Genomic DNA, 144,179 nt, shown 5'->3' on the forward strand with positions numbered 1-144,179 from the left:
CACAGTCACAAAGATTACATTAGTAACACATGATGCTGTCATGGTTTAAAATCCTGCAGGGCAGCAAGGTCCCCCTGCTCAAGGCAGCACATGTCCAGGCCCGTTTGAAGTTCACCAGTGACCATCTGGATGATCCAGAGGAGGCATGGGAGAAGGTCATGTGGTCAGATGAGACCAGAATAGAGTTTTTTGGATTCAACTCCACTTACCATGTTTAGAGGATGAGAACAACCCCAAGAAAACCATCCCAACCGTGAAGCATGGGGATGGAAACATCATACTCTGGGGGTGCTCTTCTGCAAAGGGGACAGGATGACTGCACCGTATTGAAGGGAGGATGGATGGGGTCATGTATTGCGAGATTTTGGCAACCAACCTCCTTCCCTCAGTAAGAGCATTGAAGATGGTTCATGGCTGGGTCTTCCAGCATGACAATGACCCCAAACACACAGCCAGGCCAACTAAGGAGGGGCTCCGTAAGAAGCATTTCAAGGTCCTTATTTGCAGCAGTAACATACAAATAAATTATTAAAAAATCATACATTGTGATTTCCAGATTTTTTTCTTTTTTAGCTTATGTCTCTCACAGTGGACGTGCACCTAAGATGAAAATTTCAGACCCCTCCATGATTTCTAAGTGGGAGAACTTGCAAAATCGCAGGGTGTTCAAATACTTATTTTCCTTACTGTATCTATCTATCTATCTATCTATCTATCTATCTATCTATCTATCTATCTATCTATCTATCTATCTATCTATCTATCTATCTATCTATCTATCTATCTGTCTGTCTGTCTGTCTGTCTCCCTTGTTCTTAAAAATAGGAACCAGCACACTTTGTCTCCGCTCCTCAGGCATCCTCTCACTTTCCAAGATTTTATTTAAAAATCTGAGTCGGAAAACAAGTGGCCTAAAACTGATATGACAAAATCAGATTTAGTATGTTCACACAAATCAAAAGATCATAACTGTTTTTTATTAAGCATTATGTATACATTAGTAATTACAGTGAACTCACTGGTGTGCCAAAAGGGGTTTTCAATACAACCACAAATGTATCATTTATTGAGCTTACAACTGGGCAAAATGCATGCTCTTCGTGGCAGTCAAAACTAAATAGAATGATATTTTGTGAAAAAAAACTTTCAGCATTCTTACTTTTTTATTTTTAAAGGGGTTATATTATAATAAAGACTTACTCCAGGTGTTGATCAGTACATCAGTAAACATCAAGTTGCTAAAGAGTTCTGAGGAAATTTTGAGTATTGATGCTGTGTCATTGAAATACACAAATAGACTACATAGTTTGGGCTCCAGTTGACAGAGATTGGCCTTTCGTATGTCTTTCATGTCCACAAATGCCATGTGGAATACATCATCCTAAAGAACCACCATGTAAATAGAGCAGATATATGTCTGTAAATAGAGAAATATACTTTAGCAAACTGGGGTCCACAAGTTTGACACTTTCACCATCAACAGATACATGTCTAACGGCTGAGTCTTGGAACCCATTGAAGGTCTGGGTCTTTGTCTTGATCCAGTGGTATCTCAAATCCACGCACTTCAACTTCTCACTCAGCTTTACTGATCTTGAGATTGCTGGTGGTGCTGTGATCTTTGCGGAAGCCATGACGCTTGAAAAGCCGAGTGACAGAAAGGAGACGACCATTTAATAAAAACATTTTCAAGTTTCAAAGAAATGACTTGTTCTTTAGAAACTTGCCGAGTCCTTTTTAAACTAGGTTGGTGTTATGGGTTCTTGGGTTATAGTTCCACGTTGGGAGTTACACTTTGGTTTATGGTAGGGAACCAATGGCTGAAAAGTTTTTGGAGACTCTACCAGACAGACGTATTGCTTAACTTTGCATCACGTTCATTTATTGGCTGAGTCATCTGTTAATGGGTTTGTCTCACAGCAAGGAACCAGGATGGCTACTTCTGACTTCTGTGACAATGGAGGCCTAAATTTAGACCATTGCATGGAAGTTTCCCCATGTACACAGTTTATATTTGTAGAACTGAGAGAGTTTACTTGAAATCCCAAATGTGCTCAATTGCAAATGGTGACAAATTGTGCAATCTATGTGTTTCCACTCATTCAGTATAAAGGGTTTCCATCTCTCTGCTCAAGGTAATGCAGATGATGAATGCAAAAAACAATAAATTGTTTTAAAACAGGTTTTCGCACATTCTGCTATCAGCTGTGAGTGAGGCCTCAACCCTTTCTTTTGCGTTCATCACTGCCATCTCCGTCCTATTGTTCTCTAACCCGCTCAGCACTTAGAGGAAGCACTCTCGTTAATTACACTGCAATCCATCGATTACTTTAATGGCACTTTGTGCTCCACGGTGTGCTTCTGTGAGCCTGACTTCCATCAAGGCCACACACAATGGACTCTGTAGAGGAAGACTGAAGCCACATCTTCATTTCCTTCCTGTCAGGAGCATTGTCTTCTTGTCATTTAGCTATTGTATGACTGAAAGTGCAGATGAGTGATTTGCTTTATTTGCTATCATCAGACCTGGATATAATTATCTAAGTCTGTTTGCTTGGAATCATTGGCACACTGATATTTTAAGTAAAGAATTTGAAATATGTTCATAAATGAATGCACACGAACCAATGGTCTGCTGTGGTGAGCACCCATTTTCATCTCACCTTGTTCTATACATCTTAGTCACACCAGCTATCCATATGTCCTCCCTCACCACATCCATAAACCTTCTCTTTGCTCCTCTTCTTCTCCTCCTACCTGGTGGCTCCATCCTCAGCATCCTTCTCCACATATAGCCTGCATCCCCTCTGTACATGCCCGAACCATCTCAGTCTCACCTTTCTCACTTTGTCTACAAACTGTCCTACCTGTGTTGTCTCTCTGACATGCTCATTCCTAATCCTGTCCATCCTCATCACTCCCAAAGTAAGTCGCAGCATCTTCATCTGAGTTTTAGTCAGTGCCAACACATCGAAGCCATACAGCATAGTGTAAGTCTTATGAACTTTCCGTTTGACTCTTGAAGATACTCTTCTATCACAAATCACTCCTGCCACTCTTCTCCACCTTGTCTGCACTGTTTTCTTCACCTCTCTATAACACACTCACCATGACCATACTTTTGAGAGTATGAGTCACATTTTTTTTTTTAATAGTTTGGGAGGTCCTGCAACTTACATCTTGATCTATATACTGAAGAATCACACATTCATTACAATTAATAACAGTTATATTGACTATTTATATAGGACTTTCCCAAGAATCAAAGCACTGAACAAAGTAGACACTAAAAATAAAAGGAAAAAAAAATGCTAATAAAATGTACACAAGCAATGTATAATAAAAAAGGTCCAACTAATAGAGGTGGGCGGATCAATCCTAATATCGATAATATCGATACCAACGCTGGTATTGATATTGAACGATCCTTGTTTAAAAAGATCAATATTCAAGCTTTTTTCTCTCCCACATGCACTGACTGCTGCGCACGCAGATTCATCAAAGTATACTCTCTGTCTGTAAGAGCAGCGCTGTGCTGTGTCACACAACACGGAGCAGCGCACCCTTGTATTGTGGTTTGTCAGCCCTCTACCTCAGGAGATTTTAAGTTGTGTTGAGTGATTTTTTTTTTAAAACAAAAATGTTGATTGTGATAAAGTATTTTGTTGTCACATACAATGTTTGGCAAAATTCTATCCTAGGTCTTTTGGATCCTTTGGATCTATGAAGCTTAAATATGAAAAAGTATCGGTATCGATATCGGCGATACTGGGCATGTATTTACTTGGTATTGGATCAATACCAAAATTCCCGGTATCGCTCACCTCTACCAACTAATACTCTGATGTGATTTATAGATGGGTTATATGTCTTCAAGAGGCATTTTTTTTAACAGGTGCAACTTCTATACACCAGAAAATATGTAAATACCAACTTAGGTGCTAAACACCAGTGTATCAGAACCAAAAGAATGAGGTTCCACAATAGTAGGGCGGGAACTGGCTGAAGATATCCAAGCTGGAGTGGTTTACACGTTTCGCAGTCCAGAACTCCACATTGGATCAAGGACAGCCCCCCCACATGCACTTGTACCTGGGAAAATTGCAAATAGTGAATTCATTTCAGTTCAGTATCTGGAAAACAGTCAACAAAATTTCATGTCTTCTTTTTAAGAAACTCAGTCTCTGTTCCACTACACCAAACAGCTGACGCAACAGACAAGAGTTGCCCTATTCACAGTCTGCAATCACAGTTACAGAACCCTATAACTCATTCAGATCTGTCATGGATATCTTGGTAGCTTCCCTCACTTGTCCCTTTCTTGCATAGTCAGTCACCTGGCTGCTCCAGAATGCCAGAATGTTTCTGTTTCTTAACAGTTGATGTAAATGAAGTCCAACAGATATTCAGTGAATGAGAAATGTTTATGCATCTTGTGTATCCCCTCACTGCCATGATTTACTGTAAATTCATCAAAGGCTGACAGTATATGTGGCACACACATACATTTAATGTCTATTTTTTTTCTTTCATAAAATGAAAGCATTTTGTTTAGTTTGGAATTTTTGGAAATTTTTAAAATGATTCTGATTCTACACAATTCTTTTGCATTTATTTCTAAACATATTTTAAATTCTGTACTTAAAATACACAGGTGCCAGTAGTTATGTCCCTGAATGTATGATTTATGATTGTAGTTGCTCTTTTTTTGTTTGTTTGAAGGTTTTGTTTTTTGAATAAGACCTTTCTTGTAATATATTGATGCTCTCCTTTATGCAAACATGTCCTGACATTTATTAAAGTGTTGGGAAATTTGTATTTAATGGCAATATGACGTCTCAGTTCAATTGCATTTTGGTTGAAATTTCCATTCCCATATGTAATGGAGTAAGTCACTGAAGAGGTCATATTATACACGTTTTTCTCCTCAGGAATATAAGTCAACAGGTGTGTCATTATAAATGATGCATACACTTTCTCCCACACTTGAAGTGGTATTACCGTATATATAGGAAGAATGTGCAGCAAGGATGTGCATACCTAACACATACATACATACATCAGACCAGGCCTGCACACATTTTTCAGGGTTTTATTTTTATGACATATAATCAAAGTAAAAAAAAAGTTTTGCATGCCTGGACACAACTACACTCCCCACCCCGAACCTTGCCCCTGATTTCTTCTTTGCAAAACTGCTCAGGTTGCTTCAAAATCTCTAATGTATAGACCTTTTTCACCTGCAAACACAAACTCTCAAAATGACAGAGATGAACACAGATATGGCAACAATCACATTGTCTTGAAACCATTTATATCTATATTTGTCTCCAGGATCGAATCTTTCTGAATATTTCTTGCTGTATTAGTGTTACTGGGGCCTTTAGTGCAGAAGCATCACCACAGCATGAAGCTGCCACCAACAAGTATAACAGATAGGGTTGTGTATGTCCATAATAATTTTAAAAAATATTATTTTTTAAATATTTCTTTAGATAATTCTAAAATATAACGCAATGCTAAAATACCCTCGGCTGTATGAGCATTGCGTTCTTTAGAATTTGCAGTTGTTTAATTAATAATTAAGATCCTATTGTCTTACAATTTGTACATATTCAATAAAGTCCATCTATCTATTAATCGATCAATTAATCAAAAACAATATTTATGTTTTAAGAGCGGACGTTGTGCAGATCAAGGAATATTTGTAGATCACCTTCTGTGCATTTGCAGGTATTAATTAGACAAATTTAACTCCATAGGAAGTTAGCTTTGAGTTAGCGGAAGTTAGTATGCACGCTAAAGTCTGCAAAATGTCTTGTAAATGACTCCAGAGGTGTTATCGGGTCACAAAAACAGTGTTTTCAGTTTTAGAAGCGTTTATTTCTCACTAGCTTTTACATAATAGAGGGTATATTTACACACAAATGAAAGAGTTTTGCAGCTAGCTACCAGTCTGTGATGTCAACATGCTAACGTCTGCGAAATGTCTCGTAAATAAGTTCAGAGGTGTTATTGGGTTCCACAAACAGCATTTTAAGCATTAGAAGTGTTTATTTCTCACTAGTTTTTACATAACATATGAGAAATATGTATATAAACACAGAAAACGAAGCAATTTTGGAGAGGCCAGCCACTGACATCATGGTGCAGCTTTACTCTGATTGGCTGTCACGCCCCCCACTCAAAAACAAAACGGAACAGATTGAAATAGAATGTACATTTTAACCTCTTAAAAAGGTCAAGGTTAGCCATCTTTGAACTTGTCCAAGGTCTGTGTCCCAAGAATGTTCCTGTAAATTTGAAGACTCTGGCAGTAACAGGACTGGACTTATGCTGAGCAGACAGACGGGCGGACAGACGGATGCAAAGCCTTCGCTATACCCGATAGCCATATTTGATGAAAAATGGGCTGTGCTAGTTTGGTTGTGTTATAAGGGTGAATGTTTGTGCCACCCATTACTTTGTATTTCAAATTTTTATATTATTTTGATCATGTTGTTGAGATTTGCACTTACTGGGAGCTGCTACAGATATTAAAGTTATTGTGAAAGAAGCTTTAATTTAATGATTTATTTTAAATTTTGGACTGATTTCACAAAACACCTTCTGGATAAAACCCCCGTTTGATTGGCAATCCATAAGTATTCAGTTTTCAAAAAACACACACATTTTATGTAATATCTAACGGACTAACAGTCCGTTAGATATTACATAAAATATTGGTGAAAATATTCTTTCTAAAAGAGTGAGACAGTCACTCAAGTCTGTGTCCATTTGACCCATCTCCTGTGGTTTTTTTTAATTATTATTATTATAATTATTTCTTTTGTTCCTGGCCTACTTGTTAATTCATTTTCACACATGCACATTACATAACCAAAACCATCAGTAACAATTTAAAACATACTAGGAACTTCCAGATGTGCATTTCAAATAAGGAAATATATTATATTATACATCTCAATAGCAAAGGTTATAGCTTTTTTTTTTTTTTTTTTGCTTTTGGCACTCAATTTATCAAACAACAAGCAAAGCAAATATCCTAGACTAGAAGATAGGCTCATCAGTCAGACGTAAGCCTGCAGTGTGTCTTAAAGGCTAGCGTTACGTTTTAATGTGTATATTAAAGAAGCGGAAATATCAAAGTCATCCCTGTTGGTACAATAAAAAGAAAAGAGAAATAATGAGATGTTACATATTGTGTCTAGAAAGTCCTGATAATTAATATTGTGTCCTTGTGATTAGACTTGTTCATTGAGACTCCGCCAACGTCGTTATCTTGCTGCTTTCTTGCTTCTTATCGTATCACCGCAGCACTTGGCTGCTCCTTATTCACTCTGGGCCTTCTTTAAGTGGTCTGTCTCCACGGCGACCATCAGAGAGTCCTCCGTCACATGTAAAAGATGCTCCTTCTCTGGGCTGTCTACACTCACCAGCTCCTCCTCGTCCACGTCTACATGCACGTCCAGCCCGTTCCTCCTCACCTCCCTGCTGGCCCTCGACCTCGGACGTTTTCCACCAGCTCTACATTCTGCACCACCTCCGCCTCCCCTTCTCGGATCTTCTTCACGTGGAACGTGAAAGGAGGCACGCGGTAGACGCTGGTCTTGGAGCGAGCGTAGATTTTGTGGTCAGGGGTGAGGGATTTCTTCACCTTGTCTTTAGAGGTCTTTATCTTTGCCCTGCGCTCCTGGTTGGGGGTCATACGGGTCCCGATCTTGCCAATCTTCTTCTCCAGATTGTGCTTGGTCTTCTCCAAGTTCTCACGGGTTTTCTGCTTAGTCTTCTCCATTTTTTCCTTGGTCTTTAGTTTGGTCTTCTCCATTTTCTCTTTAGAGAAGGCTTTCTTTATGTTGTCCACTTGCTGCTTACTGGTGCGCTTGATGCGCTCGGCACGAGACTCTTCAATGATCTCCTCAATTTCCACCTCCTCGTCTGAATTGAGATTGGCTGGGAGACCCTCACCTTCTTCTTCAGGTATCTGCTTTAGGCCTTCCACTGCTCCAGCTTCAACTACTGTCTCTGTGCCTTTGGGCTTGGCTACTTTTGGTGCCTTCACTTGGTCCTGGGGAGGAAAAGTGGGACAATAGGGAAAAACATTATATAAAAGTAATACATACACTATAATATTAATTTTCAGTTTGATATTTACTAAAATACACAGTGTACATCACTATGGCAAAGGTAAAAATGCAGCCATGTATGATCAATATACACATGGTACTTTATATGATTGGTCATAAATAAATTGTGCAAGAAATTAAATTGGGGAAAAATAAGCAGGATCCTACAAAGATTCCTTTTACATTCAGAACAAACATGTTTACTGCTTGACTGCCATCTAGTGGTGTTAAATACATTTCACTCAGTAAGGCTGCACACATTACACACATTAACTTTACAAATATAATAATTGCTGCAGATGCACTTATTAAGTCATAAATCCCATATTATGGTGACAGTGATGTTTCAGCCAAAGCTGGACATCATACATGGGCATACAATTAAAGTGAAACATGAGACATCATTCTACATGTCTTCTATCTACAGGTGCATTTCCTGCAGTTTGGTTATCATTTCTCCATAACACAGTCCCACACAGTTTTGTATAATATGTAAATCAAACCTGCTTGACAAAGAAGGGCACACAGCTAATTATAAATTTGAAGATATGCTGTTCACCAAAATAAAACATGTCAAATATAGCACGCAATTTGGTGATAAAGCCTGTGTTAATCTATACTCCTATTACAACCCCTGGCAAAAATTATGGAATCACCGGCCTCGGAGGATGTTCATTCAGTTGTTTAATTTTGTAGAAAAAAAGCAGATCACAGACATGACACAAAACTAAAGTCATTTCAAATGGTATCTTTCTGGCTTTAAGAAACACTATAAGAAATCAAGAAAAAAAAATTGTGGCAGTCAGTAACGGTTACTTTTTTAGACCAAGAAGAGGGAAAAAAAAAATATGGAATCACTCAATTCTGAGGAAAAAATTATGGAATCATGAAAAACAAAAGAACACTCCAACACATCACTAGTATTTTGTTGCACCACCTCTGGCTTTTATAACAGCTTGCAGTCTCTGAGGCATGGACTTAATGAATGACAAACAGTACTCTTCATCAATCTGGCTCCAACTTTCTCTGATTGCTGTTGCCAGATCAGCTTTGCAGGTTGGAGCCTTGTCATGGACCATTTTCTTCAACTTCCACCAAAGATTTTCAATTGGATTAAGATCCGGACTATTTGCAGGCCATGACATTGACCCTATGTGTCTTTTTGCAAGGAATGTTTTCACAGTTTTTGCTCTATGGCAAGATGCATTATCATCTTGAAAAATTATTCATCATCCCCAAACATCCTTTCAATTGATGGGATAAGAAAAGTGTCCAAAATATCAACGTAAACTTGTGCATTTATTGATGATGTAATGACAGCCATCTCCCAGTGCCTTTACCTGACATGCAGCCCCATATCATCAATGACTGTGGAAATTTACATGTTCTCTCAGGCAGTCATCTTATAAATCTCATTGGAACGGCACCAAACAAAAGTTCCAGCATCATCACCTTGCCCAATGCAGATTCGAGATTCATCACTGAATATGACTTTCATCCAGTCATCCACAGTCCACGATTGCTTTTCCTTAGCCCATTGTAACCTTGTTTTTTTTCTGTTTAGGTGTTAATGATGGCTTTCGTTTAGCTTTTCTGTATGTAAATCCCATTTCCTTTAGGCGGTTTCTTACAGTTTGGTCACAGACGTTGACTCCAGTTTCTCCCATTCGTTCCTCATTTGTTTTCTGTCTTGACGCTTTGATGTCTTCCTTGGTCTACCAGTATGTTTGCCTTTAACAACCTTCCCATGTTGTTTGTATTTGGTCCAGAGTTTAGACACAGCTGACTGTGAACAACCAACATCTTTTGCAACACTGCGTGATGATTTACCCTCTTTTAAGAGTTTGATAATCCTCTCCTTTGTTTCAATTGACATCTCTCGTGTTGGAACCATGATTCATGTCAGTCCACTTGGTGCAACAACTCTCCAAGGTGTGATCACTCCTTTTTAGATGCAGACTAACGAGCAGATCTGATTTGATGCAGGTGTTAGTTTTGGGGATGAAAATTTACAGGGTGATTCCATAATTTATTCCTCAGAATTGAGTGAGTCCATATTTTTTTTCCCTCTGCTTGGTCTAAAAAAGTAACCGTTACTGACTGCCACAATTATTTTTCCTGATTTCTTATAGGTGTTCTTAAAGCCAGAAAGTTGCCATTTGAAATGACTTTAGTTTTATGTCATGTCTGTGATCTGCTTTTTTTCTACAAAATTAAACAACTGAATGAACATCCTCCGAGGCCGATGATTCCATAATTATTGCCAGGGGTTGTACTAATAATACTAATACCAGTACAACATTTTATTTTGCATGCAGTAGTTTCATATTCATTTATAATCCTGCTTCCTTTTCACTAGAAATACTTGGGGGTGAGTACAAACTGAGTTTCACTTTATCTTGAACTCACATGAAGATGATCACCTCTGCAACACAGCAGTTTGACACCTGGCAACATGTTTTTCTCCACATACAACACCAGAAAAACCACAAAGGCTGAAAGATTGCTCATTGACAAGTGTTGACCACTTCATGTGACAATAATACCAGGAAGTAGTGTTAGTTTACCGTACTGACTTTGTGTACCATTTTGAAGCCAGTTCTGAGAGAGCCCTTTTGCACTGATGCTGATTTTGTGTGCATTTTGTAGAAGTACACACACTTACATGCGTGTGTTAACTTCATGGTGTGCATGCTCAGTACAAGATGGCTGCCCATTTGTAGTCTAATTGCTTCAGCCATAAAGTTATGTTTTCTGGGTGTGCATTTGCAGAGGATTGAACACCATGAATTCAATAAAAGCCTATAACAAAGACTATAGGTTTAAACAGGGTGTTGTTAAAAGAGTGGTCACAACTTCGAAACACCAAACAGGACTACTGGTAGGCAACAGTAGCATTAGTATGCAAGAGGACCCTGCAATTAGCAACAAGGCTTCATAAATGGCATGCAAAACAAAAGGTCTACTTTACATGCACATGCTTGAACCAGCCCAGGCATGTCCCACTGTGTCAACATTGCTCATGAAAGTAATATATGAATGAATACTTGCAAACTATTATGATTAAAGATGGTCCTGCAGAGGGAACAAAGCTACTTGAAGTTAGCGTGCTCGCTAGACTAACACAGACCAGACATAGGTGAGCAGTATGACTGGAGCTATCTGTCAGGTTGTGGCCCCGGGGTGGAGTTGCTCCTTATCTTATTGTCGTCATTAGTTTTGTTCTGAGTTCATCATTTATTTTCTGTTCAGTACGCTGTAGTCTCTGGTTTGGTTTTCTGTCTTTCGTACTTTAGTCATGTGGTTTATTCAGCTGTAGTTTCTGTCCAGTTATTGTTTTTTTCCCCATTGTGTTATGCTTTTGTTTCTGTTTTTTTTTTTCTGCTTCTTATTATGTAGTCTTTAGTTGTTTCATTCCTTTTCTGTGCTACACATTATACAGTTGTCTTGGGTTTTGTTTTCTGTTATGCAATTATCTGGTTATTCTTTCTGTTATGTTTATTATCTTTTAGACTTCAGCCATGTGTTTAGTTTGTTAGCTTAATAGTCACTGATTTTGGTCACTGTTTGTCTGTCCTTCACTTACACTCTTGCACCTGACTGTCTCTTCTTTGTCTCTGTTTATCCGTGTGTTCACTTACACTCTTGCACCTGCCTATTTAATCTTTGTCTCTGTTTCTCCCACATAGTAGAGAAGCTTGAATCTTCGACTGGACTGGGTTGCTTGATGCGAGGACGTTTCGCTTCAAATTACAGAAGCTTCCTCAGCTAAAATTCTTGCTCTGATAGTCTGACTTCTGTCTGAAGGAAGTGGTGTCCACTTGTCCACTTACACTCTTGCACCTGCCTGTTTCATCTTTGTCTGTCTGCCTTGATCACTCCCTCTCTCTCTTGCATCGCATCCCTCCTCTTGGATTCACCTGACCACGCCTCCCTTCTAGAACATTCTTCCACACATGCACCTTGTTTCCCTAATTACATCACCTGTGTATTTAAGCCCTTCACTTTCTCCACTCCCCCGCCAGTTCATTGCAATCCTTGCCGTTTGCCTTTGTCTTGTTTTTTTGCTTCATTGTGTTTCGACCTTGCTTTGTTTACTGGACCTTGTTTTTGCCTCAGCCCATGATACAGTATCTCTCCATGCTTTTGAACCCAGCCTGTCTCAACGACGTTTTTGCCTAGCACTTATCTGTACCTCTGCTTCACTTCCTGTCTTCCCGTGTACCGTACCCCTGCCTGTTTAAACGATAAAGATTGTTTTTTTACTTTCAATACCTTGTCCTTGAGTCTGCATTTTGTATAAAAGTAACAAATGTGTAAATAAATAAATAAATAAATAACAGTTATTTTGTAGTATTGACACAGTACATATGACAGTTTGCATGCAAGATATAGTGCATTCAAAAAGTATTCACAACACTTCACGTTTTCCACATTTTATGTTACAGTCTTATTCCAAAATGGATGAAATTAATTATTTTCCTCAAAATTCTACACACAATACCCCATAATGACAATGTGAAAAACTTTTTTTAGTTTTGCAAATTTATTGAAAATTAAACAAACAAACACAAAAAACTAAGGACTCACATAACTATTCACAGCCTTTGCCATGACACTCAAAATTAAACTGAGGTGCATCCTGTTTCCACTGATCATCCTTGAGATGTTTCAACAGCTTAACTGGAGTCCACCTAGAGTAAATTCAGTTGATTGAACATGATTTGGAAAGGCATACACCTGTCTACATATAAGATCCAAGCATGAAATCAAAGGAATTGTCTGTGGACTTCCAAGACAGGATTGTCTCAAGGAGCAAATCTGGGGAAGGGCACAGAAACATTTCTGCTGCTTTGAAGGTCCCAATGAGTACAGTGGCCTCCATCATCTGTAAATGGAAGAAGTTCAGATCCACCAGTCAGGCAGGATTGAGGGAAAGATGAATGCAGCAATGTAGAGAGACATCCTGGAGGAAAACCTGCTCCAGAGTGCTATTTTTGTTTGTTTTTTTTGTGTTTTTTGTAATTCAGGTTTTTATTTCTTTTCTCCTTGGTGGTTAACAATATCAATTCAATCAATCAATTTTTTTTTTATATAGCGCCAAATCACAACAAACAGTTGCCCCAAGGCGCTTTATATTGTAAGGCAAGGCCATACAATAATTATGTAAAACCCCAACGGTCAAAACGACCTCCTGTGAGCAAGCACTTGGCTACAGTGGGAAGGAAAAACTCCCTTTTAACAGGAAGAAACCTCCAGCAGAACCAGGCTCAGGGAGGGGCAGTCTTCTGCTGGGACTGGTTGGGCTGAGGGAGAGAACCAGGAAAAAGACATGCTGTGGAGGGGAGCAGAGATCGATCACTAATGATTAAATGCAGAGTGGTGCATACAGAGCAAAAAGAGAAAGAAACAGTACACATTACACAAAACAACAGTGGCATAAAAATAAAACCAAAATAATACAAAAATACAGTTAAAATAAGACCACTTGCATAAAAGGACATATAAGTAGTCACATTACTAGGTAGAATAAGCATATAGCAGATTATAATGTTGGATACATCTGGATACAGTTGGATATGCTAAGAGGAAGGTATTCATGCTGAAGGCTTATCAGGTAATGTGATGTGAGTCCAGAATAAATCCTAGGTTGGTGCCTTATTCTTGTTTCTATTGTTCATCTTGTTGAGCATGAGTTTATATGAGGCTGTTTTTTTTTATCATAATGTTAACCCACTCTCTCAGTTCTGGTGTGCTTGGGTGTTTTCCATACTCTAAGTATCGTCCTGGCAGCTACTTGCCATCTTAACAGAAAAGTTTCCAGTTGATATGTTGTGTATTTGGCTTCGGTCTCCAAGTAGACAGAGTCTGGGTGATCATGGTATGGCACTTCCCAGCCAGTTGCTCAAGTTGTCCAAAACTGTTTTCCCAAAAGGTTGAATGACAGGACACTCCCAAATGCAATGTAGCAAAATACCAATGTCTTTCTGACATTTCCAGTACAGGGTGTTATTTGTTATACCTGCTCTGTTGAGTCTTTGTGGTGTCAGGTAATACCTTTGTGTGTGATTTTATTGTGTAAGTTTACCTTTAACGTCCCTGATGTATTTCCCATTGTTTGATATAATTCTCATCCACTCATCAGACATCCCAGGTCTTTCTCCCATATTGCTTTCAGGCCCTGACAACCATTGTGAGCTGTTGGTTGGTCATTCTATAAAATACAGGGGTTCGGTGGTGATCAATAGGTAGTGTGAAATAGTCCATGATGGGGTTTCCATCTTTATATTGGATCCCAGAGGTAATACAGTCCCTGATCTGCAAATACTTCCAAAAATGTTCCTTTTCCTCAAGACCATATTTTCTTATCACTTTGGAAAATGACATGAACTTCTTCATCTTCATATAAGTCAGTAACATGACATAATCCTTTAAGGTGCCATTCTTTCCAGTATACCGATGTCTTTCTAATGCTGATCACTGGATTATGCCACAACGAAGAATATGCTGACCTCAGACTGGGGTGACGGTTCATCTTTCAGCAGGACAATGACCCTGAGCACACAGCCAAGATGTCAAAGGAGTGGCTTCAGGACAATTCTGTGAATGTCCTTGAGTGGCCCAGTCAGAGCCCAGACCTGAATCCGATTGAACATCTTTGAAGAGATCTGAAAATGTTTCTGCATCGACGCTCCCCATCCAACCTGATGGAACTTGAGAGGTGCTGCAAAGAGGAATGGGCAAAACTGCCCAAAGATAGGTGCACCAAGCTTGTGACATCATATTCAAGAAGTCTTGAGTTTGGAATTGCTGCCAAAGGTGCATCAACAAAGTATTGAGCAAAGGGTGTGAATACTTATGCGCATGTGATTTCTTAGTTTTTTTATTTTTAATAAATTTGCAAGACATTCAAAAACCTTTTTTCATGTTGCTATTATGGGGTGTTGTGAGTAGAATTTTGAGGGGAAAAAATAATTTAATCCATTTTGGAATAAGGCCGTAACATGTGTAAAAAGTGAAGTGCTGTGAATACTTTCCAGATGCACCGTACATCACCATAACCAGCCATATTAACATTTGTTTTGAGGGTTTCCCCAAGATGTCACTGGGGATTCCCCAAAACCTTTCTGTACTCTATAGTACCTACACAGTAAACGGTTGGAGCTATATGTATTTTAATACAGTATCATCTCTACAAAACCAGGTGTTGACTCAAACCTACCCAAGAACCCTCCGTATTTCATGTTTCACCAACTCATGATTATATTTCATTACTAACCCTAAATTGCCTCATTCCAACTTTTTTGGAGTGAGTTGAAGGCCTGAAATGAAGGAATGAATGTGTATTAGCAAAAGAAATGAAGTTGGCCACAAAAAATATGAAATATCTTGAGTTCATATTGTCTGCAATGAAATACAAGTCAAAAGTAATAGAATCATTTCATTTTTTTTTCTAAATTGACATTTTCCATATTGTTCCAACTTTTTCTGATTTGGGGTTGCAATAGTAACTTCCTAAAGGGAAGCAAAGCTGACCACAGGGGATGTAACACTTATGTTATGGACACATGAGACAAAAGTTTTTGCTTATGTGAGAAAGCCCAGTGGTCAGTTTTGCCTCCTTTAGGGGAAATAACATGAATGTGCAAGTAACTTATGCGCTAGTGCACATAGAGTCCCTGCACTGTAGCCTTTAAACATAAATTCATAATTTCATATGGATGCACATTCCCCAACTGTCCAGCAGGTGCCAGCATTTAGCAGGCAGTGTTGCCATATTTACTTTGAAAGGTTACTTTATTAGTTATTTTTTTTACAGTTACAATTTACAGTTACTTCATTAGCAGCTGCGGACAACTTGTCGGCAGCTGCTGAATGTAACTAATAAGGTAATTAGTAATCTAACTTGGTTATTTTCAAGATTGAGTACTCAGCAAAGTAACTATTACTTGGCTGATTAGTTACTTTTCTGAGTACTCAATCTTGAAAATAACCAAGTTAGATCACTAGTTACCTTATTAGTTATATTACTTATTAATTACACGTTGTCGGCAGCTGCTAATAAAATAACCTTTCAAAGTAACTGTGGCAACACTGTCAGCAGGTGCCAGAGATTGTTTTCACGTGACGTCATTATATCCCAACATTCCGTGCACCGTGCCATTTTTTGGGGCAGCCTTTAGTCGCGAAAAGTGTGATTATATCTTATTCTTGCCAGTTTCTGATAACAATGGTTCATACCCGTGTTGTGAATGGGTGTCAGAATCACTCCGACGACCCCTTGAAGTATAAATTTCTGACGATACCAGCAGTATGTGTGACCGAGGGCGAGAGGACAGAGGAGCTTAGTAGACAACGACGAATGCTGTGGATTGCTCGCATCAACCAAAAAGACTTCGAGCCTTCCAAGCACTCCAAAGTGTGCTCAGATCATTTCATTTCTGTTATGTGTCGGACGCAGCTCGGAGAACCGACCAGCGTTTGAAGGACCCAGTATGAAATAAGCAGAGCACGGTACAAAGGCTAACTGAATTTAATACATAACAGTGATGTGATACAAAACAACAAAAGAGTGTGCGGTCTGGCGTGGTGGTGATACGGTGCGCTCCCAGCAGCGCTAACGGTCCGGAGCCAGAAGCCGTTCGGACCCAAGGACCCCGCCGACACCCCCCAGGTGGCCGCAACAAACCGAGTCTGTGAAAGAAGGAACCATTATGTGAGTCCACACTCTACACACAGAGAGACCACTCAAAGGTGTACATAAACAGCAAACACTTCCTGGCTTAATTACTAATCAGCTTCCCAACCTGCAGGCATGGAACATCCAGTTCACAAAACTCCACTGCAGTGGAAGCCGATACATGACTAACGTACAGCTCAATATAATAAGGTGTGAGGGACACCACATTTACTGACTGTATAAACGTTAGTCACAAAATCTAACGTACCTCAGGAAGTGTGCTGACGAGCGTGAGACCTCACCCCCTCCTCTTTCACAGACCGTGCATCAAACCCTGGACGTTCTCTGCATCCACTGATGATGAGATGGCTCCCGAGACGACGATCTCACCCGTCTGGTCACAAGGTCGAGTCTCTGGCAAATACACACTGTATACTCCAGTCTTAAATGCCACCATGTTCCAATCCATATAGATGCACCACAGCTGTGAGTCCTGACGAGCCGCAGGTGATCAGGGTGAGGTCCTGATAACCTCAGCAACACAGCCACTCAGTCCCAAATGCAAGCCACCTGGAAGGAAAAACAAAAGACAGAAACAAAAAGGCAGCCAGGCCCCCCAGCCATACAACAATTTCAGGTAAAAAAAATATACCATATATCTTGTATTTGTTATTAATTTTTTTAATACCAAGACCCTCCCCCCTTTTTCGGAACTTTCATAAACAAAAGAAAGACCATTCATAGACCCAATGTGCAAAATTCATAGACAAAAAAGGACCATTCATGGACACCAAAACTATAAAATTAAAATTATTCACTAAACGAATGTATAAAAGGAAGTGTCACATATAAAAAGAGAACTTTTACCATTCACAAGATAATTAACAATGTCCGGATAAGTAATTTCAGGAAATCCGCCTCTGTCTTTGGACAATTTTCCGCCAGTCAAGTCCTCGTAAGGATCGCTTCAGCTGATTAATTTCAGCTTACACTCGCATCTCTACTTAGAAATTGGATCTAACATGTCTCTGTAGCGGCTGCACTCTGCGTTGTGTTGTTATGACTCCGCCCATTCGCTCCCCTCGGGACAAGAACTCACGATCTCCGGCATGGGAGTCGGACTCTCTAACAAGAAGGCCAAAACCCAGGGCTCTGACCTTGTGACCAGAGAATCCTTTTGAGCTGTTGGGAGTGAGGTTTACTAACTACATCTGCACAGCGACACCTGTTGGCCTCCGTTACATCTCTATACTTTACTTTTGCTTTTGGCGTCGTTATTGAGGTCATGTTTACACATCCGCGTTATAAATATCTCGTTACTTTTATAATAATATCTCGTTATTTTGTGTATCAAAGTTAATCACCATTAACTTCATCATATTGAACTGGAAAATTTCAAACTAGCTGGTTCTGTAATGAGGCCCCACTGAACACAGCCCATAATGTCATCCTTTTGTTGAGGACTCCGGAGGAATGTTTCAAAAATAATCTGGAACAGTGCTTTGAGTTTGCTTTACTAATTTTCAGATGTGACAAAAATCTCTGGGGTCATCCCCAGCCACACACAAAGTTATTATTATTATTTTTTTAAAATAATCTGGTGCATCAAAGTTCACCACCATCTAATCAGTTCATCATCATGATGTGCTTTTTTTATTTGGCGAGTTACAAGATGTCAGTATTGATTGTTTTCGAGTTACTGCTTGTACATATGCTGGCTGGGTGGGACTAAATTCCTCACTCGCCCACTCATCTACATAGTTGCTGTACAAGCCTTATGCTGTTACTACAGTGCATGCAACAACTGTCATTATACTGTCAGTTAACTTGGCATCCTCTTTTCATGTGTGAACGTCTGACACCTGTCAGAGTGACACATCTCTCTGGGTGGGTGAGCTATTGCCATATGAGCCTATCATAAAATGTACATTGCTGCCTTATCTGGTGCTGTGTATGGTGCGGGCCTGGCCAGCCCGCTGTGTATGGGTTTATTTTGGGTTGGCCTTTCCCTCTGCCTGGATTCCATCTACCATTCTCTGGACAGCGGCCACTGCAGCGTTCACTTCTACTGATGCCCTCCCTTCCTGCAAAATAACAGATAAACACTGCACTCTGTCATCATGGCAACCATGTCCTTATGTCGCCCCTGATGGATAGTGACGATTAGCCGGATAAACAGCTGACATCTCTGCAGCAATGCACCAACACGAGATCCACGGTTACTCTAAATGCATTGCAATTACACACAAATGAAATGTGCACCTGCTTTACAGACAAACACTGATCAAAATGACGTTGATGTCGTTTATCAGTGAAGAAAAATTACCCTAAAAAAAATAGTCATATTTTTGCATGCACACTCAGCTTGCACTTGCACCATTTTTTTCCCCATAAAGCCTGACTGTGAGCACCATTCATCTGATGAGCAAATGGGAAATATCTGCAGCCAGTGGAAACAGGGCATGATGAGAACACTTTATGTCACACGAAATTACAACATAGTCCAGGATTATGCCAGTTCCATACCTCATTAAAGGCAGTCGCTGCCCAGACAAGTGATATTCTTGGAGTAGTCAAACAATTTTAGTTTAAACCAAAATGAATGAAAACAAAACACAGCTAATGTCACAAAAATCTCCAGTTTTACTGTAACTCACAATAATACTACCACTGATACCCTACAAATAATGTGAATGAATGAGTAAATAAAAACATAAAGTAATTTGTCAGTACTGTACGGTGGCCCTGAAGTGCAAAACACAACAGCAAATCGCACAGTACTGTGCAAAGATGCAGCAAAAACACAGAAATTGGTTAAGATGCTCAGAATGAAAGACAAAGTAAAAGTGAATATATCCCTTGTCTCTACCCTTTCTTCGCCTTTGATGCAGCGGTCTCTTGATTGAAATATTGATCAGTTTATTATTCATTGATTATCAGCCCCAGTTCATCAAATTTCAGGAATCTTTTATTTGGGATGTAACACTATAAAATAATCGTTTTTTCTTGATTTACAAAGCTCTGTGATGTTTTAAATTTAACCAATTTCTTCAACAAAAACCTCTGTAAAACTCTTTTTTAATATTACATTGATAAAATCAACCATTTCCAAAAGGTGGTTTAGTGGTTAGCACTGTTGCCTCACAGCGAGAAAGTCATGGGATTGATTCCCACCTGTGGCCTGGAGTTTGCATGTTCTCCCTGTGTTTGCGTGGGTTCCCTCTGGGTGCTCCGGCTTCCTCCCACATCCGAAGACATGCAGGTTATGTGAAATGGAAACTTTAAATTGGCCGTAGGAGTGGGTGCGAGCGTGAATGTGTTCATCTGTCTATATCTGGCCCTGCGACAGACTAGCATTCTGTCCAGGCTGTACCCTGCCTCCTCACGCCTGCTGGGATAGGCTCCAGCCCCCCCCCCCAATTGGAGTAAGCGGGTATAGAGCAATTAAAGAGCAGTGAACTCTGACACATCAGAGAAACTATGGTAACACTTTACTGGAAGGTATCGTCATAATAGCGACATGACACTGTCATAACTGTTACATGACACAGTCATGAAAGTGTCATAAAGATTATGTCAATGTCACAGACATTTATGACTGCTGTCTTTATGTGTCATTCGGTTTTTGTAACGACAAGCTGACAAGTTGGCATTCAATCGAAGACAAAAAGGCCAAAGTCAACTTCTGGTCATGTCTCTTTGATTAACGTCTTGTTATAATCAAGAAAACCCAAAAAATGTCACTTAATGACAGCAGTCATAAAAGTTTATGACATTGACATAATGTTTATGACACCTTCATGACTGCGTCATGTAACAGTTATGACAGTGGCATGTCACTAATCTGACGACACCTTCAAGTAAAGTGTTACCGAAACTATTTGTTAAAACCTTTGACTGTTTACACCCTCAACTGGTCTGCATCAGTGATACTGAGGTATCGGCACATTTGCATAATACCCACACACACTCATCTTCAACCATTTAGTCCAATTAAGGGTCGCGGGGAGCCGGAGCCTATCCCAGCAGTCATAGAGCACGAGGCGGGGTACACCCAGGACAGGACGCCAGTCTGTCACAGGACCACAAACAGACAAACAAACACATTCAGACCCACTTGCACACCTACGCACAATTTAAAGATTTCAATCCACCTAAAACTCATGTCTTTGGATGTGGGAGGAAACCGGAGCACCCGGAGAGAACCCACGCAAACACAGGGAGAACATGCAAATGCACACAGAAAGGCCACAGGCGAGAGTCGAACCCATGACCTTTTTGTTGTGAGGCAACAGTGCTAACCACTAAGCCACCATGCTGCCCCATTTGCATGATACTGCATATTTAATACTGCATAATTAGGGAATAACCTTGTTGTGTCTGAAGATTTGCGGACATTCATGCTGGTTATAGGAGTGCAAATTGAGATTTATCGGCAGCGCATTAGCGGAGCCAGTAGAACGTATATTTGCGAACTTCTGCAAATCATCAGACACACAGTGGTTATTCCCATTCTAATCCAATTTCATTGTTTGTACAGTTTATTTTTCTGTAGGTAATTTGGTCGGCGACGCTTACCGTGAGGCAGCGTCACTCCAACAGCAGTCAGGGCGCGGAGTAATCCATCATATGTGAAAATCCATCAAATGTGAAACGGTAATTCTGTATCAGAATCCACATCAGTACTTTCGTATGGTAGCTTAAATTCACCCATTTTGTCATCGTCAGCGGTACGCGACTTTCTCTTGGTCTCAGCTAACAGCTAACAGCGGCCGGTGTTCTGTCGAATTGTGCGTCTCGTCGCATAAATCGACAGTTCCACCTCTCGACAATAGTGCTCATGCATGCGCAGCTGCGTGGAGGACAGGAATGATATTCGACAGGAATGACATCTCGTCAGAACACCGGTCAGGGCGCGGACTAATACATCCAAATGTGAAATGGTCGAAAAATTTTTGCCACCATTACCCCAGTATTATATGGTCTGAAACACGATTAACCAATCAGATTTGCGAAAAAAAAACTGTAATTGTATTAGAATACTATATAATATGAAAGTAGAGGAATTACGGGTCATATCGAAACATTTGCGTTGTGTATTTTCTGACAGGTGGGGATGGAGATTGAGCATGCACACGCCAATAAGAGAGACTCCTGTTGCCTCTTTCCTCCAACGGTGGTATGAAAAATATCTCATGGAAAAGTTGGCTGGGATCAGTAGGAGCAGTGTGTGTCTGTTTGCTCCGACAAGCCGACAACTGTCTGAGCCATCTCTCAGGGGAAGGCACCACACAGGAGATGTAATTAAAATATCCCATTAGGCCGACGTGCCCAAGTTTAGCAAACATGGAAGATTACACGCTTACTGAACAAAAGCAGGAGAGGCAGAAAGTAAGACGCCTAAATGAAACAGGATGAGTGAGGCCCCGGTGGGGCCTCTTCCTCTGGGAAAATTAAGATACATAACACCCGAGATGTCAGCGCCTAATGGAAACTTAGCATCTCCGGGTGAAGAGAAGTTAAGGAAACCTTGGTTTGACACGCTTCACAAAATGTTCCCCGCCTACAGTAAGAAACTCGCAGTTCTTTGACTGAAACTGAAAAGTGCATTGTTCTCCGTCTGACTCATACATGGGCTCGGGGCACTGTGGATAGTGCAGACAGAACTTCCCATCAGCACAACACAAAGACCACAGCAGCTTTCGCAAAGGCCTCAGGCATCGATCTGTCTCCATCACCTACTTCACCTACTTATTGTTGCATGGAACCACTTCCAGCTAATATAAGAAGACACACGAGTTTCAAGAGTCCAATTTGCATAATCAAATACTTGACAGCTGGAAATGACGAACTGTAGATTTTAGAGTTGAATAGACTCTGCAGTGAGTACATATAGTCGCACTCCAAATAGTTCTATCACAGTATTAAAAGACTCTTTTTGAGTAGATCACCATGATTTAACACTATGACAGAGTCGATGTAACTTGTTTTGCAGTGTGACCCTATGTACTCACTGCAGAGTCAGTTTAACTCTGCAAAATGTACCATGTAGCATCAGTAAAATGACGGGATGGATGTGTCAAGATATAAAAAAGTGGCTTCTGAGTCCCAAAATTATCTACACAAATGACCTTTTTGACAACAATAACCACTAACAGTATTTTTTACTTAAGATTTCAGCAAGTGTGTATATAGTCCCATTCAAAACTGTGTAAATCAACTCTATCATAGTGTTAAATCATATTGATCAGCTGTAACAGAGTTCATTTGTACTACAACCCCAGTTCCAATGAAGTTGGGATGTTGTGTAAAATGTAAATAAAAACAGAATACAATTATTTGCAAATCCTCTTCAACATATATTCAATTGAATACACCAAAAAGACAAGATTTCTAATGTTCAAACTGATAAACGTTATTGTTTTTGTGCAAATATTTGCTCATTTTGAAATGGATGCCTGCAAAACGTTTCAAAAAAGCTGGGACAGTGGTATGTTTACCACTGTGTTACATCACCTTTCCTCCTAACAACACTCAATAAGCATTTGGGAACTGAGGACACTCATGACTGGGTAAACAAGGAGCATCCCCAAAAGTCTCAGACGTTCACAAGCAAAGATGGGGTGAGGATCACCACTTTGTGAACAACTGCATGAAAGAATAGCCCAACAGTTTAGGAACAATGTTTCTCAATGTTCAATTGCAAGGAATTTGGGGATTCCATCATCTACAGTCCATAATATGGTGATGATTTGGAGTGGGACTATAGTTAAGTTAATTGACACTATAGTAGAGTTGATTTAACATTATTATGAATGAGGATGTGTGCATTTGTTGCAAAGTTGATTTAAAATGATGCATTAGACCAAGATATTCTGGTTGTACATTTGAAGTGTGTTGTGTGGGCCGCTGAAGAGGAGGTACTGCTGGCCCACCACCACAAGATGGCGCCCTGCTTGAAGTGCGGGCTTCAAGCACGAGAGGGCGTCGGCTTTGCTGGAGGTGACAGCTGTCATCAATCAACACAAGCTGTCACCCATCACCACCACTACAAAGACCGGACTGCAACTCCACCTCCTTGCCGAGAAATCAACTACCATTCAGGTAATTTCTCTGCTGACTGACACGTTGTGTAACAATCTAATCTCATTTGCAGCCGTTGTCCTGTGGTTGTTCCCTTATCTGGGATTTTGGCGTTTGGTGTGACTGCGACGACTGCGCCTCACACTCCAAACAGATAAGTGGTTAATCAGGAGCTGCACGAGTGTGTAATTTGGAGGTGGAGGTTCTCCCTCCTAACTGTGTACAGATCGTGGACCACTGAGTGTGTGAACTCACACTCATCTGGACTGTCTCTGTTCTCTGCCAGCAGTACCGGGTCTGACTGCTGAAGACAGCGGCCACCTGGGGCGCAGGGCTTGGCGGCTCCGGTGTTCTTCAGCTCCGTTGGTGTTGGAAGCTGTGTGGGAATCCGGCTCTTCTCTCTCCAGGCGTCTTCTATCGTCGAGCCTGCCCACACGTCACCTGGTGTATGATTGACAGTCCACCATATTGTTATTGTCTGTACGTTGTTGTGCGATTCACAACATTAAATTGTTACTTTTTGGCTTATCCATTGTCCGTTCATTAACGCCCCCTGTTGTGGGTCCATGTCACGCCACTTTCACAACAGAAGTGGGTCTGATACAAATCTGGATATCTACCACATGGGGGGTTATTCTGACGGCAGCTTGCCTGACACGTTTTCTGGCACTGACTGACATGGCTGCCTGTTGGCTGGCATTTGGCCTGTCCAAACTCTAACCTTCATTGTGTGCCAAACCTTAACCAGAACTTTAACCTACATGCATTATCCACTTTACTACATACACTGTGCTACTAGTGGGTTGGACCACCTTTTGCTTCAGAACATTTGTCAGAAATTTTGCCCTTATTGACATGATTATTGTTTGACTAATTTTTGATCCCATGTAAGTTGGAGCCATGCTTTCATGTTATTTACGACACATTTTGTAGTCTCCTATGGCTGTAGCTCATCTGAATCAAGATTAGTAATGATGCCTCTGATGGAACTGTGCCATTGTCCACCATTTTTAGAGAGCCATGGCCTGAAACAGTGTTGACCAATGAGGAAGCTATTCATCTAAATTTGACTGAAAAAAAGGCTCAGCATTTGTCCCAGTGATCAACTGTAAACTTTTTTTTTTTTTTTGCTTTCTGTCTTTATGACAATTTTGGTATTGTGATTAGAGGCTTCTCGTGGTTGACAGTTTTTAGTCTATGGTCATTGATTGAGATGTTGTCTCATTTCTGTCTGATGCTTCCAATTCCTTCATTGGCTTCTTAGTTACGATCCTGGAGTTTTGTTGCACCTTTGGGACAAGCATAGATGAATTCCTGGTTGTTCATGTGGACCTTCTTCCTCATTGATGTGAAGTCTTATACACCTGTGTGTGGTACCCCGAACATTTTAAATACAGCCCTGAAGTCCATTGGTCCCTGGGACAATGTGGATGAAGGGTCTTGTCTTAGAACACATGCAGGTAGCATGACCAAGAGTCAAACCCAGGTCTACATATTAATTAATACTGCAACTCTTATAGCACTGAGCTACCTGCTCTTACAGGACTTCATTCATTCATTTTTCTATACCTGCTTACTCCAGTTAAGGGACATGGGAGGACTGCATGATCAATTTAAAGTCTCCAGTTCACTCCAGGGAACCCACACAAACACAGGGAGAAAATATGCAAATGCCACACAGAAAGGACAAGGTGGGAAGTGATCCCACAACATTCTTGCTGTGAGGCGTTAACCCTTAAAACGTGAATCAGCTGCAAATTGTGAATTATCCGCAAACCGTTAATTGCAAAACGTGAATACTGGAAAAATATCTCTCAAAACGTGAACACAGGTTTCACAAAATGTGAATCAGCTGCAAATCGTGAATTATCCGCAAACTGTTAATTGGAAAATGTGAATACTTGAAAATTATCTTCCAAAACGTGAACATGGGTCTCCCAAAACATGAGACTGAATATATATATTCAGTTGAAGTAGTTTATATATTATGAATGATATAGGTTTTGCAATTAATGGTTTGTGGATACTTCACAATTTTCAGCTGATTCACGTTTCGGGGGTTAACAGAGGTGATAGAGCTAACCACTACGCTACCCTGCTGTCCACATTAATTACAATAAGTTGAATATTGTATTGAACTAGAGCGCTTGGTGAAATACTATTGTACCTTATTTTAACTTGGTCCTACGGTCGACTGGCGGCTTGTCCAGGATGTACCCTACCTCTTGCCCGATGACTGCTGGGATCAGCTACAGCTCCGCCGTGACCCTTATGTGAATAAGCCAGTATAGAAAATCACTGAATGTCTTGTAATTATTCTTTTAAATTAATTTATGTGGAAATAAAGTAAACAAGCTGTTTAACTTAACCTGTTGTGGAAATTGACTTTGAAGGATTTACGTAAAGGTGTATGTGAACTTGGATCTGTATTCTACACACAGTTATGTCCATAGGTTTACATACACCAGAACATGTACAGTAGAGAGCAATTAAGTTGGAACGTTTTTAGCCAAAGTGCAAATAAAGTCATATCTGCAACTCTAAGTATGAAATGGAAACTTACTCCATCCTACATCGGATCGAGAACGTTCTTTTGATAATTTGTCTTCTGTAAAGTTTGTGATCCACCTACATTAGCCCACATGCCTGCAGACATTTAACAGCACCGTTGCTTGGACATAAGCACACAAACACCATTCCTTCTGAGGCAGTGTGATGAAAGGCAGCTCTGGGGAATCACAGGAGCAACTGACTTGCCTTGTCTCATCCTTGCAGCTGTGCACTTAGCGTTTACATTGAATGATCAGCCATCTGCATGTCCCTCCAATATGAAAAACATCCAAAGAGGAGGCTGACACACGAAACAGAGGTGGAGTTTGCGTGACAGATCTCCACATAGGTTCAGAATAGTTGATCCCTAAATAGAGTTTCCAGGCTAAAAAAAGCACACTAATGTGGTCTATTCATTAACAAAGATGCCTCCCACACTCCAAAATGTATTTCAGACAGTTCACAGGGACAAGGGAGATTTGCACAGACATTTCGGGGTGAGTCATCTGAAGGTACGATTCGGAGGAGGATGCCTTTATTATGTGGTCATCTGATTTTGCCATATTGAAATTTTCCATATAAAGCATGTAACTCAGTGAGATAAGGAGCTGGGCTACCAATATGTAGACCTCAGTTTGATTTCTGCAAGGACACAGGTGGAATTAGCATCTGGTGGAATTACCTGAATTCCACCAGAATTCCACCACCATTCCATGTTGACTTTATCTTCGTTTTCCCAGTCCACCCAGCTGAGAACGGGTACTGGCCATGGCAGGGGAAGTAACCAAGCCCACAACTCCGCTGCTAAAAAATGAAGCCATTGCAAATCTTGCAGTTCCTTGAGTAACTGCTTGAGACTAGCTCAAAAGGAAAGTTATTCCCCGTAGACCCCCATGTTAAAATCCACAATTTTACAGCACAAACAAATGTGTACAAAAACAGTTCTGGTGGCTATAGCAAGTTTACCCATTCATGGTAGTGGTGGTGGGGAGGTATATTTTAATCATTATAACTCATCAGTATTTCCACTGAGTGAAATTTTTGTTTTATTTAATTTATATGATTGCGCCGTTAGCACAAATTACCAATTTGCCGGTAGCTTGGTGACACTGGGTCCACTAATGGTGCAATGGCTACTCAGGCAATATAATGGCCATATGTTTATAATACCTGCATAGAAGCTACTCATGAAAACCACAAAAACATGTGCTAATCAAATACCCAAACCAAACTGACCCTGTTGGCTTTAGCATCGCTTGATTGGTACCTGCGAGGTGGGCAGTGTGTTTGGGTTCTGTTCATCCTGTCCAGGTCTGGCACACCTCCCACCTCTTTACCCATTTATGGATTGGCCAAGAGTTAGGTGGAGTCAGGCACTGCCAAGATGGCAATAACTGGACCTGCCACATTTGAGTTTCAAACCCACTCTTCAGAAGACCTATGGGTGACATCAAGAAGGGTTTGTCGAGTATATATACAGTCTATGGAAGTAACCTCTGATGGACTTTCTCTTATCGTGCCCCTGTTCTGTGGAATGATCTCCCTACCTCAATAAAACAGTCAGATTCTGTAGAAACTTTCAAGGCCAGACTTAAGACGTACTTATTTTTCCTTTCGTATGGTTAGCATACTGGCTTAGTATGTTTCTATGCTTTTACTCTTTTAATTAATTTTATTTGGAGAGGGAGTGTGCTGCGGCCTCAACTTTATCTAAATTCTGGGTCTTTTAGTGAAATTTAGGACTAGTGGTCGGCGATCACCTTAGTATTTCTTCTGTTTTTGTTGTTGCTTAATGCTGATAAATTTTACTGTATTTGTATTTCTGATGCTTGATTCTGCTTTTTTTCTTTTCTCTCTGTTTGAGGTGCGGCTCCATCCAGAGATGGGTGTGGTATCTGTTCCAGAAACTGTCCTGTGCACCAACAGCTTTTCCTGTGTATTTGTTTTGTGAATTGGTTTGTAATTTGTGTCTGTAGAATGGTCCAAGTAGAGGGTCACCCCTTTGAGTCTGGTCTGCTTGAGGTTTCTTCCTCAGAGGGAGTTTTTCCTTACCACTGTTGCTCTGGGGGTTAGTAAGGTTAGACCTTACTTGTGTGAAGCGCCTTGAGGCAACTCTGTTGTGATTTGGTGCTATATTAATGAAAAATAAATTGAAGTAAATAAATTGAAATGGACTGACATCCAATCCAGGGGGAGTCGTAAAATCTTATGTGCTTCATGTTACAGAATACGAATGTGCATAATGACCTATGTAGACTTTCTTACTTCTCTTCTTCTTCTTTAAGTGACACATTTTTTTCTTTGGAAATTTGTAGACAAGAAGTCAGTTGTTTGAGTTTTCTGTCATCATGATTTGTGATTTTATACACAGGAACGTGAATTCGGAAACCTTCTTCACAGCGCTCCCTTCCGTGTATGACTCAGAAACCACTGGAATCTCCACAAATATTTAAAAAGTACAAATTCCATTTATGTCTCTATGTCAGCTAGGAGGAAGAGTGCTGGAATATATTACATAAGGAGCTCCCTCCCCTCTGCAGAGGAGCCGCAGTTGTTCTTTCATCCAGATTTAAACCTGTTAAATTTTTCCTTTCACATGTGCAGCATATATAAAACTGGAAAGCTGCTTTTGCTTAACCAAGAACATGTGTTCACCTGCAAACATGAACGCAACACCGGCCGTACTTTGCAGAACTTTAAATGGCAAATTATATGTTGCTCGTGTAAGGATTTATGATCTTCAGTCTATCATATAACACGTGTGGATAGAGGAAAGTGTAAAGCCAGTCTGACACACTGCTGTGCTGCGAACTGAATGGAGTTATTGTTCATATGTTACCGAACAACACGCCTGAGACATTACACATGGAAAAACTACCAGGCTGTTTTGAACTTTCATTACGTGCAAGTGAGGTGAGTTTTTTTTTGTATCTGGCGATGACTAAACAGAAGTCATGTCAGCTATAAAGGCCTCTTTCACTGCTAAAGTTTCCTGACATTCATGAAACGCATTGGTCAATATGATTCACGTGTGAGCATTAAAGCAATAATACCAATAACAATAACATTACTGCACAGAATTTTCACAAAACCTGCTAAGCATTCTACGTTCGGCCTGTTACAGATACTATTACATGTATGAACATAGATAAAAAGGCACTGAGTAAACATTTTTCCAGGATTATGTGTGTTTGTGGATGTGCGTGTTTTTCGTCACAGTCACATAACCCTATATCTCTGAAAATAGTCATGTCATATCTCACACATGCCGGAAGCCAGTGAAGCGAGGTCAGCACAGGTGTGATGTTGTCAAATCCCCTAGTTTAAGGGAAAAACACTTGCAGCTGTATTCTGAATCATCTGAAGTCATCTCGTACTCTTAAGAGGTAAACCAGAAAATAAAAATATTACAGTAGTCATTTCTGGAGGAAACTCAAGCACAAACTAGTAACCATAATCAGTCATCACTAACTATTAGTGAGTATTTTTTTGGATCAAACACCTAGGAAGACCAACAACAATCATCTGTGTTTTGTCTGAGTGCAAATGTGGAAAACTAGAAAACACCTGCCATTTCACAGCAGCCAGATCAGCCTGTTTTTGGAAATGACAGACAATCTGCCATTTCTGTCATTTTTGGAAAATGACAGACATGATGATGCATATAAACAGGTATGTACATCTACAGCTCATCAGCATAACAGTGAATGTGTTTCCCATGGCTTTGAATAATGTGGCCAAGGGGAGGAATCTAAAGAGAAAACAACAGTGGGCACAGAACAGTATCTTGGGGTACCCCACACTTAATTGGTGAGACTTTAGATGTCATTCCATTGAAATGAACACACCTCAATCACTCTGACAAGTAAGATACCAGCCAAGAAACCCCTGACCAGAAATGCTACCTCACTGAAAAAATAAATTCCATTTCTTTCAAACAAAATAAAACAATCAACTCTATCAAAGGCTAAACATTCTTCACACAACTTCCCTTGGTTGACAGCCTTTCAGCTCATGGTGATTGAATGCTCCCATAAAAGTTGTGAAGCTGAGGTTCTGGTAGCCCTTTACCACAAAAACTCATTTATTCTTGAGTGTTAATTTGGGTCTATTTCCTCAATAATGTAAAGTCTGTATGGTCCCTATGTTGTTATTTTTATATAAGAGACTATGCAGTTGCTTGTGGGACAACATCCTTTTGAGATGGAGAATCAAGAGAACCTGGACTTGTGAAGACCCCAAATTCTCCTCCAAAAGTCTTTCCTTAACTCTTTCCGTTCTCACGTCTCTGGTGTCTTTTCTGTTCACTTGGTTACTGTTTCTTTTGAGTATTTCTTACGATTCTTGCCCTCTGATGTTTACCTTGTTCTCTAGTACGTTCTCCTCCTTGATGCTTTTATTCTGATTCCTCTGCTGATTGTGTATTATATATTTTCTTTGGTCTTACTTCCTGTCTGCAGGCCTCCAGTAACTTGTGCACGCTCACTTCCTCCTTTGACTGAGCCATGCATTATTTAACCATCCACAGTTAATCATGACATTGCCAGATTGTCTTGCTTTCATGTCTGTTTTCTCATGTTCTTTCTTGTGTTTGATCTCCAGTTGCCGACCTATGCTGGCTCCTCATGTATACTGAATCTAGCCTGCCAATTACTGATCTATTCAGCTGGGAGATTTGTTAATGGTAATCTGCTTGTTTGTTTGGATTCCTCATTTGCTGCTACCCTCATGGACATGATTGCTAATCGGACAGCGTTTCTGTGCACTGGATGTCCACCTGTGTCTTCAACCAACTGTTCAGCCCGTTTCCACACAGAGCCCATTGTTGTACACATGGTTCTCCCTGTGTATTTTGGCATTGGTTGTGAATAAAGACTATTTGAACTGCATACCAGTATTTTCTGTGTGCAGGGATCCTCAGTTTATCCACATTTATCACAGGATTTGTTTTGGTGTATGTAAACTCATGACCCACTGAAAATCTGACATAGTGAAGAAAAGGGTCTCTTGTCACAATTATTTATTTTTTCATTGAATTTAAAAAGAAATATACTTGTATTCTTTGATGAAATAGAACAGGCAGTGGGCTAAAGTTAAGTGAGAAAGGTTTTAGCCCGTCCATATGTGTGGTACAGTTTGTACTCAACACATTCATCCTGAAACACACACACACACACACACACACACACACACACACACACACACACACACACACACACACACACACACACACACACACACACACACACACACACACACACACACACACACACACACACACACACACACACACAGGTGCAATTAATTGGTCATTTGGTTCAGACAATTCCTAAATTCAGATCCACTCTATGAAATAAGACACTACACCATTCCATTCCTTAGCTGAGTGTATTTATAATCCAAGTAATATAGCGGTTTCCTTTCATACCAACTTTGACAATTTGGCCAACTTTATATTTTGGCTGTGGATGAAGGATGCTCCTACAAACCTTGGAGTAAGCAGCACTAAGGTTATCTGCAGCTCCCACTGATGTGTTGTGTGGAATGAGGACATATTTTTGTTTAGGAGCCAAGCAGCTGAATGAGCCCTATAACTGCTGGAATCCAGACTGATCTCCCAGCTGGTGAAAACCTGCCTGCTGCTGTGAAAACGAGCCGTTTGGTGGAACAGGAAGGCAGCTGGGGCCTGATATCAGGCATTAGGATCTGTAAAATGAGTCTGTGAGCAAGCAGGAAACATCTCGTAATGCCGAGAAATGTGCACATACTAGGAGGTTAGGAGGTGCTGTAACTACGGCTACTTTATTACAGCAAAACTTACAATCACGATGATTTTGTCTTGAAATTGAAATTGAAATCCAGGTTATTTAACGTTGACTTTTAAAACATACTACATTTAATGAACTTGAAACAAACTTGCATTATAACAGTGGATTTTCTTTAAATATAACATTAATTTAAAATATAACTGAAGTGAAAAACAAGTAAAAATGTAACTCACAGCCAACCCATAAATGGGTAAAGAAGTGGAGTGTGGTCCCATCTCATAGTCACCCAGAAAGCTACGGTAGGGTGACCGAACGTCCTGTTTTCCCAGGACATGTTCTGGTTTCTCTGAGAAACCCATGTGAATTTGTGTCTTTGGTTATAGATAGTATTTTGTAATATAACAATTTTCTGTCCATAGAGAGGAAGCATACTTTAAATGTATTGAAATTATAAGGCATCTTTGCGTAAACTTCGAGTATCTCATTGGTAGGCTGAGTGCCCTGGTTTCCAGAAGTCAAAATATGGTCACTGTAAGCTACAATAAAAGGCAAATTTTTTGAATAACACATATTTTTGTGGACTGAGCAGTGATAAGTGATGTGCGTTAACATTTATGACCAGCTTATTGCCTGAGCAACCATGGCTCCATCAGTGGAGCTAGCATCACCATGCTATCAGTAGCAGATAGTACGTCCCTTCAGCTGCTCCCTTGTTTTCACTCAGGGTTGATTTGGCACACGTTTTATGCTGGATGCCCTTCCTGACCCAACCCCACACTGCGTGGAGAAATGTGGCAGGGATGCGGTTTGAACCGAGAACCTTCCGAGAGCTAGCACGCTAACCACTTGGCCACCACCCCTACCTGCTATCAATACCTCCTACTAATGGTCCTAACATACAAATTAAATAATACAATTTAATCAACAATTACAATTACCCACCCAGTAAGCCACTTTAACTCAGAAATTTGTAATAAAATGCTCAGAAAGCACAAACACGGTCGAGTCCACAGCAGCTAGTGGCCACCTGCTAGCTTACCAGAGGGTGGTGCGACGCTCTGGTAGCAGCGGCCATATCCGCTGGAGGTTGCCCCTTGAATTTATCAAACATTCCAAAATTAAGAGCATCACTGAAAGACAGATTATGGCAAAACAACCATATTATCTCAATTCCGTTGGTTTCATAATGACTGACTATTTTATAATCAAAATCAATGACGATGTGGCAAACATGAGATTTCAGCAAACAAACAGACCCCCAGAAACTTCATTACCAAAATAAATAAATAAATAAAATTTAAAATCTGACATCGGGGTGAATGTGAGGCATAATTGTAAAGCGCTTTGAGCGTCTGATGCAGATGGAAAAGCGCTATATAAATGCAGTCCATTTACCATTTAAAATCCAGCATGCTGGACAGCAATATAGTGTGACTTCTGCCGCCCCTGACCTTATGTGCTGAAATAGCATGGATCTGCTTTCTGCTGTACATACTGCATACGACAGGAGCACAGGAAAAGCTGCAGTATCACTATGACAAACCTGTCTCACATCTCTTGCCTGTGCAGACTGTAGAGTGTTGTAAATCTGAGCTGAATATGCACAGCAGACAGGACGTGTATGACATTACACGTCTAGTCACGCACACCAATCCTTAATGGACCTCAGTGGTTCAAATGTTTGATCGCTTCGTTGTCGTGACTTTAATTTTTTCATTTTATCATGTGCCCTTCAAAAATATTTAATAATTTTTGTTCTGTACAAAATATAGTGAGCAAGTGAACAATATGAGCTGACAGTGGTTTTGATCTTTACAAACTATAAAGGAAAATTGTTGTGTGGGCCGCTGAAGAGGAGGTACTGCTGGCCCACCACCACCAGAGGGCGCCCTGCCTGGAGTGCGGGCTCCAGGCACCGGAGGGTGCTGCCGCCTCACAGAAGCAGCCAGGGTGACAGCTGTCACCCATCACCTGAGACAGCTGATTCCAATCAACAGGGAGGTATATCAGCAGGACGGCATCTCCACCTCATTGCCGAGATATCGCCCTATCAAAGAGGTAACAATCTCCGCCCAAACGTACTATTAATTACAGTTGTAATTCTTGTTGATTGTTTGTAGGATAGCTGACTACTGGACAACTTTTGGATAAGTACTCACCTTCCTACATTCCGTTATTGTTGTTGACGAGAGGTGGAGGTGGAATCTCCACCCTCCGTGTTGCTGGGTGCAGCCGCACCCACACCTGACTGTTTCTGTTCCTTGCCAGCAGTACCGGATCCGACGAGCGGAGGCAGTGGCCACCTGGGAGTTCGGGACTTGGCGGCTCCAGTATTCCTGGGGTTCGGTGGCAGAGGAAATCGGGTTGGTTCCGGTTCGACTTGGACAGACGTCTCCTATCGTCGAGCCTGCCCACACGACACCGTTGTAATTGGACTCAATTTCAATATTGTAATTGGCTGTGTTTGTTGTGCCTGTTTCACAACAGTAAAAACAGTGTTATTTGACTCCTCCATTGTCCGTTCATTTGCGCCCCCTGTTGTGGGTCCGTGTTCCAACACTTTCACAACAGGATATCTCGGCCAGCGTCATGGATCCCGAGGGGCGTCAACCGGCTGTTGAACGGCCAATGGAAGAACAGGGCGCGCAGGCGTCCTCGGGAGGGGTGATCGGTGAGTTGCAGCGGATCCTCACCGCTTTCACGACTCGGTTGGATTTAATGACCGAGCAGAACGTCCTCCTGAACCGCAGGGTGGAGGCTCTCGCCGCACAAGTGGAAGCGCGCCCCCCGGGCGCCGCTGCAGCTCTCCCTCCCGTCGACCCTGTGCGTAACAGCGACGTTCCACTGGTCGTTCAATGACCCCTCCCACCTTCCCCTGAAGCTTACATAAGCCCCCCAGAGCCGTACGGAGGCTGTGTGGAGACGTGTGCAGATTTTCTTATGCAGTGTTCGCTCGTCTTCGCACAGCGTCCAGTCATGTACGCGACCGATGCTAGCAAGGTAGCTTATGTAATAAACCTGCTTCGCAGCGAGGCACGCGCTTGGGCTACAGCGCTCTGGGAGCAGAATTCACGGCTCCTTCTGACATATGATGGGTTTGTGAGGGAGTTCAGAACCGTGTTCGATCACCCTAATAGAGGAGAAACCGCTTCAACTGTGCTACTGTCGATGAGACAGGGGCGTCGGAGCGCAGCTGCCTATGCAGTCGACTTCCGCATCGCGGCTGCAAGGTCCGGCTGGAATAGCGCTGCCCTCCGCGCCGCCTTTGTAAACGGACTGTCATTTGTTCTTAAGGAGCACCTGGTGGCTAAGGACGAACCGCGGGATTTAGATGGGCTCATCGATCTTGTCATACGGTTAGACAACCGGTTAGAAGAACGTCGGCGGGAACGAGACGAAGGGCGTGGCCGTCCCTCTCCCTTCCGGTTCCGACCGCGCTCCGCCTTCCCCACGCTCCACGGCCCCTGCGCTCCGTGGGGCCACAGCTCCCCCTGCTGACGAAGCTATGGACACGAGTAGGGCAACATTTAGGGCACCAGATGCACAGAGGAGGCGGGCCCACGGAGCTTGTTTTGTTTGTGGCTCGATAGAGCACCACGTAAGAGACTGCCCCGAGCGGTTAAACACCAACGCCCGCCCCTAGAGACTGGGCTAGGGGTGGGCCGAGACATTCACGTGGGACACATCCACATTGCTACACGACTCCCAGTTACGATCCTTTATGAGGAATCAACCCTGAAGGCCCCAGCACTGGTGGACACGGGCTCTGAGGGGAATCTGTTGGACAGCAGATGGGCCAGGGAGATAGGGCTCCCTCTGGTGGCGCTTACCTCGCCTGTGCAGGTTCGAGCACTAGATGGCTCCCTACTCCCTCCAATCACGCATAAGACACCACCCGTAACTCTGGTGGTGTCAGGAAATCACCGGGAGGTGATCGAGTTTTTTGTGACTCCGGCCACCTCCCGTGTGATTTTAGGATTTCCCTGGATGTTGAAGCACAATCCCCGGATTGATTGGCCGTCCGGGGTAGTGGTTCAGTGGAGCGAAACCTGCCATCGGGTGTGTCTAGGTTCCTCGGTTCCTCCCGGCTCCCAGGCTAGGGAGGAGGTCAGAGTCCCGCCCAATCTGGGGACGGTGCCGGTGGAGTACCACGACCTTGTCGACGTGTTCAGCAAGGATCTGGCTCTCACTCTTCCCCCCCACCGCCCGTATGATTGTGCCATTGATTTGGTTCTGGGCAGTGAGTTCCCGTCCAGTAGGCTGTACAACCTCTCACGGCCTGAGCGCGAATCAATGGAGACCTACATCCGGGACTCGTTAGCTGCCTGGTTGATCCGGAATTCCACCTCCCCGATGGGTGCAGGTTTCTTTTTTGTGGGTAAAAAAGACGGCGGACTTCGTCCATGCATTGATTATAGGGGACTGAACGAAATCACGGTTCGCAATCGATACCCGTTTCCCCTGTTGGATTCGGTGTTCACACCCCTGCATGGAGCCCGAATTTTCACCAAGCTCGATCTTAGAAATGCGTATCACCTGGTTCGGATCCGGAAGGGAGACGAGTGGAAGACGGCATTCAACACTCCATTAGGTCACTTTGAGTACCTGGTCATGCCGTTCGGTCTCACAAACGCTCCCGCGACTTTCCAAGCGTTGGTTAACGATGTCTTGCGGGATTTCCTGCACCGGTTCGTCTTCGTATACCTAGACGATATACTCATCTTTTCTCCGGACCCTGAGACCCATGTCAAGCATGTACGTCAGGTCCTGCAGCGGTTGTTGGAGAACCGGCTGTTTGTGAAGGGCGAGAAGTGTGAGTTCCACCGCACGTCTTTGTCCTTCCTGGGGTTCATCATCTCCTCCAACTCCGTCGCTCCTGATCCGGCCAAGGTTGCGGCGGTGAGAGACTGGCCCCAACCCACAAGCCGTAGGAAGTTGCAACAGTTCCTAGGCTTTGCTAATTTCTACAGGAGGTTCATTAAGGGCTATAGTCAGGTAGTTAGCCCCCTGACAGCCCTGACCTCACCAAAAGTTCCCTTCACCTGGTCGGATCGTTGCGGTGCCGCGTTTAAGGAGTTGAAACGGCGCTTCTCGTCTGCACCCGTTCTGGTGCAGCCCGATCCTAGTCGCCAGTTAGTGGTTGAAGTGGACGCCTCGGACTCAGCGATAGGAGCCATGCTGTCCCAGAGCGGGAAGACCGATAAGGTCCTTCACCCGTGTGCCTATTTTTCCCGCAGGTTGACCCCAGCCGAACGGAACTATGACGTCGGCAATCGAGAGCTCCTTGCGGTGAAAGAGGCTCTTGAGGAGTGGAGACATCTGTTGGAGGGAACGTCCGTGCCATTCACGGTTTTCACTGACCACCGGAACCTCGAGTATATCAGGACCGCCAAGCGGCTGAATCCCAGGCAAGCCCGCTGGTCACTGTTCTTCGGCCGTTTTGACTTCCGGATCACCTACCGTCCCGGGACCAAAAACCAAAGATCGGATGCTTTGTCCCGGGTACATGAAGATGAAGTCAGAACGGAGTCGTCGGATCCCCCGGATCCCATCATCCCGGAGTCCACTATCGTGGCCGCCCTCACCTGGGACGTGGAGAAGACCGTCCGGGAGGCCCTGACACGAGACCCGGACCCCGGAACCGGACCGAAGAACAAACTCTACGTCCCACCAGAAGCTAGGAATGCAGTCCTGGATTTCTGTCACGGTTCTAAGCTCTCCTGTCATCCTGGGGTGCGAAGAACCGTGGCAGTCGTCCGGCAGCGCTTCTGGTGGGCGTCCCTGGAGGCCGACGTCTGGGGTTACATCCAGGCCTGTACCACCTGCGCCAGGGGCAAGGCTGACCACCGCAAGACCTCGGGTTTGCTACAGCCGCTGCCCGTGCCTCATCGCCCCTGGTCTCACATCGGCCTGGATTTTGTCACGGGTCTTCCGCCGTCCCAGGGAAACACCGTCATTCTCACGATAGTGGACCGATTCTCCAAGGCGGCCCACTTCGTGGCCCTCCCGAAGCTACCAATGGCCCAGGAGACAGCGGACCTCCTAGTCCACCACGTCGTCCGTCTGCATGGGATACCATCAGACATCGTCTCCGATCATGGCCCCCAGTTCTCCTCGCACGTTTGGAGGAGCTTCTGCCGGGAACTGGGGGCCACGGTCAGTCTCTCGTCCGGGTATCATCCCCAGACCAACGGGCAAGCAGAACGGGCCAACCAAGAGATGGAGCAGACCCTACATTGTGTGATAGCCGCGCACCCGATGGCCTGGAGTACCCACCTGGCCTGGATCGAGTACGCCCACAACAGTCAAGTATCATCCGCCACTGGCCTCTCCCCTTTTGAGGTGTGCTTGGGGTATCAGCCCCCGTTGTTTCCGGTGGTTGAGGGAGAGGTCGGTGTGCCCTCGGTCCAGGCCCACCTACGGAAGTGCCGTCGGGTGTGGCGTGCCGCCCGTTCTGCTTTGTTGAAGGCCCGGACGAGGGCGAAGAACCATGCAGACCGGCGGCGGACCCCGGCTCCCACGTATCGTCCTGGGCAGGAGGTGTGGTTGTCCACCAAGGACATTCCCCTACAAGTGGACTCCCCAAAACTACAAGAACGATACATTGGTCCGTACAAGATTCTCAAGGTCATCAGTCCCGCCGCAGTGAGGCCGGAAGCTGAAGCCTCACTGCGGATTCATCCAGTGTTCCACGTCTCCAGGATCAAACCTCATCACACCTCACCCCTCTGCACTCCGGGTCCGGCACCACCTCCTGCCTGGATCATCGACGGCAAGCCGGCTTGGACTGTGCGCCGGCTCCTCGACGTCCGACGGATGGGCCGGGGTTTTCAGTATCTGGTGGACTGGGAGGGGTACGGCCCCGAAGAACGCTCCTGGGTGAAGAGGAGCTTCATCCTGGACCCGGCCCTCCTGGCCGACTTCTACCGGCGCCACCCGGACAAGCCTGGTCGTGCGCCAGGAGGCGCCTGTTGAGGGGGGGGTCCTGTTGTGTGGGCCGCTGAAGAGGAGGTACTGCTGGCCCACCACCACCAGAGGGCGCCCTGCCTGGAGTGCGGGCTCCAGGCACCGGAGGGCGCTGCCGCCTCACAGAAGCAGCCAGAGTGACAGCTGTCACCCATCACCTGAGACAGCTGATTCCAATCAACAGGGAGGTATATCAGCAGGACGGCATCTCCACCTCATTGCCGAGATATCGCCCTATCAAAGAGGTAACAATCTCCGCCCAAACGTACTATTAATTACAGTTGTAATTCTTGTTGATTGTTTGTAGGATAGCTGACTACTGGACAACTTTTGGATAAGTACTCACCTTCCTACATTCCGTTATTGTTGTTGACGAGAGGTGGAGGTGGAATCTCCACCCTCCGTGTTGCTGGGTGCAGCCGCACCCACACCTGACTGTTTCTGTTCCTTGCCAGCAGTACCGGATCCGACGAGCGGAGGCAGTGGCCACCTGGGAGTTCGGGACTTGGCGGCTCCAGTATTCCCGGGGTTCGGTGGCAGAGGAAATCGGGTTGGTTCCGGTTCGACTTGGACAGACGTCTCCTATCGTCGAGCCTGCCCACACGACACCGTTGTAATTGGACTCAATTTCAATATTGTAATCGGCTGTGTTTGTTGTGCCTGTTTCACAACAGTAAAAACAGTGTTATTTGACTCCTCCATTGTCCGTTCATTTGCGCCCCCTGTTGTGGGTCCGTGTTCCAACACTTTCACAACAGAAAATTACATATTAGACCCTTTCTTTTGAGGATGTGGTCCTGTGCACATCTTTAAAAGCCCCCTGGAGTTTTGCACACACAAAAAAAAGTCTTTAATTTTATCATCTACTTCAGTGTGCCAAAACAAAATCACCAGCCTACTGACAAAAAAGACACTTTAAAAAAATTCTTTAAAGAATTTATTCAATTTCAAAAAGCTTTCATATATTGAAAAACTAATGTTTATTTTTTTTTCTCTTAATAAAAAATGTGTTTGATTTTCTTCCATCACTGAGTGAACAGAAACTCTGATCTGAAACGTCCACATATTCCCATTCCAACAAAAATTTTATGTGATTTTGAAAAAGCAAAGAAAAAGAAAAACAAACAAACAAAACAAATAGATTTTATTAAAGAAACATATGAATGATCAAGTTACAAATCTCCTTTTCAAATTAAGAATAAAATATGTGATAAATATTTTTGATTTTTCATTGGTGTGTCAATAGAAATATGTCACTGAAAATGTATTAATAAATTAACTAATTGATTCAATAAGATAGACAGATAGATAAAAGAAGGGCTACTGATAAAGGTCACATTCATATTTTATTCTGTTGTGATTTGTCTCAACACCATTCTGTTGTAATTATTACAATGTAGTAGAAGCTAATTGTAGGTTACAACATAAACTGTTTTCTAGGAGCAAAATGACTGAACTTCAGTCATTTTGTTCAAAAATTACATTACTTTTCCATTGTTTTACGTGAAAGAGAATAAAAAAGACAAAACCAGCACACATGCTTTTGTACTGAAAGCCACACATTTCGCTTAGCTAGCAAACCGCAGACGAGTAGCCATCTTGAAAAAAGACAGCCATAGCGGGCCTTTATTTCATACACCACTGATATGGAACTTAGGCTGTTCGTATGGAAAAGCCGACATGCACCAGTGTGGAACCTCCCAGCTATCCTTCCGCAAGTTAACAAATGAAGAGCATGCCAGGAGTGAGGGACATGTTAGCGAGTCTAGCAGGAAGAACACACAACATACTGCATGAGTGCAGCAAGGAAATACTGAACAAGTGGTGGTGTTAGTTTTGGATTATAGGTCTGAGCAGGAGTAGTATGGGCTAAGTTGATAGTGACAGTGAGAGAAACTGAGAAGGAGGCAGGAGGCAGGGGGAACGTTAGCGTGCTGCTAATAGAAGGAGCAAAATGCCAATGAGATGAATCACAGCGCTAAACTGATGCCGCTGGTCAAGTGCTTCTGCGACTCGTCTGTTGCTTGGCAGGATTTTGTCAGTGTGCTTCTAACTACCTCTTTGTACTGGAGCTGAAACCGGGAAGCTTTGAGTAAGTGTTACAAGCCACATTACATATTCTGGCACAAAGTTAAAACCTATTTATTTTGTTTTTTTTAGCAGACTGGTCAGACACTTTGCTTGGGAGTGGTTGGGAGAGTGGGATAGCCTGTGACTGGGAATGTGATAGTGCTGACCACATGGCTATCACCGTCCTTGAGCTTCACCCAAACACACCCAGATTTTAGGCATGTCTGGCGAGCTCGCGCTATCATGTTGCATAAACAGGTTAAATTAACATAAGTGAACAAATAATGTGCATTATGAAACACATGAGCCACTTTTTCAAGGCACAACTGCTTTTCTACAGGTGTCTACAACAATAATTGTTGAACCTTATCACTTATAGATGGTAAATAAATGGTAAAATTGACTGCATTTATATAGCGCTTTTCCATCTTCATCAGACCCTCAAAGCACTTTACAAATAATGCTTCACATTCACCCCCGATGCCATACAAGGCGTTCACTACACACCAGGAGCAATAGGGGATTAAGGATGTGGCCCAAGAGCCCCTAGTGATTTTCCAGTCAGGCTGGGATTTGAACAGAGGATCTTCTGGTCTCAAGCCCAACGCCAAACCACTAGACCAGGGGTGCCCAACTTCGCTCCTCGAGATCTAACTTCCTGACACTCTTAGTTGGATTCAGGTGTGTTGGAACAGGGAGACAACTAAGAGTGTCAGGAAGGTAGATCTCGAGGACCAAACTTGGCACCCCTGCAGTAGACCATCACCTCCCCTCCACTAGATCATCACCCCCCCTTATGCTTATGACAAACTATGAGGTTGATAGATGTTTGGGAAAAACCCATGGAGTCATGAGGTCACTGGATAGATATGAATGGCTATGCCAACACCTTTACAGAAGTGTGAAGGTCAAAATGTTCCAGAGTTACTTGGTGGTTGTGAGACCTGGATGCTAACCAGCGACCTAAGATGCTGACTAAAAGTCTTTGGTAATATTTCTCTCTAGGAAATCCTTAATGTTGCTGGAATGACTTTGTGTCCAATAAGTAGTTAAGTAGGGAGAGTCACATGAGGTGTACTAAATGTATTGTGAGGGAACTCCAGTTACAACATGATAGCCAGGTGGTATGCTTCCCTCAGTATGAACCTGTACACAGATGACTCAATGCTGAGGACCTGGGTGCAGCACCACACTGTGGAACCCCTGCACCCACCCCTTTCCAGTTAGCAAAGAGCCAGGCAGATCACTAGTCCATCCCCACATCCTGAAAGATGCCATTTATCTGCTTCAGCCAGCTGATGCATGGTCCTCTCCAGGTGTCTTTCGCTCTCAAGGTCCCAGAGGTATGAATGTGACTGTTTGGCAATTTCACTATTATGGCAGAGCTCAGGAAAACTTTGAAAGTCTTAGTCCAAAACAATTGCAAACTCAGACACTCAGCTTCCATTGTCCACAAAGTCAAGCTCAGTAAAACTTTCCTCATCAGCAAAGTTGCTGGACTGCAAAACCCTACCGAACATCTGGTACATTCAAAAACTGAAAAGAGTAGGAACAAGAACACATTCCTAACTATCACCAGAATTCACTTGGAGGACACTGGAAACTCTGCTACTCACTCCTGACAACAGTCACAATACCTGTGTATAGGCTGCCCATGATGTCCAGCAACTTGTTGGAAGACCTACACATTCTTTGAATATCCCACAAAGCAACTGGATCAACCAAATCAAGCACTTTGAGAAGCATAGTTTGCAGAGAAACACTGATGATATCCTTGCTTGCAGTCAATGAGTACTCTCAGAGCTACATTCTTCTAATTCTTGATGACTCCAGCAAAAGACCAAGGAGTTGCCCATGTATCACCTGCCTATGACAGACTGATAGCTGCTTTTGGGAGATAGAGTTGGTTGTAAGTCTGCCTAGGTTGTTCCCAAATAAGACCTGGGGGAAGGGAGAGGGGTGTGGATGTTCTCTCAACACTAATGTATGCTTCCAGACCAGACCTGATCCCTGTAGACGTGTGGATTCAATCAGAAAACTACAGGATAAACATTACAAATTAGTCTTTCAAGGACCGGCTGGAATATTTAGGCAAGATAAACGTATCCATAGCACGCAGTGGCTCATTAACCATCAGCTATTGTAATGCTCATCCGATAATGTCAAGTATCTACACATATCTCCATCACCATGGTGCATTCAGCTGTTGTTATGCACACAGGACACTTAGCAACAGATGCAGAGTTAAGTACAAATCAAGGATTGTTTTGTGATACAATGAATGTTGATGTTGCTATTCTTTATATGACACACGCAGAGTGACATGACAGACAAAAATAAAGTTACTTCAAGCCCGCAACAACTACAAATACAACAATAAATACACAGGGTTACGCTTCAAAAATAGTGCTGTTAAAGTATTTTTGCATGTGTTAATACTTTATTCTAATTCAATTCCATTTGTTCCGCAAATCTGATTGTTCATTCATGTGAGATTTCAGACCATAAAATATTGAGTAGGTGGTGGCAAAATATTAGAGCGTTTCACATTTGAATGAATGAAAGAATGAATGAGTTTTTTATTCAGCATGCACATAAACACACTTAAAGAATCTGTCAGTAACAAAACAAATCAAAAGAAAACAAAAGAAAATACAACAACTCATAAACAATTACCCAGTTATGTGGCCGAAAGGGTGTGGGCTGAACAAACGCTTATAAACGCCCACCCCTTTCACCAGTTACTATACACATTTAAGTACACTCATAACAAGTACCAATCAGTAAAACAATCAATAGTACAATGTACAGATAAACAAAAGTCAGTTCACCTAATTTTGTGTACTATAGTAAGAAATGTTGTTGTTTTTATAAATTCTTTTAAAACCAGCTAATGTACCAGATAATTTAATTCTATCAGAACAATTATTCCAGATTTTAACACTTTTTACAGAAACACCATGACTTTTAACAGTAGTTCAAATTTTTCTTCTATCGAATATCAGTGTTCCTCGCAGATGATAACAGGACTCTCATTTTAAACAACTCCTGAACATGTTGAGGCAAGATTTTATTTTTAACTTTATACATGGTCTGTATCATAAAATAATCAACCAAATCCTGAAATTTCAAAATATGAAAACAAGCAAAGAATGGGTTCGTTGGTTCATGACATGATTTTTTACTTATAACTCTTATAGGTTTCTTTTGTAACAGAAATATTGGATTTGTTTTTGTTTTATAAGTGTTTCCCCAAACCTCAATGCAATAGGTCATGTATGGGACAAGTAATGAATGATACAGCATGACCAACAAATGCTGGGAGAGGAAATATTGTGCTTTATACGGAACCGCAATAACTTTTGAAATTTTAGATTTAACATAATTTATGTGAGTTTTCCAACTTAGTTCATCATCAATAAATAATTAATAAATTATTAATAAATAATTAATAATTTGATGTATAACTCCGCGCCCTGACTGCGTTGCTGCGCAGGTGTTGATAATGGCGCTGTCTAGTGCAGCGACGATGATGCCGAAATGCGTGGATTTAATGGATTTAACTGGATTGATTGATGGATTTACCTTGAATTTAACTCAATGCAGCTGACGAGATGGAGAAATCTGTGGGTCTGGTTACGGAATTTTAAGTTTGGCGTGAAGACACTATTGCTATGGTAAGCTTCGCCGACCGAATTACTTACAGAAAAACAAACCGTACAAATGATAGAATTGGATTAGAATGGGAATAACCCTGTTGTGTCTGATGATTTGTGGATGTTCATGTTGGAATTTACGGTTGCAAATGGAGTTTTACCGGCAACGCGCTAGCAACACAACAGGGTCATTCCCTAAATTGTGGTCTCGTTGTTCACTTGAGCTAATATTAGCAAGAAACCACCAGACATACACTCGACTTATGCTTATTCTATTTAAAGAGCATATCATACTCTGATCAACACTATCTTTAAAAAAAACATTATATACCAGATTATGAATCATTACTTCAAACTATTTAAACGGAGAGTCCTGATGTAGCTGATAAAAATAAAATTTGCCATATAGCATCTGTAAAATGCACACAGACTCAGAGCTATTTTAGCCAAAAAAGTGAGGTAACCTCAGGTGCTGACTAATGTGGCTTTCAAATCAAATTATTGTACTTTAAGATCAACATAAGTCCATCTTTGCTGCTTTGTAACCAGCAACGTATTCATTAAAAAAACACATATTGTATGCTAAAAGTGCTAACACTTTTAGCATACAATATTAAATAAGATGACAGTTTCATTCAGCATGAACACTGCAGCAGGGATGTCTTGGAAGATCTGTTAAGACATTTCAACACACAACAACTCTTAATATTCCAGGTGTTTATATTAAATTACTCCAAATGAAACAGACACAGCCACGAAAATAGCTAGCAGCTGCATCGAGTGACCTCTGAGCTGAAGATGCTATGAGAGGCAAAGACACAGGGCCGCTGTTACTCAAAGTGGCCACGCCCCTAATTTTACAGAACTTTATGGCTTAAATGTCTTTGAGGGAGAGACTACCAACAGGGGTCAAAACAGTTGGGTTTTTTTTTTGTACCAGGCTGTAAACTTGTTTATTTCTGCTCTAAAGTTGGACATTTTAACACAGACTTCTATGAGAATGTGCTTTGTTTTGGAGCCAGCCCCAAGTGGCCAGACAAGGAACTGCAAATTTTTCTTCTTCTGGCAGGGCTTCATGTGAGGCCATCGAAATGTACCACTTGGCTCGTACTCACCATACTTCCACTAAAAGGGCAGGGCAACAACTAATATGTATGTAATGCAATGCAACACCCACATCAGCTGTGAGTGTGACATAAGCCTAAAATGAGCCATTTCAGGCCTAAATTTAGGCAGCTTCTTTATGCAACCCCAAACACATTGAACTATAAAAAATGTTTTTTGCATAAAACGACCCCTTTAACACAGGCAGCTGACAGCGGTAACGCCTGATGGAGAGCCAGTGTTAGTTTGCAATGCAGCCTTATTTGGTAATAAACTGAGGCAGAATAACACAGATAAATAACACTGGAGCTACAGGTTCTAGTCTACAAATATTTTGAAACAGTCACAAGAAACATCACAAGAAACAGTCCAAGTTACACTGAAGACAATGTCTGCAAAACATGATGTGGACTTTTGCCAGGATACAAGGCAGAAATAATTCTACTTCATTTTATCTCATGGAGTATGACCAAGATGTCTGAGGAGTCAAAGCAGAATAATTAAATTTTATTGAACAATAACAAATGCAAAATGCATGGTAACTGTGTCGGTGTAAAAACACTGTAAATGCACATATTTGTTAAAAAAATCATTAGAATTATAAAATGGCACAATTTCTTAAAACAAGCTGCACACCTGCAAACTGTGCACTTCTGTTAGGTATGCCTTGCAGACAGTTGCATGCTATATCAGAGGGATCATGTACTGTCACAAACAGCGAGAAGCACCTGCTTTGCTGCGGTAACTTATTAAGGCCTGTGATTAAATTTCTGCTAGATGCCTATGGCGTAAGCTGTACCAAAGTGTACATCCCTTGAGGGGGATTGGAAAAAACAGAGGTTTGAAGATCAACTCCACATTATCCTCCTCGAGGCAGACTGTCGTATTCTTGCAGTGTTTAATTTCCAAGCCTACCTGTCACTGAAACATAATTTATGTGAAATGTGTGTAGGATTTGGCTTCCATCCAGTTATGTGTCTGTACTATTTATATGCACAGTATCTATTTTCACAGATAACTAGTTACCTGCATGTCTCAGCTCCTGTGCCAGCGTAGGCTAAGCTTATGGGGTGGTTAGTTAGGTTTAGTGTTAAAGTAGCAGTCAATATCAACTGCAATGTCAAGGCTGGAACGACAACCTTGTGTATTGGGTCTGGCAACTCGAAGAACATCTGGTAGAGATCCAGATCTGTATTGGACTGCACATGTGCAATCAGAAAACAGGAAGAATACACTCAAAAACACTGATGCATTGGGTGAACTCAATTCAGTTATGTGCAGGATTTCCATTTAATAAATATATGCAGCCCCAAGTCAAATAAAGCACATCCATGCAAGATAATTTAATTTAGTTGGAACTACATATATTTATTAGATGGAAATACTGAACATAACTGAATTGAGTTCATCCAATGAGTTGTTTATTTGAGTGATAAACTCAAAAAACTGACTCACTGGATTGGATTCCATCTAATAAATATATGTAGTCCCAACTCAAATAAAGCACATCCATCCAAGATAATTTAATTTAGTTGGGACTACATACAGTATATTTATTATATGGAAATCCTGCCAATAATTGAATTGAGTTCATCCAGTGAGTCATTTGTTTGTGCGATACACTCAAAAAACTCACTCATTGGATTGGATTCCATCTAATAAATATATGTAGCCCCAACTCAAATAAAACACGTCCATGCAAGATAATGTAATTTAATGGAGTTGGGACCACATATATTTATTAAATGGAAATCCTGCACATAATTGAACTGAGTTAATCCAAAGGGCCATTTTTTGAGTGTAGTCTGCATATGAGACGAGTCAAAACCTGTAATGGATACCTGTGCATGTGCAAGCAGAAATGCCAGTAAAAAATAGCCTGAATGTGATAGCAGCCTAGCTCTGTATTCTATACACAGCGCATGTGCAAACACAAGAGCCAGAAAAATAGTCGGTATGTGGTAGAGATCTGGACCTGTAGTGGATACAATATGCATGTGCAAGTGGAAGTGCTGGAAAATGAACTGCATAAGGATGCAGATCCAGACCTGTGATGGAAGCACTCTGTATGATCAAGCGGAAGTGGTGGCCTATATTGGTCAGAATGTGCACATGCAAGATTAAATGCCAGAAGAATAGCTGTTAACAGCTCTTCTGACACAATGTGCATGTGTTAGTGAAAATGACTGAAAAAGTGGCAGAGGTCTGGATTTGTATTGGATAAACTTTGGACCTAAAGTGGACATAATGTATATGTGCAAGTGGAAGGTCTGAAAAAACTACCTGTGTGTGTTGCAGATTCAGACCTGTGCTGGAAACATGTTCAAGTGGACATGCTAGAAAAATAGCCTGCACGTGATTGAGGTGCAGGCATATATTAGACACACTGTGCATGTGCACGTGGAAGCACCAGGTTTAGTCTGTACATTCTAAAGAGCCAAACTCACACTGGGCACACTGCGCAGGTGCAAGGAGAAGTGCTGTAAAAAATAGCTTGTATGTATTCAGGTCAAAACTTGCAAGTGATGGAATGTGCACATGCAAAAAGAAGCATTGGAAATATAGTTGTATATAGTCGAGGTCCAGACTGATATCAGGCACAATGTGCGTTTGTAAATGGGAGTGGCAGAAAAACAGCCTGAATGTGGTTGAGGTACTGGTCTGTATTGGATACACTGCACGTGTGCAAGCAGAATTTCCATACACACAAAAAAACGTCTGAATGTGGTAAAGGTCTGCACCTACTGGACACAATGTGCATGTGCAAGTGAAAGTTCTGGAAAAATTACCTGTCTCTGGTGCAGATACAGACCTGTAATGAACACATGTCCATGTGCCAGGAAAATATCCTGCATGTGGTAGAAGTGCAGGCCAGTACTAGACAAACTGGTGCTTTTTCCATAGAGTCCATAGTCTGCATATGCCCAAGACCTGCACTTGTATTGGGCACATTGCACAGGTGCAAGTAGAAGTGTTGGAAAAGCAGTCTATATGTGGTAGAGGCACATATCTTTATTGCAGACAATGTACATGTGCAAGCAGCAGTGATGAATTGCCAAACTAAAGTAACAGAAGAAAAGCATATGTGTCACCGTACGTGCAAAAGTGCAGGAAGAATAGTTGGTTTTGTGATAGATGCACATAAAGGAAAAGACAATTCCCAACATGCTGTCATTTGATCGAAAGACAGAGCATGAGAACTTTGTGACAAAGTAGTGGTGCTGCCATACTTTCTGAAAGCTACAGTTATATCAACCAGACATTACAGTATGTGCTGCTAAATTAAGACCTGCTCACTGTGTCTCAAATGACCAGCAATAGTCTGTGCTTATACACCCTTATAACCAATTCAACCTGTGTGATGTTTCTCTCCGGTAGAAACTTACATGTCGTGTTCCCTATACTCATAATAATGGTGCAGCTTAGCAAAAGATTTCCATAGAAATTGTTCATTTTGTGATAAAAGCATGGAATTTGGCGCACATATTCTAAATTGACTAATGTTGATTTTCAGATATGGAGCCATCCTGGAGCTGACCTCTAATGAGCTACAGGGGTCAATAAAGAATTACACAGGGGTCAAAATATAAAAATGCTCCAATCATGTTGGAAAATATACCACATTATTTGTCTGATCAGAATGATTCCAAAAAGGTATAGTTTGGACTATCTATGACTGAATTCCATGGAGTTATGAGGTAAAAATGGCAAAAATGGTGACAGGTCAGTTTCAGTTTGTAAAGGGGTCAAAAGTTAAAGTTGCTCCCATTTTTGTATAAAATGATGCAAATTATTGGTTAATAACATTTTAAAAAGGAATAGTTTGCACCGTGTGTCATGCTTAGTTATCATGTCATGTTACATATGTCACACGTCATAGAATCCAACAGACGTCGACCTTGTTTGACCTTTACTTTGGAGGCCAATTATTCAGCGCATTCAGAGCTATTCCATTTATTAATCCTTTTATTTCAACCAATAATTTGCATCACCTTATACCAAAATTGGAGCAACTTTAAATTTTAACCCCTGTACAAACTGAAACATCTTTGTCACCATTTTTGCCATTTTTACCCCATAACTCCAAAACATTCAGTCATAGATAGTCCAAACTATACCTTTTTGGAATCATTATGATCAGACAAATAATGTGGTATAGTTTTCAACATGATTGGAGCATTTTTAAATTTTGACCCCTGTGTAATTCTTTATTGACCCCTATCAGCTCCAGGATGGCTCCATATCTGAAAGTAAACATTAGTTAATTTAGAATATGTGTGCCAAATTCCATGCTTTGATCACAAAATGAACAATTGTTTTGCTATGCCACCCTGCTATAAAGCCCTATGCTGACCCAAGGGAAAGAATACCGTGACCGTTACATGCAAAAGGTCATGACCACATTCACACTCTTGAGCTATTGATACACAGCTGCAGGTTTGCACACCGGTTATGTAATCCTGTGAATGTAACGGGTTTATCATAGGGACATGGAATTAATGTTTAAATTCTGTCACCTTGCCACTAAATAATCACGCTTCCACCAAGCCCCACCTAGAAAAAAGAGCCTATAGAGTCATCACTGTGCACGGCACCCACTCTCCACCTATCTGTGTTTGGAGTGCTAGAGAACTAGGGTGTTGGTTCTTTCCCCCTTGGACCCACATGCCAGTGTTAAAGACCTCCGGTTCTTACTCACGCCCCCTTTTTAATATAGTTTCACAAAGTACCTGCAAAATCATGTGGCATAGACAAGATTACTATCTTATTTACAGTTTTAATTGTCGCATTACAGGAAACTAATAAGCTTCTCTTACGTAGGTCGATGTGGAAATCACTTAAGTGTCAATAACTGTACAACAGCTGTCAGTAAGTGGAGACCAGTCTATGATCTTTATTCTAATTGCAGCTTCAATGGGCAATTTTAGGAAGTATTGGGTCGACTATATCACAGAAACCCCAAAGGTAAGGCTTTGGTCAACATGATGCAGCTTTGAAGCCACTCCTTTGATATCTGTGGTGTACAGTATTTTGCTCGACTGACATGAAGTCTCTCTCTGGTGAGATGGTGTCAGAATGTTGGTCTCATATTCCTAGAGCTTTTCAGGTGCATTTGACACATCCTCCACCATTCCACTGTCAATGCCTGAAAAGAACAAGGCACACGTGTGCACCCTGCCAACAATTTGTACCAGGGGACTCAAGTTAGCTTGATCACTTTGGTAGATAATACTCTGTTCAGTAATGTGAGAGGTACTTAAAGGGTTTTGGTAAAACCTGATCAACTTTAAATTTGACTTTGTTTGAGATACCCTCATTTGAGGTGTCAGGTTCAATTTTGCTGAATATCTGATATATTACATTGAAGTTATCAAGGACACAAGAAACTGTGACCGACAGACGCACAGATGCATGCAAGGACAGAAATGCAATGTTGTATCTCCCATCTGGCTTTACGATAATTATGCAAACATTTTGAACAAATATGATCTATATGGCGTTGCTGAACACTATGCCGAGTCCAGAAAATACTGAAAGTCTGTGAAGGAAAAGAAGATCATAGAACTGATTAGGGCACCTATGGGGGGAAAAAATCACTATGTGCAACAGCATTGACATGGCAACCAGAAGGTAAAAATAAAACCTGGAGGTGCAAAACTACATAGAAAATTGTGTAGTAATTGTGAAGTAGCTGGAAGATTATGCAAGCAGAGGACAGGCTGAAATGGAAGGAGAACATCCCCGTTGCTTTCCTTTGCAGTGTGATTAATGCAACAGCATGCAATTTTGTAATTTTGCGTTATTCAAGTTAAAGGTCACAATCATGTTGTTTTTATGCACTGAAGATCACCAGAACTTCAAGCTAAGATGGAATCATGCTATTTGTCCAGCTTGGAAATCAATCAATCAATCAATCAATAGAACAAGCGCACTCTGCATGCCTCAGTGTTCACCTGGTAGATGAGGACTTTGAAGTTGCGCCTCTTGAGCAGCTCGTTTTCGTTGCCCTCCAGCTTCTTGATCTGGACTGCCTGCTTCTCTAAGTTGTTCCGCACCGTCTTGACGTTAACGCTGACCTTACGCACCTTTTCCAGCATTTTGTTCACGGTGTTGGTAGTGCCGGTGTGGTTCTTGGTCAGTTTAGCCAGCTCCCCCTGGATGCTCGACACTGACTTCTCCATGGCCTCCTGCCGTGCCTCCAGCCCAGTCTGGGTCTGCTGGATCTGGTCCACCACCCCGATAATCTTGTCGAGCAATGACAGAACCATGACGCCATTTATCTGTGCTTCGTTCTTGCCCCCAGAGCCAGGGGCCAGCACGAGGTCCACCTCCTCGGCAGGGTCGTCATCATCTACCGCCGGCTCGGCAGCGGCGCCCACTAGGGCTACTTCTTCATCATCATAAGAACCTGCTGCTAGAGCCACATGCTCTGGCTTGACACCTGTATTCGCCATGGCTGCCAACTTCAAACACGAACCTCTTGCACTTGAAAACACACGACTGATGCTGCACAAATGTCAGTTCTCAGTCCCTTTTCTTGTCTTACAACTTTCTTCACCTCTTCCACGTTGACTTTACTCTTCTTTCACCTTACACCCTTTGTGCCTCTGCTCTGGAATGCCAACCGCAGCCAGCCAGGGGGAGTGGGGCCTCTCACAGCTGAGATATGCGTGCCCTGTCTCAAATGCCTCTGCTCCCTGCAAGATCTCCCAGTCAAAAACTTTTCCCTGCCTACATCCAGCCTCCGCCCCTCACTCTCACTCACCACCGGGGCTCCTCCCCAGTCCTTTCCCAAGCACAGGATATTTCCGACTCTCAGACCCCACCTCCTATGAAGCCATTAGTGGAGAAAGCTGATGGACATCACCATGAAACGAGTTAACATCAGCACGGGGGGGCAGGGAAGTTAATCTCAGAGCTGAAGAAAAGTCTGGATTTTTGGTTTCAAATAGCAAGTTCATCCAAAGTTTTTTGGAAGAGCCAGTTGATACATGCAGAAGCATGAATACGCTGCAGAAATCTCCGTCAGAGGGTAGTCAGACGCCACTTGGACAGTTTTGCTCTCCCAAAGGATTGAGGAGTTCCAGCTATCTAAATAATGTTCATTTATCTTAACTCTATATTGTACAAATAATGAATGTTTATGAGTTCAATGGAACAAATATTTCATGAGGTGAAAAATGAAACATTCCATTTTTCACCTCATGAAATATTTAGTCCATTGAAAGAATGTAAAAACATTATTTGTTTTATATAATGGCTAAAATAGATCCTTGTCATTTGATATTACATTTAGGGAATAACCCTGTTGTGTTTGATGATTTGCGGATGTTCATGCTGGTTATACGGTCGCAAATTGAGCTTTACAGGTGACGTGTTAGCGGAGCTGGTAAAAGAGATATTCTCATTGTAATTCAATTCCATCGTTTGCAGTGTTTATTTTTCTGTAGGTAATTCAGTCGGGGAAGCTTACCATAAGGCAGCATCGCTCCAACAGCGGTCAGGGCACGGAGTAATCCATCAAATGTGAAAATCCATCAAATCCATCACATGTGAAAAGGTAATTCTGTACCAGAATCCACATCGATACCTTCGTATGGTAGCTTAAATTCACCCATTTCAGGGGCGCAGTACTTGACTTTCTCTCACTCTCAGCTAACAGCGCTAACAGCTAGCAACACACGCAGCTGGTGTTCTGTTGAACTGGGTGTCTCGTCGCATAAATCGTCAGTTCCACATCCCGACAATATTACGCATGCATGCGCAGGCGCAGTTGCGTGGATGACAGGAATGACATTCGACAGGAATGACATCTCATCAGAACACCGGTCAGGGCACGGAGTAATACATCCAAATATGAAATGGTTAAATATTTTACCACCGTTACCCTGATATTATATGATCTCAAATCTCACACGATTAACCATTCAGATTTGCGGAAAAAATTAAATTGAATTAGTATAATTCATAAACAACAGAAAAGGGTCTTACATTTTGGTTTGTGTCACTGCTGCTTAACAGTCCAACACAAACTTTAAATAGGAGTTCAGTTCTTGGAAAAAAAAAAAAAAATTCTGACAATGCAGTCTGTGATACTTACAAAAAAAAACAAAAAAAAACTTTGTGTACTTCCTCAGTCCAATGAAAATTCATGTCAGATATTTGCTCAGGTTTTTGTCCTAACAGCTCTTCATGCCTCCAGACAGCTTATGGTGTAGTGGATTTGTTTATATGTGTGTGTGTGTGTGTGTGTGTTAGAAGAATTCATTCAAATCGTCATCTGTCAGCAAAACAAACTCTGCCATGTTTAGCTAAGAGCCGCCCCCACTAGTATGTGTGTGGGTGGAGTTCGCAGTGTGCAATGGTACAAAATGTATGGAACTAAATTTGCACGGTAAATGGAACGAATAATCCATGTCATGTGACATACAAAGCACCAATCAAATGACAAGGGTCCACTCAGCTGTTATATAAATATATATAGTTGCACGTGCACTGCAAGGTGTATTTGAGGATTACAACTATACTGGGCAAGGACAGATGTCTCAAGCCTTTTTTCTCCTGTTGCCATGGTGAATGTTGCTATCTGTGTTCCATTCTCAAGAGCTTTTTATAACCTTATGATAACAATTATGACTGTGGGCAATTATGACTGTGGGATACAAGAGGGGTGGATCTTTTTTCATGGACAGGTGGACCTTATTGTTGGCTCTTACTCCCATCAAATTGAATGCCCTAAGTTGTTGACACACTTCAAAATAGTGACATTGGTGAAATTGTCTTATGTATCTCAAGTAGAAACATAACAAAATTATGTTATTTGGACAGCTTCTGAACATGTTCAACCAGTGTACATATTTAAATCAAGTAAATCCAACAGACTTTTTTTTCAGTGCAAATTAAAGTTGTTTATTTTGCATGAAAATAACATGAAGAGTACTAAGAAGGTCAGGAATGTATCATTATGTGAAATATACCACATTGCTATATGGCTAAGACAATACGCACACTCTGATTGGCTGATTTCCAGTCTGATATTTTCCCACATCATACTGTTCCCATGACAATCGGTCTGGATTGCGTATCGGATTTGCAACTTTGTTTATAATTTTCACAGCGTGAAATAAAACAAGAGAAAAAGCAAACAAAGAAATTATGAGTGACGAAGAGGACCATTCGTCAAGCAAATACGTATTATTACTGTGACAAGTTTGAAGGAATTAACTGCCAACAAGCTTGAAGTGGACATGCAAAATGAAGACCAACAAGATGAAAACACAGCTCCGAACAGCCATATAATAAACAAATTATTAACCTCGCTCCCTCGGTTTGTACTGTCAAGACCTTGGTCTAATATTTTCCCGTACAGACCTTGCACTCTGTTCATAATCCTTTATTAACTGTCAAACATGGTGGAGGCATCGTTATCCTCACAAACAAGCAGCAACTGAAAAAGACTGCAGTAAAGACCTCAAGGGAGGAAACTCAACATTTGATGGTGTCCATGAGTTCGACATTGACTGGAAAGGATTTTCACACAAAATATTAACAGTAATCTTTAAATTTCTAATTATGTTTTGAGGCTTTTTGGCCTCTGAACATGGACAAGAAATACTTTTATTTCAAAGTATTAAAAAGTTCAAGTTAGTAAAATTGCCTACCTTATCAGCTAACAAAGTGTTAAATAATGTTGCGTTCAGAACCCTTGGACATTTGCAAAGATCCAACGTTAAAAAAAACTCCTACAAAAAAGTGTGTTATGAGATTACCTCAGTAAATTGAGTCATGAACTACAGTAGCTAGCCTATATCACAGTAGAGCTAGGCTAACGTTATCTTTTGAGCTAAATGAAATTGGCAAAGACATTTTTGCTGATGTGTGATGCGGGTAACTTAATTGTGCATAAAATGTTAATGTATAGCAGTAATGTCTTGTTAAAAAGTCATTAAAAGATGTATTTTCAACAATGTTGTGTCTCCAATCGCAAAGGGGGCCGCCATCGCAGTGACGTCATCGGGTACCTCAGGTAGCTCAATTTGCTCAAGTTTCTTCGCAGCCTTGAAGTAAATTTCCCTGAGCTAGAGGTCGGAATCTCAGAACTTCCGCGAGTTCTGATCGGCGCATAATATTAGCTAGCTTGAAGGGTATTTGTGGCATTGCTAAATCCTTCTTAGGGGCTGGCGTGTACACAGTGGATCAGGATGCCAACACAACACAACAGTTGGTGTAACAGTAACTGTGACACAATATGAGGCGGACACATAAAATGATATGTATCATGATTAGAGAAACTGATCTAATTTGTTTCCATGGCATTTAACCCCCCACACAGACACACACACACGTTTTGTAGTACTACTGTAATTTTGAAGATCTCCAGCAGATGGCACTGTTCCTTGATAATTATGTTTGCATTTCATTTGAAAGCACCCCAAAACAATACACAAAGATGCATTTATTTGCAGAACAGCATGCTGGCTTGTGAGAGCAGAAGAAAACTCAGAACATTTATCGATGCAGTTGTGGTTAGAGGGCTGTCATGCATAACCACGTCAGCCTGTTGATGGCAGAGGTCACTGAAGAATAGCCACTGGTTTGAGCTGCAAGACAACATTACTTCAATTACTCACTTGCTGCAACTAAATTATGTACAAGAATTTGCATAATATGATACATTCATAATTAGAAGGTAGAATTTAAATCCACAACTAACTCAAAAATGTAATGTTATATGCTTACAGTATATCTCCTGGGATGTTTAACAATCACTATTATGGTAAGTAGATTGCATTTTCATAGCACGTTTCCATCTGAATCAGAAGCTCAAAGCACTTTACAATGATGCCTCACATTCACCCATTCACACTTACACACTGATGCCAGGGTGCTGCCATGCAAGGCGCTCACTACACACCGGGGGCAATTTGGGGATTTAGTACGTTGCCCAGTCAGGCTGGGGTTTGAACCAAGGATCCTCTGGTCTCAAACGCAAGACAACCACTAAACCATCACCGCCCATGTACCTCCTATATACAAACTTTGGTGATATAGTACTTTTTCCACAGTTCTTTCCTAAAGGGGCAATTCTGAAATATGAGAGTATCACATTAATGGATGAACATGATTTGCCACTTCACAAATTTCAACTGTCCAGTCACAACCTAGGATGCAAATGACAGCGTCCATATTAATAGTCGGAAAATGTATTTTATGCAGTTTTAACATTTGCTAATTAGCATTTTTTGTAAAAAATCAAATAAACAAATAAAACAACCAAATAAATTAATATATTATTTTCAACAAATTATTTTTATGCCACAAAATTCAAAATCTAAGGTTTGCTATAAATTCCATCGCTAAAAAGATGAAGGACTACAAAAATGGCGTCGTGAACTTCTGCAGGTTCTCGTCCGGGTCACTTCTCTCTTTTGTGTGTGGCTTAAAGCTTCTTCTTTATCACTCCCAAAAAGAGGACGTCAGCAGCAGTAGCACATAAAACGTTAAAGAAAGAAGACTTTCCCAGAAGAAAAGGTATAGACAGTAATCTCTAAGGTAACCGTGAGAAACGCCATTTCAAAACTAGTATTTATCGAGTATTTATCTTGAGCCAGCTAGCGTCATTAGCGTAGCTAATTATTGAAGAGCAGGTGCGCCTGACACCGACTTAACACACAGTTTATAGATAAACCGCCCTGACTGGTCGGTTGAATTAACTATGTGTTCATATAAGTGAAAGATAAAATTGCAGCTAGTAGCTGCGCTTAGTGTGCTCGTCAGTTTTAGCGTAGCAACATTTTTTTTTTTTAAAACCTGACGCTAACCGGCTAAAACACAGTACATAGTATCTTAAACGTGATGTTAAATCGGTTTTGCGTGGATTGTTAGGAGTCATTAGATGACACTTAACAGGTGACACAGCTTCTGTTCGACTTGCAGCTTAATCAGCCGATATCGTTACTGATGTAGGAGAATAATAACTGATAGTGAAACCCATATTTTCCTGCAGTAAGAAAAAGGTCGAAAAGGTGTCAGGATTTAGAGTTACGAAAAACTCTTAACACAAAAATGCTTTACAGCAGCTATAATTCACAGAACCTTTCAACATAATCTTCACACAAGATGTACAGGTAGCATTATTATGTAGGGACACAAAAGAAAATGAAAGTCCATAAATTGCTCTTTTTACAGGTGCAATTGATAGAGCATGAAAAAACAAAGAAATTGACACCAAGATTGTCAAGATTGGTTAAGAAATAAGGAAGTTATGGTAATTTTAGTCTAAAAAAATCTTTATATTTTTTCCTATCGATCAGTTACGGATGGTCATTTTCGCGTTCTCAAAAACCATGTTATCAATATCGGATAGTCAAACTTCATCATTATGTCGACAAAATATTATATTTTAGGGCTACTTACCTTTGAATGATTGCTGTAAAGGTGATCGTGGTATTTACGCTTGGTAATTTTGAGCAAAATTTTCAGCACGAACGAAGTACGAGGGCTGTCAATAAAGTATAGGTCCTTTTTATTTTTTTCAAAAACTATATGGATTTCATTCATATGTTTTTACGTCAGACATGCTTGAACCCTCGTGCGCATGCGTGAGTTTTTCCACGCCTGTCGGTGACGTCATTCGCCTGTGAGCACTCCTTGTGGGAGGAGTCGTCCAGCCCCTCGTCGGAATTCCTTTGTCTGAGAAGTTGCTGAGAGACTGGCGCGTTGTTTGATCAAAATTTTTTCTAAACCTGTGAGACACATCGAAGTGGACACGGTTCGAAAAATTAAGCTGGTTTTCAGTGAAAATTTTAACGGCTGATGAGAGATTTTGAGGTGATACTGTCGCTTTAAGGACTTCCCACGGTGCGAGACGTCGCTCAGCGCTCTCAGCCACCGTCGTTAGCCTGTTCAAGCTGAAAACCTCCACATTTCAGGCTCTATTGATCCAGGACGTCGTGAGAGAACAGAGAAGTTTCAGAAGAAGTCGGTTTCAGCATTTTATCCGGATATTCCACTGTTAAAGGAGATTTTTTTAATGAAAGACGTGCGGACGGGTCCGCGCATCGGGACGCAGCCGACGCGGTGCGGCGGCACAGGAAAAACACCTCCGTGTTGATAACCATTTGTAAAATCCAGGCGGCTTTTGATGCCTTTCAGTGGAGTGAGTATATGAGAAATTGTTTAACAGCAGGACATGTTCCAACTTGTCCTTAAGGCTTCCAACAGAGGTGTTTTTCCTGTGGCGGAGCGTCGCGGCGGCTGCGAGCCGACGCGCGGACCCGTCCGCACGTCTTTCATTAAAAAAATCTCCTTTAACAGTGGAATATCCGGATAAAATGCTGAAACCGACTTCTTCTGAAACTTCTCTGTTCTCTCACGACGACCTGGATCAATAGAGCCTGAAATGTGGAGGTTTTCAGCTTGAACAGGCTGACGACGGCGGCTGAGAGCGCTGAGTGACGTCTCGCACCGTGGGAAGTCCTTAAAGCGACAGTATCACCTCAAAATCTCTCATCAGCCGTTAAAATTTTCACTGAAAACCAGCTTAATTTTTCGAACCGTGTCCACTTCGATGTGTCTCACAGGTTTAGAAAAAATTTTGATCAAACAAAGCGCCAGTCTCTCAGCAACTTCTCAGACAAAGGAATTCCGACGAGGGGCTGGACGACTCCTCCCACAAGGAGTGCTCACAGGTGAATGACGTCACCGACAGGCGTGGAAAAACTCACGTATGCGCACGAGGGTTCAAGCATGTCTGACGTAAAAACATATGAATGAAATCCATATAGTTTTTGAAAAAAATAAAAAGGACCTATACTTTATTGACAGACCTCATACATGAAAGAAACGGCAGAATTGAACCGGACAAAAATGAGGTCAAAGTGGAACTTCCTGCCTATGTCATTACAAGGAATTCCATGGGAAATACCCCACAAGACAGTGGAAAAAAGCAATCTTTGTGGGGAATCCTCTGCACACTACGCACAACAATAAATACGCATCGATGGAATGCGCATGCAGGCCTCGATTGGGAGATTTTCTCGTCCCTATATTATGAAAGTGAATAAACGTACCTTCTTCAATGGGATGATGCGAGTACATGTCACTTCCGGCGAAGTAGCGAATCTGAAGGCGAGAATTTGTACTTCCGTGACTGGCGAACCAATGAAAACAAGCTCGGGCTGTACTGTTGAAATCAGCTGGTTTGGTTTTGTCTCTGAACTTGCTTCTAACAGCCAGCTGATAGCTGTCATTGCCTGGAACAGTGAGATTTATACAACAAGCTGAACTTAAAATGAACCATTGTACTTTAAATTGACTTCATTCATGAGTCTGGCCCCTTTGAAAAGCACCAAATTACATGTATTTGTACAGAGTTCAGCGATGTTTTCATCAGTCAAAAAGTGACCACCAGAGTGCAATGGGGTAAAGTCCGTGGAAACCCATGGTATCTGTCAGGGTCCCATGATCAGTTTAACCCGCCTGTTGTAAACAACGATCACACACGGGGAAAAAAAAAATGCAAACCAGTGTGAAATGCAGTCACTGAAGACATTCAAACTTTAGTGTTTATATAGATTTTTGTTTTTATTAAATTTTTTTAAATCAGACCCCACGACGAATCAGTCCAAGATTATGTGCCACCGATATTCCTGTTCCAGAAGGTCCTTATTTCCCAATACCTACGAGGAAATGAATCTCTGTGCAATGCTATGATAATGTGGGGACCCCCCCCTACACACACACACACACACACACACACACACACGTGCGCAAAGGCTTATTGGAACCTGAATTCAAGAATGCCAGTTTGTGGGACAGTAGTAACCTTCAGCAATGATGGGGTGAACTCGTGAGGTCATATGAGCTACAAACAACAGAGGCAAAGCAATAACTTGCCATTAATTTTCAATCAGCGGGTATTACAAGCCATAACGATCGAGTGGAGAAGTCTATTTTATGGTAATGCTGAGTAATATGACACGGCAGCTGCCAATCAGAGTCAGAAGCAGTGTAACATCAACTGGCTGCTCGCTCAAACATAATAAACCAAGTTTGCAGAAAACTCTCAGAAACAGCTGTACTTCTGTATAAATGTAATATGGATAGCATTTTTTTTCTTCTAAAAATTTGTGAAAAATAAACACTTCTAAATCTAAAAACAGCATTTTTGTAACAAGATTATACCTCTGAAGTGATTTCCAGGACATCTTATGGAGATGTTGGCATGCTAACTAGCGACACAGGAATATCACTGTGAAAGACGTTGGACTGAAACAAATCAAGCACTTTGGTTACGTTAAACGATCAAGCATGAAGGGAAAAACTCATAGTAAGTGTGGCGGGTTTTTCTGTCCTTCATTTTCTGTCCTGTCATTACATGTTGGGTACATTAATGCCACATGGCCATGCCCTGTGAGCACCTATCAAGTGACAAACACCAACTGCTTGCCGCCTTTATTTGTAGCAAATGTGACCATAGGGTAATCTATCAGGCTGCGCTGTGGGTGAGACATTGCTAAAGACCAGAAAATCATAACTGTAGCTGCGTCAGAGCTAAAGTAGTGCATTTTAAAATTAAATTCTTAGCTGCAAATCAACTTTAAAAATGACTGATGGGGTAACCATAACAGTGTTGAATATTTGTGTCGATAATTTTTCACTCACTCATTGCTCACTCATCTTCAACCACTTTTCCGGGTTCGAGTCGCAGGGGCAACAGCTCCGTCAGAGGACCAGAGACTTCCCTTTCCCATGCCACATTGGCCACTTCTGACTGGGTTATCCCAAGGCATTCCCAGGCCACTGTGGAGATGTAATCTCTTCACCTAGTCCTGGGTCTTCCCTGGGGTCTCCTCCCAGATGGACGTGCCTGGAACACCTCCCTTGGGAGGTGCCCAGGAGGCATCCTTACCATATGCCCGAACCACCTCAGCTGGCTCCTTTCAACACGAAGGAGCAGTGACTCTACTCCGAGCTCCCCACGGATGACCGAACTTCTCACCCTATCTCTAAGGGAGACACAGCCATCCTCCTGAGGAAGCCCATTTCGGCCACTTCTACCCGCGATCTAGTTCTTTCAGTCATGACCCAACACTCATGACCATAGGTGAGAGTAGGAACGAAGATTCACCGGTAGATCGAGAAGTTCGCCTTTTGGGTCAGCTCCCTTTTCGTCATAACAGTACAGTAGAGCGAATGCAATACTGCCCCTGCTGCGCCAATTCTGCGGCCAATCTCACGCTCCATCGTCCCCTCACTCGTGAACAAGACCCTGAGGTACTTGAACTCCTTCACTTGGGGCAAGGCCACATTCCCTACCCGGAGTAGACAATCCATCGGTTTCCTGCTGAGAACCATGGCCTCATATTTAGAGGTGCTGATTCTCACCCCAGCCGCTTCACACTCGCCTGCAAACCGATCCAGTGAGTGCTGCAGGTCACATGCTGATAAAGCCAACAGCACCACATCATCTGCAAAAAGCAGTGATGAGACCCTGAGCCCACCAAACCGGAAACCCTCCTCCACCCGACTACACCTCGATATCCTGTCCATGAATATCACAAACAGGATTGGTGACAAGGTGCAGCCCTGGCAGAGGCCAACCTCCACCGGAAACAAGTCTGACTTACTACCGAGCACCCGAACACAGCTCTCGCTTTGCGAGTACAGAGATTGGATGGCCCTGAGAAGGGACACCCTCACTCCATACTCCCGCAGCACCTCCCACAGTTTCTCCCAGGGTATCTCCGATCATACGCCTTCTCCAAGTCCACAAAATACATGTAGACTGATAATCTTTCAGCCCTACCTAATGTACAGAATAGATAGACAGATTTTTTTTTAATTTATTTATTTTTGTCAAGACGTAACAGTTAGAAAAAAGATAATACAAATATCACATTTTGTAGTGGCACTAATGTTAGAACACGTCAGCAAGGAGCACTAGAAGGTCACAAAATTTTGACTTATTTCCATAGTGCAGCTGTAGAAGTCCATTGTTGTTGTCCATTCGGCTGCTCCTTTTTTTGTGTTTGGGGTCGCCACAGCGGATACATCCGCACTGGTAGTTGGCACAAGTTTTTTCTGTCGGATGCCCTTCCTGACGCAACTCCAGTTTCACCTGGAGAAACACACACAGCCACTGGTGTTCCAAAGAGGTCTCCCATCCAAGTACTAACCAGGTCCCGCACTGCTTAGCTTCTGAGATCTGACGGGATCAGGCTGACACAGAGCAGCTCGACTGCAGCTGTAGAAGTCCATGCTTGGGCAAAAAAAAAGAAAAGTTAAAGAAATAGCATGCGAAGATGGTGAAAGTGTATCTGGAGCTGATCAGTGTCAGTGCAGGTCACATGTTTCTAACTAAACAACAGATAAGCTTTTTGTGGCCATTTTAGTACGATGTCATGCTGCTGCTGTTTGAGAGATGTTTCAGAAACTGCACTTACTTTTAACTGCTGTTTTGCATCCTTTGTTATGGCACAGTCTGCAATTTGTGCCTTTGTTCACATTCTTTTTCTTCGGAGCTACATTCCTGCAGTAATCATGAGATCAGGACTCTGGTTGCGTCAGCATTGCTTTTTGTGTCACATGCTCGCGTGTCATACAAGTGTTACACTAAACGAACACACAGCTAATATAATTGCCCCTCATTCTTGGCACGGACATGTATAGTGAACATTGCAGGCATATTATTATTATTTTTTTTTTTTTAAACTAAAGCTGTTCATTGCATACTGTGTACAGGTGTTTGTGTGCGGCTGACTTCTCTGTGGGTGCTGAGCCCTTACTTCCTTCAGCATCATGGGGGAACTCTTCAGAAGTGAAGAGATGACTCTGGCTCAGCTCTTCCTCCAGTCAGAAGCTGCCTACTGTTGTGTCAGTGAACTGGGAGAGATTGGGATGGTGCAGTTTCGTGATGTAAGTCCACATCTGCAATGTCTGAGTCATGATTACTGTATCTACTCAATCTGCTTAGGTTTGTTATTTTCAACCAAGTGTGAAACGGAAAAACAGAAATTAGAAAAAAGGAATCACTGCCATCTCTAGTGGTAATATGACTGAGTACATTAGTAACACTGTCAAATATTACAGAAATTTAAAGCTTTTTTTTTTGCATATTCGATTGCCTGTATAAGGGGTGTTAAACAGATTATTCAGGTAGGGTAATTACAAAAAATAAACTTTCTGGAAATATTTGATGTAAAAAAAAAAATGTTTTTGAAGTGCTGGTGATGATTCAGATACGAATTAAATAGTTATAGGTTGTGTGCGCGCGTGTCTCCTTTTATTGAACCAGGTAAAACTGAAATTAAAATCACTTTTACAGGAGAGACTTGGCCAAGAATGCAGCATACCAATTTTACAATCATAAACAAAACACCACTGTCGTACAGCCTTTAAAGAAAAGCATTGTTTGGATCTTGGTTTTTATTTTTAAATTGTTCTGCTCTTGATGGAGGTACAACATGTGCTCTAGTGTCCGACGTGTTCACAGCTTCCTTATTACAGATTCCTTATTCTGATCACAAAAAAGCTCATTCTTGAGGAGCTCAGAGGAAAGCTGTGTGAGAATATAGCTGGGGAAACCAGTACAGTTTTTGTTTTTGCGTCTGTGCACCACAACAGTTGAATTGAGATAAAACATTCAGGATGTACTACTCGTGTAGACTTTCACCTTGAATTCAAGGGGTTCAAGAAAAATACCGCATAAGAATTATGGCCATTTGTAAACGTTTGTTTGTTCATTTTCTGCTGTTTATCTGGGTTATCATGGTGGCAGTAGATCAAGCAGTTCATCTCACACTTTCCTAGCCTCAGTCAAGTCCTCTAACTCTTCCCCGGGGCCTCCTCTCCTTTTGGATATGCCTTGAAGGCTGTCTGAAGGAGATGATCAGGGGCACCCTCACCAGATGCTCTAACCACCTCAGTGGACTCCTTTCGATGTGAAGAAGCAGCGACTCTACTATTCTGTCTTCTGTCTGATGGAGCAATTCCTTTCCCACCACTTGTATCTGCAACCTTGTTCTTTTCGTCACTGCCCAGAGTTCCAACACCCACCGTGAACAGGTTGAACGTGCTGCCATGAATGCAGACACAGCTCCTACTTTGGATTGCGTGTTGCAGCAGTTATGGTACCACATACTCCTGCACCACCCACCACAGGTAGACCATGGCGCTTAGCTTGAAAGAGGCTTAGAAATGAAGTTTCGTTTGACATATGAGCGAACAACCTGAAAACACTTATTCCTAGGTAATTTAGGGGTGCTAAATTCAAAAATGATGTTTTCTTGGTCATAAATGTGCACATTAACCCTTCACGCCCCAAAACGTACAATATGAGCAAAACACTAAAAATTGTTTAATTGTGGGGAAAAATGAGCAAACAGCCTGAAATAGGTATCCTTGGATATTTTGGGGGTGCTCAATTCAAAAATGATGTTTTCTGGGTCATAAAACTGGATATTAACCCTCCACGAACCAAAACTTGCACTATAAGAGCAAAATTCTTAAAAATGGGATAAATGTGTGCAACATGAAATTGTGCATGATTTTTTTTTTTCTTTTTTCCATTTGACATGCCTGTGAGAATAATTAATTGCAGTCCCACCCCGTGGTCTCCCCAGCAGGCACCTCCACCTATGCTGGGGGTGCATTTTCAACTTTGCTTTGCTCGTTCATTTAACATGTCATGTTGTAGATAACACCCTGCCAAGGGCAGGTCAGTGTGCTGCTCTGCACTTACCAGTACAACACAGGAAAACCAGTTTTCACACTCTGTATGCAAAGAATCACTTTGAAGTATGAGGAGTTAGGATCGCAGCATGTGGTGCATCTTCCATGTGCTGTTCAGTGCTGAGTTGCCAAGGTGACAGGGCCTTCACTGAGCTCTGGGTGGAAAAACATGACTTTCCCCGAATAGTGTGCATGCTTGAGGGCGGAGCTGCTCTGGAGCAATCCGACGTGATGCAGTGTGGTAGCTTGGCCTGTTACTGAACAGAACAGAGCTAAAATCAAACTACATGGAAGAGCTGCTTGTGACTGTATTTATTTAATTAATTGTTGGAAAATAAATGCACGTTTTTTTCTTTAAGTAGCACTGTTCTTTTAATGCACCTGTGAGTTAAAACAAAGTATCATGTGACTTAATGCTTGAACCAACCCTGAGGATTTTGAATGTGATCTCAGATGATTGGTTTTGGATGTTGAAATGACCACTTCTTGAGTAACCCTGCCATTATTTTTCCTCTGAAACGCATTGCTGATTTTGTTGCAGCTAAATCCTGACGTCAGTGTTTTCCATCGAAAGTTTGTCAATGAAGTGCGGCGATGTGAGGAGATGCATCGCAAGCTGAGTAAGCTCAATTTCTAATAAATGTTAGTTTGGCTTCAAATCAAAGATTTGCCTTTTCTTTCAAAGTTAAGGCCATGTGATATACCACTTATGAGCTTAATATATAATTAGCCAGAAGTGGATCTGAATTCAGCTGGAAGTGATTGAATGAACTCTCCCGTCTTTTCCTGTAGGGTTTGTGGAGAAGGAGATCAAGAAGGCTGACATCCCAGTAATTGACACCGGAGAAAACCCTGAAGTTCCCTTCCCACGGGATATGATTGACCTGGAGGTGAGTGTTCATGTTGGAGACGCAAGTATTCACAGTGACGTTTTGGCATCTTTTACCTCCCTGTGATGGTCCCTCTTTATGCTCTTCTAACAGGCCACGTTTGAAAAACTTGAAAATGAACTGAAGGAAATAAACACCAACCAAGAAGCTCTGAAGAAAAACTTTCTGGAACTCACTGAGCTCAAACACATTCTGCGTCGCACCCAGCAGTTCTTTGAGGAGGTCAGCTTGACTTTGCATACAGTGTGTTCAAATTCTCTTTTTAAGTATCTAACTTGCGTATAAAATATATGAAGTAATTTTAACACATTCTTTAATATGACAAACACGTTCCTTCTTAATGTTGCCGGTTCTGTTTGCCTTTGTGTAATAAGTCTGCTGATAAGACATCTGTACTGATTTAACATGCTCATAAATTAACACTTGCAGTCTGTAGAATTGGCAACAGGTATGTGAGCCATATACATACTGTTCGTATCAGTACATGTAATGCTGCTCGTGTAGGAGTATTGATCACCTTAGTATTTCTCTGTTTTTCTTGTTGTTTAATGCTGGCAAATTATACAGTATTTTTTTGTCTTTCTGATGCCTGATTCTGTTTTTCTCTCTGTTTCAGGTGCAGCTCCATCCAGAGATGGGAGTTGTATTCGTGTTGGCGATCCTCCTGTCCTGTGCGCCAATAGCATTTCTTGTATATTCGTCCGTGAATTGTTCTGTAATTTATGTTTGTAGCACGGCCCAAGCAGAGGGTCACTCCTTTGAGTCTGGTCTGCTTGAGGTTTCTTCCTCAGAGGGAGTTTTTCCTTACCACTGTTGCTGTAGGGGTTGGTAAGGTTAGACCTTACCTGTGTGAAGCGCTTTGAGGCAACTGTGTTGTGATTTGGCGCTATATAAATGAAAATAAATTGAAATTGAAAATTAAGAGTGAAGACATGCCTCCAGATTTAGCACTTTGTCAGTGATTCACTGGATTTGAGAGTAGCTCACCTTTGCCCAGCATCTGTTATGGCTCATTGCTCACACAAGCAAAACTGGTTTGACGCAGGCTGTGAAGTGTCTTTTACAGCTTGTTATGAGCACTGATTGAGGTGAATCATTTAGCCAAATGTGTAACTGTTAAGGCATTAACAGTGAAAATTGACTCGCTGATGGACACAAACTCTTTTCTTGCCTCGATATTGCCTGTTTTTTTTTACTCTTGAAACATTCATGTTTGAGGAAGCTTTTAAACAACAATCTTTAATGTTAAATGACATTCATGCAGATGGAGGACCCCAGTTTGGAGGAATCATCTATCCTCTTAGACCCCAATGAACCCAACAAAGTGGCTCCTCTCAGACTAGGGTGAGTCTTATTCCTTTTTTTGTGGTCCTTACTTATTTAAAACAGTTAAGCTTTTGTAGATTTTCATTCTGTGGACTTTTTAGCCATTTGTGTCTGGAACCTGTATCAGTCACTTCTCACATGATGGGTCACGCTGATAGACACAGTCTGGCACAAAAGACATATAAATTCAAAAACTATGGAGTATCCACACTTGCATCTTTTCACAAATTTTTCTGTCTCATAGGACAGGGCCAAACCCCCCCCCCCCCCCCCCAAAAACGTAACAACACACTTGTAGCTTCATTCATATGGTCCCTACCAAAGAAAATGCATCCACACTAACCACTAACAAATGAGCCAGAGGTGCCGAGGTTATGAACTGATAAGTACGTATTGGCTTGTTTTGGTGACAATCTGCCTGCATCTTTAGGAATATGTGGATAGACACTGAAACGTAAAGCCTAAAGTACATTCTGACTGGCCCTGTGATGTACTGGTGGTCTGTCCAGTGTGTACCCTGCCTCTCAATCAATGACAGGCTAGATTGAAGCTCCCCATGAACTTAATTGTAGTAAGCAGGTGTAGAATGTGACTGAGTGATAGTAGGCCATGCCACACTTCACTGCTCTTTCAGTTTAAAGTTTTGTGAGGGAATATGTGACGGTAGCGATACAGTAACATAATTTTGGAAGGATGTGCTGTTCATTATTGGCCTTCCAGCTAGGATTAGCAGCCTGAGGATTATAGGGTCAATAATTAACCATACGGCCTGTAATAAAATAATGTTATTATCACTTACACTATGCAAGCGAATGCAAACAATATCCATTTACCCCTTGGTCGCATTAGTTACAAGAGACGGGCAAAGCAAATGGCTGCTGTTCATTTTCAGTCAGAGTGGGTGTTTTACGGCAATGCAAAATAAATGCTGAGCAACGTGACATGGCGAATCCCCCCCCCCCAAAAAAAAATCTAAGATGGTGAATATTCTCCCAGGCAGCTGTATTTTGCATAAATCTGTTTTATAAAAGGTAGCAAGAAATGAACCCTTTTTAAATCTTAAAAACTTGTTTATGTAAGCAGATAATACCTCTGTGGTGACATACAAGAGATCTTACTGAGACTAGCAAGTTAAGTATCAATACAAGAGTCACCTTGACAGGTTTTGCTAGAATGAACCAAACTTTGATTCCATCAAGCACCCAGGAGATGTGGTGTGCACTGCTGCTGAATGAGGTCCAGCCAAAGTATATAGATTTTTTTTCAATCGGTGCAGCGATACAACAGTTCTAAACCCAAAACAGAAAAAAACTCAGCTCCAGAGCGTACCAAAGGAGTAGGCAGACGATGACATCGTCAACCCACCTTTGGTGAGCTGTTTTGAGTATGAGGATTTATGCAAGGTAAAGCTAATATCCAGGCAATGCCCTAGTAAGTGATAATTACTGTTATTTCAGAAAGGCATGAAATTGTCAATAATGATATATAGAAACAAGGTGTACCAAAGTGTTATTACTGTAACACATTAATATTTGAGTAATATTATAGGGTAGAAAAGTGGCTGTGAAATGCAACCTTATCAAATCAAACATTAAAATTACTTAAGTCACAGTAAGTTGTGAACGCACCAAAAGATGCCAGTGGTTAAATTCTGCCGTTGAGAGTTCTTCCGACCACAGTAGTGTGATTGTCTGAAATGCACACTTTGGGTGGTGGGGATCAAGTTTTATATGCACAAATCTTAGGATTATGTTTGCTGGGAAAATGTGACTGGGAAATCGGCTCAAGAACATTCTTGAGACCATTTCTTAAGGCATTTTGTACCAATAAACCCAGGTAACGAGCATAGTGACCGAATTTGTCTGTGTGGTCCAGGTTTGTAGCTGGAGTAATTGGCAGAGAACGCATTCCAACTTTTGAAAGGATGCTGTGGAGAGTTTGCAGAGGAAATGTTTTCCTGAGGCAGGCAGACATTGAAGATGCTCTTGAGGACCCTTCTACGGTCAGTACTCTTAGTTAGCACACAGCCTTATCTTAATCTGGGCGCAGGGCAAGCAACATCGCTAGCATCTCATCAACATTTTTTTTTTCGCATCCATGTCATTCAACTGAGTCATCCATGAGTGTGTTGGGCTTTAACTGAGGTGTGGTCAGGTGTGCTGCTGGTGCTTTGAGGCAGCAGAAAGCGATTGTCATAGCTCAACAAAAGCCTGGTGTAAATTCAGGCACAGAGAGTTCCTGCTATTAATACTTTGCTGTAGTCACATATGCATTAGATAGACGGGATGATGACCCATGCAGACAAGAATGTGCATTACAGCTCATTCATCAAATTAAAATGAAACTGAGTTGAAAACAAAAATTAAAAACTAATGGAAATTACAAAACATCAATAATTCTAGTTTGTGCCATAATTTTAAATTGGATTTCTTATTCACCATTTTTGCCGTCAGGGAAGCACAAAGTCCAGGCAGCCCATGGACACTTTAGGAGCAGCAGTGGTCCGTCTGTGCATGATAGGATTTGGAGGAGGTGTTACAGGAATGATGTGCTGAACTGCTTCACCTCAGGGAGCTGTGGTGGATGACTATGGTTCTGTAAATGACCTGTTCCTTGCTTTGACATTTTGGGCACTGATCGGTTTCCTTGCTAGAAAACCTCTCACTTCTGAGAAGTCTACCATATAAATAGCAGTGTGCAACGTTCAAGCACACACAACTCTTAAATGCATTGACAGGTGACAATCTGGTTGGGTAAATTTATATTGCACCCATTAAATAAGAGATTCAGTGCAGCTTTTTGAATGTGTGCTGTGGCTCAAGATGTGTCTCTAAATGTTTAAGGCTTAAAGAAGAACAGAACTATACCACTGTTCACATATAATCCACATATTTATTTTGATGAACTCCCAAACCTAATGTTTCCACAGAGTGATTGCGTCTACAAATCCGTCTTCATCATTTTCTTCCAAGGAGACCAGCTCAAGAATAGAGTTAAAAAGATTTGTGAGGGGTACGTGATCGATCAGCTCGAGTGTAAGCAGAACTATCAATTTAGAGACTTCCAGCTCCCTGCAGCCAGTATTTATTTATTTTTTTCCACTTTGGCTTCGTAGGTTCAGAGCATCTTTGTACCCATGTCCCGAAACATCACAGGAAAGGAAAGAAATGCTGGCAGGAGTCAACGCACGCATTGATGATCTCCAAATGGTAAATATAGCATCGGGCACAACACTTAAATACAGTGCACATAAGTGACAAATATTCACAACCACAGAGGTTTCAGTAGTTCTCCGTTTCATTTGTGCCTGGTCAGCTTCTTGTATAGGCTTTGTTTTTTTTATGTGTGTCAGAGGAAATTACACAATGCTTGAGCTCAGTTGAGACAAACACATCTGCTCATTTCAGTTCATTCTCAGTTCGTTCTGGGCTTTTTGCCAATACAGCACAAAGGCCTGGTTGGACTGCAGCAACATGGCACACTGGCACAGTCTGCCCACTCTGGGCAGTGACATACAGGGCCAGAGAGTGTGGCACTGAGGAAACCTAGAATTTAAATGGTTTTTAGCCTGTTAGTACTAGCTAGGATGTTTTCTCTCCCGTGGGGATGATTTTATCTCTGTGTACGTATGTTGTAGTCTTTCAGCTGTTTATCTGATATTTATTATTTCAGCTGTTATTCCACCATTCTGTCAAAAAGCATCTATGCCAATAAATTATACATTCCGTATTTTCTGTAGTATAAGTTGCACCTGTTTAAAAAACAAACCAAAAAACAACCAAAACCAAAAAGTCTCTTGAAGAGGAAAAACCCATATGTCACCCTTGTTCTGTATTATCCACTCTTTAATTTGGGAATTTTGCACATTGTTGTAGTGTACTTTGTATTGTTTCCATTTACTCTTTGATTATTAGTTATTTTGTTTAGTGCTTTGATTCCTGGGAAAGTAAAATATAGTAATTATAATTGTCATTATTCGCAACAAATGTGTGACTTATTTATTCATCCCCCTCTGCTTGGTGTATATCTCACACAGGAATATGAGGCCCCGTCCACACTGACATGGGTTTAGGCATATCTGCAAAAGTTTTGTATCCTATTGGTGTTTCGTGCACATTGAACTGGTGTTTTCAGAGTCCCAAATGTCTGCTTTTTAAAAACTAGTCCCAGAGTGGATAAAGGATAAAATGCTGCATTTGCGTCATCATGTGGACAGCCTATGTGGAACATTTCTGTAACTATGATGTCATAACCCTACCTCTCGAACCTCAGCCATTCATAATGACTGACATGTTGCTGTTAGTGTAATTTAACATACTGTTATTATTATTTACTTTAATCATATCTTAGATCTCGTTCTGACTTATGGTATGGAAATAGAAGACTTAACAGTATTCCCTGAAAACTCCCTTCTGTCTGATCATTTCTTAATAACATTTACATTTACTCTGATGGACTACCCAGCAGTAGGGAATAAGTTTCATTACACTAGAAGTCTTTCAGAAAGCGCTGTAACTAGGTTTAAGGATATGATTCCTTCTTTATGTTCTCTAATGCCATATAACAACACAGTGCAGAGTAGCTACCTAAACTCTGTAAGGGAGATAGAGTATCTCGTCAATAGTTTTTACATCCTCATTGAAGACAACTTTGGATGCTGTAGCTCCTCTGAAAAAGAGAGCTTTAAATCAGAAGTGTCTGACTCCGTGGTATAACTCACAAACTCGTAGCTTAAAGCAGATAACCCGTAAGTTGGAGAGGAAATGGCGTCTCACTAATTTAGAAGATCTTCACTTAGCCTGGAAAAAGAGTCTGTTGCTCTATAAAAAAAGCCCTCCGTAAAGCTAGGACATCTTTCTACTCATCACTAATTGAAGAAAATAAGAACAACCCCAGGTTTCTTTTCAGCACTGTAGCCAGGCTGACAAAGAGTCAGAGCTCTATTGAGCTGAGTATTCCATTAACTTTAACTAGTAATGACTTCATGACTTTCTTTGCTAACAAAATTTTAACTATTAGAGAAAAAATTACTCATAACCATCCCAAGACGTATCGTTATCTTTGGCTGCTTTCAGTGATGCCGGTATTTGGTTAGACTCTTTCTCTCCGATTGTTCTGTCTGAGTTATTTTCATTAGTTACTTCATCCAAACCATCAACATGTTTATTAGACCCCATTCTACCAGGCTGCTCAAGGAAGCCCTACCATTATGTAATGCTTCGATCTAAGTATGATCAATCTATCTTTGTTAGTTGGCTATGTACCACAGGCTTTTAAGGTGGCAGTAATTAAACCATTACTTAAAAAGCCATCACTTGACCCAGCTATCTTAGCTAATTATAGGCCAATCTCCAACCTTCCTTTTCTCTCTCAAAAATTCTTGAAAGGTAGTTGTAAACAGCTAACTGATCATCTGCAGAGGAATGGTCTATTTGAAGAGTTTCAGTCAGGTTTTAGAATTCATCATAGTACAGAAACAGCATTAGTGAAGGTTACAAATGATCTTCATTATGGCCTCGGACAGTGGACTCATCTCTGTGCTTGTTCTGTTAGACCTCAGTGCTGCTTTTGATACTGTGACCATAAAATTTTATTACAGAGATTAGAGCATGCCATATGTATTAAAGGCACTGCGCTGCGGTGGTTTGAATCATATTTGTCTATAGATTACAGTTTGTTCATGTAAATGGGGAATCTTCTTCACAGACTAAAGTTAATATGGAGTTCCACAAGGTTCTGTGCTAGGACCAATTTTATTCACTTTATACATGCTTCCCTTAGGCAGTATTATTAGACGGTATTGCTTAAATTTTCATTGTTACGCAGATGATACCCAGCTTTATCTATCCATGAAGCCAGAGGACACACACCAATTAGCTAAACTGCAGGATTGTCTTACAGACATAAAGACATGGATGACCTCTAATTCCTGCTTTTAAACTCAGATAAAACTGAAGTTATTGTACTTGGCCCCACAAGTCTTAGAAACATGGTGTCTGGCCAGATCCTTACTCTGGATGGCATTACCCGTGACCTCTAGTAATACTGTGAGAAATCTTGGAGTCATTTTTGATCAGGATATGTCATTCAAAGCGCATATTAAACAAATATGTAGGACTGCTTTTTTGCATTTACGCAATATCTCTAAAATCAGAAAGTCTTGTCTCAGAGTGAATGCTGAAAAACTAATTCATAGCATTTATTTCCTCTAGGCTGGACTATTGTAATTCATTATTATCAGGTTGTCCTAAAAGTTCCCTAAAAAGCCTTCAGTTAATTCAAAATGCTGCAGCTAGAGTACTGACGGGGACTAGAAGGAGAGAGCATATCGCACCCATATTGGCCTCTCTTCATTGGCTTCCTGTTAATTCTAGAATAGAATTTAAAATTCTTCTTCTTACTTATAAGGTTTTGAATACTCAGGTCCCATCTTATCTTAGGGACCTCGTAGTACCAATATCACCCCAATAGATCGCTTCGCTCTCAGACTGCAGGCTTCACTTGTAGTTCCTAGGGTTTGTAAGAGTAGAATGGGAGGCAGAGCCTCAGCTTTCAGGCTCCTCTCCTGTGGAACCAGCTCCCAATTCAGATCAGGGAGACAGACACCTCTCTACTTTTAAGATTAGGGCTTAAAACTTCCTTTTTGCTAAAGCTTATAGTTAGGGCTGGATCAGGTGACCCTGAACCATCCCTTAGTTATGCTGCTATAGACGTAGACTGCTGGGGGGTTCCCATGATGCACTGTTTCTTTCCTTTTTGCTCTGTATGCACCACTCTGCATTTAATCATTAGTGATCGATCTCTGCTCCCCTCCACAGCATGTCTTTTTCCTGGTTCTCTCCCTCAGCCCCAACACAGTCCCAGCAGAAGACTGCCCCTCCCTGAGCCTGGTTCTGCTGGAGGTTTTCTTCCTGTTAAAAGGGAGTTTTTCCTTCCCACTGTAGCCAAGTGCTTGCTCACAGGGGGTCGTTTGACCGTTGGGGTTTTACATAATTATTGTATGGCCTTGCCTTACAATATAAAGTGCCTTGGGGCAACTGTTTGTTGTGATTTGGCGCTATATAAAAAAATTGATTGATTGATTGATTGATTATTATTTTGTCTTTGTGTATCCTTAACAGGGCTATTCCACAGAGTGCCATTCCTTCCTGTTTAATCCCAAATAGCAAATCGGGCACATTTTGAATTATCATAGCAACTTCTTGATCCATCTTTGACAATCTTGAACAAACTTGGTATACATGGTAGTTACGGCCATCATCGTCAAAAGATTTGAAATTTGGATCCAATTTTTCAACTGTATTAAAAATTTCATCCCGATTCTTGAAATTGGTGATGGCACTTGGTAAGTTCCGGATATTTGTAGTCTTGACAGCGTCTGTCATGTTTGAACTTTAAATGTGGTAATTGTAGTGTCTACAGCTTGAAATCTGTTTGATCCTGCTCCATTAAGTAAAAATTTGAAGGCGACGCAGCGTTTATTGTAGCTTTGTTCATTTCTGGCAGAGGGCACAGCTCCTTTTTTTTATTTTTGGACTGGTTGCCAGGACTGCACTTTATAAGATGCCAGACAAAGCAGTTTCATCCTGTTTTTGCACTTTTTTTTTTTATCGTGGGCGAATGTACTAGAACGGCGCCCTATAATGGGATACTTATACGATGTATTATTTTATCCTCATAACAGACTTGCACAGTAATGTCTTGGTCCCACCAAATAATAAAGCCATGAATAATGAGCCATGTATGAATTTGTCAGTGATTATTCGAATAATGATCCATGTATAAATCTATCATGTATCCTCTATGAAGAAGCCTCAATGTGCCTCTAAGTACCTCGCATGTGCCAGGTATCAGTCTCTAATTAGCCATAACTGACCTGTCATTTGAGCCCTGTCCAGCCTCAAATAGCTCAAGTGGATCACCCCCCCCCCCCCCCAAAAAAAAAAAAACAAAAACCACAACACAAAACACATTAATAACCAGACAAGCTAGAACTGAACCATGGGTTCCTGGACAGTTGCCTCTGCGCTTCTTCTCACTTGCTTTATTTCTTCTGCGGCTTTACGGTCATTTTGATACAGGCGATCCAATTTTTAACTTTGTGTTCGTCCATTATTGTCTGCAAAATTGCTCTTTTGCATGCTGGCGTTCGGCGTAAATGCTTGTCACACACACAGCAGAGCTCATCTGTTCCATTATAACATGATGTTAAATCTATTATAAACATAGTTTTACAGCTGCTTATCAAGAAGGAATGAGCATGCAACTGTTTTACTAAACCATGACAATATAAACATTACAAATAATTACCTTTTAGGCTGTTACAAATACCTTCTCCACCTCATGGAGCACACGAGAGACAGGAAAAAAAGGGTCCCGGTGGAACAGTCCTCTGTGATTCCAGAAACGATTAAAGGTGTTTGCAACATCTAAACACTGACAGAAAATGATTGATCCACTACAAAATAATTATATTATGTACAGTGTCCAGTGCACAAAGCAGGTTGGATTGTCACGATGAAGTGCGCAATAGGGCGAAGCCAAAATAGCCTGTCCTCTCCTCGTAGCCGCCAGGTGCTGGTATAACGGGCTTTTAACAGCCTCGTCCTCACACCACATGCTTCTAACATGCCTCGTAGTACCTTGTACACAAACTGTCCCACGCTGTTGTTGCTAAATTTTGAACTTCTTGAAATTAGCGCCACGCTCAGAGATGAGCCTCATTAGCCAAATATTCTGCCTCTGAGCCACTATTCTCCCACGATTGTTGAATAACTAGACTTGTACCAAAAAAAGCATGCTACATGGCTCATTATTCCTCCTTTATTTTATCTAAAGTCTGGATCTTTTAGTGAAGCTTAGGGCTAGTGGCCAGCGATCACCTTAGTATTTCTTCTGTTTTTCTTGTTGCTTAATGCTGACAAATTGTGCTATGTTTGTTGTTTTTCTGATGCCTGATTCTGTTTGTTTTTTTTTTGTTTGTTTTTTTTTTGTTTCTCCCTCCTCTGAGGTGCGGCTCCATCCAGAGGGGTGTTGTGTTTTTTCTGCAAGCCTCCCGTCCTGTGCACCAGCATGGACGGCCAAAATTTCCTGTACATTTGATTTGTCAGTTGTGTCTGTAGCATGGCCCAAGCAGAGGGTCACCCTTCTGAGTCTGATCTGCTTGAAGTTTCTTCCTCAAATCATCAGAGTGAGTTTTTCCTTACCACTGTTGCCTGTGTGCTTGCTCTAGGGGTTGGAAAGGTTAGACCTTACTGGTGTGAAGCACCTTGAGGCAACTTTGTTGTGATTTGGTGCGAAATACATGAAATAACTTGAAAAAAATCCTTTATTATTCGGTGGGCCCAGGGCCTAACTCTTTCTACTCTTCTACTAAAATCATCACAGATGTGTATCGTACTCACGTCTTCAGTGGAACAAAGTAATGTGATCACATCTGAACTTTGGTTCTTGTGAGAATAGCGTTTTCTCAGTTCATGGGATGTCAGTGTTTTTGACTGTAGGGGAAGATGCAGCCTGATAAGTGTCATTCATTAGCAGTCGTCTTATCAGGGCCTCAAGGAAAAGGTTTTTTTGTTGGTGGTGTGTCTCGCAGCTGGTCATACAGGTAGAACCTCACTAAATGCTTGTCTAGTTACTTATATAGTAGAGGGTGTAGTAGCCTAAAGGGATTCTTCTTTCGTTTGCTTTCTTGTAAAATTAGATTGTAGTTACATAGCTGCCTATAGGGAGGTTTAACACTGAACATGATGTCATACTGCAAATATCACAATTGCTGTTCTTTCTTTCACGTTGGACTTCACATTACTTTGCCAGTTGTACCAGTGTTTGTCCCATCTTTGAGGACTTCAGTGTCCAAGCTCAGTTGCACTCACAGGAACTGTTTGCATGACAGAAACCTGGTGCACGCCATCCTTTTTATATTACAGAAATGACAGTCCAACAATCTTTTGTCTCTTAGTACTCATAGATGTAGATGTTTTTTGTGGGTGAAGTGTTACATTCTATATGGGCATGGCAGCTGAAGTCCTTTCTACAACCCCTGGCAATAATTATGGAATCACCGGCCTCGGAGGATGTTCATTCAGTTGTTTAATTTTGTAGAAAAAAAGCAGATCACAGACATGACACACAACTAGTCATTTCAAATGGCAACTTTCTGGCTTTAAGAAACACTATAAGAAATCAGGAAAAATAATTGTGGCAGTCAGTAACGGTTACTTTTTTAGACCAAGCAGAGGGAAAAAAATATGGACTCACTCAATTCTGAGGAATAAATTATGGAATCACCCTGTAAATTTTCATCCCCAAAACTAACACCTGCATCAAATCAGATCTGCTTGTTAGTCTGCATCTAAAAAGGAGTGATCACACCTTGGAGAGCTGTTGCACCAAGTGGACTGACATGAATCATGGCTCCAACATGAGAGATGTCAATTGAAACAAAGGAGAGGATTATCAAACTCTTAAAAGAGGGTAAATCATCACGCAATGTTGCAAAAGATGTTGGTTGTTCACAGTCAGCTGTGTCTAAACTCTGGACCAAATACAAACAACATGGGAAGGTTGTTAAAGGCAAACATACTGGGAGACCAAGGAAGACATCAAAGCATCAAGACAGAAAACTTAAAGCAATATGTCTCAAAAATCGAAAATGCACAACAAAACAAATGAGGAACGAATGGGAGGAAACTGGAGTCAACGTCTGTGACCAAACTGTAAGAAACCGCCTAAAGGAAATGGGATTTACATACAGAAAAGCTAAACGAAAGCCATCATTAACACCTAAACAGAAAAAAACAAAGTTACAATGGGCTAACGAAAAGCAATCATGGACTGTGGATGACTGGATGAAAGTCATATTCAGTGATGAATGTTGAGTCTGCATTGGGCAAGGTGATGATGCTGGAACTTTTGTTTGGTGTCGTTCCAATGAGATTTATAAAGATGACTGCCTGAAGAGAACATGTAAATTTCCACAGTCATTGATGATATGGGGCTGCATGTCAGGTAAAGGCACTGGGGAGATGGCTGTCATTACATCATCAATAAATGCACAAGTTTACGTTGATATTTTGGACACTTTTCTTATCCCATCAATTGAAAGGATGTTTGGGGATGATGAAATCACTTTTCAAGATGATAATGCATCTTGCCATAGAGCAAAAACTGTGAAAACATTCCTTGCAAAAAGACACATAGGGTCAGTGTCATGGCCTGCAAATAGTCCGGATCTTAATCCAATTGAAAATCTTTGGTGGAAGTTGAAGAAAATGGTCCATGACAAGGCTCCAACCTGCAAAGCTGATCTGGCAACAGCAATCAGAGAAAGTTGGAGCCAGATTGATGAAGAGTACTGTTTGTCACTCATTAAGTCCATGCCTCAGAGACTGCAAGCTGTTATAAAAGCCAGAGGTGGTGCAACAAAATACTAGTGATGTGTTGGAGCGTTCTTTTGTTTTTCATGATTCCATAATTTTTTCCTCAGAATTGAGTGATTCCATATTTTTTTCCCTCTGCTTGGTCTAAAAAAGTAACCGTTACTGACTGCCACAATTTTTTTTTTTTCCTGATTTCTTATAGTGTTTCTTAAAGCCAGAAAGTTGCCATTTGAAATGACTTAGTTTGTGTCATGCCTGTGATCTGCTTTTTTTTTCTACAAAATTAAACAACTGAATGAACATCCTCTGAGGCTGGTGATTCCATAATTTTTGCCAGGGGTTGTAAAAGTATTGGAACAAGGGCTTTTCATTTTTTCTTTTACACACTAAAGACATCAAGGTTTGAAAGAAAAAAAGTGCCTATAAAAAGACAGTTTGTAACACCAGGTTTTATTTCCTGGTATTTACATTTTGATGAGTTTAGACAGTGGAGAACATAGCAGCCTTTGTTTTGGAGTACCCAAGGCCACAGTCTTGCCTTGTGGCTTTTGGAATGTCAGCAGTGATGGAATGCACCCACAACTTCAAGTATCTTGTGGAAATCTAATCACCTGCTCTTGTTTTTTTCTCGTCAAGGTGCTGAATCAGACAGAGGATCACAGACAGAGGGTTCTCCAAGCTGCAGCTAAGACGCTCAGGGTGTGGTTCATTAAAGTCAGGAAGATGAAGGCCATCTATCACACCCTCAACCTCTGTAACATTGACGTCACTCAGAAATGTCTGATCGCGGAGGTGTGGTGTCCCGTCTCTGACCTGGACTCCATTCAGTTTGCCCTCCGCAGGGGCACAGTGAGTAACATTTTCTCAGGCAAATTATCTTTTAATAGAAGTTTATTGTACAAGTATTTGGACAGTGACCGATTATTGGTAATTTTGTATTCTATATAATACCTCCAAGGAGTTGATATCAGTCAAAATCTACAACCCCAAATCAGGAAAATCTTGAGATGGTGTGGAAATGCAGCAAACAAACAAAAAACACTTATTACATTTACTTTGACAATCATTAATTGCAGACAGTACGAATTCAAGATATTTCATGTTTTGTGTGGTCAACTTAATTTCATTTGCTAATATAAAGCCATTCCTGCATTTCGAGCCTGCAACAGATTCCACACTAATGTATTTACAACTTTTCAATATTTCCATTCCTTTGCACAACACTTAACATGTTTTGGCATTAAGGATACCAAGCAGTAAAGGATTTCAGGTGTTTTGTCCCAATCTTCCTGCAAACATGTCTAAGTGTGTGACAGTGCAGGGTGGTTGTTGCATCCCCCCCCCCCCCAAAAAAAAAATTGGTTAGGGGTGCATGCATGCAGTACATTCCAGTAGGAGTACTGGACTGGCATGTTTGACTGGCGTCAGTGGGTTGAGTTTGTTGAACTCAGAGCTGTGGTATAATATTTTTGGTTTGTTTTTGCATTGTAGGAGAAGAGCGGTTCCACTGTGCCTTCAATCCTTAATAGAATGCAGACCCAGCAGACGCCACCCACCTACAACAAGACAAACAAGTTCACCTGTGGCTTCCAGAATATTGTGGATGCTTACGGAATCGGCAGCTACCGTGAGATTAACCCAGGTAAAAGTGTTGTTCCTGTTTTGCGTCCTACACTGTGGATTCCTATCATTTACTGCGACTGTAATCATTAAATCATCACAGGCAGTGGGGCTCAAAAACAAGGTCTGTTTGCCCAGCTGGCTTCAATAGTGCCCTTCCATGAGTGAAGAGCATCATCCATTATCACTTTGTTCATGTCATATATTGTTTCTCCTTTTGCGTTTCCATCCCCTCATGTGACACCTGCCTTCCTCATTGTCTACAGCGCCGTTCACCATCATCACCTTCCCCTTCTTATTTGCGGTTATGTTTGGCGATCTGGGCCATGGGATTCTCATGACCTGTGCTGCTCTCTACCTGGTGTTGAGAGAGACCAGGCTCATAGCCCAGAAGAACGATAACGAGGTATGGATGGCTCCATTGTTCATCACGTCTGTCACATCATCAGAACATCATTTGTCACTGTCACTCCACAGCTCCAGAGATGTAGAGAACATAGAGCTTCTATGGTTATTTTTTCCTCTTCATACATAGTTAGAGATGCTATGGGTTGTACTAGAAAGAAACACTTGTTTATACGCGTTATAGCAGCTGTCTTTAAGTTGACTTGTTGGACTCCAAGAGACAGTTTTATTCATTTTTGCTCATTCCAGTGTTGGAATGGGTGTTGATTTGTTCATATAGCAACAAGCAAGCTACAATGCAAAATGTTGAATTAAATGTGACAAGCAATTGTGTACTGGTCTTGAGTGACTGTGAGTTGCTACTGTAGATAACCACAGAGGGCTGGATGAAATATGACTTTATTGAAGGCTGTACTTTGCTTAATTTTCAATAGTTCTGAACTTGTAAGAAAGCAATTTCAGAATGGTGAATGTTGGCTACAGTGTTGCCTTTTTTTTGGGGGGGGGGGTAGCTATTCAACATGGTGTTTGCTGGACGCTATATCATCCTGCTGATGGGAATGTTCTCAGTCTACACTGGCATCATTTACAATGACTGCTTCTCCAAGTCCCTTAACGTGTTTGGCTCTGGCTGGAGCGTCAAGCCTATGTTCATCCCTTCAGTTGGTGGCAACTGGACGTAAGTAGTCAAAGTTATTTAGAGTAACTCGAGATTTGTTTGTCAACATTTTTATGTTTTCTGACACAAGATAAAAACTCAGGTAAATGTTCCCTGATTAACAATGAATTAGATAAAATATTATTGAGAAGCGTTTGCAAGTATTTCTATCAGTCTGTTTAAAGAGGCATTCATCTTGGTTTGTTTAAACTGGTGACCGAACACGGTGAAGACAAACTGGAATAAATCTAGATTGTAACTATTATTTTTAACTAATGTTATCTTTGTCACAAATCGTGTCATCTTCTGTTGTCCTTAGTTTTGACTTGCTCCAAAATACATCTGTTCTCCAGTTGGATCCAGCAGTAAAAGGGGTGTTCAATGGACCGTATCCCATTGGCATTGATCCGGTGATTATTTTTCTGTTTGAATTATTGTCTTTGTCTTTTTTTAATCCATTATGTCTACTGATGTTTTGACCATTTTGTCTCTCAGTTGTGGAACATAGCTATCAACAAGCTCACATTCCTCAACTCCTTCAAAATGAAAATGTCTGTTATCCTCGGCGTTGTCCACATGTTGTTCGGAGTTGCGCTCAGCCTCTTCAACCACCTGTGAGAATTTCATCCCGTTTTATTTTTAGACATTGTCTTTTTGACTGCTCATGTACAGGGCTGCTTGTGGTTCTTTGAAGGTACTTCAAGAAATCCCTGAACATCTACCTGGGCTTCATCCCAGAGATCATCTTCATGTCCAGCCTTTTTGGCTACTTGGTCATTCTGATCTTCTATAAGTGGGTGGCATACAATGCAGCAATCTCCAAGGACGCCCCGAGTCTCCTCATTGCTTTCATCAACATGTTCCTCTTCAACTACAGCGACCCGAGTAACAAACCTCTCTACAGAGGACAGGTCAGACAGACTCTGTCATGGTTCTTTTACTTCGTTTAGTATAAACCACAGTAAGCTAACCATTCGTTTTTTTGTGCTTTCTGCTCTCGTTCTCATCACTGATTAGTGCAGATGGTTCTTCAGTCGCTGTTGGTGATAATTGCACTGGTGTGTGTTCCCTGTATGCTGGTAGTGAAAACTCTGGTCTTACGGAGACAGCACTTGTGGCGAAAGCATTTGGTGAGATGAATTGGATGTACTGAGATATTATTTATTCACATATTGACCTGAATATAAGGGTAATTCTAAGGTAACGGAATTAGAATCTGAGCAAATGTTTAATGCTAAACTAAAATATGGCCAGACTTTGTCATTGTAATTCTGTTACCAGGATTCTCCCGGTAAAAAAAAAAGTCATGCGATGCACTGCTTTTTTTTTTAATTTATGGCTAAATCCCTTTATATGTGGTTGGTGTTGTGTAAATGATATGCATGTTTAATAATTTCATTGCTTTGCACTTTTATAGTAAAATAGATATCACTGTAGTGGCACTTTATAACTTTCACATCTGCTTTAAATTTAATTGTCCCATCCATTTTCTATACCCGCTTACTCCAATTAAGGGTCACGGGGGGTGGAGCTTAACCCAGCATTGATAGGGTGTGAGGCAGGGTACACCCTGGACAGGATGTCAGTCTGTCACAGGGCCACAGATAAACAAACAAACACATGGATCTACAGATCTACAGTCAATGACACCTAACCTGCATGTCTTTGGATGTGGAAGGAAACCGGAGCACCTGGAGGGAACACATGTAAACACAGGGAGAACACGCAAACTCCACACAGAAAAGCCACAGGTAGGAATCGATCCCATGACCTTCTTGCTGTGAGGCAACAGTGCTAACCACTAAAGCACCGTGCTGCCCAGGTTGCTAATTGAGCAATGAATGTCATTCATGTGATCGCAATGTTGTAAAAGTGTTATGGTTATTGTTGAAACAAGCGAGGTGACAATCTCAATACATCAGCCTTTCCATGACCCCGCCACATACACGTTTAAAATTTAAGGTGTCGGTGTGGCTTTTGAATATGTTAGAGGTAAGAACGATGCATTACTTCATATGTTTATTCTGTTATTGGTGCGGGCCGTGATCTCAGCTGAATCACTGCGTTACTGTAGAATTGCCCATGAGACAGTTTTTGTTTTACGCTGACCTTTTATTATTCATCATTATCAAATAAAATCAGTTTGTTAAAAATGTTTTGTTTTTTTTCTCAAAAATATACAAGGAGAGCTTGAGAAGTTTTTGAGAAACCAACTGTTTGAAGTTTTGACTCTTTTGCATTTCCTCGTTGTATATCAGGGCACGCAGAACTTGGGCAGCATTCGGGTAGGCAATGGGCCTACTGAAGATGAGGCGGAAATCATCCAGCATGACCAGTTATCGCAGCAGTTCGAGGAGGAACCAGAGGTAAAGGGAGACGGATGCTGTTTTGAGCCCGACGTCTTACATGGGTAGACTATCTGTGTGAAAGAAAGAGGATAAGCTTGCCTCTCTTTAATTATTTAGTCATTCTGGCCTTGTTGGAAGTGGAAAGGGATACTTTGTTTTTCCACACTTGCAGCACCACCAAACAACATAAATTATAGATCTTGAACCAGTTTGGCACCAAATAAATGAGCTTTTTGTATATGTCTGACTTTACTTCCACATTGTACGAAGCTGCTTCTTTTTGTGTCACTTCTTTTTTTTTTTTTTTTTTTCTTACATGATGTGATGCAATCAGAAGCCTTTTGGAAGTAAAGTGTTATGATGCTGCAGGAATCATCTTCTATTTGGTTTGTGGCACCTGAAATCAAACTGAGAGGTTTAAAAATGGGTGTCTAACTGTTTTTTTTCTCTCATTACTTTTCTGTGTTCTGGTGCCTGTCTGGGTCAATAACTAAGCGTTGCCTTTTGTCAACTGCTTTCAAGGCCCGTGAGAATGAAGAGGTAGGTCTAGGAGCTCATGACTGCCCCTCTGTCTTGTGTTGTCTTTGTCAGTTGAGTGTTCTCCCGGGCTGCTGGTGTGTGTGTGTGTGTGTGTGTGTGTGCATTTGTCGTGTTTCTTGAATTCTGGGTCCCAGGGATTCCTCAATTGATGGCACAAATTACTCCAGCCTGCACTTCCTTTACTCTCCCAGTCACGTGCATGAAGTGTCAGCTAATTCTTTGGGTTCTTGGGGTCTTTTAAGGTGATGATGGTTCTCACAATGTCGGTGGTTTGTTAAAAGTGGCGATTGGTTTACAATAATTCGTCTGTGGCCTGAACGGCCACACCAGTTAATGAGACCGTGTCCATGTGGCTGTCAGGACCTGTTGTAGAGATGTTGACACCCTGGCAGTCCAACCTGACATGCACCTGTCTTTGTCATGTCCAGCAGTTTAACTTTGCGGATGTGGCAGTGAACCAGGCCATCCACACCATTGAGTACTGTCTGGGCTGCATCTCCAACACGGCATCCTATTTGAGACTTTGGGCCCTCAGTCTGGCTCATGCTCGTAAGTCACTTGATGCACGTTACAGTCAAAGCACGTGATCATAAATCTAGATTTTGTTTTTTATTACTTGCATTTTAATCCTTCCTGAGGTGTGTTTTTTTTCTCCTCTTCTCCGTGTAGAGTTGTCTGAGGTGTTGTGGTCTATGGTGATGCACACTGGACTTTCCAGTCGCAGCCTGGCGGGGTTCATTCTTCTGTCCTTGGTGTTTCTCTTCTTTGCTGTTCTCACAATCGCCATCCTGCTCATTATGGAAGGATTGTCAGCCTTCTTGCATGCACTGCGACTACACTGGTAAGTAGATGCCTCTTAGATTTTAGATTTATACCTCTGTAGGACTGGGTACCGAACTTCAGTTCTTTTGTGGCTTCAGTAGTACTGAGTATCGAAACACGCCTCGTCTTTCGATGCCAAGTTTCGGTACCCAGAGGTTACTCACGTGCAAGAAGAGCAGTCCGCAGCCATCCTCCTCTCAGCATTCAAGTCCACCTGTGGACGTTACAGAGCACGAGCAGCCAGATTCAAAATCTCCACCACCGGACTCCGCTTCAACTGCAACTTAATACGTGCATTGTTTTGAAGCTTGAAGCAATGAAGCACTGTTCCGACCCACTGCTTCGCTACCTTTCAGAAGCGTCAAATCCGCTTCTTAACCCTCTCAGAGTCATTAAAATATGTCAGTCATGAGTCAGTTTTGTGCGGATTAAAGTCACTAACTGGAATTCCTGTCTTGTTGCAAGAAAGAAACGTTCTGTTCAAACGGCTCTCTGCCGAGCGCGTCACGTTAGAAAGATAGAGTCTGGTTGGAATTACAACTTCAAAGCGAATCGCCATTTAAATCAAATGATACCTCTTTCCAAATGTTGTAATACAAACAAACTGCAATCGATTAAAAGTTTGTTTTCCTCCCAAAATGAGACATTCTGCGCTGACGTGCAGCAGCCAGCTCAGCTCAGATTCTATGGAGAGACATTCATGCCAAAATGTCTGAAAGGAAAGGCTTTTGACAAAAACTTCAGAGTGTTTTCAAGTGTTCGTTTGCACTGGAAATTATTTGTTGCTTCTGTTTTTCTGTAAGAAAACTGCTTGGAGTGCAGAGTAATGTCAGTGTCATTGCAACTCCTCCTAAGCTGATTTGCCTGTGTTGTAAACTACACGTGCACATACTGGTGTTAACATAGCTGATCCTGTGTGGTTCCAGAGGACCACTGATGGTCGTCCGTATCCCTGGATTCTGTAGTGTGAAGTGAATGAGGGCATAGAACTCTCCCCTGGACAGGACACCCGTCCTCGTAGGTGGACCAGGAATCGGATCCTGGTCTACATAGCCCAACTCCTTATCCACTGAGCTACCTGCTCAACACATTAATGTGTGAATACTGTTAAATTCATATTAATGTAACCATTTGAAAGCAGTGTTGACTCTTGTCATTTTTCAGTCGTGACTGATGTCTATGTTCTCCTATATTTTATTGAAGCATTAAAAGATAATGAATATGTTGGATTTAGAGATTTAATGGATGAAAATGAATCCACATAAAGTTAAATTACACTTGATGTGCTCCTTGCTGTGTTTGAAATGGGGCTGTGGCGCCACCTGTAGGTTTTTAGTGGTGGTGAAAGAGCAGTTTGGGAGTCACTAGGTCTTTCGTATTCACACTGTTATGTAGTTGTTCTAGTTCCAGGTCTTTTTTTCTGCTCTGTACCTCTGTATGAGTCTTTAATGAGGCTCAGATCAGTTTTTGTTGTGCTTTAATTTTCCGCGGGCACATGTGCAAAGAGTACCGGTGACGGCGCCACTTCACTGTACAGTTTAGTACTCTAGAGAGGAGTAAATAAATTTCAGTGACTGATTGGCCCGTGCACTTCTGGACTTTTGAGTTCAGATCAGACCTGTTAGTTGTGTGTAGTTTTTAATTCTGCTGTCCATCTTTTAAAATTCAGTTTGCTGCATGAACTCCGTGTTCATGGCCCAGTTGTATTTTACTGCTGCAGACAGAACATCAGGTATCTGTCGTTCCTTAAAGGTCATCTGGCTGTCACTTAGCAGCGGACTCTTTAAAAATAGATCCTGGTCACTTTATAGACGGGAAGAGTGTCGGTTCTAAAGAAGCACGGGTGCAGGTGGTTTATGTTTCACGAGTCGACTGTGGAATGGAGGACAAGGGTCATCTGCTCTGAGTGAGGCACTCCCTGGAGTGTGCTTTTTGACTGGACCTCTCTCTGTCTGTCTCTCTATAGGGTGGAGTTCCAGAACAAGTTTTACACCGGTCAGGGCTTCAAGTTTCTCCCCTTCACCTTTGAGGCCATTTTGGAAGGAAGGTTTGACGACTGAGACAAGACGATTCTCGAGTCGGTCTCCTGAGAACTGGCGTGATGTGGTGAATGCTGGGTTTTGTTCAGTGCAGTTTTCCCCCCTCAGGTTTCATGATGGCAGTAAAGCATCCCCCCACAGTGACCTGAGGTCTGTCAGACTGCCGTTTATATCAAAAAGGCACTTTTTTTTTTAGAATCAGCATGTTGAACATCTAATTCTTAAAAAAAAAAAAAAAAAAAAAAAAAAGTATTTCATTCCTGAAGAAGAAAAAATAGCGTCTGTTTTGTGACTTACTTTAGCTTTGTGTTGTTTGTGCACTCGTCTGTTAAGCGGCACAGATTTCTTCACTGGCAGCATGGCGTTCTGATCGTAAGTGAAGTCAGCAATCAACCTCTTTTTTTTTTTTTGTTGCACAGAGCAGTTCTGTGTCATTTCAGACATGCATACATGAAGTCGTCTCATGGGCAGAACTGAGAAGGGACAAAACACTAATCTGTGGTCAGGATGTCCACGCTGTCACATCTCTTATATCCTGAGCTGTGCTTTAACATTTATACTCGCTTGTTGTGTTCGTGATCTGCACATGGACCAAGTGAAGGATGTTAATCTGTAGCATTTTTGTTTCATGATGCACTAAAATGATTATCTGTTTGTTTTTTTTTTCTTCATGTTCACAACATTAGAAGGAAGAGGGGGGAAAAAGAACACGGCAGATGTATATAAACAGAATCTGCTCCACGTATTCATTGGTCACTTCTCCTTGTCCAATAAAGTGGGGTGAAAATGTTAAAATTGTGATATTGGGATTAATTTTTTTTTAACTGTATGGAACCTGTTTTAGAAACTACATTTAGTAATTTTGTGTGCATAGAAATCTTGGAGATCTTTTACATCAAAACGTGGAAAAATGGGCAGCGGGGAGAGAGCAGTTGCACTTATATTTTAATTGCGTATCCAAATATTCATATGCATGCACAAAGGGGATACTAAACATTACAGGCTACATGCAGCACTAGAATAACAACATTGTGGTAAGGAATCATCAATGACTGATCAGAATTGAGTCATGCTGCCGTACATGCTCACTCATTTTAGAGAAGCGTGCATTACTCCAAATCCTAAACTAGTGTTTCAACTATGCTTATGTCACATAAATCACCTCTGTTGGTCATGTTTACTTAATACTAAATTCATTCAGACCTGAGGGTTTCAATCTCATCTTGCCCTTTCTGTGTGTCTGGCTTTCTCCTGACTGCTTTTATTGGTGGTGTGACTGTGAGAGTGAACAGTTGTCTGTATGTGTTCAGAGTGAAGCTTGCTTCTCATCCAGTGCATTCTGGGTAACCCCCCACCCCACACACACACACAGAGCCACAAAATGAATGTGTGCAGACAAGTATAAAAACTGGACAAAAATAATCCATCTGAAAATGCCTGGAGTCTGCTTTACAGTATTTCTCCACTTGGTGGCAGTGTTGAGCAGGTTGTGCAGTTGCAGTACAGGTAATAACCACCCAGGGCTGTCTTGACAAATTATTTTAATTATCTGCTCCACAGCTGGACCTGACCTGAAATCAGACACTAGACATTAATTTGCAAACTGAGATTGAATCATCAGCAAGAGCACTGACTGCTTTGGAAGATGGACAGTTTTTTTTAAACCTGGGCTCCGTTCGTAGACATGTCTTAGTTAAACCTTTCACTGGAGATCAAGATTTTAATCACTGCACTATTGATTAAGAACACAAATACAGTTAGGGGCTGAGCAGCAGCTGAATATAACTATGCGTGCCAAGATAAAAAACACAGTAAATCGCTTCTTGTTGCCACTGAACAATTTAAAATCTCAACTATTTCTGGTGCTGTGGAGGGGATCCCTCTGGAGATGATGTGTGCATGTTTACATCACTAAACGTTATGAAGCTTCCTACAACAACCAACTGTATAGTTAGCCGCTTACCTTCACATCACGCATGGTCAGCAGCATCAATGAGGATCGATCTTAGTCTTGTTCCTTACAGACTGACCCCCTTGTTGACAATAGACTTGTAATGATCCATAGGGGAGCGGTGCTGCGAACACACTGGAGGCTAGAGTAAACGGCTAAATGTAATCTGTTAAAGGTTATTCAGTGAGGTAAAAATGTGCACATTTACCTCTGTAGGGATCCTCTTCATGCTGCCAGACACTTCACATACCATTTTCGCTCGTTTAATGGCGACGAGGTGGTTTATTGCGTTTTAGTTTGCCCACACAGTTGCATTATGCAGCTGTATTGTAAATCAATATTACAGAGATTAAAAGTTTTTGTCCCAAGTGAAAACATGAAGCCAAAGACATCTAAAAAATACTGTACTTACTCTTTTTATTTTTCCACATAAAGTGAATTTTCACTCATTCAGATCATTTAATAAGTACAGAGTAAAATAAGTACTGATCATGTTGCCATTTTTCTCAGTAAATATATTTCTAAAGGTGCTATTGGTGTGATATTTTCATCAGATGTTGATAACCTAAGTAATCCACACATACAAAGAAATCAAACCAGATGTCCACAGGTTAAGTTACAGAAATGCCACAAGGAAAAAAATATTGAACACCTAAAGAAAGGAGGTGCAAAAAGACGTGGAAAACCAAGACACCAGTTGAACTCTGTCAGTAATTAGAATGTAGTCCTGCCTCTTGTCAGTGCAAATTAATATCAGCTGGTTCAGTCCCAGCTGATGGCCTATAAAATGGTGTCACATGAGAAAGATAGGTAAAAGCAAAGCGCTCTCTTGAGATTTTGCTGCCTTATTGCAAAACATACTGATGGCATTGATTACAGATGAATTTCTGAACCTCTGAATGTTCCAGTGAGCACTGTTGGGCCATAGTCCAGAGGGGGAAAGAACATGAATTCATTGTAAACTTTCCACGACCAGGTGCTCCTCACAAGATTACTGACAGAGGACTGACGAGAATTATCAGAATTGTCCAAGAGCCAAGGACCACTTCAGGGAAAAAAAAAACAACAAAAAAACAGTTTCAAAGAAAACAGTAACACTCTTAACTGCCATGGCCTGTGTGCACACGCACCACTCAAGACTCCATTGCTGAAGAAAAGCATGTTAAGCCTCCTTTAAAGTTTTCTGCACAACATTTAGACAAGCCTGTGAAACACTGGGAGACTCTAGTCTGGTCAGATGAGACCCAAACTGAACTTTTTGGACGCCATAATACAAATCGGAAATGGCACTGTACGTCGCCCCCAAAAAACACCAGACCAACAGTGAAATCCAGAGGTGGGAACATCTTGGTGTGGGTTATTTTTCAAGTGATGACACTGGTAATCTTAATATAATTGAAGGAAGGATGAATGGAAAAATGTATTGAGACATTTGTGATTAAAAATCTACCAGGATGGTGAAAATGAAATGAGGGTTGATGTTTCAGCAAGATGACAATCCCCCCCCAAAAAGCCAAGGAAACTCTATTGGTTTCAGAGAATGAAAATAAAACTTAGAATGACCCAGCCAGTCACCTGACTTCAATAGAAACTCTATGGAAAGAACTAAAGATCAGAGTTCATAGAAGAGGTCCATGGAACCTTCAAGATTTTAAGGCTGTTTGTTTGGAAGAATGGACAAAAATTACACCTGATCAATGCATGTGACTAGTCTCTCCAAACAGGAGGCATCTTGAAGCTTCATTACCAACAAAGGCTTTTGTACGAAGTACTAAATAAATTTCAGTGGCAGGGGTGGTGGCCAAGTGGTTAGTGTGCTTGGTTTCAGTGCAGAAGGTTCCCCATTCAAACCCCATCCCTGCTATATTTCTTCATGTAATGTGGAGTTGCATCTGGAAGGCCATCTGGTGTAAAAATGGTGCCAAATCAACATACAGGTCCACCTTGGATTTGCTGTGGTGATCCCTGAGAGAAAACAAGGAAGCACCTGAAACGTCTTTCATTAAATAAGTAAAAGTGTTTTTCCTGTCATTCCATTTTATTTCACATAATTTCTGTACCTGTTTTGTTGTTTTTTTGCGTCTGTCGATTACTTGGGTTGTTACTGGCATCTGGTGAAAATATGTCAATCGCACCCTTAGAAATACATTTACAGAGAAACATGATGATATGTTAAATACTTTTACTAATTTAATTTTACTAGCTGTATGTTGTCCAAAACAGAGGCATCCAGCTCTGCTTGTTTTCCACTCCTGCTAGTAATTTTCAACTTTACACAAGTAAACCTTTGAGTTTTTTTATTATTATTTTTCTACCAACACACTGTGTCTCCTCAAGGGAGGTCTGACTATAAAAACCTGCAGCCTCTGGGACAAAGAACACGATGTCCCCTTTTTTTCTCCTCTCCTGGCTCCTATTATCCTCTAATAATGGAGCTCTTTATCTTTTTTTTTAATCAAGCTAATTTAATTTGATATTTCCCTGTAAGTCGCGTCTCTCCGGGGCCTGCACAGAGTCCCCTCACAATCCTTGCATGTTTACTCTTAAAGCCACTTTTACTCTGCAGTTTCAGAGCATCAATATTTTTCTGTTTTATCTAAAGCAAACATAAAGCGCACTTCAGCTTGGCAGAATAACGTCTCCAGGAGTGGTCTGTTTCTTGTAAGGATAGTAGATTTGGTTTTGGATAAGAGCTGCTTTTGCAGCTGTTGTGGTTCTGCAGGCTTTGGTGTTTTTTTTTTTTCTGGATTCAGGCATTTAAAAGTAAGGAGTGTGTTTTTGCAAAGTATAACGCATTTAGAAGCGTGATGATTTGAGTTTTTCTCACAAATTGCATGAGGTTAAAGTGCACCTGCGACTATGTGGTCCTGCAGCCTGCACGTGACTCCTCTGGGGGCTGGGCTGGTGGGAGCAGATTAGACACTTTTGCCATCGTGAAACGCCTTTCTGCACTTTTGTGGGAACTCTGGTGCTGTCTTCCATCAAAGGATGGCACGCTACATAAAGACGCTGGGGCCAAGCCATTTGGATCCCAAACCCTGGAAAAGAAGAAAACCACCAGAGTGCACCAAGGGTCCTATAAGTGGAAGGTGGTGACTGGTCATCCACGGCACTGTGATGGGCTGAGTGATCCAAAGAGGTGCACACACACCCATTTGTCCCGTTACATGAAAATTGACATTGTTGCACAAACCTGCACACTTCGTTCTGTGCAAGTGAGATGCATAATGGCGAACGAGAGAAGAAAGACATAAAGTAATAACTAATTTACAGTCCAAAATATGTCTAGAAGCAAACATTTCCACAAAGTGCATGTTTTTCTTGTGGTCTTCCATCTAAACATTTTTAGCCTTTTAGTCTGCAGAAGCCACAACACGCTGTACAGATCAATCAAGGGCACAACACAAACCCTTCCACATGAGCATACTTTAAAAACATCAAGCCAGCAGCCACTGAACCATGTGACACTCTGAAACCGTGTATGCAAATTGGACTGCGGATTAGTGGTTAGCACTGCTGCCTCACAGCAAGAAGGTCATGGGATCGATTTCCACCTGAGGCCTTTCTGTGTGGAGTTTGCATGTTCTCCCCGTGTTTGTGTGGGTTCCCGCCGGGTGCTTCCTACTACATCCAAAGACATGCAGGTTAGATGGATTGCAAACTTTAAATTGCCCATAGGTGCGACTGTGTTTTTGTCTATATATATATATATATATATATGTATGTATGTTTTGAGTATATTTCTTATTGTTACATGGGAAACAAGGTACCAGTAGATTCAGCAGATTCTCACAAATCCAACAAGACCAAGCATTCATGATATGCACACTCTTAAGGCTATGAAATTGGGCTATTAGTAAAAAAAAAAATAGAAAAAGGGGGTGTTCACAATAATAGTAGTGTGGCATACAGTCAGTGAGTTTGACAATTTTGTGGAACAAACAGGTGTGAATCAGGTGTCCCCTATTTAAGGATGAAGCCAGCACCTGTTGAACATGCTTTTCTCTTTGAAAGCCTGAGGAAAATGGGACATTCAAGACATTGTTCAGAAGAACAGCGTAGTTTGATTAAAAAGTTGATTGCAGAGGGGAAAACTTATATGCAGGTGCAAAAAATTATACATCTACAATGATCTCCAATGCTTTAAAATGGACAGAAAAACAAAACAGAGACGCATGGAAGAAAACGGAAGACAACCATCAAAATGGATAGAAGAAAAACCAGAATGGCAAAGGCTCACCCAATGATCAGCTCCAGGATGATCAAAGACAGTCTGGAGTTACCTGTAAGTGCTGTGACAGTTAGAAGATGCCTATGTGAAGCTAATTTATTTGCAAGAATCCCCCGCAAAGTCCCTCTGTTAAATAAAAGAAGCGGTTACAATTTGCCAAAGAACACATCAACTGGCCTAAAGAGAAATGGAGGAATATTTTGTGGACTGACGAGAGTAAAATTGTTCTTTTTGGGTCCAAAGGCCGCAGACAGTTTGTGAGACGACCCCCAAACTCTGAATTCAAGACACAGTTCACAGTGAAGACAGTGAAGCATGGTGGTGCAAGCATCATGATATGCAAGAGCCACCAGTAGAGGCTCTTGCTGGCCTCTACTGGTGGTTGGCTCTCACTGCGGTATTGTATCACTTCCTGTTCCGGAGCACAGCGGTGTTTTTCTGTATCTGTTAGCTGTTTAATCTGCGCAGTTAGATTGATCTAGTTACCTAGATAACGATTTGCTTCACAGTGTAATCTTCACGTGCCTTAACTAAAGCACTCCCTCTGCTTAATCACCTCTAAATTATTTACACATTATTCACTTTGTGTGTTTTTAGGAATCCACTAGCTTAGCGCAGCTACTAGCTCTTAGCCGGTTTAGCATGGCGGCTTCTCCTGTCTCTCCCGCACTTTTCTGCTCTGGGTGTGAAATGTTTAGTTATTCCTCGGCCTCCTTTAGCAGTAATGGTACTTGTAATAAGTGTAGCTTATTCGTAGCTTTGGAGGCCAGGCTGGGCGAATTGGAGACTCGGCTCCGCACCGTGGAAAATTCTACAGCTAGCCAGGCCCCTGTAGTCGGTGCGGACCAAGGTAGCTTAGCCGCCGTTAGTTCCCTTCCAGCAGATCCTGAGCAGCCGGGAAAGCAGGCCGACTGGGTGACTGTGAGGAGGAAGCGTAGTCCTAAACAGAAGCCCCGTGTACACCGCCAACCCGTTCACATCTCTAACCGTTTTTCCCCACTCGGCGACACACCCACCGAGGCTCAAACTCTGGTTATTGGCGACTCTGTTTTGAGAAATGTGAAGTTAGCGACACCAGCAACCATAGTCAATTGTCTTCCGGGGGCCAGAGCAGGTGACATTGAAGGAAATTTGAAACTGCTGGCTAAGGCTAAGCGTAAATTTGGTAAGATTGTAATTCACGTCGGCAGTAATGACACCTGGTTACGCCAATCGGAGGTCACTAAAATTAACATTGAATCGGTGTGTAACTTTGCAAAAACAATTTCGGACTCTGTAGTTTTCTCTGGGCCCCTCCCCAATCGGACCGGGAGTGACATGTTTAGCCGCATGTTCTCCTTGAATTGCTGGCTGTCTGAGTGGTGTCCAAAAATGAGGTGGGCTTCATAGATAATTGGCAAAGCTTCTGGGGAAAACCTGGTCTTGTTAGGAGAGACGGCATCCATCCCACTTTGGATGGAGCAGCTCTCATTTCTAGAAATCTGGCCAATTTCTTAAATCCTCCAAACCGTGACTATCCAGGGTTGGGACCAGGAAGCAGAGTTGTAGTCTTACACACCTCTCTGCAGCTTCTCTCCCCCTGCCATCCCCTCATTACCCCATCCCCGTAGAGACGGTGCTGCTCCCAGACCACCAATAACCAGCAAAAATCTATTTAAGCATAAAAATTCAAAAAGAAAAAATAATATAGCACCTTCAACTGCACCACAGACTAAAACAGTTAAATGTGGTCTATTAAACATTAGGTCTCTCTCTTCTAAGTCCCTGTTAGTAAATGATATAATAATTGATCAACATATTGATTTATTCTGCCTTACAGAAACCTGGTTACAGCAGGATGAATATGTTAGTTTAAATGAGTCAACACCCCCGAGTCACACTAACTGCCAGAATGCTCGTAGCACGGGCCGAGGCGGAGGATTAGCAGCAATCTTCCATTCCAGCTTATTAATTAATCAAAACCCAGACAGAGCTTTAATTCATTTGAAAGCTTGACTCTTAGTCTTGTCCATCCAAATTGGAAGTCCCAAAAACCAGTTTTATTTGTTGTTATCTATCGTCCTCCTGGTCGTTACTGTGAGTTTCTCTGTGAATTTTCAGACCTTTTGTCTGACTTAGTGCTTAGCTCAGATAAGATAATTATAGTGGGTGATTTTAACATCCACACAGATGCTGAGAATGACAGCCTCAACACTGCATTTAATCTATTATTAGACTCAATTGGCTTTGCTCAAAATGTAAATGAGTCCACCCACCACTTTAATCATATCATAGATCTTGTTCTGACTTATGGTATGGAAATTGAAGACTTAACAGTATTCCCTGAAAACTCCCTTCTGTCTGATCATTTCTTAATAACATTTACATTTACTCTGATGGACTACCCAGCAGTGGGGAATAAGTTTCATTACACTAGAAGTCTTTCAGAGCTAGAGTATCTCATCAATAGTTTTACATCCTCATTGAAGACAACTTTGGATGCTGTAGCTCCTCTGAAAAAGAGCTTTAAATCAGAAGTGCTTGACTCCGTGGTATAACTCACAAACTCGCAGCTTAAAGCAGATAACCCGTAAGTTGGAGAGGAAATGGCGTCTCACTAATTTAGAAGATCTTCACTTAGCCTGGAAAAAGAGTCTGTTGCTCTATAAAAAAGCCCTCTGTAAAGCTAGGACATCTTACTACTCATCACTAATTGAAGAAAAGAACAACCCCAGGTTTCTTTTCAGCACTGTAGCCAGGCTGACAAAGAGTCAGAGCTCTATTGAGCCGAGTATTCCTTTAACTTTAACTAGTAATGACTTCATGACTTTCTTTGCTAATAAAATTTTAACAATTAGAGAAAAAATTACTCATAACCATCCCAAAGACATATCGTTATCTTTGGCTGCTTTCAGTGATGCCGGTATTTGGTTAGACTCTTTCTCTCTGATTGTTCTGTCTGAGTTATTTTCATTAGTTACTTCATCCAAACCATCAACATGTCTATTAGACCCCATTTCTACCAGGCTGCTCAAGGAAGCCCTACCATTATTTAATGCTTCGATCTTAAATATGATCAATCTATCTTTATTAGTTGGCTATGTACCACAGGCTTTTAAGGTGGCAGTAATTAAACCATTACTTAAAAAGCCATCACTTGACCCAGCTATCTTAGCTAATTATAGGCCAATCTCCAACCTTCCTTTTCTCTCAAAAATTCTTGAAAGCGTAGTTGTAAAACAGCTAACTGATCATCTGCAGAGGAATGGTCTATTTGAAGAGTTTCAGTCAGGTTTTAGAATTCATCATAGTACAGAAACAGCATTAGTGAAGGTTACAAATGATCTTCTTATGGCCTCAGACAGTGGACTCATCTCTGTGCTTGTTCTGTTAGACCTCAGTGCTGCTTTTGATACTGTTGACCATAAAATTTTATTACAGAGATTAGAGCATGCCATAGGTATTAAAGGCACTGCGCTGCGGTGGTTTGAATCATATTTATCTAATAGATTACAATTTGTTCATGTAAATGGGGAATCTTCTTCACAGACTAAGGTTAATTATGGAGTTCCACAAGGTTCTGTGCTAGGACCAATTTTATTCACTTTATACATGCTTCCCTTAGGCAGTATTATTAGACGGCATTGCTTAAATTTTCATTGTTACGCAGATGATACCCAGCTTAATCTATCCATGAAGCCAGAGGACACACACCAATTAGCTAAACTGCAGGATTGTCTTACAGACATAAAGACATGGATGACCTCTAATTCCCTGCTTTTAAACTCAGATAAAACTGAAGTTATTGTACTTGGTCCCACAAATCTTAGAAACATGGTGTCTAACCAGATCCTTACTCTGGATGGCATTACCCTGACCTCTAGTAATACTGTGAGAAATCTTGGAGTCATTTTTGATCAAGATATGTCATTCAATGCGCATATTAAACAAATATGTAGGACTGCTTTTTTGCATTTACACAATATCTCTAAAATTAGAAAGGTCTTGTCTCAGAGTGATGCTGAAAAACTAATTCATGCATTTATTTCCTCTAGGCTGGAGTATTGTAATTCATTGTTATCAGGTTGTCCTAAAAGTTCCCTGAAAAGCCTTCAGTTAATTCAAAATGCTGCAGCTAGAGTACTAACGGGGACTAGAAGGAGAGAGCATATTTCACCCATATTGGCCTCTCTTCATTGGCTTCCTGTTAATTCTAGAATAGAATTTAAAATTCTTCTTCTTACTTATAAGGTTTTGAATAATCAGGTCCCATCTTATCTTAGGGACCTCATAGTACCATATCACCCCAATAGAGCGCTTCGCTCTCAGACTGCAGGCTTACTTGTAGTTCCTAGGGTTTGTAAGAGTAGAATGGGAGGCAGAGCCTTCAGCTTTCAGGCTCCTCCTGTGGAACCAGCTCCCAATTCAGATCAGGGAGACAGACACCCTCTCTACTTTTAAGATTAGGCTTAAAACTTTCCTTTTTGCTAAAGCTTATAGTTAGGGCTGGATCAGGTGACCCTGAACCATCCCTTAGTTATGCTGCTATAGACTTAGACTGCTGGGGGGTTCCCATGATGCACTGAGTGTTTCTTTCTCTTTTTGCTCTGTATGCACCACTCTGCATTTAATCATTAGTGATTGATCTCTGCTCCCCTCCACAGCATGTCTTTTTCTTGGTTCTCTCCCTCAGCCCCAACCAGTCCCAGCAGAAGACTGCCCCTCCCTGAGCCTAGTTCTGCTGGAGGTTTCTTCCTGTTAAAAGGGAGTTTTTCCTTCCCACTGTCGCCAAGTGCTTGCTCACAGGGGGTCGTTTTGACCGTTGGGTTTTTTACATAATTATTGTATGGCCTTGCCTTACAATATAAAGCGCCTTGGGGCAACTGTTTGTTGTGATTTGGCGCTATATAAATATAAATAAATAAATAAATAAATAAATATGGGCACGTTTCTCCTACTATGGTGTTGGGCCTATATATCGCATACCAGGTATCATGGATCAGTTTGGATATGTCAAAATTCTTGAAGAGGTCATGTTGCCTTATGCTGAAGAGGACATGCCCTTGAAATGGATGTTTCAACAAGACAATGACCCCAAGCACACTAGTAACCAAGTAAAAGCTTGGTTCCAAGCCAACAAAATTAATGTTTTGGAGTGGCCTGCCCAATCCCCGGACCTAAATCCAATTGAGAACTTATGGGGTGACATCAAAAAAGCTGTTTCTGAAGCAAAACCAAGAAATGTGAATAAATTGTGGAATGTTGTTAAAGAATCTTGGAGTGGAATAACAGCTGAAAGGTGCCACAAGTTGGTTGACTCCATGCCTCGCAGAAATCATGCAAAACTGTGGTTATACAAATAAATACTAGTTTAGTGATTCACAGGATTGCTAAAAAAGCAGTTTGAACATAATAGTTTTGAGTTTGTAGCGTCAACAGCAGATACTACTATTATTATGAACACCCCCTTTTCTACTTTTTTTTTACTAATAGTCCAATTTCATAGCCTTAAGAGTGTGCATATCATGAATGCTTGGTCTTGTTGGATTTGTGAGAATCTACTGAATCTACTGGTACCTTGTTTCCCATGTAACAATAAGAAATATACTCAAAACCTGTATTAATCTTTTTAGTCAAATAGTACTACTATTATTCTGAACACTACTGTAGATATTAGGGCATGGAAGACTCCACTGAATTTTGGAAGTGATCCAGATTGGCGGATGTTCAAAATATCTGATTGCTCTTGTTGGCATTTATTCTTTTTATTATTAGAGTTTAATTAGTTTAGTGTTTTGATTTCTGAGAAATTCCTATGTAAATAGTCATAATTAATAGGGTGATTCTTTAACTACGGGCACTATTGGCCTTGTAAATGTAATTTCCACCACACCATTGCCTTACAATATAAAGCGCCTTGGGGCAACTGTTTGTTGTGATTTGGTGCTATATACATGTGCTCTGATGTTACTGTTTATCTCCATAGAAACTACCCACACAATCTTTCATACAAACTTTTTAAAGGGACATTATTGTTGTGGTGGAAATTACGGCAATAGTGTGGGACAACTACATTTTGTTTAAAAAAAAATCACAACAATTGTATGACATTGAATACCCCAATTATGTTTTGATTATTTTACTGATATTTTATTCAGAGATATTTTAAAACATTAGAAAAAACGTTTGTTTACTATTCATTTTTATCATTGAAGATCATGAGTCTGGGTGTGGGACAAGCACAAAACGGCAATATTTGCATATAATGATGCTGAAAAAAGGTGAAAAAGTCATCATAGACTACTAGGACAAATTTCTTAAAACACTTTCATTGTAAAGATAACTATAAAAGTGTGAAATTTCCCCTTTTTTCTTTTTTCATAAAATATGATCAAGGGACATAAAAGTGCCCGTAGTCTAAGAATCACCCAATAACGTGATTTTATTTATTTTGTATATAGTAAGTTACACTGGAGTATGTTGCAGAACATACCCATTTTGGATGCCATCTTGAATATCTTGCATGAAGCCAATTTATATTTTGAGAAAATTCTGAGTGTGTTTTGGGGTTAAAAACCTTAAAATTGGTTGTGTTTAATGGAGGAGAGGGTTGCAAAGAGGTTATGTGATCCTCGATCTACTACAATTGCACTCAGTCCCTTCCAAAAGTATGGTCAGTGCAGATGCTGCTCCCGAGTCTGGTCTACTTGAGATTTATTCCTGTATTAAAATCAGTATTCAGGGAGTTTTTACCTTACCATTGTCATCATTGTGCTTGCTATTGTAGTGGTTAACGTTAAGAGCATTGAATCATGCTTTGAGGTGACATATGATTTGGCGCTGCATAAATCATGTGAATTTAAATTGATTTGAAATCACGAAGGAAGAAAACCCTGCAAAACAACCCACGAAGTCAAGAAAGGGCTCTGTCAGGAAGAATAAGTGGAAGGTTCTGGAGTGGCCAACTCAATAACCAGACCTTGAGCAGCATTTCATTTCCTGAAGGGAGAACTTCCAGAACCACATAAGTGAAAGACGTTGTTGTAAAAGCCTGGAAAAACATCTGAAAAGACAACAGTTGGAGATGTTCATGAGTTGCAGTCTTCATACAGTGATTGCAAGCAGTGGGAATGGAACCACTGAGTCCGGAGTACCGTTGTAAAACAACGGCAGTACTCAAAGAGATCCAGACCAATAGAATGTGTTCCCTGTCGATCTGAAAACCTCTCCCAGGCTTGTAGAGACACAGTCAGCCAGTCAGAGTTCACTTTGGGTACTTTGGTGAGTTTGTGTACTTTGCATACACGCGAGCGGGCGCGCTTGTGCCCCTCATCCTACAAACCAAAACATCAGGAAGGAGTGTTTTACTTCTTTCCATGACTACACCTAAACTAAACATTTGAAGGATTACCTTTGAGGCGTCTCTTGCATTGGTTCTTGGCACACTTTGGGAGTTGAAAAGTTCTCTTTGACTGTAAGTGCGCGCATTGTGCGGTGACTTTGCAGAGTGTGCACCAACAATGCCCCTGTGTTGAGGAGGAGCGATTCACCGCAGACGGTGGAACACAGGCGGCAGCATCAGGTCATGCTCCCTGTTTTGCTGAGAACTCTTGTTGATCTCACTATTTCCAGGGACAGAATAAATAGCTGTGCTTAACCAAAGGCATCCATCGCCCGCGTTACAGTGAACATACCGCCATGAGAAACATATTACGCAGCGGTTACAAGTGTTTTGCCCCAAATGGAAATTTGCTGTTTTTCTTTTGGAAGCGCTGCGTGAGCGTTCTCTGCCGTTTGACCTGTAAATGTCCAGCAGAGTTTTGGTCTACTGCCGTTTGTCTCTCATCGCTTTAAAATGTTGCTTTCGAGGACTGAGAAACAGGATTCAGATTGCAGATTTGACTATTCCTCGCAAAGATTGTTAGTCAGTGCTTAAGGTCAATGCTGCAATGTCACAGTCAACCCCTGGAGCAGGTTTATGTCGCCACTGGAAGGAATTAAGATTACAGCCCGACCGATACAGATTTTTTTGGGGCACTGATACTGATACCAATATTAAGCAGGCAGTCTGCTCTGTGTAAGCCTGCTCTCTTCAGATCTCAGACGCTAAGTAGTGTGAGGCCTGGTTAGTTCTTGGATGGGCGACCTCTTCAGTGCACCAGGAACTGTGTGTGTTTCTTCGGGTAAAATTAGAGTTGCGTCAAGAAGGGAATCCAGCGTAAAACCTCTGCCAAATACCAATGGGTATCTGGCTGTGTCCAGTGTGGGAACCCTGAACAAACGGGAGCAGCTGAAAGGACGACAACAACAACCGATACCAATGTTAGAGTAAAAAAAAATTTATGATGTTGATATCCGGTTGTTAAGCGCTGATGTAACGCATCACGTGATAAATCTGTTTCCGGTCCAAAGACCCGCAAGTTTACAATTAAGTTACGTCTGGTTGATCCTTTTAAGGATTTACAGTTTAAGTTTAGTTTGTGTTTACATTGTGCGCAAACCTCCGTCCCTCCCTTCTCCGCCTCCACCTCCGTTAACCGCATTCATCTGGTTCTATGGTCAGAACACTTAATAAAACTTTTTTCTTTTACGTTACATATTTTATTATGCACAGGTAAAATATACATGTTTGTTAATAAAAAATATTTATTACAATAAACAGGACGTTAAAGTGCAAACGTCACTTTCTCCCTGAACGACATGAACAGAAAACGATTGCAGCTTTTACAGCAACTCCCATTGAAAGTAACGGAGAAACAACCTTAGCGCCTGACATTTTTACATAAAACAAACGCAGTAACAACGTCTAAAAACCCAGTTAATATATCCAGGAGAGTTTTAGGCACAATATACAAAGAGTTTTATGTTGCGATGTTAATGCTGTTGTCCATGTGCAGCGGTGTAAGTGAAGCCTGATCAGATCATCTCAGTGCAGTTCTCAATGTTAATGACAGCGCGCCTTTTTTGTTTGAAGACGAAAGTTGAAAATCACGATGCGTTACGTCACACTTAACAACCGGATATCTGCCAAAAGATATGTAATGGCAATGATTCATAATGCTTATTAAACCCTTGAGACTTAGAAATGTAGCTGAGGCTTGATGTTTTAAAGTTTAAACATGAACTTTAATATAAATAACTATAAATATAACCAACCAACCAATGTACTTCATGCTACTGTCGAGAAGTCTTAACTTGGATTAACAGTCAGCAGAATTCTCCTGTATTTTGCCGCCAGTTAGGTGGCAAACGTGTTTCCCCTTAGACTTCTTTATTTATTCATTTATTTTTCTTTTCTGGAGATTAACAATGCATGATGTTTTCACTGGTACAATATGAACCACGAGTGTGAAGGAATTTCCCCATTATGCAAGGTGCGAGGAGAAGTGCTTCTGAGAATAGCGCGGCACTGAAGCAGATTCAGAGATTGAGATAAAGAGAATGAAACCACAGCAGCTGGAGACGACAACCAAAGCAAACAGTCAGAGAGAGGAGCTGGGAACCAACTATTCATGTTGCACGTGATGGAAACAGGCCAGACGTTTAGGAAAAATCTGCCAAACCAACACGGTGCATAGGTCACAATGATGTTTGAATGATATGTTCCATTTTTCCCAACTTTGGTGATATTAAAACACTGTTGGAAGTCAAGACTCGAACAGCTCCACTCACCTCCAAATATTTATGTTGTATGAAAGAAATCTTATCCAAAAAATAAAAAAGCAAGTTTAAATAATAGGTTTTCACTGTGGCACCTTCAGTGAAGCTCAAAATGAATCACTTTTTTTTTCAAAACTCCAAAACTGTTGTGTAGGTTATTTACATTCATATATTTACTCATCAGTGGTATTCGTACTGTAAATTTCCACTGTAGAGTCAACTTCCACTTTTGTTGGACGTTGTTAAATAAGGTGTTAAAAGAAGCAGCAGCTGTATGCTCACTGGTTACAAACATATTCTTTGTTATTATTTGTAACATATATTCCTGATCATATTATTAAATTTCCATAAGGCCTCTTTATCCACTGGTGGTAAAGTTTGAAATGAGAAAAAAAAAAAAATGCTAGTTGGTTCAGCTAACAAGATTACAAAGTATAGTGCCCTCCAAAAGTATTGGAACACTTGGTATTTCACACATTTTAATTTATTTAAGACATTTCAAATACAAAATATACAAAAAAAAAAAAAAAATCGAAAATTATCTTCCTTAAACTCAAAGTGAAAGCAAATCTCTACAATTTGATATAAATTAATTAAAAATATAAATGCCCAGATGATGGGTTGCATAACTAATGGAGCACTTTGGTATAATACCTGTAAATAATCAGTTTTATTGCCAGTTTTCTTCAGACAAGTCAGGGGATGGATACATGAACATTTCCAAGTCACTGAATATGTCCTGAACTTTATTTACATCAGTTATGAAGAAATACAAACAGTATGGCACTCTGGTAAATCTGTGTGGAGTAGACAGTTCTCAAAAACTGAGTGACTGTGGAAGAAGAAGAGTGAGGAAAGCCACCAAGACACCCAGACAACCCAGAAAAAGTTACAGGCTTATGTGGCTGTGATTGGAGAAATAGTGCATAGTGCATGTTTTGCATTTTGTATCACCAGTTAATCCAGCTTCATGATGAAGAGGTATATTCTTTCACTAAAATATCAAATCTAGGCTTGCATCTCACATGTACCTTCTGGCATATTGTATCTGAACTTTCAGGTCTTTTTAAGGAAACAGATTGATTCTAACCCAGCTGGTCATATTTTTACAGATGTTGTAGCACTAACATAGTGACAGTTGCCAAGTTGGTTGCTAATTAGTTTTAATTTTTTTTAAATCTTTGTTATTTTGTGCATACGACTGTTAACAGCAGGCCTCATGCCATAACCACTCGTACCCACAGATTCATTTGTAAATATTGTATATCAGTAATTTAAGGAAACTTTTGCCAAATCTCTCATATTTATGCCTACCAAGGATGTAATAAAATCATTGCCCTTTATTTATTTATTTCTCTGTCTGTTAGCAAAATTACTTCACGGATTCTGCTTGGGACTCGGGCGAGGGCGGTCGCATCTCCTCCTCTCTCCTCTATCTCTGCTTCTCTATCTCTGCTCTAACCTTCAAAGTCCCTACTTCACTGGACTGTGAATTCTTCATACTATATTGGATTAACCATGGAATTGATCAGCTGGTCTCTGAACGCTATTGACACCATTTTTTCAACAAGAAAATCAGGGCTGGGGGACCCTGCGTGCCCAGATGGAACCTACACTGCAGGCTATGTTCTCAAGGCCTGGGAGAAATGGTGTATCGCATGCTTGGTGCCACTCTCTGTGGAGGACATCGAAGATTTATTTATATTTGGTTTTATCGTAGAAGGGCTGGTACTTTTTGGTTTATGTGCTGCCCTGACCTACCGGAGAATTGACAAGATGGCTGCCACCAGAAGCACGACCCCTCACCTGTCCATCATGATTAATGAGTTGGGCAAGGCGATACATTCTTAGACTGCGTTAACCCTTGAACTCAGAATCAAGTTGGATAACATCTCAGAGCAAATGCATGCCTTGCAAAGGAAGATATCGGAGACCAGGGAATATTCATAATTTGGATTTGGTTGTTCATGAGAGCTGCAAATGTGTTTTCACTGCTCAACCATAAACATGGCAGACTTGTCAGCCTCTGAAGGTAAAAACGCCCCATTGTTTTCCTCCAGAAGAGTTTCTACGGTCTTGGTGAACCATTTGGCTGCCTTCTTTTCTTTTGCAACTCCAGCACACACGGACCTGCCACTCACACATGGACAGTAACTGATACGCCTGCTCCCACCCCCTTCCCCTCCTTTGTGTTCCTGTCCCCATCCCATCCCTCGCTCTCGCCACTTCCTTCCCCCTCCGAGGCGCAGCGCAGTTTTAGTTGCAGCAGCTCCCCATTCCCCCCAGGCTGGCTGTGCAACCACCTGTTGCTGCAGCCCCCCCCCACTCACATTTCCTCAATTCGGGTGACGGACTGTTTCAAAGTTTAGCATACATAAACAATCAAATGTATATGTGCGGTTGTTTTAATTCTGATGTGGGCCATTATTACATTCAACTAGTAATAATTGTGGATTAATTGCTGTACATTTGTATGAGGTAATTGGGTGTGAAATGAATTGCCTATTTAGGGATCAGTAAGGTTGTCTGAAAGTTGAAGGATTCTCACCAAATTTGCACCACAGATAGATATTAGACCATGGAAGATTCCACTGAATTTTGGCGGTGATCCAGATTGGCCAACGCCAGACATCTCTGATTGCTTTTGTTTGTGGTGTTGTTTCTTTACTTATTTGTTTATTTAAACAGGTTAGTCCCATTGAGATCAAGATCTCTTTTACAAGGGAGACCTGGGTGTTCACCATCTCAGTGTTCTGATTGACATCTCTGTCATGCATGGGTGGGGTGCGTAATCTTATTACGTGTTTTTGGGATGTTATTTGTAGTATATCAATCTTCTAGCACTGATTTACGTAGATGCAGTTCTATAAGTTTAATGATTGTTTGCTGAATCTGGCGTAGCATGTTAATACAAACACTAGTACTAAAAATAACATTTAAGAGAAATTTACAAAAATGTTCTTGCATGAGACCCATAGTTTTAATCTGACTTGAATCATAAAAAGGGGAACGTATCCTTGAGTATGTGTGTGTTCCAGTTTGCCAGTGTTTGGATCAATGTTTTACATGTGGAGGACAGTAAGAAATAAGTTTACATTAACTTTGTTTATTGAGGTGAATGAATAAAAACCAGCTCTGTTTCATATTGAGGGGAAAGAATCCGATTTGGGCCACTTCAGCTGACAGAGTGCAGCCTTTGGGGCGATTAAAAAGTTCAACGCTGTGGCTGCAGAGTACCACACATCAAGCTGGGAGGTGGAACAAAGTACCACAAAGAATTACAACATACACACAGAGTACTGCGAAGCTAAGGCGTACCACAAATTACCCGAACAAGTTTTTGTTCCAACAAAAGGATTAAAAGATGAATGGATAAGTAGAGGTGTTTTCCTTTCCGTAGTGGACACATTCTTGTAATTCTTTGCAGCACAGTGCGCTCAATAAGTTCTTTTTTTTTTTTTTTGTCTGTGGAGTACATTGTATCTTGTGTTGTGGTCTCGTACTTTGTGTTTGTGGCCATTTGCATGCTGTCTGGTCTTTTTTCAAACTGTACTGACATGTTTTCACAGATTTTCTCAAATAACTTGAAATTTGACAAACTTTTGCATTTTTGCACCAGATGATTGTAGTTGTGACTGTGTTCATTGTTTGGTTGTTTCACACGGTCACTCAGTGTTTGGTTAGAGAGAGAATAACAGAAAGCTATGACTTGGTCCCATTTAAAAAGTCACAGTTCTGCATTTTCATAAAAATCAAAAGCCCAAATTCTTCATTCACATTATCACCTGAAGTGACCTGAATCAGGATTTTTTTTCTTCACTCGCCCGTCTTTGTAACTGATCTGAGCAGTCACACCACCAGCAATCAACTCTGAATCACATCTCATTCCAATGTCCTGTAAGACAGTATGTGCAGCTGGCTCAAAACATTCCGAAATAATCTGATATGACACGTTGACATGACTTAGAGAAGATCAGATCTGACTGTTCTGATGATGGTTCTTCTCACCAAGGACAACAACTACATGTGGTCGAAATCTGAACAGGTCAGATATGTCCACGGTTCCCACACCAAGGTCTTAAACCCACTAGCGGGTTACCAAAGATCACTGGGGGGGGTTATGTAACAATGTGAAGTCCTGGGTCCGGTTTCATAAAGCAGTCTAATCTTGCTTACAATCCCTGGCAAAAATTATGGAATCACCGGCCTCGGAGGATGTTCATTCAGTTGTTTAATTTTGTAGAAAAAAAGCAGATCACAGACATGACACAAAACTAAAGTCATTTCAAATGGCAACTTTCTGGCTTTAAGAAACACTATAAGAAATCAAGGAAAAAAGATTGTGGCAGTCAGTAACGGTTACTTTTTTAGACCAAGCAGAGGAAAAAAATATGGAATCACTCAATTCTGAGGAAAAAATTATGGAATCACCCTGTAAATTTTCATCCCCCAAATTAACACCTGCATCAAATCAGATCTGCTCGTTAGTCTGCATCTAAAAAGGAGTGAACACACCTTGGAGAGCTGTTGCTGTTGCTTCGGTTGTAGTCAAAATAAACTCACTTAGTTGACTAATTTTTTTACATTAGTCGTTGCACACAGTGCTTAGTCGGCTAAAGTTTCACGTGACCTGACTAAAGTTTTTAGCCTGGTACAGACAAGACTAGCCTTATTTTAGTCGACAAAATTTTAGTGTTTTACCTCAAAAAATGGCAGCTGTCAGGTACCAAAACTTGATGGAACACTCAAGAGCACCCCTACGTCACATGTATTCCTCCAAAAGGAGAACTTCCTCCTCTTTTGGCCCTGGTTGTAGCAGACGAAGACTGTCTTGATGTGTTTGTTCTCACATCAGTCACCGGACGTCGCTGTTACGCTGAGCAGTGTTGTGTGCACAAAAAGGCTTGATGGAAGTGTAGAAGAAGAAACTGAAGGGTGAAATGCTAGGCTAAGAGTTAAGCAAGTCCGTGTGTCTGTAAAGGTTAAGCCAGTTAACAAAAGAAAGGAAACAAAGGATGAGTCAAAGGAACAAACCTGGAAGTAAAGAAAACTGTCGTGCATTGGCACCATCTCTTGGCAACGGCATGTGCGATGCTGTTTTGTCGGTGAAAACTGTTGACTAACTTAACACGGCTAATCTACAAGTTTAGCCATTGATGTGAAATGGTGATTAGACAGATAATGTTGAATGACTAACCATAGTCAACTAAGTTAGGTAGACTGAAAGATTAGACTGCCTTATGAAACCGGGCCCAGACTGAAAAACTGTTCCTACTGGCTTGGCTATAGTGGGGACTTTCCCTTTGGCTGACCTGGTAGAGCCTTCGTCTCATGTACGAGCAATCTGCTGTTGGAAACTCACTGTGGCCACAAAGATATATAATTTGGTTAAGCATAGCTCAGAGTCCATCCCAGCCAGCTTCTGTCAATAACAACACGTCTTGTAACTCACCAACGTAAGAATACCACATATTGAGGATGAACTGATTAGTTCATGGTGAACTTTGATGTATTGGATTAATCTAAAAAGTAACTTAGTTTTACATAATATGCTGTTGATGTGTCTGTCACGTACATCACCCGTATTGCACCCGCATTGCACTCACTTCATGTGAGTGCAATGAAGTTGCCAAATCTGCTTATAATTATATAACCATTTCTTCCGCACTGCAAGTTAGTGACAGCAAATTTGAAACACTGTTTAGAACATTTTGGTTTTGAAGCCTTTTGCAACACCTGTGTTTCAAAACATTGTTCTGGAGTCTGTATTAAAACGTAGACATGGTGCTGTGCTAAATGGGCCCTGTCACAACCCTAAACGCTACAAATCCCCTAAATGTTACAAAACCCAGGAATCTTTCATTCTCCACAAACGTAGGCTTTTCATGTCGTTTTGAGATGTTCTGAATTCATTCCTCTAACTAATGTCATATTTCCAGTGAATTTTGAAGTCCAGATAGTTATAACATTTAGCTTTGAATTGAGAACATTGTGTCAAAATCTTATTTCAACCCTAAATGTTACAGCACTCACGCTTCAGTTGATTTGTCTCCTCTAGTGATAGTCCCTAAATAAAAAAACACATTCCACCAGTACCCAAGGGCCCTCCGAAGAGACCTGCACCAAAGACATCCAGTCATCACTGTAGTTCACTGATACAGTGTCCAATTCCCAGTTGTGGGCACAGCTAACCAAAACATTAGCCAGACCCGGCGCCAGAAAAAAGTGCGCACCAGAGGGTACCTGCCTCTGAGCGTGCGTAATGAATTGGGTGCGCTCCTAGAAAGCTCGTGTATTTAGACTACACCGTTGTAAGAGACTGACTAAGAGTAAAGTGTGATGACAGTATTTTTTTAATTATTATTTGAACGTATAGACCCTCGGTCAAGTGATCTCCTGCATACCACAAAACCAAACCAACAACTGATCTGAGAAACGACACGAGACAGTAGATTAACCCCACATACAGCCCTCCATCACAAGCGCAAACACAGCGCAATTGGGCACGACAGTCACACAACGGGTCAAAGATAAACCTTTCATGTAGATGTACAGTGGTCCCTCATTTATCGTGGGAGTTACATTCTAAAAATAGCCCGCAATAGGTGAAATCCGCGAAGTAGTCAGCGTTATTTTTTACAATTATTATAGACGTTTTAAGGCTGTAAAACCCCTCACTACACACTTTATACACTTTTCTCAAACAGGCATTAACATTTTCTCACTTTTCTCTCGTGTGTAAACACTCTCAAAGTTCAAACCTTAAGATCAACCTGTTTTCAGGCCCAAACATTTGTTTGAGAAATAAAAATAGAATGTTTTCCTATAAATAATTATGATGGCTTTTAGAACTAACAAATTTAATTTTAACGATCAACCTACGAGGGTTAGGGACACATAAGAAATTATTAATAGTGACTGACCAGTATTTCACAGTTCCTCTGATCGCACCTCTTCGTCCTGGCGCCGCGCCATTGTCGCGCCTTTTTCCACTCACACCTCGCTGCAGGTGTCTTTTTCCGAGTGAAGAACACAGTTATGGGTAGTTGTTGGTGCTCTTTTTTCTTCTGGGCGAGAAGATTCTTATAAACAGACACACAAAACACAATGCGCATACTCTCCCTTCGTGGTGCCGCAACAGGTGTCCGGTCATCTCGACAGAACACTGGCCTGCTTGATGAGGACGCAGAGCACAATGCACTGAAAAAAAAAAAAGCATGCAAAATTGGACTAAAAAAATCTGCGAAACTGCGAGGCGCTATATTTTCCAGTATTTCTTTTTCTTTCTTTTTTATTTTTATTTTTGATAACTCTCACATCTGAGGGGGCGAGGTTGATGACGTGAGGGGGCGTCACCCCCTAACGCCCCCTTGTGGCGCCAGGTCCGACATTAGCTTCGATAACAGTTAATCCGCTAACTCAAAAGTTATCTTTTATAAAGCTAAACCAATAAACTAAACCCTAACAGCTAAACCCTAAAAATTTAGCGCAAGTTACAGATAAAAGCTGAACTGATAGCTTTCAGTATTGATTTCAGTACACTAGCAGCTACTGACACAACAACGAGCCAGCGCTTCTGTGTCAGATTAGCTTTCTCTCAGCAAGAGAGACCTAGTGACTGAGGAGGAGGAAAAATAAAGACAATTTTTCTTTACACCATAATGACTCAACGGCATATCACGCAAGTCATCAACAGGCATACAGCTTTAACTTATGGTTAAAATTTTAACCAAACTAATTCCAGACAAGTTATTTAAATTAACATCACATCTGGCGTTTTACAGAGTCAAAATATCAGCTATATGTTTTAGTTTTAAAGTAATGCATTAATTTTGAAGGTTTTAGTGTTTGGACCACATGTGCTGTAGTGCATTATGGGTAAAGTTTCACGCCAGGAGAAATGCATCGAGATGCTCTCATGAGGCTGCACTTTAACCGCTGCCCACGGACAACAGTAGTAAACTCTTTGTATATTGTGCCTAAAACTCTTGTGAATATTTCTCTGGGTTATAGATGTTATTGCATTTGTTTTATGTAAACATGCCAGAAGCTCAGGTTTATTAAAAGTTTTCAGGGTCTCTACTAATCTAGTCATCAACAGAAAATTAATGGGAGACATTTTTTATTTTGGTGTGACATTTCTTGCTTGTGCGTGAGAGCATGAGATTGTTGTTGAAAGCGTGAGTCTCACACCAGATGCGTGAGAGTTGGCAACCCTGCCGAGTGAGACAGGAAGCACCAGCACCCTGGAACCTTTAGTCCAGTGGTGTCCAAAGACATTCCAGAAAGGGCCAAGAAGGTGCAGGTTTTCTTTGCCAACCACCGACTACAGTAGGTGATTTAACTGACAAACTTGTCTCATCTGCTCAAAGTGAGGTTAATCAGTGAAAATACTGGGACTCGCACTGACAAATAAGCACTTTTATTGACCTTCGCTAGCCAAAAAAAAAAAACAAAAAAACCCCAATTATAATTTTTTTCCCCGCACAACATAAAGAGTTACCAAATCGGCATCTTTTGAGTACATGGGACACATAAGACACCACATGAAAGCTGTCTTTATATAGATTCGGCTACATTTTGAATTATGCGCACAGATTTATTGTGTCAAAAGGTGTTCTTGATTGTACTGTGATACCATGTGAAAATAAAACACTTGCACAAAACCATGTTGTGTGTTGGGGGGTGTGGCTGGACATTTTGGTGTTCTTTTCTTTTCTTTGCTCTCCAGGTGGTATGCAAACTGATTTATTGTCTGTGGAGAAGGTGCTGGCAGAAGAGTCCTTCACCCTCATCAACGTTATGTGCAGCACCTGTGGATGGTGCTCACGTGCAACCTTAAAGACTTTCAGCTGAAGCAGATAATTAGATGGCGTTCTGCATTAAGCCATGTGTGATTCAAGCAGAATTGCCGGGAACTCGACCTTGTGGTGTTCGTTTGTGAGACGCTGAGGACCGCGCCTGGGTTTGACATCGTGCCTGTGAAGGAAGAAGGGTGAGGGACACATGCTGTCAGCACACATCAGAGGTGAATAATTGTTTGACTAATTGTTGATAGTAATTTGGTATTTTGTTACGCAGTATATTTGAATTGTGATGAGAATTGTGCAGCTCGCTTCTCACTGCCGTGGCGTGCGGACAACTGATCCTCCACCTGGTGTGAGAAGCTGCTCATTTACATAAAGCTTAAATACAGACCTGAATGTGTTGCTGATAGTGTGTGCCTTTTGAAGGATATTGCTTGTAACTGCTGACTTACCTCACCTCTTCTATCCTTCGCAGAGAGTCGGTTTGTCGTGTCCACCTGGGGGGTGTTTGGCGGTAAAAGTGAGTCCAGAAGCGCCGGGCCTCGATCCTTTGGGCGCTGGAGAGCGTGCCAGCCTTCACTCCACCAGACTGACGCTGTTTTAGTTTGTACACGTTGTTATGCACCAAAGGGTGGAAGAAATAAATTGTTTTGTTATTGGAACCGCTTTCTGGTTATTTAGCGCTGGGTTCCGTCAGACGCAGGTCCGCTCCTCAACCCGCGTTGACACATAACAAACCAGACTATAAGGTTTAGATGTTTAGCACAACGAAAAATCTCTACACCTCTATCCACAAATACATATGACATTCAAATGTGTGACTTTTCAGCTTTCATTTCATACGAAAATTATTTAAATTGGACATATATTGGCCATTTCACAAGTGCCTGACTTCATATACGCACAAACCAGGTGGAACATACCAGAGTACACTGAAAAAAGAGAATAGTTGAACCAACTTTAAAAAGTGTATTGTAACACTGTTACAACTGGTAAAACCTGAATGAATTAAGTTGTTTGAACTTAAGTTTGTAAGTTATATCACTCAGTTCATTCAGGTTTTACCAATTGTAAATGCTTTTTTTTTTTAATTTGTTCTTTTTTCAGTGTACAATGTCTTCTTGTATCTTTGAGGCTCTTTCCATGCCTTCATACAAACTCCATGTCAAAGGTTGTAATGACATGATCTTAACCAGCTTCATGTGTGGCCTCTTCTGATGTTGATGACAGTGTAGTAAAACAATGATGTCACATGTCATATTTTTACTGTTACCAGTTATTTTTGTAATCTAGACTTCCTAAGCTTTCTAATGATACCAAATTTATAGGGTTGTGTGTCTCTGGGGGTTGGGACGACAGGGACCATGCTGTCCCACTTGGACTTGGCCTACTTGGACGTTTGGTCTTGTACAAACATATCAGCATCTCCAACACCTCTGTCCATTGACCTCAGGACTCCATAAACTTCCCATGTGTCTCTCAGTCTCAAAGACACGAAGGTCTCTATTGATTCAACACTGTCACCTCGTACAAATACACTTCTGATGGCTGGATCCAGGCGGTCGCTGAAAGCCTGGATCTTAGTCTTGATCCAGGACCTTCTCAAAGTCAAATCTGTGTGATTCCCCCCCCCCGCCAAAAAAACAAACAAAAAACAAAACAAAAGGGGACACAGCAAACCAATCAAAACACAACAATCACCCAAATTATCAAAGCAACAACAAGGGAACCTGAGGGGACACAACAACTCCCCCTGCTGAGAAAACAAACACTGTAAGAAGAGGAATGGAAACACATCAGGTCTGAGAAAAACCAAAGAGACATTTCTGGAATACCACAGATTCAGAGCGGCAGCAGGATCATCTTTTGAGGAAATGCTCGGTCTTGCCAACAGCCACCGGATCCGAATCCTGCAGGGACACCAGCTGTGTCCTTATGGCTGGACCGCCTCGAGAACAAGAGCACATTAAACGACAAATTCAAACACTGACAGCTATAAACCAAAAATAAACATGCAAACCCAAAGGAGGGGAAAGCGTAACAGTGTGTTCCTCTTCACAGGACACTGGCATTTCCTGTAAAGGCTCCTGGATATTTATAGAAGACTGGGCCCCCAGAGAGGACTTCTGATTTTCTTTTAGAGACTGTTTCTCGAAATAAACTCTCAGCTTCTGACTTGAAGAGCAAATGCTTTTGATCTCTGCATCGTGTCTGAAATTTGTTTTTCTATCTGCGCCAATCAGAAGGGAACCACCAACACACACAATCCAGATACAGGCGTGCACATGTTCACAATATAATTGTACTGCAGGTTTGCCGTGGAGCCTTGATTGTGTTTTGTTGTGTTAAAACCCACTCCACCATGACGATGGATAATAATGATCCACTAGACAAAAGGTTTCATGATGCCATTTCTTCAATCACAGCCACAGACGCCTGTAACTCCTTCAGAATGATCGATGGTGTCTTGGTGGCTCTCCTCATATCACTGGTCTTCATTTTGTACAGTCACTCGAGACAGATTTATCATAATGTCTGTATTTCTCAATGACTGAGGCAAATGAAGTCAAAAATATATTCATTAACTTGGAGATATTCACATAACAAGAAAACTGGATGTGAAAGTGATGATTTACTGCAAATTCACTGAAGTGTGCCAATAGCTGTGCCACGTGCGCATTTTATGCCTGCAATAGGTATCTTTGAGCGTTTTATAAAACTTTGTGATGATGCAAAATTGGTTCATTTGTATTTACTTTGGAAAATATGTTAATTTTTTACTTTAAAATCAGAGATTCCAAAAATCCTGACTAGAATTTCTGTGGGATTTCTATTTTACATGTCACCGGCGTGGTGCACAACATTCATAACTAAAGCTGATTGGACATTTATTAATTTTTTCATATTATTTATAAACTTCAAAATAATCCAATCATTTTCTATTTTTTAACATTACATCTACATTAACATTACAGCATTACATTACATCTACAGTCTCTGAGCTGTGCTGATTCCAGATCAGTGTATACTATGGATGGAACTTATTACCAATCAGATTTACCCCTGCTGTATCCCTGTGAAAATGTCCTCTGAGGCCTTCGGTATTTCAAGTGATTCCCTCTGCTGTTAAAACAATTGGGGATGATGTGGTTTGGTGTATACACTCACTGGCCACTTTATTAGGTTCGTTATTACAACCCCTGGCAATAATTATGGAATCACCGCCTCGGAGGATGTTTATTCAGTTGTTTAATTTTGTAGAAAAAAGCAGAATCACAGACAGGACACAAAACTAAAGTCATTTCAAATGGCAAATTTCTGGCTTTAAGAAACACTATAAGAAATCAGGAAAAAAAAATTGTGGCAGTCAGTAACGGTTACTTTTTTAGACCAAGCAGAGGGGGAAAAAAAATATGACCTCACTCAATTCTGAGGAATAAATTATAGAATCACCCTGTAAATTTTCATCCCCAAAACTAACACCTGCATCAAATCAGATCTGCTTGTTAGTCTGCATCTAAAAGGAGTGATCACACCTCGGAGAGCTGTTGCACCAAGTGGACTGACATGAATCATGGCTCAACACGAGAGATGTCAATTGAAACAAAGGAGAGGATTATCAAACTCTTAAAAGAGGGTAAATCATCACGCAATGTTGCAAAAGATGTTGGTTGTTCACAGTCAGTTGTGCCTAAACTCTGGACCAAATACAAACAACATGGGAAGGTTGTTAAAGGCAAACATACTGGTAGACCAAGGAAGACATCAAAGCGTCAAGACAGAAAACTTAAAGTACATGTCTCAAAATCGAAAATGCACAACAAAACAAATGAGGAATGAATGGGAGGAAACTGGAGTCAACTTCTGTGACCGAACTGTAAGAAACCGCCTAAAGGAAATGGGATTTAAATACAGAAAAGCTAAACGAAAGCCATCATTAACACCTAAACAGAAAAAACAAGGTTACAATGGGCTAAGGAAAAGCAATCGTGGACTGTGGATGAAAGTCATATTCAGTGATGAATCTCGAATCTGCATTGGCAAGGTGATATGCTGGAACTTTTGTTTGGTGCCGTTCCAATGAGATTTATAAAGATGACTGCCTGAAGAGAACATGTAAATTTCCACAGTCATTGATGATATGGGGCTGCATGTCAGGTAAAGGCACTGGGGAGATGGCTGTCATTACATCATCATAAATGCACAAGTTTACGTTGATATTTGGACACTTTTCTTATCCCATCAATTGAAAGGATGTTTGGGGATGATGAAATCATTTTTCAGATGATAATGCATCTTGCCATAGAGCAAAAAACTGTGAAAACATTCCTTGCAAAAAGACACATGGGTCAATGTCATGGCCTGCAAATAGTCCGGATCTTAATCCAATTGAAAATCTTTGGTGGAAATTGAAGAAAATGGTCCATGACAAGGCTCCAACCTGCAAAGCTGATCTGGCAACAGCAATCAGAGAAAGTTGGAGTCAGACTGATGAAGAGTACTGTTTGTCCCTCATTAAGTCCATGCCTCAGAGACTGCAAGCTGTTATAAAAGCCAGAGGTGGTGCAACAAAATACTAGTGATGTGTTGGAGCGTTCTTTTGTTTTTCATGATTCCATAATTCTTTCCTCAGAATTGAGTGATTCCATATTTTTTTCTCTCTGCTTGGTCTAAAAAAGTAACCGTTACTGACTGCCACAATTTTTTTTCCTGATTTCTTATAGTGTTTCTTAAAGCCAGAAAGTTGCCATTTGAAAATGACTTTAGTTTTGTGTCATGTCTGTGATCTGCTTTTTTTCTACAAAATTAAACAACTGAATGACATCCTCCGAGGCTGGTGATTCCATAATTTTTGCCAGGGGTTGTAGGAGTTTGCTGTGGTGGTGTGTTGATGAGGATGTATCACTTGACATGATGCATTCTGTGCCATATTACAACAGGAAGTGTAGTGCAAGACGATGTATGAATGCACAGAGGTATACATGTTATGGCACACTAACTTGGTGGAAAATACCACTCTTTAAGCTGAAAGAAAGAAAAAAGAAATGGGCATAGGACTGGCATCTGTGTACATCCTCTATCAGGTTACATACGAGTGTGTTCAGGATGGGAGCATCTTATTATCCAATCAGATTTCCCCCTGCTGTATCCGGGTGAAAAATGTCCTCTGAGGGCTTTGGTATTTCAAGTGATTCCCTCTGCTGTTAAAACAACTGGGGACGATGTTGTGGATTGGTGTATACGCTCACTGGCCACTTTATTAGGTACACCTATGCAATTGCTTGTTAACACAAATTGCGAATCATCCAATCACATGGCAGCAAGTCAATGCATTTAGGTATCTAGACATGCTGAATATGACTTGCTGAAGTTCAAACCAAGCATCAGAATGGGGAAGAAAGGGATTTAAGTGACTTTGAACGTGTCACGGTTCTTGGCGCCAGATGGGCTGGTCTGAGTATTTCAGAAACTGCTGATCTACTGGATTTTCACACACAAACATCTCTAGGTTCACAGAGATTGTCCAAAAAGCAGAAGATATCCAGTGAGTGGCAGTTCTGTGGACAAAAAGGCCTGGTTGAGGTCAGAGGACAGAGGAGAATGGCAGACTGATTGAATGGGCGACTGCATGATGCCATCATGTCAATATAGACTAACATCTCTGAGGACTGTTTCCAACACCTTGTTGCATCTACACCACGAAGATTTAAGGCAGTTCTGAAGGCAAAGGGGGCCCAACCTGATACTAGCAAGGTGTACTTAATAAATCGGCTGGTAAGTGTACTTTAACCAATCATATGTTGAGTTTGCTGTGGTGGGTGTGTTGATGAGGATGTATCACTTGACCTGATGTAATCTGTGCCATATTACAACAGGAAACAGCACAAGATGATGTATATACACATTATTGCACACTAACCTGGTGGAAAATACCACTCTTTAAGCTGAAAGAAAGAAAAAAGAAATGGGCATACCTTCTGGAAGGACTGGTATCCGTGTGCATCCTCTGTCAGGTTACATATGTGTTCAGAAGCACAAATCATGCCGCTGCTTCTCGGCCTTCCTTCCTTTGCTGTTGTCGTAATGTGTATGTGGTTTTTCTATGATATTCTTCATGGTATAGTGAGTGAGGGGTTTTAGATGTTGGAACTTTGCTGTTTGTTAGGTTAGATGTAGTAGGCTACTTTGTGGTGGTTTGAATTTGAATTTGGTTTGAATTTGAAGGGTTCTGGTTGCCAATTATTTGCAAAAACTGCAGCTGCTGTGACCTTCAAGTTATCACTGCTGATGCTTCAGTGACAGAAGACATAGAACAGAAATCTGGTTGGTTCGGATTATGACAGCATTCCCACTAAGAGTGTGAAGGCCTCTTTAACTCTCTGTGACCCCATGCTGCACCCCACCAAGATCACGTGCTACCTCTTTGTCTGTAAGACTGAATTAACTGGCCCTACACTACACGAAGAAGCCAGAACTTCTAACCCAATTTGGAGTCTTTATGCACACACACAAACATTTTTGTTTGTTTTTGAGAATTTTAAATCGAGGGACACTTGATAATTGTGCCAAGTGCAAATGCTGCTTTCCAACTCCATGGCATTGTTTTCTAAGAATGCATGTCCACAATTACAACTTGGCAGCACTGTTTTCCAGCTATGTAGTTTGTGGAATACAAGTCTTACTTCCAACATCGGCTCTATTTTTATGTTGTTGGGTTCAACTTTTCACTCAGGAAAAAAACTTTTTTTAAATGAGCGCAATATCGATTTCGAACAAAAGCACTAGTCTTCCGTTTACAACAACTTGAACCAACTCTGGAGAGCAGCACCGCCACATGACCGGGAAGCTAAGGTAAGCAGATAACTGTAATTGGCAGTGTTGCCACAGTTACTTTGAAAAGTTACTTTATGAGTGACTTTATACAGTTACTTTATTAGCAGCTGAATGTAACTACTAACCTAACGTGGTTACTCTTAAGGTTGCGTAATCAGCAAAGTAACTACTAAGCACAGTAACAGTTACTTTTCTGAGTATTCAAGATTAAAAATAACCAAGTTAGATTACAAGTTGTCGACAGCTGCTAATAAATTAACTGTATAAAGTAACTTTTGAAAGTAACTGTGGCAACACTGGTAATTGGTCATTTTAATAGTTTTTGTTGTTTTGTTTTTTTACATTTAGTGAGGTAAATGTATGTTTACATCTTTAGGGATCATCTCCATGCTACCAGATATGTTTAATTTTTAGCTTGCCTCATACAATTACATTGTACAGAGGCCTTCGCACCTAAAATCAGTATTGCCCTGATTAAAATCTTTGGGTGAAATTATGAACCCAAAAACCATCTAACAACAGAGCCCAGGTTGAAAAATTCTGGAGTTCCCCTTTTATTATTGTGTAACAGCAAATAAGGCACAGACTTAAGCGTTTGATACAAAACGTAGATGTATTTTTGTTACATTTTGCAACACATGCCAATAAACATTTATTTATTTTAATATACTGTCCACATGGACAAGTGCAAATCTGCCTGAAAAATAAAGACAAGAATGGGATTCAGAACGTAAAAAAAACATGACACTATGTTAACAATAATACAATATTTAAAAAAGCAATCATTATTGCAGATTAATCTTAATACTAACTCACAATATACATTTCAGTACTCTTTCCATTTGACAGTTAATATCTCTGCTCCCGAGCATCCAAGGCAAACATCACATTATGTGTACAACTCTGGACTCTTCAGGTCGACCACGTTATTGCGTCATTCTTACATTTATACTGGGGGGTAAATCTGATGTTTTAAACACCTGCCAGTAAATCTCTCCTTCAAAGACTTAAGTTGAAGCATGCAGAGCCGAAATGGAAACTTCGCATTGAATAAAAATAAAATAAATGGGAAACACATGGCAACGTGTGCAACAGCCACAAAAAAAAACAAACATTTAAACTGAATTATAATTAGACTGACAATGTGGCACTTAAAAAAATGACAGTGAGTGGTGGAAGGTAGATAATATGTACAGTACATTATGTGAACTGACTGTGCTTGGTTTCTATAAATGAGAAAAAAAAGTGCTCAGATTGGCCAAGAAGTATCAATGCTACTATGTCCATCCTAAACGCGGGCATTACTGTGGCTTCTCTTTCCCCTTCGGGGTCTGAAGTGGGATAGCGAGGATAAATAACATATAAACAGTAAAAACAGTTAAGCCTGACTTCAGTGTTGGAGCCGACCCACCCTCCAAAACCCTGATGTTCCTTCAACAAAAGTCATCGCTGAAACAGAACCCATGTTGAAGAGCGTGCACGGACGGCAAAGGGCAAAGCGCCTCCCCTCTGGAAGCCACTTCAAAAGGCTAATTGCTCAAGGAGAGAAACCAGTGTGCGTGCAGAGGCCATCTGGCCAGCGTTAACCCAAGCCCAGCTTATTTATGTCACATTTTAGAGTGTCAGTCTGTGACTAAAGGGTCCATCATTGGGCATTCCTTTCTAGCTATGCACAGGGGTTCAAGTTTATTCTGACATTCAACAAATGAGTTCCTGCTGGATCTCAGGCCGTGTAGGAAATGGAGGCTCGCTAAAGGTGAGGTGTCGCGGCCCGTTTTCAGCTCCCCCTGACCTAGACAGGTGAGATACGACCCAATCAAGTCCAGGTCGGGGGAAGGAGCCGGGCTCTCTGGCTCTGACTCAGACTGGCTCATCTCCTGCTCATCCAAGGAAGAGGCCGACCTGCTGTGGAGTTTCGGGTGGGAGTTGGGATGATGGGGAAGAGGGTTCAGCCAGGGGTGGTGGAGGGATTCTTCTGCTGTGGCTCTCTTCCTGTAGACACAAACACAATAACACTGCGGATGAGTGGAAATTCCGTAGGAGTTTATATAACCAATGCCTTCCCTGGAGCTTCCAATTCACTCACATCGGCCAGATTCCCTCTCAATATTTGGTTTGGAATACCACAAAAATGTTTTTTTCCCCCTCCAGTCCATCATTTACAGAATTATTCAAACACTTAGGCATGTTCCTTTTACCACGCCACCAATAATCTACTGTAATTAAATGAGTGACCAGCAATTATTACGCCAGAAGTCACGTAAAAACTACTTTATACCAACAAATGAGGCCACAAAATTCTCCTTAATATTTCCACAATATAATGATTCCTTAATTCAATTCTTAAAAACTGTTAAAGCTGAATTAGTAATTGTGCCACTAGAGTATAGCATGTTTTACTATTCCTGTGTTGTAAATATTCTGCATGCACATTTTGTAGTCACACTTTCAACAAACTCCTCATTCACAAACATCTTTAATTTAAGGTACATCGAAATACATTGCAACTCATCAGAATTCCATTTCAGCTATTTATAATTTCGTTACACTACAGATAGGACTTGGCATCAATGACCATTTTCTGTTATCAGGATTACACAGGTGCTAGCTAGCTAGTAAGCTAGGACATGACAAAGAAAACATGTAGCTAATGTAATTAACTGGAATGTTCTTATCAATGAATTGGCACCAGACTTAAGCTTTGAGCAACACATATCTGATTGTGAAATCATTACACATTTATTTCTCAGTGTACACAGCAGCATTAGCAGCAAGCTAATGTCAACTGGTGCTACATTGTCAGAAATGTTATATGACAACCATCTTTAACCAGAGGGAGAAAGATTTACATATATCTGTTAATGTACTCTGTGTATCTCCAGTGTAAATTAGGCCAAGACAGATTGTCAGAATTTTACTGTAGAACTCTGAAAATGAATTATGATTATGACACAAATATAAAAATGGAGTCATATTGTTTGATTGAGAAATATAGTTGAGGTTTCATGCTAACTATCGCCATCGTCCTACATTTCTATAACTATACATGGAAAAAAAAAATCAAACATTATTCCTTTGAGACATACCTGATAATTTTTGTTTTGTTTTGTTTTTGTCCCCCCCGTGTATTTTAATAACCATTTTTTAACACAAGTACACTAAAGTGAGATTTCTACCTACAACATGGATGGTCATATGACACCTGTAGACTACTAGTTTTCAGAGAAGATAACCCATTAAATATAATCATTTTAGTTAAGACTGTAATGGAAAATGGAATTTGAAGATATGTTATTTTATTACGTTGTAGATATACAGATATTAAATATAAGTATTGTAATTGTGATTAGTCAAAAGTATAATAAAAGCATCTTGATATCTGGAATTCATCTATTTCTGACAGATGTCTCCAATTCTTCTTAAAAAATCAAGCATCCTTAGTCTCTTTAACAAATGCTGAATACAGCTTGCCATATAAAGGTTTTAAGGTTTCATGCCAACAACAGGTCTGCAAATTATCTTTTGTAGCTATGTCACTTATTACCACAATTTGCAAAAAGGAAACGACTTTTACGGTAATAACAATCTTGTTACCACAATTGAGGATGCATTTCTACATCAGTGTGAACCTGACTCATATCCCTGATGTGTCAATCAGCTTCAAGTGACAATAGCGGAAACTTTTTTTTTTTTTTTTTTTAATCAGAATGTTACAGAGAAAAGCCTCACCTGGGGTTTTTAACCAGCAAGGACTTGATAAAGTCGATAGCCAAGGAGGAAATCCCCTCTAATGAGTCTTGCGAGTAGTCTACATTGACCTGGGAGATGTTGAGGAACGTCTCCTGTTTATCGTCACCCAGGAAGGGAGACTCACCAGTCAGCATGACGTAAATCAAGACTCCGATGCTCCTAAAACAGAAGGAGGATATGAGCTAAAGCTTACAAAATCGATTTTCTCACACAGTGATACCTCATATCCGAGTTCATCACAAAATTGTAGTTGTTTATACTAAAACCAGAGTTGAATGTTTTCCAGAATTTAAGCATAAATACCTGACATAATTTCACTATTGATAGGCTATATTTATGAAATTGTTAACCAGAGATGACGTTAATCATCAACATACCCGCTAACCATAAATTAAAATAAGTTATAAACCACTTTCATTCAAGAAGTGTCAAAGTTCTTTGTAATACAATAAACAATAAAACAATTTAAATACAAAAGGAAACAGCCAGAAGCAAAAACCGCTATGCCAAACAAACGTGATCGCAGTGAGTTGAAATTGACCCATCTGCTAATTACAACTAACAAGAAAAAAAAAGTTGTTTTAATGTTCAGATTTAGACATTTCAACTGAATATGTCTAGTTTCAACAGGTGGGCATCTTCATAACACTGGATCATTAACCATTGTTTGACAGTTACAGTAATTCGCATTAGCTGTGCAGTTAGCATTATCTATAATGATGCTAACTGCACAGCTAATGCGAATGCGTCAACTTGAGGTATAGCATCTCAGATGTTAGCATTTTCTGTTACACAGGTCACAACAGTTAAATGTGGCCATGTGATGTAAAAGTAAATTATTAAACAACGGCAGCAGCCTCAAAATCTGTCAGTTCCTGTAAAGCTTTCATCTCTGAAACATGTCTTTATTTTGGACAGTAGGAAGGTAATGTCTGGAGACATTTAAATTCCAGAACGTGCACAGACAATGTACTCACCACATGTCCGTAGAAGTGCTTAAGGGTTCATAGTTGAGGATCTCTGGTGCTACAACAGACACAAAAACCCCTAGTTAGGACAAATAACCCTCAGAACACAGCAAATGGGTGATTTTGTGCATTTACCAGACAGAAAAAGGACTCACCTACATACTCAGGGGTACCTAGGATCTCCCTGACTTCTGTGACATTGTCCATGCGTCTCGACAAGCCAAAATCCACAATACGGATGTCTCCCAGAGGTCTGGCACTGGTCAGCAAGATATTCTGGGGCTGAAAAGGATAATCAAGTAAATTAAATTGACGTACAGTATGTTGCATAACAGCTAATGATTATTTCGGAGGTCTGATGTCTACATGCCAGCGAGGAAAAACCAATGCAGTAAAAGGTTCCAAAAACATTTCAGGTCTTGTTCCATCAATCTGAGTACTAGGCGATCCTAAGCTTAGATGATCCCCTAAGCCCATCAGATGGCATGAACAGCAGGTGGGATAAAGCTACAAACCACAGTCATGCCTCTCTGGGTCATGTAGAATGTGTGCAACCTCACTCAAATCTGGACCAGCAGGTCTAATGCCAAATTTTGTCAGAAAAACATGAAAGCAACCAAACCACAAGTTTTTTGGAATGCAATACACCGAAACAAACCCTCAACCTCAAACTACATCAATGTAAACCCCAGTGAAAATATGGCCACATCAAGTCCTTGGTACCACAAGATCCTTTAATCAAGACCATGAAAGGCATTTTCTGTTACCAATTCATTCAAAAGCACCAGACGGTTAATTTGAGCCTTAGGTGGAAGGAAAAACCACAAGGATAACTTTCACTTCAGTGCCCAAACTGTATAAGGCAGTCAGGTTCCATTACCGACTGATTCCTCTGGGGAATGGGCTTGTGACATACTCAACATGCTCTGGTTGCATAACAAGAGTAAAATATCCCTCAGTTCACCACTCTGGGGAATGGACCTTCCTAATTTGCCATGCAATCCTTCAGTGCACTCACTTTCAGATCCAGATGCACCACGTTGCTCCTGTGTAAGAAAGCCACTCCTGTCAGGATCTGCCGAGCTAGCCGGATCACATCTTTTTCCGTGAAGGCCTCGTCATTATCAGCCACACACTGGTTAAAGATTTCACCACCAGCGGCACTGAAAAGAAACAACAAAACAAGAAACCAAAAAAGGGGTTTAAAAAACAACTATAAGTACTTGCATTTCATAATAAAAAACGTCAAGTTGTGAAAAATCAGTTTTTAAGTTAACTTTTACAGTCAAACGTTGCTGAGGTTTCATGATAAACATCCTGAGAATGCCACCGTTGTACATCTGTGCAGGTACAAGCTCCTATTTTAAACAGATTAAGGCCTGAAACTGCTCATGTCAGTGATGTCGCAAAATAAGTCACTTCCTGTTTGGTCTGTGAGCCACGCCCACATAGCCAGCTGTGTGATGTGAGACACGCCATACAGTTGACGGGAGACAGCAATTTACTGCACACTTATTGTAACGCCCCTGCGCTCCATCAATTTAGGGGGGTTTGGCTAGTAGCAGCAGCAGCAGCTTGTTTCTATTTAAAGTGACAGTGCCCTAAAACAGTGTGAGTCTTCAAGAGCTAAATTGTTCATTTAAGTTTGTTTGATTTTATGCATGGTGTTGGTGTGAAGTATTCTTGGCTAGTAATAGAGATAAATGAACAAAGGTTTGAGCAACCCCATGAAAATTGGTTTATATATATATATATATGATCGTATATAGCTGATCTTGTACAGCTGGATATATTAAAAGGCCATACACATCTACTACTATAGTGAACAGGCTTGTCATATTCATGTTGGAAGGTTCTTGAAATGGAGCAATATCTCCACCTGGGGACATTTACCATGAATGCAGGTACAATTGTATTAATGAAGGTACAATATAATTTTGCCAAGTGTGCTAGTGTATGTATAAACATTTTCCTCTCAGTGACGCAACTCAGACAGTGAGAATAGGGTGAGAGCCGGATGGGTGGGGTTAAATGTTTGCGCTTCCTTTTAATAACTTGTTGTGCTTGTGTAACATACGAGGTCTATTAGAAAAGTATCCAACCTTATTATTTTTTTCAAAAACCATATGGATTTGAATCACGTGTGATTGCGTCAGACAAGCTTGAACCCTTGTGCGCATGCGTGAGTTTTTCCATGCCTGTCAATTGCGTCATTCGCCTGTGAGCAGGCTTTGAGTGAGGAGTGGTCCACCCCCTCGGCGGATTTTCATTGTCAGGAAATGGCGGAATGATTTGGGCTTTTTTTTCCCATCAGAATTTTTTCAGAAACTGTTAGAGACTGGCAGCTGGAAACCATTAGAAAAATTTATCTGGCTTTCGGTGAAAATTTTACGGGCTTCACAGAGAATAAAGAGTGTTACTACAGCTTTAAGGACAGCTTTAAGGATGGCTTTAAGGACGCTCGGCGTGCCGCGCTCCGTGCCGCCATCGAGAGCCACAAACCACCGGCTAATTTCTAAACGGATGGCTCTGTGGAGCCGGGACCATCATGTGCACTTTCTCTGGTTATCACAAGAGCTGGACATCAACCATTTTCCGGCAGATTTCACTTTTAACAAGAGATTTTGTCATGGAAAGCCGAGCGGAGGCTTCGCGCATCACGACCGATTTGCTGATGGAGTGAGACAAAGGAACACCTCCATTTTGGTCTCACAGGATGGCTTTGAGATGGCGTTCAGACAGCTGTCGGTGGTTTTTCCATCGAGTGATTATCCGAGAAATTGTGGATGTGCCTGGACATGCCAGAACATGTCCTGTGAGGCTTCATCACGGCGTTGCTGTGCGCCATGCGGCGACGCGCGAAGCCTCCGCTCCTCTTTCCATGACAAAAACTCCTGTAACAGTGGAATGTATCATTCATTTCCAAACTGGACGCTGTGTTTTATCTGGGACGTCGTCTGACTAGCACAGGAATTGTGAAAAGATGTGGACATCAGCACTTTTTTGGCACATTGAGACAGACATGCGGAGGAATTCCGCGTCGCGGCGGTGCCGCATGGCGCAAAGCAACGCCGTGATGAAGCCTCACGGGACATGTTCTGGCATGTCCAGGCACATCCACAATTTCTCGGATAATCACTCGATGGAAAAACCACCGACAGCTGTCTGAACGCCATCTCAAAGCCGTCCTGTGAGACCAAAACGGAGGTGTTCCTTTGTCTCGCTCCATCAGCAAATCGGTCGTGACGCGCAAAGCCTCCGCTCGGCTTTCCATGACAAAATCTCTTGTTAAAAGTGAAATCTGCCAGAAAATGGTTGATGTCCAGCTCTTGTGATAACCAGAGAAAGTGCACACGACGGTCCCTCCACAGAGCCATCCGTTTAGAAATTATCCGGTGGTTTGTGGCTCTCGATGGCGGCACGGAGCGCGGTGCGCCGAGCGTCCTTAAAGCCATCCTTAAAGCTGTAGTAATAGTCCTTATTCTCTGTGACGCCCGTAAAATTTTCACCGAAAGCCAGATAATTTTTCTAATGGTTTCCAGCTGCCAGTCTCTAACAGTTTCTGAAAAATTCTGATTGAAAAAAAGTCCAAATCATTCTGCCATTTCCTGACAATGAAAATCCAACGAGGGGGTGGACCACTCCTCACTCAAAGCCTGCTCACAGGCGAATGACGCAACCGACAGGCATGGAAAAACTCACGCATGCGCACGAGGGTTCAAGCTTGTCTGACGCAATCACATGTGATTCAAATCCATACGTTTTTTGAAAAAAATAAGGTCGGATACTTTTCTAATAGACCTCGTATGTTACACAAGCACAACATAAATCCACCATCAGTGGATTTATGCAGGATGTGCCATCATTCACATCAATGCCTGAAACCTCCAATTCACCCAAGAAAGTAGAACCATGTGTGGAGGATTAGATGGCACACAGCCCCCCCCCCCCTTTATTTTTTTATGTTTTTCCAAAGCAGGCCCTCGGCACGCCTGTTACATAACCAGCACCGCCCAGTCCCGTTAGCCTCTTAACTCCTCTCTTCCCTACCTTCAGCTGTGCTGTTGTTTTGGATTTTGGGCTTCATTGTTTTTTTTCCCACGTTCCCAGTTCCAAACGTAAAACCTATCTCCTATCCCGCTAGCTCAGAGCACAAGAAACCACACAACATGTGGAAACACTGCATCCAAAATGCTTACATCTCTGTCTGTGCATGTAAACATGGGGGTTGCACAAAAGCATTTTGACTTTTGAGAGCAACAGGACAGAAAATCTGGGTGGATGCATGAGTCCGACCACTATTACATTTTGTCGGAATGCCCACACCTCCGTATAGGTCAATAAAATATCGGATTTCACCATAAGTTAAAAATAAAGAAACAAATCCCATATAAGGGTGATTCTTAGACTACGGGCACTTATTATGTCCTTTGATCATATTGTATGAAAAACAGAAAAAAGGGGAAATTTCACACATTTCTAGTTATCTTTACAATGAAAGTGTGTTAAGAAATTTGTTCTAGTAGTCTATGATGACTTTTTCACCTTTTTTCAGTATCATTATATGCAAATATTGCCGTTTTGTGCTTGTCCCACACCCAGACTTTTGATCTTCAATGATAAAAATGAATGGTAAAGAAACGTTTTTTCTAATGTTTTAAAATATCTCTGAATAAAATATCAGTAAAATAATCAAAACATAACTGGGGTATTCAATGTCATACAACTGTTGTGATTTTTTTAAACAAAATGTAGTTGTCCCACACTATTGCCGTAATTTCCACCACAACACTGTAACGTCCCTTTAAACAGTTTGTATGAAAGATTGTGTGGGTAGTTTCTATGGAGATAAACAGTGACATCAGAGCACATGTATATAGCGCCAAATCACAACAAACAGTTGCCCCAAGGCGCTTTATATTGTAAGGCAATGGTGTGGTGGAAATTACATTTACAAGGCCAATAGTGCCCGTAGTTAAAGAATCACCCATAACTCCCCTGTTAGTGCCAAAGGGTGCCAGATATGTTCCGCCTCTCATATTGACATCATTGTCATGCAACTACAACCAGCGAGTATTGATGACGTCGTCACAGGTAAGCTGTGGAGTGATGAGAAAAATCATGAAAACTCGTTACTTTTTGCTCTATAATTAATTAATTTTAGGGTGCAGGTTTAATCAACTTCAACAAAAGCTTAATTTAATTAAGGATGAGCATTCCAGTGTGTGGATATGGTATATTCCATTTCTGCTAATAAAGACCCCTAAATTCTACATACTGTACTTTCAAAGTAACAGGCATGATAACAGGATGTTTCCTAGACACCTTTTTATTTTTTCCTTTAAGATGCATCACCTTGGATAAATGTTTTTTTTTTTTTTTTTTTGTGGCTATAAATTTTCATTTCTGCTTTGCTTGGTGACCTATACATTAGAGCCCAACCGATATGGATTTTTTTGAGGCCGATAACGATATTTGGATGAAAAAATGTCGATAATCGATAAATCGGCTGATTTGCCAATGGCCAATCAGCCGATGTTGTTATTATTATTTTTTTAAATGAATAAATGTTCTTTTTTGGACCCTTAACAAAAAAAGTATGAGCTAAAAGCTGAAGCTTTGTCCTCATATTGATTAACTTTAGAATTTTCAAGCTCAAAAAATGCAATCAAGAATTAAACCTTTGTGAAATTAGCAAATACATATCCTTAAAAAGAGTTGTGAAATACATCTGATCTTGTACCTCTTGTTGCTGCAACTTAGATATAGGTTCAGGATAAGGATATAGATCCTGAAAAACAAATCCAATTGAGAACTTATGGGGTGACATCAAAAAAGCTGTTTCTGAAGCAAAACCAAGAAATGTGAATAAATTGTGGAATGTTGTTAAAGAATCTTGGAGTGGAATAACAGCTGAAAGGTGCCACAAGTTGGTTGACTCCATGCCTCGCAGAAATCATGCAAAACTGTGGTTATACAAATAAATACTAGTTTAGTGATTCACAGGATTGCTAAAAAAGCAGTTTGAACATAATAGTTTTGAGTTTGTAGCGTCAACAGCAGATACTACTATTATTATGAACACCCCCTTTTCTACTTTTTTTTTTACTAATAGTCCAATTTCATAGCCTTAAGAGTGTGCATATCATGAATGCTTGGTCTTGTTGGATTTGTGAGAATCTACTGAATCTACTGGTACCTTGTTTCCCATGTAATAAGAAATATACTCAAAACCTGTATTAATCTTTTTAGTCAAATAGTACTACTATTATTCTGAACACTACTGTAGATATTAGGGCATGGAAGACTCCACTGAATTTTGGAAGTGATCCAGATTGGCGGATGTTCAAAATATCTGATTGCTCTTGTTGGCATTTATTCTTTTTATTATTAGAGTTTAATTAGTTTAGTGTTTTGATTTCTGAGAAATTCCTATGTAAATAGTCATAATTAATAGGGTGATTCTTTAACTACGGGCACTATTGGCCTTGTAAATGTAATTTCCACCACACCATTGCCTTACAATATAAAGCGCCTTGGGGCAACTGTTTGTTGTGATTTGGTGCTATATACATGTGCTCTGATGTTACTGTTTATCTCCATAGAAACTACCCACACAATCTTTCATACAAACTTTTTAAAGGGACATTATTGTTGTGGTGGAAATTACGGCAATAGTGTGGGACAACTACATTTTGTTTAAAAAAAAATCACAACAATTGTATGACATTGAATACCCCAATTATGTTTTGATTATTTTACTGATATTTTATTCAGAGATATTTTAAAACATTAGAAAAAACGTTTGTTTACTATTCATTTTATCATTGAAGATCATGAGTCTGGGTGTGGGACAAGCACAAAACGGCAATATTTGCATATAATGATGCTGAAAAAAGGTGAAAAAGTCATCATAGACTACTAGGACAAATTTCTTAAAACACTTTCATTGTAAAGATAACTATAAAAGTGTGAAATTTCCCCTTTTTTCTTTTTTTCATAAAATATGATCAAGGGACATAAAAGTGCCCGTAGTCTAAGAATCACCCAATAACGTGATTTTATTTATTTTGTATATAGTAAGTTACACTGGAGTATGTTGCAGAACATACCCATTTTGGATGCCATCTTGAATATCTTGCATGAAGCCAATTTATATTTTTGAGAAAATTCTGAGTGTGTTTTGGGGTTAAAAACCTTAAAAATTGGTTGTGTTTAATGGAGGAGAGGGTTGCAAAGAGGTTATGTGATCCTCGATCTACTACAATTGCACTCAGTCCCTTCCAAAAGTATGGTCAGTGCAGATGCTGCTCCCGAGTCTGGTCTACTTGAGATTTATTCCTGTATTAAAATCAGTATTCAGGGAGTTTTTACCTTACCATTGTCATCATTGTGCTTGCTATTGTAGTGGTTAACGTTAAGAGCATTGAATCATGCTTTGAGGTGACATATGATTTGGCGCTGCATAAATCATGTGAATTTAAATTGATTTGAAATCACGAAGGAAGAAAACCCTGCAAAACAACCCACGAAGTCAAGAAAGGGCTCTGTCAGGAAGAATAAGTGGAAGGTTCTGGAGTGGCCAACTCAATAACCAGACCTTGAGCAGCATTTCATTTCCTGAAGGGAGAACTTCCAGAACCACATAAGTGAAAGACGTTGTTGTAAAAGCCTGGAAAAACATCTGAAAAGACAACAGTTGGAGATGTTCATGAGTTGCAGTCTTCATACAGTGATTGCAAGCAGTGGGAATGGAACCACTGAGTCCGGAGTACCGTTGTAAAACAACGGCAGTACTCAAAGAGATCCAGACCAATAGAATGTGTTCCCTGTCGATCTGAAAACCTCTCCCAGGCTTGTAGAGACACAGTCAGCCAGTCAGAGTTCACTTTGGGTACTTTGGTGAGTTTGTGTACTTTGCATACACGCGAGCGGGCGCGCTTGTGCCCCTCATCCTACAAACCAAAACATCAGGAAGGAGTGTTTTACTTCTTTCCATGACTACACCTAAACTAAACATTTGAAGGATTACCTTTGAGGCGTCTCTTGCATTGGTTCTTGGCACACTTTGGGAGTTGAAAAGTTCTCTTTGACTGTAAGTGCGCGCATTGTGCGGTGACTTTGCAGAGTGTGCACCAACAATGCCCCTGTGTTGAGGAGGAGCGATTCACCGCAGACGGTGGAACACAGGCGGCAGCATCAGGTCATGCTCCCTGTTTTGCTGAGAACTCTTGTTGATCTCACTATTTCCAGGGACAGAATAAATAGCTGTGCTTAACCAAAGGCATCCATCGCCCGCGTTACAGTGAACATACCGCCATGAGAAACATATTACGCAGCGGTTACAAGTGTTTTGCCCCAAATGGAAATTTGCTGTTTTTCTTTTGGAAGCGCTGCGTGAGCGTTCTCTGCCGTTTGACCTGTAAATGTCCAGCAGAGTTTTGGTCTACTGCCGTTTGTCTCTCATCGCTTTAAAATGTTGCTTTCGAGGACTGAGAAACAGGATTCAGATTGCAGATTTGACTATTCCTCGCAAAGATTGTTAGTCAGTGCTTAAGGTCAATGCTGCAATGTCACAGTCAACCCCTGGAGCAGGTTTATGTCGCCACTGGAAAGGAATTAAGATTACAGCCCGACCGATACAGATTTTTTTGGGGCACTGATACTGATACCAATATTAAGCAGGCAGTCTGCTCTGTGTAAGCCTGCTCTCTTCAGATCTCAGACGCTAAGTAGTGTGAGGCCTGGTTAGTTCTTGGATGGGCGACCTCTTCAGTGCACCAGGAACTGTGTGTGTTTCTTCGGGTAAAATTAGAGTTGCGTCAAGAAGGGAATCCAGCGTAAAACCTCTGCCAAATACCAATGGGTATCTGGCTGTGTCCAGTGTGGGAACCCTGAACAAACGGGAGCAGCTGAAAGGACGACAACAACAACCGATACCAATGTTAGAGTAAAAAAAAATTTATGATGTTGATATCCGGTTGTTAAGCGCTGATGTAACGCATCACGTGATAAATCTGTTTCCGGTCCAAAGACCCGCAAGTTTACAATTAAAGTTACGTCTGGTTGATCCTTTTAAGGATTTACAGTTTAAGTTTAGTTTGTGTTTACATTGTGCGCAAACCTCCGTCCCTCCCTTCTCCGCCTCCACCTCCGTTAACCGCATTCATCTGGTTCTATGGTCAGAACACTTAATAAAACTTTTTTCTTTTACGTTACATATTTTATTATGCACAGGTAAAATATACATGTTTGTTAATAAAAAATATTTATTACAATAAACAGGACGTTAAAGTGCAAACGTCACTTTCTCCCTGAACGACATGAACAGAAAACGATTGCAGCTTTTACAGCAACTCCCATTGAAAGTAACGGAGAAACAACCTTAGCGCCTGACATTTTTACATAAAACAAACGCAGTAACAACATCTAAAAACCCAGTTAATATATCCAGGAGAGTTTTAGGCACAATATACAAAGAGTTTTATGTTGCGATGTTAATGCTGTTGTCCATGTGCAGCGGTGTAAGTGAAGCCTGATCAGATCATCTCAGTGCAGTTCTCAATGTTAATGACAGCGCGCCTTTTTTGTTTGAAGACGAAAGTTGAAAATCACGATGCGTTACGTCACACTTAACAACCGGATATCTGCCAAAAGATGTAATGGCAATGATTCATAATGCTTATTAAACCCTTGAGACTTAGAAATGTAGCTGAGGCTTGATGTTTTAAAGTTTAAACATGAACTTTAATATAAATAACTATAAATATAACCAACCAACCAATGTACTTCATGCTACTGTCGAGAAGTCTTAACTTGGATTAACAGTCAGCAGAATTCTCCTGTATTTTGCCGCCAGTTAGGTGGCAAACGTGTTTCCCCTTAGACTTCTTTTATTTATTCATTTATTTTTCTTTTCTGGAGATTAACAATGCATGATGTTTTCACTGGTACAATATGAACCACGAGTGTGAAGGAATTTCCCCATTATGCAAAGGTGCGAGGAGAAGTGCTTCTGAGAATAGCGCGGCACTGAAGCAGATTCAGAGATTGAGATAAAGAGAATGAAACCACAGCAGCTGGAGACGACAACCAAAGCAAACAGTCAGAGAGAGGAGCTGGGAACCAACTATTCATGTTGCACGTGATGGAAACAGGCCAGACGTTTAGGAAAAATCTGCCAAACCAACACGGTGCATAGGTCACAATGATGTTTGAATGATATGTTCCATTTTTCCCAACTTTGGTGATATTAAAACACTGTTGGAAGTCAAGACTCGAACAGCTCCACTCACCTCCAAATATTTATGTTGTATGAAAGAAATCTTATCCAAAAAATAAAAAAGCAAGTTTAAATAAATAGGTTTTCACTGTGGCACCTTCAGTGAAGCTCAAAATGAATCACTTTTTTTTTTCAAAACTCCAAAACTGTTGTGTAGGTTATTTACATTCATATATTTACTCATCAGTGGTATTCGTACTGTAAATTTCCACTGTAGAGTCAACTTCCACTTTTGTTGGACGTTGTTAAATAAGGTGTTAAAAGAAGCAGCAGCTGTATGCTCACTGGTTACAAACATATTCTTTGTTATTATTTGTAACATATATTCCTGATCATATTATTAAATTTCCATAAGGCCTCTTTATCCACTGGTGGTAAAGTTTGAAATGAGAAAAAAAAAAAAATGCTAGTTGGTTCAGCTAACAAGATTACAAAGTATAGTGCCCTCCAAAAGTATTGGAACACTTGGTATTTCACACATTTTAATTTATTTAAGACATTTCAAATACAAAATATACAAAAAAAAAAAAAAATCGAAAATTATCTTCCTTAAACTCAAAGTGAAAGCAAATCTCTACAATTTGATATAAATTAATTAAAAATATAAATGCCCAGATGATGGGTTGCATAACTAATGGAGCACTTTGGTATAATACCTGTAATAATCAGTTTTATTGCCAGTTTTCTTCAGACAAGTCAGGGGATGGATACATGAACATTTCCAAGTCACTGAATATGTCCTGAACTTTATTTACATCAGTTATGAAGAAATACAAACAGTATGGCACTCTGGTAAATCTGTGTGGAGTAGACAGTTCTCAAAAACTGAGTGACTGTGGAAGAAGAAGAGTGAGGAAAGCCACCAAGACACCCAGACAACCCAGAAAAAAGTTACAGGCTTATGTGGCTGTGATTGGAGAAATAGTGCATAGTGCATGTTTTGCATTTTGTATCACCAGTTAATCCAGCTTCATGATGAAGAGGTATATTCTTTCACTAAAATATCAAATCTAGGCTTGCATCTCACATGTACCTTCTGGCATATTGTATCTGAACTTTCAGGTCTTTTTAAGGAAACAGATTGATTCTAACCCAAGCTGGTCATATTTTTACAGATGTTGTAGCACTAACATAGTGACAGTTGCCAAGTTGGTTGCTAATTAGTTTTAATTTTTTTTAAATCTTTGTTATTTTGTGCATACGACTGTTAACAGCAGGCCTCATGCCATAACCACTCGTACCCACAGATTCATTTGTAAATATTGTTATATCAGTAATTTAAGGAAACTTTTGCCAAATCTCTCATATTTATGCCTACCAAGGATGTAATAAAATCATTGCCCTTTATTTATTTATTTCTCTGTCTGTTAGCAAAATTACTTCACGGATTCTGCTTGGGCTCGGGCTGAGGGTCGGTCGCATCTCCTCCTCTCCCTCTATCTCTGCTTCTCTATCTCTGCTCTAACCTTCAAAGTCCCTACTTCACTGGACTGTGAATTCTTCATACTATATTGGATTAACCATGGAATTGATCAGCTGGTCTCTGAACGCTATTGACACCATTTTTTCAACAAGAAAATCAGGGCTGGGGGACCCTGCGTGGCCCAGATGGAACCTACACTGCAGGCTATGTTCTCAAGGCCTGGGAGAAATGGTGTATCGCATGCTTGGTGCCCCTCTCTGTGGAGGACATCGAAGATTTATTTATATTTGGTTTTATCGTAGAAGGGCTGGTACTTTTTGGTTTATGTGCTGCCCTGACCTACCGGAGAATTGACAAGATGGCTGCCACCAGAAGCACGACCCCTCACCTGTCCATCATGATTAATGAGTTGGGCAAGGCGATACATTCTTAGACTGCGTTAACCCTTGAACTCAGAATCAAGTTGGATAACATCTCAGAGGCAAATGCATGCCTTGCAAAGGAAGATATCGGAGGACCAGGGAATATTCATAATTTGGATTTGGTTGTTCATGAGAGCTGCAAATGTGTTTTCACTGCTCAACCATAAACATGGCAGACTTGTCAGCCTCTGAAGGTAAAAACGCCCCATTGTTTTCCTCCAGAAGAGTTTCTACGGTCTTGGTGAACCATTTGGCTGCCCTTCTTTTCTTTTGCAACTCCAGCACACACGGACCTGCCACTCACACATGGACAGTAACTGATACGCCTGCTCCCACCCCCTTCCCCTCCTTTGTGTTCCTGTCCCCATCCCATCCCTCCCTCTCGCCACTTCCTTCCCCCCTCCGAGGCGCAGCGCAGTTTTAGTTGCAGCAGCTCCCCATTCCCCCCAGGCTGGCTGTGCAACCACCTGTTGCTGCAGCCCCCCCCCACTCACATTTCCTCAATTCGGGTGACGGACTGTTTCAAAGTTTAGCATACATAAACAATCAATGTATATGTGCGGTTGTTTTAATTCTGATGTGGGCCATTATACATTCACACTAGTAATAATTGTGGATTAATTGCTGTACATTTGTATGAGGTAATTGGGTGTGAAATGAATTGCCTATTTAGGGATCAGTAAGGTTGTCTGAAAGTTGAAGGATTCTCACAAATTTGCACCACAGATAGATATTAGACCATGGAAGATTCCACTGAATTTTGGCGGTGATCCAGATTGGCCAACGCCAGACATCTCTGATTGCTTTTGTTTGTGGTGTTGTTTCTTTATTATTTGTTTATTTAAACAGGTTCGTCCCATTGAGATCAAGATCTCTTTTACAAGGGAGACCTGGGTGTTCACCATCTCAGTGTTCTGATGACATCTCTGTATGCATGGGTGGGGTGCGTAATCTTATTACGTGTTTTTTGGGATGTTATTTGTAGTATATCAATCTTCTAGCACTGATTTACGTAGATGCAGTTCTATAAGTTTAATGATTGTTGCTGAATCTGGCGTAGCATGTTAATACAAACCACTAGTACTAAAAATAACATTTAAGAGAAATTTACAAAATGTTCTTGCATGAGACCCATAGTTTTAATCTGACTTGAATCATAAAAAGGGGAACGTATCCTTGAGTATGTGTGTGTTCCAGTTTGCCAGTGTTTGGATCAATGTTTTTACATGTGGAGGACAGTAAGAAATAAGTTTACATTAACTTTGTTTATTGAGGTGAATGAATAAAAACCAGCTCTGTTTCATATTGAGGGGAAAGAATCCGATTTGGGCCACTTCAGCTGACAGAGTGCAGCCTTTGGGGCGATTAAAAAGTTCAACGCTGTGGCTGCAGAGTACCACACATCAAGCTGGGAGGTGGAACAAAGTACCACAAAGAATTACAACATACACACAGAGTACTGCGAAGCTAAGGCGTACCACAAATTACCCGAACAAGTTTTTGTTCCAACAAAAGGATTAAAAGATGAATGGATAAGTAGAGGTGTTTTCCTTTTCCGTAGTGGACACATTCTTGTAATTCTTTGCAGCACAGTGCGCTCAATAAGTTCTTTTTTTTTTTTTTGTCTGTGGAGTACATTGTATCTTGTGTTGTCGGTCTCGTACTTTGTGTTTTGTGGCCATTTGCATGCTGTCTGGTCTTTTTTCAAACTGTACTGACATGTTTTTCACAGATTTTCTCAAATAACTTGAAATTTGACAAACTTTTGCATTTTTGCACCAGATGATTGTAGTTGTGACTGTGTTCATTGTTTGGTTGTTTCACACGGTCACTCAGTGTTTGGTTAGAGAGAGAATAACAGAAAGCTATGACTTGGTCCCATTTAAAAAGTCACAGTTCTGCATTTTCATAAAAATCAAAAGCCCAATTCTTCATTCACATTATCACCTGAAGTGACCTGAATCAGGATTTTTTTTTCTTCACTCGCCCGTCTTTTGTAACTGATCTGAGCAGTCACACCACCAGCAATCAACTCTGAATCACATCTCATTCCAATGTCCTGTAAGACAGTATGTGCAGCTGGCTCAAAACATTCCGAAATAATCTGATCTGACACGTTGACATGATCTTAGAGAAGATCAGATCTGACTGTTCTGATGATGGTTCTCTCACCAAGGACAACAACTACATGTGGTCGAAATCTGAACAGGTCAGATATGTCCACGGTTCCCACACCAAGGTCTTAAACCCACTAGCGGGTTACCAAAGATCACTGGGGGGGGTTATGTAACAATGTGAAGTCCTGGGTCCGGTTTCATAAAGCAGTCTAATCTTGCTTACAATCCCTGGCAAAATTATGGAATCACCGGCCTCGGAGGATGTTCATTCAGTTGTTTAATTTTGTAGAAAAAAAGCAGATCACAGACATGACACAAAACTAAAGTCATTTCAAATGGCAACTTTTCTGGCTTTAAGAAACACTATAAGAAATCAAGGAAAAAAGATTGTGGCAGTCAGTAACGGTTACTTTTTTAGACCAAGCAGAGGAAAAAAATATGGAATCACTCAATTCTGAGGAAAAAATTATGGAATCACCCTGTAAATTTTCATCCCCCAAATTAACACCTGCATCAAATCAGATCTGCTCGTTAGTCTGCATCTAAAAAGGAGTGAACACACCTTGGAGAGCTGTTGCTGTTGCTTCGGTTGTAGTCAAAATAAACTCACTTAGTTGACTAATTTTTTTACATTAGTCGTTGCACACAGTGCTTAGTCGGCTAAAGTTTCACGTGACCTGACTAAAGTTTTTAGCCTGGTACAGACAAGACTAGCCTTATTTTAGTCGACAAATTTTAGTGTTTTACCTCAAAAAATGGCAGCTGTCAGGTACCAAAACTTGATGGAACACTCAAGAGCACCCCTACGTCACATGTATTCCTCCAAAAGGAGAACTTCCTCCTCTTTTGGCCCTGGTTGTAGCAGACGAAGACTGTCTGATGTGTTTGTTCTCACATCAGTCACCGGACTGTCGCTGTTACGCTGAGCAGTGTTGTGTGCACAAAAAGGCTTGATGGAAGTGTAGAAGAAGAAACTGAAGGGTGAAATGCTAGGCTAAGAGTTAAGCAAGTCCGTGTGTCTGTAAAGGTTAAGCCAGTTAACAAAAGAAAGGAAACAAAGGATGAGTCAAAGGAACAAACCTGGAAGTAAAGAAAACTGTCGTGCATTGGCACCATCTCTTGGCAACGGCATGTGCGATGCTGTTTTGTCGGTGAAAACTGTTGACTAACTTAACACGGCTAATCTACAAGTTTAGCCATTGATGTGAAATGGTGATTAGACAGATAATGTGAATGACTAACCATAGTCAACTAAGTTAGGTAGACTGAAAGATAGACTGCCTTATGAAACCGGGCCCAGACTGAAAACTGTTCCTACTGGCTTGGCTATAGTGGGGACTTTCCCTTTGGCTGACCTGGTAGAGCCTTCGTCTCATGTACGAGCAATCTGCTGTTGGAAACTCACTGTGGCCACAAAGATATATAATTTGGTTAAGCATAGCTCAGAGTCCATCCCAGCCAGCTTCTGTCAATAACAACACGTCCTTGTAACTCACCAACGTAAGAATACCACATATTGAGGATGAAACTGATTAGTTCATGGTGAACTTTGATGTATTGGATTAATCTAAAAAGTAACTTAGTTTTACATAATATGCTGTTGATGTGTCTGTCACGTACATCACCCGTATTGCACCCGCATTGCACTCACTTCATGTGAGTGCAATGAAGTTGCCAAATCTGCTTATAATTATATAACCATTTCTTCCGCACTGCAAGTTAGTGACAGCAAATTTGAAACACTGTTTAGAACATTTTGGTTTTGAAGCCTTTTGCAACACCTGTGTTTCAAAACATTGTTCTGGAGTCTGTATTAAAACGTAGACATGGTGCTGTGCTAAATGGGCCCTGTCACAACCCCTAAACGCTACAAATCCCCTAAATGTTACAAAACCCAGGAATCTTTCATTCTCCACAAACGTAGGCTTTTCATGTCGTTTTGAGATGTTCTGAATTCATTCCTCTAACTAATGTCATATTTCCAGTGAATTTTGAAGTCCAGATAGTTATAACATTTAGCTTTGAATTGAGAACATTGTGTCAAAATCTTATTTCAACCCTAAATGTTACAGCACTCACGCTTCAGTTGATTTGTCTCCTCTAGTGATAGTCCCTAAATAAAAAAACACATTCCACCAGTACCCAAGGGCCCTCCGAAGAGACCTGCACCAAAGACATCCAGTCATCACTGTAGTTCACTGATACAGTGTCCAATTCCCAGTTGTGGGCACAGCTAACCAAAACATTAGCCAGACCCGCGCCCAGAAAAAAGTGCGCACCAGAGGGTACCTGCCTCTGAGCGTGCGTAATGAATTGGGTGCGCTCCTAGAAAGCTCGTGTATTTAGACTACACCGTTGTAAGAGACTGACTAAGAGTAAAGTGTGATGACAGTATTTTTTTAATTATTATTTGAACGTATAGACCCTCGGTCAAGTGATCTCCTGCATACCACAAAACCAAACCAACAACTGATCTGAGAAACGACACGAGACAGTAGATTAACCCCACATACAGCCCTCCATCACAAGCGCAAACACAGCGCAATTGGGCACGACAGTCACACAACGGGTCAAAGATAAACCTTTCATGTAGATGTACAGTGGTCCCTCATTTATCGTGGGAGTTACATTCTAAAAATAGCCCGCAATAGGTGAAATCCGGCGAAGTCGTCAGCGTTATTTTTTACAATTATTATAGACGTTTTTAAGGCTGTAAAACCCCTCACTACACACTTTATACACTTTTTCTCAAACAGGCATTAACATTTTCTCACTTTTCTCTCGTGTGTAAACACTCTCAAAGTTCAAACCTTAAGACCAACCTGTTTTCAGGCCCCAACATTTGTTTGAGAAATAAAAATAGAATGTTTTCCTATAAATAATTATGATGGCTTTTAGAACTAACAAATTTAATTTTAACGATCAACCTACGAGGGTTAGGGACACATAAGAAATTATTAATAGTGACTGACCAGTATTTCACAGTTCCTCTGATCGCACCTCTTCGTCCTGGCGCCGCGCCATTGTCGCGCCTTTTTCCACTCACACTCGCTGCAGGTGTCTTTTTCCGAGTGAAGAACACAGTTATGGGTAGGTTGTTGGTGCTCTTTTTTCTTCTGGGCGAGAAGATTCTTATAAACAGACACACAAAACACAATGCGCATACTCTCCCTTCGTGGTGCCGCAACAGGTGTCCGGTCATCTCGACAGAACCACTGGCCTGCTTGATGAGGACGCAGAGCACAATGCACTGAAAAAAAAAAAGCATGCAAATTGGACTAAAAAAATCTGCGAAACTGCGAGGCGCTATATTTTCAGTATTTCTTTTTCTTTCTTTTTATTTTTATTTTTGATAACTCTCACATCTGAGGGGGCGAGGTTGATGACGTGAGGGGGCGTCACCCCCTAACGCCCCCCTTGTGGCGCCAGTAGTCCGACATTAGCTTCGATAACAGTTAATCCGCTAACTCAAAAGTTATCTTTTATAAAGCTAAACCAATAAACTAAACCCTAACAGCTAAACCCTAAAAATTTAGCGCAAGTTACAGATAAAAGCTGAACTGATAGCTTTCAGTATTGATTTCAGTACACTAGCAGCTACTGACACAACAACGAGCCAGCGCTTCTGTGTCAGATTAGCTTTCTCTCAGCAAGAGAGACCCTAGTGACTGAGGAGGAGGAAAAATAAAGACAATTTTTCTTTACACCATAATGACTCAACGGCATATCACGCAAGTCATCAACAGGCATACAGCTTTAACTTATGGTTAAAATTTACCAAACTAATTCCAGACAAGTTATTAAATTAACATCACATCTGGCGTTTTACAGAGTCAAAATATCAGCTATATGTTTTAGTTTTAAAGTAATGCATTAATTTTGAAGGTTTTAGTGTTTGGACCACATGTGCTGTAGTGCATTATGGGTAAAGTTTCACGCCAGGAGAAATGCATCGAGATGCTCTCATGAGGCTGCACTTTAACCGCTGCCCACGGACAACAGTAGTAAACTCTTTGTATATTGTGCCTAAAACTCTTGTGAATATATTCTCTGGGTTTATAGATGTTATTGCATTTGTTTTATGTAAACATGCCAGAAGCTCAGGTTTATTAAAAGTTTTCAGGGTCTCTACTAATCTAGTCATCAACAGAAAATTAATGGGAGACATTTTTTATTTTGGTGTGACATTTCTTGCTTGTGCGTGAGAGCATGAGATTGTTGTTGAAAGCGTGAGTCTCACACCAGATGCGTGAGAGTTGGCAACCCTGCCGAGTGAGACAGGAAGCACCAGCACCCTGGAACCTTTAGTCCAGTGGTGTCCAAAGACATTCCAGAAAGGGCCAAGAAGGTGCAGGTTTTCTTTGCCAACCACCGACTACAGTAGGTGATTTAACTGACAAACTTGTCTCATCTGCTCAAAGTGAGGTTAATCAGTGAAAATACTGGGACTCGCACTGACAAATAAGCACTTTTATTGACCTTCGCTAGCCAAAAAAAAAACAAAAAAACCCCAATTATAATTTTTTTCCCCGCACAACATAAAGAGTTACCAAATCGGCATCTTTTGAGTACATGGGACACATAAGACACCACATGAAAGCTGTCTTTATATAGATTCGGCTACATTTTGAATTATGCGCACAGATTTATTGTGTCAAAAGGTGTTCTTGATTGTACTGTGATACCATGTGAAAAATAAAAACACTTGCACAAAAACCATGTTGTGTGTTGGGGGGTGTGGCTGGACATTTTGGTGTTCTTTTCTTTTCTTTGCTCTCCAGGTGGTATGCAAACTGATTTATTGTCTGTGGAGAAGGTGCTGGCAGAAGAGTCCTTCACCCTCATCAACGTTATGTGCAGCACCTGTGGATGGTGCTCACGTGCAACCTTAAAGACTTTCAGCTGAAGCAGATAATTAGATGGCGTTCTGCATTTAAGCCATGTGTGATTCAAGCAGAATTGCCGGGAACTCGACCTTGTGGTGTTCGTTTGTGAGACGCTGAGGACCGCGCCTGGGTTTGACATCGTGCCTGTGAAGGAAGAAGGGTGAGGGACACATGCTGTCAGCACACATCAGAGGTGAATAATTGTTTGACTAATTGTTGATAGTAATTTGGTATTTTGTTACGCAGTATATTTGAATTGTGATGAGAATTGTGCAGCTCGCTTCTCACTGCCGTGGCGTGCGGACAACTGATCCTCCACCTGTTGTGAGAAGCTGCTCATTACATAAAGCTTAAATACAGACCTGAATGTGTTGCTGATAGTGTGTGCCTTTTGAAGGATATTGCTTGTAACTGCTGACTTACCTCACCTCTTCTATCCTTCGCAGAGAGTCGGTTTGTCGTGTCCACCTGGGGGGTGTTTGGCGGTAAAAGTGAGTCCAGAAGCGCCGGGCCTCGATCCTTTGGGCGCTGGAGAGCGTGCCAGCCTTCACTCCACCAGACTGACGCTGTTTTAGTTTGTACACGTTGTTATGCACCAAAGGGTGGAAGAAATAAATTGTTTTGTTATTGGAACCGCTTTCTGGTTATTTTAGCGCTGGGTTCCGTCAGACGCAGGTCCGCTCCTCAACCCGCGTTGACACATAACAAACCAGACTATAAGGTTTAGATGTTTAGCACAACGAAAATCTCTACACCTCTATCCACAAAATACATATGACATTCAAATGTGTGACTTTTCAGCTTTCATTTCATACGAAAATTATTTAAATTGGACATATATTGGCCATTTCACAAGTGCCTGACTTCATATACGCACAAACCAGGTGGAACATACCAGAGTACACTGAAAAAAGAGAATAGTTGAACCAACTTTAAAAAGTGTATTGTAACACTGTTACAACTGGTAAAACCTGAATGAATTAAGTTGTTTGAACTTAAGTTTGTAAGTTATATCAACTCAGTTCATTCAGGTTTTACCAATTGTAAATGCTTTTTTTTTTTTAATTTGTTCTTTTTTCAGTGTACAATGTCTTCTTGTATCT

General features: G+C 41.1%; 2 protein-coding genes and 1 long non-coding RNA gene across 7 annotated transcripts; 2 read left to right on the top strand and 1 right to left on the bottom strand.

Annotated features, from left to right (window-relative positions):
• Positions 1–6,570: 6,570 nt before the first annotated feature.
• On the bottom strand, positions 6,571–52,718 carry cavin1a (caveolae associated protein 1a). The gene is given in 4 exon segments (XM_034190699.1): positions 6,571–7,478; positions 7,480–7,515; positions 7,517–8,068; positions 51,958–52,718. Coding segments are annotated over 4 exon segments (1,236 nt in total). The 5' UTR covers positions 52,459–52,718; the 3' UTR covers positions 6,571–7,331.
• Positions 37,530–52,030, top strand: LOC117528127. The gene is made up of 3 exons (XR_004565677.1): positions 37,530–37,540; positions 49,727–49,736; positions 51,951–52,030. It is a non-coding gene; the product is annotated as an uncharacterized LOC117528127 (long non-coding RNA).
• A 4,704-nt stretch (positions 52,719–57,422) lies between the features above and the next one.
• atp6v0a1a (ATPase H+ transporting V0 subunit a1a) lies at positions 57,423–88,554 on the top strand. Of its 5 annotated transcripts, none has more exons than XM_034190349.1 (22): positions 57,423–57,556; positions 63,749–63,922; positions 66,279–66,357; positions 66,530–66,627; positions 66,721–66,849; positions 67,892–67,971; positions 69,829–69,955; positions 70,883–70,965; positions 71,069–71,162; positions 79,971–80,183; positions 80,826–80,976; positions 81,221–81,360; positions 81,872–82,038; positions 82,337–82,427; positions 82,513–82,631; positions 82,712–82,928; positions 83,040–83,147; positions 84,276–84,383; positions 84,861–84,905; positions 85,334–85,454; positions 85,575–85,746; positions 87,694–88,554. In XM_034190349.1, exons 2-22 carry the CDS (start codon positions 63,806–63,808, stop codon positions 87,785–87,787), a joined length of 2,553 nt encoding a protein of 850 aa, XP_034046240.1. In that variant the 5' UTR covers positions 57,423–57,556; positions 63,749–63,805; the 3' UTR covers positions 87,788–88,554. The 5 variants fall into 5 exon arrangements, with proteins under 5 accessions (XP_034046240.1, XP_034046239.1, XP_034046242.1 ...); XM_034190348.1 differs by having other exon boundaries at positions 57,433–57,535; XM_034190351.1 differs by having other exon boundaries at positions 57,433–57,535; positions 84,888–84,905.
• Positions 88,555–144,179: the final 55,625 nt, after the last annotated feature.

The sequence above is a fragment of the Thalassophryne amazonica genome, chromosome 16 (genome assembly GCF_902500255.1).
Source record: "Thalassophryne amazonica chromosome 16, fThaAma1.1, whole genome shotgun sequence".
NCBI lineage: Eukaryota > Metazoa > Chordata > Actinopteri > Batrachoidiformes > Batrachoididae > Thalassophryne > Thalassophryne amazonica.

Bases quoted from the DNA above. Each gene is read 5' to 3' on its own strand.
- atp6v0a1a (XM_034190349.1), top strand. From the start codon at position 63,806: ATGGGGGAACTCTTCAGAAGTGAAGAGATGACTCTGGCTCAGCTCTTC. The intron at 71,163-79,970 runs GTAAATATAGCA...TTTCTCGTCAAG, and splicing joins GCATTGATGATCTCCAAATG to GTGCTGAATCAGACAGAGGA. The intron at 85,747-87,693 runs GTAAGTAGATGC...GTCTCTCTATAG, and splicing joins CATGCACTGCGACTACACTG to GGTGGAGTTCCAGAACAAGT.